General features: G+C 31.4%; 1 protein-coding gene and 1 pseudogene across 2 annotated transcripts; one reads left to right on the plus strand and one right to left on the minus strand.

The window, feature by feature from the left end:
• Window positions 1–53,716: 53,716 nt before the first annotated feature.
• LOC120599116 (uncharacterized) lies at window positions 53,717–53,835 on the minus strand (annotated as a pseudogene).
• A 14,084-nt stretch (window positions 53,836–67,919) lies between these two features.
• On the plus strand, window positions 67,920–117,320 carry BCHE (butyrylcholinesterase). Of its 2 annotated transcripts, XM_039857538.1 has the most exons (4): window positions 67,921–68,068; window positions 73,884–75,408; window positions 110,586–110,752; window positions 116,438–117,320. In XM_039857538.1, the coding sequence occupies exons 1-4, from the start codon at window positions 67,954–67,956 to the stop codon at window positions 116,560–116,562; spliced, it is 1,932 nt and encodes a 643-aa protein (XP_039713472.1). In that variant the 5' UTR covers window positions 67,921–67,953; the 3' UTR covers window positions 116,563–117,320. The 2 variants fall into 2 exon arrangements, with proteins under 2 accessions (XP_039713473.1, XP_039713472.1); XM_039857539.1 differs by lacking the exon at window positions 110,586–110,752 and having other exon boundaries at window positions 67,920–68,068; window positions 116,438–116,545.
• The last annotated feature ends 26,859 nt before the right edge of the window (window positions 117,321–144,179 follow it).

Consider the following 144,179-nt stretch of genomic DNA (forward strand, 5'->3'; position numbering starts at 1 on the left):
TCAGATGAAAGAAGTCAAGGATAATATCATTTCATTCATATGTGGGATTTGGAACTGAAATCGATAAACAAGACAAACAAACAAACAAACACTCACAGACACAGATAACAGTATGGAGGTTACCACAGAAAAGGGGATAGGGAGAGGTAGAAAAGGGCGAAGAGGGTCAAATATATGGTGACAGAAGGAGATTTGACTGTGTGGTGAATACACAATGCAATATACAGGTAACACATTATAGAATTGTACACTTGAAATCAATATAATTGTATTAACTAATGTCACATGGTAGAGAAGGAACAGCGTTCTGTGTTTTGATAAGATAATTCTGATCTAAATTAAAGCATGTGAACTACTTGCTTAATATTTGATCCCCTAGAGAAATTACTTTTCATATCATTTGAGTTAATTATGGTGCCTTAAATTCTTATTTCTTTTCACTATTTGTTTTTTAACATTACTGTTATAGTTAAACTTTAAAACCATATTATGTGTTATACATTTCCTCTTTTCTTTTATTTGTCTATACATTCAACGAATGTTTATCGAATGCCATATACACAGTCAGGGTTCTTGTCTCCCAAAATTTTACAATAGAAAGAGGAAGATACACAAATGAGTAAGCCATAAAAGTGGAGGATGCTTAGGGCTATCCGGAATAAGAAAAATACAGTATGAGTTGCTTATAGCATGCTACCTATTTCTTAAAACTTTTACGCCCCTACTACCTATACATTAAACTGTGAAATACTCCTTCAGATAAACAAAGCATGTCTCTTTTTATTTTCTTACATAAGCTCCAGCTTCAACTACTATCCTCATATGTATTCTGTAAATCTTTTTCTTTTCCCTCATCTTTCTCCCAAAAAAGATATCTGACATATTCCCTGATGATTAAATTCCTACAATCAAAATAGATCCACGGTAAGTTCAAAAACTGTTTTTCTCTGATCTCCATGTTTCATGCTCTACATCACTTTGTTGTCTTATCTCTTTATGCTTTCTATTCTGTAGCCTCATTTTTTTTTTAATTTTAAAAATTATTCATGCTATTTTCTTAGCCAAGAATGACCTTTGTCATAACACAACTTGTCAGTAGTATACCCTGTTTTCAAGGCATAATGTTAATCGCCTTTTCCATGAAGCCTCCTTATCTCGAAGGATCTCCCAGAAGTTCCCCCAGTACTAATGGCTTCTAATACACATACGAAATCAATCATATACTAGTTAAAGTTTGTGGTAGATTTATGTACAGAACTCATCTTCTTTACTAAATGGTAAACTCCTGAAAGGCTAATCTGAGTTTTATATATCATTAAATATTTTATATCACTTAGTATCATTCCTTGTATATAGATAAGTTAGAAAAATTTTTAACAATTATTTGTCACTTTTTGAAAACATATCTTTCCTTTGCCTCTTTCAAAAAGAGTACTGTTACTTCCAATTACAATATAAATATAATTGTAGAAATGTGAATACAGAAAAGAATGAAAATATAATTGATGCAATTCCAACTGCAAAAGATAAAAATTGTTAATATTTTGATGTATTTTCTTCCAGTTTTTTTTCTTATGCCTCTGCATGTTTAGGTATATGAATTATTCTAGTCTTTTTTACATAAACTTTGGTGTTAAGCTTTTTAAGATATTAGCAAATATCCACTGGGAGCAAAATTGTTATGTACTTTCTTTGAAGCACTCTTTCTTCTTGTAGAAACTTTTTTCCCATTTTGATGGAGTATTGAGCAAAATGAGTTATCTTTTATATTTTTCTATATCTCATTATGGTAAGAAGAGAATTACATTAAAACTTGATAGAAATGATTTATTGACAAAGGCTTATAGAGGCTTTGAAAGAAATGAATCGAAGTTAAGTTTATTAATGGGGGAGAGGTTACCATATTCTAGGATCCTTACTGAAGTAAAGTTCACACACCATAAAATTCATCCATTTAAAATAATTTTTGTAGTATATTCACAATGTTGTGTACCTATCGCTATAATCTGTTTATAACATTTTCATCATCACCAAAAGGAAAAAAAGTCACTTTCCATTTTTCTTCCACTAATCTGCTTTCTGTCTGTATAGATGTACCTATTCTGGACATTTCACAAAATGGAATGTTACCATATGTATTCTTTTGTGATGGTTTTCTTATAATTAACATAATGTTTTCAATGTTAATTCAAGTTGTACTATGTATCAGTACTTCATTCTTTTTATGACTAAATAACATTCCATTGTATGGATAAACCACATTATGTTTATCGGTTTATCAGTTGATGGACATTTTAGGTGTTTCCACTTTTGTACTACTACGAGCAGTGATGCTGTAAACATTTAAGTACATATTTTTGTACAGGTATATTTCTCAAGTTTATACCTAAAGGTGGAATTACTGATAATTCTATCGAACATTTTCAAGAATTGCCAAACTGTTTTCCAAAGCAGCTGTAGCATTTTGTATCTCCACCAGTAATGCATAAGCATTCCAATTTTCCACAAACTCACCAGCACTATCATTGGTGTTGTTGGTTATAGAAACCTTAGTGTGTGTGAAATATTTGCAGGATACTTAATTCTGTCCAAAATATCCATGGTGATATTTGCTCCATGACAACAAGTCTTGAAATTTGGTCCTGTTCAAACACTCATGGAGACATTTGGTCTATTCCAGAAAGTCTTTGAAATTTGGTCTCATCAGAAATGTCCATGAGCATATTTGACCCTTGCCAAATTGTCCTTGGTATTTGGTTCTGTCCAAAATGTTCATGTCTAAGAAAACATTCTTGGGTTCAGATAGCCCATAATGTTTATTTATATCTTTGGTTTACAAAGTTAGTACATAAAAAATACTATCATGTTTTACTGGTCCTCTAATAGTGTTGTGGCTGTGCTGTCAACAGTAACCCTTCTTGCCTTAGAGGCCTAGCTTGCCACAGCACATGGGATTAGGGAGATGGGTTGGCTAGATTGCTTCAGTGAAGTCTAGTTCCCCTGAAGTCTGAAGCCTCTGATGTCACCTCTCAGAAGCGACCAGTATGGGCATGGATAAAGTCACCCTGAATCTCTACTGCCAGAATGAAACTGATTTTAGATAAGTTCTATTTTAGTGCCTTTTTCTCTGATTTTCCTGGTGAACTTCCAGCAAATATTACTCAACTGGTATCATACCTAGAATCCACTAATTGCTACCTGATTACAGTATTGTTTTTGATAACATCCTAGGGCAAAAAGTGCTACCTAATTTGATCCACCTGAACTAGAGCCTCTTGGCAAGAGTAGTCATTGAGACCAGTCCATGAGGTTTTAATCCAATACCAGTAGAGCTTTTCTTTGCTATCTTTTTTCTTAGTACTTTCTACTGAAATTTTAGCTGATGTATCATTATGCTTATTGCCATGATATAACTGCTGGTCTCCTCTTGTTTACCACCATAATCTACGTTGTTTTTCAACAGACTAAGTTTTGAACTTCCCCACACTCTATTCCAAATAAACTCAGGCCCTGTGGAGAAGGCTGTAAACTCTTTTGTTACAGTCTGCCTCTCTCTTGAGTAGAATGTCTGAGCCTCTGCTCTGAAGTAGTGAGTGTGGACAGTGGATTGCTTTTCTCAAAGTGACGCCCTGCTTTATAAGCTGGGTTCTGATTGGGAGCAGCACCCTCTGGTCTACTCAGCTTGCCTCTCTACATAAAAATTTCCACCCTACCAGTGAGCTGCAGTGAGTGTGATTGGGTATCCTCTCATTATTAACCTGTTTACTTGAATAAAACTTTTTTCCTGAAGGCGGTATCTGAGTGAATGAAAAGAACCCCAGATATCTCAGCCTTTCTCATCTATAGTAAAACTTCTGCAACATGGAACTAAGGGAGCTACTGTACCCTCAACTAAGAGCTGGGAGAAGAGGGAGCTTTGTGTTTTTGGTTGTACATGCCAGTGTTAGAGCGTCTATCATGTTGAGTTCAGGAAGTGAAACTCAGGAGTTTGCCAAAAATTCTCACTGTTTTAATGATAATTTAGTACATTTTCCTTGAATAAGTGTTGCTTCATTTTCCTTATACCCTTAAGACAATTTCCAGAGAGTTTAAGTGATTGCTGTATTTCACCAGTTATAGTTGTTTCTGTGGAAGAGGGTTGGCAGAGGTCCTCATGCCACAGTGGCTTTTTTCTTTCTTTTTTTTAGTATTTATTCTTTCTAGACATTAAGTTCTTTACATAAATAAGTATGTTAAATGCTTCTGACATAACTCCTAATACACTTAATTTACAGATAGAAAAACTAAGATATGCCCAAGGATACACAACTAGTAAGTATTACTGTTAAAATTTAGATCCTGGTTTGTCTCAATCCAAAGCTTATGCTCTTAAACAAGAAGTTAATATACAGAGAATAAAGTGAAGTCTAGAAGATTAGGACTTGGTCAGCCTCTGAAACATTAATCTCAGGAGAGAAGCTTCAGAAAAGGAAATATTGGGCAAGTTGAGAATGATATAACTAGGTAGAGAAAAACGTGATTCTTGGTAAGTAACCGAGAAACCTCAACTTATTTTTTGTGATTTTGTCAGGGTTGCCTGCTTCTAGCAATTGCTTTGGGCTTACTGAAGTGGAATAAAAATACGCAAAAGCATGTAACTGATTACATAAAAATTTTTATATTCAGCAAAGCACTTCAAATTGCCAACCACCCTGAAAATTACTATGAGTATATTATAATCTGTACAGAAGAAGCTCTTAATGCAGCCAAAACTTTTCACTAGTAATGCAGCACCTTAACTCATCAACCAATCACTGTGATTTTTTCACGTTATATCAAATGCTAGACAAAGATTTAGGGGAAAAAAAAACAAAAAACCCATAAACACATAAGGAGGATTAATTTACAGATTAGGGTATATATTCTTTGGTATTAGTTCCAGAGTAAATTAGCCCATAAACATTTGGAACCTGTTCTCACTTACTTATTACACCAACCCCAATGACAGAATTGATATCCAAAACTAGATTCTGAAATAAAGAGTATTTTTCATTGATAAAACAGATTCAGCAATGACTCGTTATATTTTATGCCATGCTATTACTTTTGGATTCTTTTTTAAACCAAATTTTATTATAGGGCTGTATTCAAATCATTCCCTTAATATACTCACCAACTTCTATCTAAGCCCCATTAAAAATATGAACAATGATTTTGCCTAAAACAGAATAAATAAAGCATGTACTAGTTTATTTGCTTTTGCATGATTGCTACATTTATAGTATTAAAATTATATCAAATCAAGTATAATGCAAATTTTTAAACCATGTCCCTAGAGAAACTTCTACTTTAGAATGCAATCCTAAAATGAAACTCAGGTAGTAAGGAAGGATAAGAGCAATCTATATTGTCTTTATCATATGCAAGCTGTGGTATTATGGACATTAATTTCATGAGGTTGATACACGATATTCTCCTTTCGCAGGTATAAAACTGAGGTGCCAGCACTTGTGCAGTAGAGCAGTAGAGCAAAGCATCAAAGCTCCGTCTCCAAAACCCACTTTTATTATCTCTATGTCCCTAGTTCATCGTAGCAGATGACATACTGGGTGACCTTCAGATAACTTAGAGTTCTTATTTCTATTCCTCTTAACAAACCCATATTGTTATGTCAGATTATGCACTCTTTAACACTAGGTGGTTAAAAGAGGAAAAAAAAGGACACACAAAAAATAGTACCAATTACTCTATCTCAACCCCTTCATGCACAGGAAGTATGTATCATGTTAAAGATAATATTAAGGGGTCTTTGCAGGCTGCTTAGGTCCTTATACTAACATTCTGCTGAAAGCTAGAGGACAAGCAGTGATTCTAAGGATGTCTGCCTAACAAAATGGAAGTAATGCTTCAGAGCTAGTCTGTGACGAGGGCTCAGGTTGCGTATGGGGCTCCCCTCAATTGCGTGTTGTCATAAAAGCAAACTGGATCTCATTTTCCTGATGCAATTATATCATAAATTACAGAGGCTTATTGTCAACTTTACTAGGTTATCTGATTTAAGGAGATACATTTAATAAATCAGAACAAATATTTTTCTGTTTAGGTCTTGTTTAGCAGTCCAGCATTAACTTGGCTTAGAACTGATTTTTGGTAATAACATATTCAGTAATTCAGAATTGGCACATCGATGGCAATTATGTACTGAATTATGTTTCCTAATATTCATATGTTGAAGCTCTACCCCCCCAAAGTGAGTGTATTTGGATATAGGGCATGTAAAAAATTAATTAAAAATGATGAGGTTATAAGGGTGGGGCCCTGATCCAATAGGACTGGTGTTCTTATAAAAAGAGACACAGAGATCTCTCTCTCTCCACGTGTGAGAACAATGAGAAAGTGGTTGTCTGCATACCAAGGAGCGAAACCTCAGCAGGAAACTATCCTTGCCAGCACCTTGATCTTGGACTTATATCTCCAAGAGATAATAAATTTCTGTGTTTTAAGCCTCTGATTCTGTGGTATTTTATTATAATTGCTCTAGCTAACTAATACAATGGCTAAGGGCAGATTTAAGCTGACCAAAATTTGTTGTTTTAGCTAATATCAATTTAAAGGATGATATAATAATTTACAGTTAAACACCTTTGGAGCCTAGGCTCAATAAAAAGCTCTGTGTTTTAAAACACCTCAGCTTCTTACCTGCCACCGTAAGAATTATTTGAATATACAACCTCTAAATGCAAAATGCTGCAACTACTTTCGAAGGGAGAAAAAAAATGCTTATGGACCCTTTATTTAATTTGTTTTAGTATCTGTTTGGTGCCAGTTTAAAAAAAAAATGAAAACTTTAATTATTTTATAGAAATTACTTGAAAATGAGAATGAGAGAGAGAGAGAAAGAGAGATAGACAGAGATGCAGTTTACTTTTCTAAAAAAGTAATGGTAATTCTTCAGTTGTGAAAGTATGAGGATGGAGAAATAGGATTATTTACAGTAATCCATAAGGCATAATTTTTACCTAAGTGAATTTTCTTTACCCATTAGAAATTACAATATAAGCAAAAATAAAATGAATATCTTTTTGGAATAAAATATATATATTTTACATTCAGGCAGAAGTCTTTTAAAAATTATACTTTTGAACTTCTTTTGGATTGTAATCACCTGAAAATTTAACTTAGACCATGAAATGAACATTCTTTAATAGAGGCAATCTAAAATCATCAAAAAACAGGCACAGAGCTGTATGATTAAAATAACCATCTAGGCATTATAAATTTTAAGTTATTGCTCTAAACTTCTACTTAAATTTAGGCTGCCTTCTCTCAAGCCATACACAGATACCACTGCAAACAGATCTGTCTCTCTTTATTTGGTAGAGCTGTTATTAACAAGTACTGAGTGGATATGTTGTATAATGCTTGAGATTTCTAGAGTGTATCTAGAAAGAGTCTTGACACATTCAAGGAATTACATTTAGAAGTCAATTATGAGTGTTCCATGATAAAAAGAGTTGCATGCTCTGAAAAGAGCATGCATCCTTCATGTTGAACTGTCATCAGAACAAATACATCTACTTTGGAATGTGAAGCTAGCCAAGATAAGTGTGGAAGTATGTGTGCTACCACTATAATAAATTCAAACTTACAGTAGTTATCCCACCACTGATGGCTGATGTCCTATGAGAGAACACATCTCTCCATCAACTCTCAAAGATCTGCATGTCTCAAATTCTCAGGAGAGAAAGAAAATATAAGAAAAACTTATTGAAGGTGAAAGTATATTTCAGATGAAAGCCAATAAAGTCTTTCCTCAGAAATTTACTGACTACTGGTAGAGCAAACATTCTTCTCAGAGTTGAAAGACCAGTTGTCCTAAATTAGATGACGATACCAACAGTATTCTCAGTATGTTTGCCATTCATGAGGTGGCTAATAGCTTAGAGAAAAATTAAAATCAGAGGTGATATTGACAATTTGGACTAGGTAAAGCAATATACACAATGTTAAAATTAGTATGGTTAATCTTACAATTATTAGCCAATTACAATTAGAAGTTGAGAAATTAATTCACATAGAATTCAAATGGCTTTGTGTAAGTATAACTACACAGAAACACACATCTGAACACAGGTAGGAAAGCGTAATACTAATCATTATGCTGAAAATAGAGTCAAGTACTTTTGATTATTTTTTTTCTTTTAATCTGAATTAATCAATCTAATAAACCATCATTTTTACTTATTACAATTTCAGAATAAATTTGAAAACATGGAGAAAAGGATAAAGAAACACAATTTCCTCTCCTCTTAGCTCCCAAATTATAAATATTAAACTAAGCATCTACAGAAATTTTAAAAATCCATTTTCTTTAATATAAAATATTTTAAAAAGTAAATTTTTAATTAGTACCTTCCTATCTGGAGAGGAATACAATGGATGTTTGTCCCATTTTATTAAATATTTATCTAAAAAGTAGGTTGTAACCAAAGCAATAGGAATTTCTATATGTAGTAGAAAGAACATGTATGAGAAATAACCTTTTTTTGCTGCCTTCATACATATACCACATAACAGATCTTTTAAGGTTCTATGAATCTTACTTAAGGAAGTTAAATGTAAAGGCATTATTTCAATGTTTAAAGTGTCTGCCTGTATTCCCACATCCTCAATATAACTGGTTGCTTAATTCTTATTTTCTTTTTCTTATTCCAGTTTTCTTCTTCCCTTCTTCCATTCCTTCCTTCCTTCCTTCCTTCCTTCCTTCCTTCTTTCCTTCCTTTCCTTCCTTCCTTCCTTCCTTCCTTCCTTCCCTTCTTCCTTCCTTCCTTCCTTCCTTCCTTCCTTCCTTCTTTCCTTCCTTCTTTCCTTCCTTCTTTCCTTTTCCTTCTTTCCTTTTTTCCCCAGAAACACTGAGTGACTCTGTTCCATTCTTAAAAAGTAATATGTTGAAGAAACAGCAACGCATACCTTCAAAACCATGTTATTAGAAACTGCAAATGTTTAATAACATATTTTGTCTTTAAAATATTCAATAAAATCTAAATAAGCTTACCCCAGGTAAAGTACACCAAAAAAGTATTTGTAATTTGCTGAGCACAATATGTTTAGACATATCTAATAGTCTCTATTTGACAATTTATGTTACAAAAGCTACGAGATAGAAACTGCTTTTGTATCCAATTTAAAAACATGAATGTTCTTCTGTTCACCCTAGAGCTTAAAGACAATTTACAGAAGTAGGCCAGTATGAAGTATTGCCACAATAAACTGTTGTTTTACTTTCCTTTTGTAGCAAAAATTAAGAAAACACTGCAATGCTGTTGAGTCATAAAATATGTTAGCAATAAAGCAAATACAAGCTATCGAGTTTATTTAATTTCTACTGTTACCATCATTATTCAGAGACCTCTTTAAAGTCTTTCATATATTTGAAAGTAATTTATTTTGAAAAAACTATATCAAAGTTGGAATAACAGATTTTTTCCCAAAATTCTCAGTTATTAACAAAATCATCTTACATAAAAGAAAATATAAAGAAGTTTTTTTTATTTGTTTCACTGCAGAAGATATTATTTGAAAATAATTTTGCTTCAAAAACATCAATCTCAACGGACATGTTGTGGCAATATACTTGGTATTATTTTTAAAGCAATAAGCTATTTTTATTTGCCCTTATCAGATTACGACCAATTGTATGAAGTAAATCTGTGTTAAGTAATAAAATATACAAGAAAAAAAACCATTATTACATTTTCCTCTATTCAAAATACACAGTTGTTACAATACCAAAAACTAAACCTAATTATTGTCATTTTGGTTTAATAGAGAATACTTTTCCTATTTTAAATTGCAATAATATATATTATAAACTTAGCTTTTTTGTAACTAATCCAAGTTACAACAGTTGTAATTAGTGGAAATGACACAAAAAATAAAACTGTGAGAAAAATAATTTTATAGATTCAAACAACTACTTAAATAAATAATATGACACCTTCAAAAAGTTGTTAAAATGTCATACTCAAATGGTTTCACAAAAAACATTAATATTCTATGCATTTGTTTCTAATTAGCAAATAAATCAATTTTTATGTTTATCAACTATAATGGAGAGTATATATGAATATTTTATATTATATATATCAGTGTTTTTTAAAAGATGAACTATTCCAAAATAAATGGCACTCTGTATTGATATTATTTTGTAAATTTATTGCATCAGGAATTATTTCTGAATTTTTCTGGAGAATTAATTTGGTAGTTCTCAAGTCCATCAACTGGGCTCAAGGCGGAAAATGCATATTCTAAAGACTCTCACAACTCTTTCAACAGGTGTGAAGAATGATCCAGTGCAATGGAATAAAACTTCATTATACGAAGAAAAGGAAAGTTAGCAGACTTAAAATAACCTCTAGCTTCCTCAGAAATTATCAAGTCCATCAATAACAGTAAAATCAGAGCACATACACTCTCTGATTTCAGTTACCATGGAATGTTAACTGTGAATAATTGCATTAAGTACAAATTTTGCTACTAGATCTTCATTCCATAATCACAATGTAAGTAACACTTTGTATCAGTGACCAATCGTGCCAGTTCTTTCAAAGTCTGCTGGTCATTATTCAGTCACTATGTATGTTTTATTCAGCCATACACAGTCAGTGTAAAATTGTATGGCCTCCTGGCCTACCAGTAATAAACATGACGTTTCCAAAAACAGATAATCAAAAGAAGAAATTGGCTAATAAAGATGAAAGTCTAAAAAAAAAAAAATAAACAGTGAAAATGCTGAATATGAAATTGGATGTGATTAAAAGGTAAATGCCTATGGTACTGTTGACAAGTCCACTGTTTGAGACATGATATGCAGCCAGAGGAACTTAGCGAAAGTAAAGTTATTAACGTAAATGAAGAAAATGATGTGTTTAAAAGGATGTAGATGTCCTAGAGAAAATGACACCAGCAAAACTATTTCACATTAAAGTAACTCTTGAAAATATTTCATAACATCGAAAATACAAAGGACAAATGTTGGAAACTAACCCAAACTTAGAAAGAAGTATGAAATTTCTTAAGGCAGCAAAAGTGTTCACTCTATATTGTAAGTCGTAGGATGAAAAGAAGGCAAGTACTGTTCAGCTACTTGAAAGAAATAAAATACTTTAATTCTTAATGCTTCTAATGTTTAAATTAAACTATACTAAATAAGTATTAGTTTAATATTCTTTTCTTTCCCTATGTATTTATGATCAATGCTAACATAGTTTTTAATGTTTTGACAAACATTTTTAAAGGTTAAGAAACATTAATTATGCCTTGTACACTTTCAGCTTACGCAATTATTTTTATGATACTAAGCTACCGTGCAAAGTAAGGTAGTTAAAAGTTTAACAAAGAAATAAACATTGAAAGTGCAGAATATGAAATTGATTTGATTAGAAGATAAATGCTTGTGGGAATTATTGGCAAGTTTGCTGTATGAGATATGGTACTTGTTTGCATATATATCAATATATATTAATATATATAAAATATCCTTGCCACTTCAGACTTTATTTTTTATATTTTTTTGTATAACAAAAATCCTTGGAAGATAGCTTTTTTCTCCAGAGCAAAAGATAGGCATGTTTAGTGCCAATCATAAAATATTAGGATTCTAGAATTTCATGTTTTTTTTCCTATAACACAACCCATTACATATCTATGTATTATACGCTTTCTTTTTTCCATCCTGTGGGAATTTTATCTCTGGGAACCAGTGCAAAATTCCAAAAATGCTGCTTATCTAACTATTACTGTTGCTATGAGAAATAATCTTTCCCTCATCTCTAATCCAGGAGTTTTGTGTCTTCTCTCAGCATTTATAAAACTATGACAGGCTAACTTATTAGCTCAAGTAGGATAAAATCTTTGACCTAGTACATTTCTTGACAGTTTACTAGTGGGGAGGGGATGTGACATTTATGACTTTCTGGAAAAGAATAGATGAAGTCTTCATAAACCAGCTGACAGGATTTGAAAGAAGTCTGTCCAATCAGCAGTGAAAATGATGATCAAACTCTATGGTTGTCTGAGCAATGCATTTTTTTTTCTTCCATTTATTGCCTATTAATGAGGAGGTAGCTGTAGGTCAAGTCCCAAGATAGGTTCAAAAGTAACTGACTTGGTTGTTGTTCACCTCCCTTGTGTAGTGAGACTGCCAATCTGGCAGTCAACCATGGTCTGCTCCATTGTAATGACTAGTACTGAGATATGTCCTCAGTTGGCAGAAGGTTCTGACCCTTTTCAAACTACAGAGATGTGCACCTACACTGTGGTAAAAGAAGAGAAATTCACAACTTCTATAGGCAAAAACTAGAAGAATCATTAGAACATTGACTCAATCACTTGAGATGAGGTGCCAAGACATTTAAGAATTCTTAAGAAGGAATGGCAATAGCTGAACTGTCTTAAAGTTCAGCCCTTTCTATGTTCTATCATGCCAACATTAAATCCATTTGGACATGACAGTAAACGGTCCCCTTATTTTATTTTATTTTTTTTGTAGTGGTTTCTGGCTGTCAGAAGGCTCTCTATGGGAAATTTCTCTGAGAAAGATAAACTCCTGTGGTCCACCAAAGCATTGATTAGAATTTGGGCTCTTATTTTCCAGTGTTGATGCAGGTAACCTACTACAGAAACTGGAAATTTTTCTTAGCTCTTAAGTTGAAACCAGGCCAAAAGGAGCAGAGCTTCTGATTAAAGTGGACTTCTAAAAGTATTTTGCCAAGCCTGAGTCAGACAGAAAGTTCAAACTCTGCGGTCATCTACAGAAAGCAGACTGTGTTTACTGAGCCAATGCATTCTCAAAGCTGAAATAGATGACATTACACATAAGATAGAGTACTGGATAGGGTGAAAATACTGGAAGTTCATTTGGTTGAGTCACGAGACACAGTGTTATCAGAAGAAAGAAAGGAAGCATATTTTGTTTGGTAGCATTTTTTGTAGGAATAGAGCTACATTTAACATTGAACTAGTCTGCTTTTACTTGTTTTTCTGCTACTTTCAATAGATCTTACCATATTAAAAGTCTGTCTACATAATGTATTTGAACTTCTCCTGAAATTTTTTTCTGAACCTCAAACTGCAAATGCTTAAAATAGAAAAATTATATTCTATCAGTCCTCTACTGACCAACATTTTGGTCTAGTAAATAAAGATATTAATAAAATAATAATAATAATAATAATAATTAGAACATTTCAGTAGAATTGATTTTAGCCATTTCAATAACTCTTAAAGGGTATAGTGTCTAAAGTGAACCAACCCATATCTGCACTCTTATTTCCCACAATATAATATTCTCTATTACTTGCTATATATTTTTTATAAAATAACTTATAGCTCTAGTATAAAGTGGTTTACATGTTAGCATTAAAACATAAAGGCATATTTAAAGTTAACCAGCAAGAAAGCATTTAGTATAATAGTTTATAGGCTAATTTATTCAATTCCTGAATCAGTGAGTTTAAATTTTAATGAGCTTCTGTTATTTTTCAGTTGTTGTTATCGTTGTTAATATTTTCTTTGGGGAAAAAAGTAAAATGATAATACAAACTCTGAAAGCAAAGTTTAGGTTAAGAGGTTCTGAAAATCTTTTGCCCACTGACTTGATTTAAATCAAAGGCACAGATTTAATTTCATATCATAAATATTTATATATTTCATATATGAATATAAAAACTCTCTAAAACTATGTAAAATTATAGGTCTCCTCAGTGAAATATTTTGAGTAATTGCAAAGAAAAATTGCACTGGGCAAAGTTAAACAGGCAAGGAAGACTTTAACCAAGTTTTTTGCATTGGAGGAGAAAGTCTATTCAACTCCAATGAATCAAAGGGTTGGAGAGTTTTAAAAACTGAATAGGGGTAAATCTTAGGTCGCCTGTGTTTGCTGATTGGCTTTAACCAAAGGAAAAATAAATTTTCTCATATCCTCATCACAGGAAGTAATTGATAACTTGGAGGGAAATACCCAGCAAAATTATTCTTCTACCCTCCCACAGAGACTCAGAAACTGAAACACTATCTTCCTTAATGATTGCATTTCAAAGAAATAGCTCCCAGGTCCTTGAGAAAGAAATTCCCTGGATCTTAAGACTGTCAAGAGACTTTTAAGGAGATTTATGTACATTTCAAAGGAGGCAGAGAAAAAAAAATTGCAGTTACAGTTTTCTAAAGTAAATGCTTTAAGAAAGGGAGATTAGGGAACTACAGTCTAGAATAAACCTGTCTAAAGTTTAATCAACATGAGGGATCAGTAAGGCCATTGTGACCAGTAATACATTGATTTATAATCTTTCTAATAGAAAAGCGTCCTAATAATAAAGTGTCCATTGTTCTATTTTAACTAATAAAGAAAATATCTGTGTATGCGTTGTGCCCTGAATGTGTGAAATGAGGAAAAGATAAGAAGGCTATTTCAATGACCTAAAGGGTTTGCATCTGTAACCAGGCTGGCTTGATTTTAATTAAGGACCATCTGTATTTGAAACACAAGCCCATTTGAAAACTTAACTACTGTAACGATGGTACAGATACTCTGAAAGTTTTGACTCTTTTAAGAGCAATTAAACTTTATATTTATTGGTCAGTGAGCTGGTGAATCAGAAAACAAAAATTTTAGAGTTTTTATCTGGTTGAAATTACATTTAATGCCATTTCATAATAACTATGATTTTCCTATTGGATTTTTTTTTTTTTTTTGCTATAAAAAAATGAAAGTCTTAATGCTATGAGCTCTGCAGAGCTTCTCCTGCTCCATTCTGTACATTTATAATTCTGAATAAAGCATTTCTTCTTGATGGCTAATTATGTCTATTATCTATTAAACCATGGGAGAACAAGGGATAAGCCAATAGTTTAATCCCTACTATACCTTTTGATAGATCTGCAAACAATATTTCTTAAATTAATTGAGTTCTCTGTCCTATAATCTTACTGATAAAACTGCTAAGAGACAGAGACCTAGATAAAAAAAAAAGACAAGAACAAATGTAGCAGAATAAATGCAAAAATTAAAAGCATTTAAAATATTTTTATTTAAAAATCTGAACTATGTAAAAAAAGTCATTAATAAACAAGGCTCTAAGCTTCTTTCAATGTATGGGCCTTTGATTGCTCAGAATAATTGTTAAAATGTACATTTATAAATTTTCATTTCCATCCTCCTATATACACTTTCTAATATACTCTCTATTTAAAATATTTTGATTCAATTTGATATTATATATAATTTGATAGTTTTTAAAGAAAACTTTGAAATAATTTTTTCATTTGTTTATCTTTTCTCTCTTGAGCAAATTTATATATTCACCCTATGTAATATTCCAACTGCACAATGGTCTTTGTAATATGAATATATCAGATGCATAGAGGTATTCTTGCATCATTGTTAAGAACAAAAATTTGAAGAGGAAAAATTCAGTGTAATTGCTACCTCAACATTTACTTTTTGTGTCACCTTTGTAAATTCACTGATATCCCTGAAAAACTCATTTTCTGCATCTGTAAAAGGGTAAAAAATATCAGCACCTGTTTATAGAGCCACTGTGAACAATACAATTAATAATGCATGTGAAACATTTGTTACAGAATCTGAAACAGTAAACGCTCAAAAAAGATTATTATAACTGAAAGGACTCATAGTATTTAAAACAAAGCAAGTGGATTTCAACTTATTTTATGTCATTTTATTAAACTTTATGTGTATTTTGTCAAACTGCCTTCTGCATTTGTTGGCTTTCCTAAAATGTATTTCCCTTATAGAAATTGGAAGACTTTGTTAGAGTAAATATATATTGCAAGACATCCCAAATAAATTATTTCTCTAAAAATGATAAACTGTGTTTCTGTGTTGCTTATTGTACATAATTTGATATTTAACTGTCATAATTGTGGTGTGAAAGTAATATGATAGTATAAAATCAGTAAAAGTAAAACAAAAGGTACCCTCATGAAAATCATCCTACATATGTATAATTCATATTAAATGTAATCATAATATACAATTTTATACTCTTTTTATCATATTTTCTTATTAAAATACTTTACCATATTATTTCTTATAAAAATGTCTGTCTAGAAAATAAAACTTTGGTAAAAAAAAAAGGACAGATTAATTATGGTTCCAGTGATTTAATACGATGTACACATAAAATATAGAATACCAAAAATTTGGTTTCAAGATTTTTTCACACATTTTCTAATAACAATTAAATGCCAATTCAATATAGTAGTCATTTATTTTTCTCTTTTTGTTTTCTATTTAATCACAAGTGTTTTGTGTTCTTCTATGCTTTTTTTCCTGTTGAACAAAGTAATACATGAAAATTTCCTATGAATTAAAATGGTACAGAATGGTTTAAGATGAAAAGGAAAAATTTCCCACCTCATCTTTCCTCTCTTCTAATACCACACTCCAAAGAGGTTATCTTTTTATTGTTTCTGATTTTAGGTTTGTTTTCTTTTTTAATGATGACAGTGCAGTAAACTGAATTATTGATCCCAAAATTTGCACCCTCACCTTTAAGATATGCCTTACCATTTCTTACCATTTTAGTTTGTCTATTAGACTTGCTCTGGCCAATAACATGTGAATTAGTCAGAGTTTTTATGCTTTTTTCAAACTTAGACTTTAAAAGCTTTTGTGTGTCTTCCTCATGCCCTCTGTTTCTGTCTTTACCATGAAAAGAATTTGGCCCAAGCAGCATGTCGGTCAAAGGAGGCTGAGAGATATGAGGAGCAGGCGTTAGCTAAACCCGCAGCAGAGCTAAACCCAAGCAGATGTGTAGCTTGAAGCAGAGTTGTCCAGAGCAGCTCGGAGTAGATCCAATGACCCCTTGATGACCTGCACATATGTGAGAAAGAACTACACTATTGTTTCAAGTCATTGAATTTTATTACACACAATATCTGACTGATGTGTTTCCTTACATGAAATATCTCATTTTATTTCCATCTTCATAGTTTTATAAACAAATTATTATATTAATATTATTTTTAAATTTGCTACTGTTTTATCTGTAACTTTTAAAAAATGTTATAACTTTAGGTCTATTCCATCACTTCAATAATATTGACTTTCTACTCTGCAAGATGAAGATAATAGTACTGATTTTCTGTCCTTCTGTCTGTATCTGAGGAACTATTTTCTTTCAGATGTTAATCACATATTCTTTTTCCTATGCAGTTTTTTATAAAGCTAAAAAATATAAAAATGAGAAAATATAATAATAGTAATAAAATTAAAATAAAAAAACAGAAAACATCAATAGCAATAAGAAATGACAAGTAATATGTTGAGGTTACATTTCATTTTTAATCTATACAATGTTAGTATCTTTGGGTCACTCTAAGTAGAATTTTATTATGAGTAGTCTATTATTAGTGTATACATTATTAGTGTATAGAAAACATTAGTGTCCATATTCACTAATTAATGACCTGTTCATCTTAAAAGACTTCCACTAAAAAGAGCAGTGATAGAAATTTGCTTCCCTTCTTTTTTACACCCTGTCACTTAAATATACTGCTAAATTTGGCAATTTCTGTGTATATCTTGATAAAAGGACAAGATCAGATTCAGACTACAGAGGTCATACTAGATATTTGTTCTCCCAGAACCCTGGAAGCTAATGAACTGGCAAGGAGTCTCACTGTAGCCAATCAGGAAATTCTATTCAAGTACACGAATATGAGTTTGGGGGAAAAAAATGTAATACTAAGAATAAGAGGCAATTGAGATCTTCTTCTGGCTGTTTCCTGAATTCAATATTTACTGGAGTTAGCATCAGAAAAACATTCAAACCAGACTTCTCCTGGGAAGATAAGCTGAGTTTTTGGTTACTATTTTTTAATAAATCCCATTTCTATTGCATTAAAGAGAATTGTTTTATCCTGGCAATTAAATTTCTCAACAGGTGTGCCATTCTTAAAGTATTTTATTTTGAAAATCATGGTTCTTTAATCTATGATTGAAAGGTAAATTTTATTTTGCATGCATTACATTTTAATCCCTACCTTAAGCACAATTTCAGCTATATAACTTGAATAATTCTGATAATTATAATTTTCAGTAAAGGAGAAATAATGGATCATTTTAGCTTTTTTAAAGCATTTTGATAAATACATTTTGATATGATAAAAAAACTGAATTAGAGACTCACAATTACAATTGCCATCAAATCATCTCTCAGTTTTCACTTTTTTTGCATTCTGTGTAATTTAGGGAAATGTATGTATTATAATCCTCCACTAATACACTCAAATTATATTGAAGCATATAAATGATGACCTTAGGGGTCTTAAATGAATTAACAGAGTAGTTAAAATACTAACAGATATTGCTAATAGGAAGAGGTTGATATTTACACAGACCTGCTAAGATGATATGTCTCATTTATGAAGCAATACAGTTAGTTATTCCAATAGTATTACTATTTTTCCAAAAAAAATCTTTGCAATTTCTTTCTTGAGATATAGTTCAATATCAGTTTTGTGAGCTGACCATTAAGTTTAGTCTTATTATTTTATTTTATTTTTTTTCATTTAAGCAACATTTTATAATTTATTAATTACTCTCTTATTCAGAAAACATCTCAAAATTGGTTTTGCAGTTTCCAAAAATGGGATCCACCTTTAAATGATAAACATTTTCCATGACAGAGACTATTCAAAAGAATGTGCTATAGCCCATGAGAACAATTCCCCAAAAGAAGATCCAAAAATATTTTGAACAATGTCATCATATTTTAGAAAAACATGTGGTCTTGCATTGTCATTATTCACTATTCTCTCTAAAAATGTGTGTAGATATATTTTAAAGATAAATATTGTACATCCTTTAAAATCAGTACCTAGAAAAGACAAATTTTCTCAGCATTAATTTACATATAATTTAAAGGAATTATTTTACCTTTGTAAATTCTATGAAATTTAACAAAAATGTACTTTATAATTTTCTTGGCAATTTACACACATGTAAACAAGAATGTGGTATTTAAAAATAATAGTAAATTTTATTTATTTTGAGTCTGAGATGATAGTTTGCTATTTGTTTAGTTTTTTATTTGTTAGTCTTCCTATGGATTACCAGTAAATAACCCCTCACTTGACTCAATTTTTTATTTTATGTTTTCACTTCATAAATATGTATTCTATTATTCCTAGTGTTAATTATGCAAGGTGAATATAACAGACATGATCTTTTTCTTTATTGGAACTTGTATTTTAGTGTAGAAGAAAAATAAATAATTCTGCATCATGATGAGTACTCTGAAGGAATTAAATATGGTTGAGAATGAGATTACCATACTAGAAATTCTAGTGATCAAGGAGGGAGTTTACCTGAATCTTGAAAAATAAGAAGCCAATCACACATTCCAGGCAACAGGAGAAAAACAAGACTCTAGAATTTCAGAAAATGCCAACATGGATTGATCACAGAGAGCTGATGGGTGGGAAATGAAATGGGGTGATTCTGAAGTAATAAACCAAATATAGATTATGCAAGATCCTATAGGGAAAAAAAAAAAGAATCAAGGTGACTCAGAGTGCGCTCTCTTATACAATTTTAAATATTTTGGTAGATTTTAATGAGGTTGCTAATAAAGATAAAGAAAGATATTCTATGGAGAGGCAAAAACCATTCATTTTATTTCGATCCTGTTATTTTAGAGATTATCTTTACATACATGTGTAAAGATATATATATATGTAATATATATATATATTTTGTGTGAGATATATGTGTAGACAGAAAGATAGATACAAACACATGGATATATATATACATGCAAATTACTCAATAACAGAATCTAAAAATATTCATTTGCAAAAGAATTCAACAATAGATTACAACATTTAAATACATATCAGTATTTAAACGATAAAAACTATAGAATTAATTGCAACTGGTCATGCAGATAATTAAATAATTTTTGTCTAACGTATACTTTCCACATGGAAATCTTATGAATTCTCCATGCTTCAATTCTTAATTTTTTGTTAGGCTCCAATTAATATCTTGCATGGCATCTCTTTGAAAAAATACAAGAAAAAATTAGTAGCTCATTTCTCTAACTCAAATACCCATAAATAAATACATAAACAAAATTTGATACATCTGTACAATGAAATATTATTCAATATAAAGAGATATCAAGTACTGAAACAAACTATGACACACATAAAACTTGAAAATATACTTGTAAACATAAAAATGTAAACAAACAAAAAAAATGAATTAAAAAAGCCACAAACTATATTATTCTATTTACATGAAATATTCAGAAGAGGTAAATCTGTAAGAAATAATAAATAGACGAGAGGCTGAATATGCCTGGGGGTGAGAAGAGGGATGAAAAGTTACTACTAATTTGTACGAAATTTTCCAAAATTAGTTTGTCGTGGTCATTGTACAACTCTGTGAATATACTAAAAACCATTGAATTATGCACTTTAAATGAGAGAATTATGTGATTTCTACCTCAGTTAAGCTGTTAAAGGATTAAAATTCAAATACAGAAAAAAAAATTAAAAAGAACTCAAATAGATATAATTTCATACAATATTATAAAATAAATCGGTATATTTAGATGAAATGCTAGTTTCCTAGGAAAGTATGAACTTTCAAAATTAACTTTAGAAGTTTTAGGAAAACTATAGAATCTAATAACCTCTGAAGAAAATGAGCATATCATCAAAATTTTACCCCACATAAACACACCGTGCAAAATTATTTCATAGGCAAGTCCATCCAAATTGAAAGAATAAAAAATATATATCTATGCTATTCAGAATATTCTATTACTTAGGGAAAGATAAGATGGATAAAGCAAAACTAAACAACAAGATGATGAATATAGAATAAACATACAGACTCATTCATGACTAGTGACACAAATTATCAAGTATTATTAAATTCAATTTATCTGTACATTAAGAATAATAATACACCATGACCAAGTAAATTTTACACTGAGAATGCAAGAATATCTCCATAGTATATTTAGCAAATTAATAAATCCAATGTAATCATGGGAAAGCAAGTTTATGATCTATATAATAAAAGACGAAATGTCAAATAAACATGAACACCCAATTTTTATCAACTTTCTCTAAATATCTAAAGAAACAAGCAATATTTGCTACTATGATTTTATTTGTATGCATATATATAGCTATGTATTAATATCAATTCAAGTTAACAGCCAATACATGCTCAATAAGGAAACACTGAAAACATTCACAATAAAAAAGAACAGGAATATAAAGCTCTGGCTCTATGTTATTTAACATGGCTTTTGACATTTCAACAACAAATTTTGACAAAAGTATGAAATATGTTATACGTGTTAGAAACAAAAGAAGAAAAATTGAAATAGTCATTAAAAATACTCGCTCTGGAATCATATTTTCTGAATTAGCATCCTAATTTCTGCTTTATCTCATCAAATACTGTTTAAAAAACATGTGACATTTTTGTTTTGAAAGTCTTATAAATATTTACACATGCAGAGGGAAGGAGATGAAGAAGATAACAGAAAAATGTCAGGCTGGTGTTTCAGTTTGTCTGGCGAATCCTGCTGCCATTTTTATCAATCTGTCTCGGTCTCAGAAATGTTTACCCTGTGAGTTATCTGTTCTTGCTGCTTTAAGATCTATGTCCCCGAGGTAACCAGAGGTAGGACAATTGCTATATGTGTTTCCAAACATTTTTGACATGTATTCCTATCAGTGAAAAATTTGAATGTGCATCCTAATAAATGTGTATGCATTTATTTAAGAATTCTATCTATACACTACTTTATTAAACAACACAAAATAAAAATTGTACAAGAAAGAAAACAGATGAAATAAATATTTAAGAGGTTTTCTTTAATAGCACACACACAAAAAAACTATCTTGTTTAGAGAAACTATTATTTTTTTTAGTGAAATCAATGTGACCAGATATGCTTGGTTTAACATTTTGATGCAGTGATTTGCGTTTTTATCCTAATTTTTTTAGTTTTATATCTATTATCATACCTGAAAAATCTAGCTAGCAAAAAATCTAGCTAGCGCAGATATCCATTAATAAAGATCACTATTGATTGTTCTTAATAAATATTTTTTTCTCTCTCAATTTTGCCTACCAACTTTGCCAAAATTTTGATGAAATTTGACTGTTTGCTTTTCATCTATCCATTGGTTGTTTTTATAAACTAATCAAAATATATATTTTTACAGTTTCAACAGATTCAAATTACCTTGAAACTCTATTCAGAAGATTTTTAAGCAAGTAAGAAAAGTTACACTTTTACGTTAGTGTGCAAATATGAGTGTTTCTATAGATGAATACTATACCATTTTAAAGAGTGGGATAACAATAACAAGAACATTTTTAGACATCTATTGTCAAAAAGTTTCAACCATAGCATACGTCACTTTGAAAAGTAGTTGCTTTTTCATGTATTGTTAAAATTAATTTTTTGTCTTAAACAGTATTTGTTTATTTCTTAATATTGTGCTGGTAAACTACAATGGACAACATTTTAGCTATGTGTTACCAAGGGAATTCTTAGAAAATTTGGAATATTTGGGTTTTTGTTGCCAAAAATATGTAGTGCATTATATTTGAAATCTTTTGAGTATTTTATTATGAGATAACATGTAAATTTCTGAGTAAATAAAAAATAATTTCTATCATTCCCATTTTCTTCCACATTATTATAAATATTCTACTATTAAAAGACTCAGTCATATAAAATTAACTGTCTATGACTTTGGGTAGATAGTAAACTAAACTAGGTTAAAATAGAATAAAAGGGAGTGAGCGAATGTGAATACTCTTCAGTGTTACTTGAAGATACTTCACATATGCACTGACACATGACTTTAAAAAAATGATTCAATATTTTAAATAAAAAATTAGAAATTAAAATAGCACATGCCAATTTGGGAGAACCACAGACTTTGGAATCTTTCTAATGAGCTGAATTTCTACTTGAATCTCTTGAATTTGTCTACTGCAGACAGATTTTCATTGAGCAGAATCCTGTTTTTCATATCCAGGTTACACTCAGGAATAAAATTAACTGAACTCATGAAAAAGAGGATAATAATTGACTAAAAAAGTCTTTAATTTATCTGTTCCCTTCCTTGTAATGAAAGTTTAATAATTTTGCTTCTGTGAAGGATTACTGCCAAATACTCATTCAGATATACATTACTATAACTTCCTTTGCACAATCTCAAATATGCATTCACTAATTGTTCTAACAAACATTTATTGAGTGCCTCCTTTTTAAGCATCATTATTTTAGAGACTGTAAATTTATATTAGGTAATCCCCAGACAAAGTCCAAGCACTGATGAAATTTATAGCCTCTGGCATTTTCTATGATTTCTAATTTTATTCTTCAATACGAAATCAACAAAATTAAGCTATCTTGATACTTGGACCTTTGTAAATAATGTTCATTTATTTATTGTTTCATTCATTTATTTAGAGATAGATGAATAATGATAATAAGTAGTTACAATTCTTTATTATTACTCAAAATATTTTTTTACCATCTAGTTTTTTCAATGGTATATTTCCTGTGCAAGCTTGGTGAAATGCTAAATCCAGAAACAAAATAGTGGATGAGATAGAATGAACTTTTCTTGGCACCATCTTCGCTACCCTATTTATCTCTGTTTGTCTGCATAAGGCATCAGACTTCAGTTCCAGGACTCAGTGGAGTTTCTCTAGAAACAACATAATGCTCTGATGACAGCGATCTTATGTTGCCCAATTTTTTTTTTAATATCAAAATTGGTGGGGAGAAGGTAGAAGCTGTAGTCTCTAATGTATCAAATTAGAACTCCTGAGATTCTCTACGTATTGATTCTTTTTCTGTTCCTTCTTTTGTACTAAAACCTCCCTCTCAGGTACATTTTGCAATACAAAATTGTAAATGGCATGAAACCTTTGACATGTTTTGCTAACAGTAAAATTATGTAATGAGTTATATGTTAAAATAATCAAAGGGAACAATTTAGCTGATCTAAGCAAATTTTATTTTACACTTCATGCAGCAGGCAGTCTCTACTTTCAAGAGTCCAGAGAACTACAAAGCAAAGAAGAAGGTTGAAGCTTTTACAGAGGCAGACAATCAGGGAGCAAGGAAAGAGTATCTGGCTTAAGTTGATTAGCTAGGGTTACATAGCAGACCTTATTTAGAACAGGGAAATCCTTGCAGATTTTTGGCAGCTGGGGATTGTTTGCTGAAGTGGTACCTCAGGAAAGAGTTACTCCTTTTGGGGCCTAGAAATGTATTTCAATTGCTGAATTTCCCTAACACTGTTCATTTGATGTTCGTATCAAAGGCAACTGATGTTTCCAATAAAGAGTTCGAAGGAGACACCAGTGGATAACAAAGATCATACAGTCTGTTAAATATAGCTGAGCGGAAAAATTAATTTTACCCCATAACAAGGGACACAAAATGCAGCATATAGTATCAGTCCACAAGGTGCTTATGATCTAGAAGGGTATATTACTCTTAGTCATATATAACTACTGAAAAAAGTAAAAAAAAATTCCATGTGAGAAGATTTTGTGAGGTCCAATACAGTGTTTCAGAATTAATTGTGATACTGTTGTGTTAATTTAGAGAGAATAGCTGTCAAATGTTTAACACTGGCATCTATATGAGAAAAATATTACCTGCTAATATTAATGCTACAAAATAAGATACATCTCTAGCTAAAACACATATACAATAATAGGTGGGACCACCAAAACAAAACCATATGTGCGATTTATTTCTCTAAATCCCAGATAGATTCACGTTCAATAAATGCGAAGCAAATTACAAATGCAATTGCTTTTCTATTATCATATCAGATTAGTATCACTCTCATTTTGGACTGGCTTAAATCACCTCCCTACAGCTAATCTTTATTCCTAGGGGATAGAGATACACCGATTTATTAAGATTATAAGATAGACTCTATCGGTTAATCAGTTCATCCATATGGATTGAGAGTGTGAGAAGATGAATTGCCAAATAAGGCAATTGCAGGAAGAATTAATTATAGATGCTCAGAAGAAAGCAACAAATACAAAGTAGTAGTAAAAGAATAAGTGCAGGAAGTTCCTTTACTGCCTTTTATCATTTAAACAGTCCTTTTAGTAAATATTTGGTCTCTCTAGAATAAAATGCTAAGTCTCTCAAATTGCCTTGCTCTTCTTTCCTGCTTTCCTCTCAGAACAATGTCTGAGAAAAGTTTTATGCAAACGTGTTAGCAGGAAAGAATTGGGCATTCTTGATGTGTTGTCTACCGAATGTTCTGGTCCTTATCAGCTTACATGCCTGACTCCATCTCCTGTTTTCCAACCCAGAATCCTTTTGATTATCCCTTAATATCACCTACACTTCACCCACAGTTAAGTAGACTACATAGTCGCAAGAACTGGGGCAGAAGAGATATCTTCACTACTATAGTACAGGAGAAAATCTGTTGTAACTCCTCTGGAAATACTAGTGATAATAATAATAACTAATGCTTATAAAGCATTATGTGTCAAATATATTTTTAAGGACATTACATTTATTAACTCATGTAATTAAGTTAATCACCATATTAAATCATGACCTCATACTTCTACTAATTCTGTAAAGAATACTAGACCGTTTTCTGGCAGATGTGTTCTTTAGGACAACAAGGATGAAGATCCCGCAATCAAAAATGTCAAAGTGAAAATCACATTAATAATTCCTCTAGAGTTTCTCCTTTATTTCTTCTCATCTTTTGTAGACATATAACCACATAATTGTTTTACTTACAAAGTATTTGCATAGGCATTAATAACATGTATTACAGAATATAGTAACATCAACTCTGCTTTGCTTAACCTTCTCGAGAGCTAGGAACATGGTCTAAATGTAGGGGGAAAAGAGAGAGCAAGAGAGTGAGAGCGAGAGGGAGAAGGAGAAGGGGAGAGAGAGAGAGAGAGAGAGAGAAATGGAGGTAGGACTGAAAAGGCAGGCAGAGGAAACTTCAAAAGTAGAAAGAGGCAGGAATAATACAACAATAATGATACATCTAAATCCATTGTATTGAAACAGAATTGTGGATTTATTTATCTTCTTCTTCCTCAGCATGATTGCTCAAATTTGTAACATAAATCCTACTGTTCTCTTTTCCCAGAGCAAAAGAAGAAGCAGGGAGTTTGACGGGAAAGGAGCAGAAATGGAGAAGAGATGGATTGCTGGCCTAGGATAAATGAGAAGGAAACCTAGCTCGGATGGCTTTTCCTGGGCCACCATGGGATATACAAGAGACATAAGGGACAACGAATATCAGTTTAATTGGTTTGAAGCTGCCTGTAATGGGAAGCGGCACAGCATTTTGAAAAGATCAAGAAAAAAACTGAATGGCTTGGCTTGTGGTTCCAACTGCTACCAGCTCTTTGATCTCGGGCATGTCACTTTTATTTGGCTTTATTTTCTTCTTAATGGTTCTGAAACCTAAATATTAATCATAATCACACATTGTCTTTTAAAATATAATATTTCTGTGTCTCACCTCAAATCTATGAAGCAAGAATGTATAGAAAGTCTATATTATACAGAAATCTCTTCGAATGATTTAAATAATCAGCCAGTTTGGAAACCACTGGGCCAGAACATATCTTAATTTTATTCCAGTTTAAATATTCTGATTTTAATTCCTTTAAAAAAAAAAAACACACACACACAATCTACATAGCATAAAAAAGAGCCTTTGTTGGTTATAGTATATTCACAAGTTTATACACTCATTATCACTATCGAATTCTGGAATGTTTTCATCTCCCCAAAGAGATACTCTCCACCTTTTCCAATAGAGATGGAAAATTCTCAAAATGCGAGAAATCCATTTCATTTCTGGAATAAATAAATTAAAATAAAAAAAAAATTAAAGAGGCATAAGAGACTTTCCAGCAAAATACAATATATAAAAACCTTTGGAGTCTGATCCAAACAACCATGTAAAACTAAGTTGATATTTTTATGCCCTTGTAGATATCGATATTTCGGTACTACAGAAAAAAATTATTTTATGCTTAGGATTTAGTTTAAAACAATCTATTGTGGAGACAAAGGTGTAAGATATAAATGAAATAAGATTGGACATATACTGATAATTATTAAATCTGCTTAATGTATATGTGGTAATTTATTATATTATTTATTCACACTCAAATATATTTATCAATTTCTACATATAAAATTAAAACAATAAAGCAATGAAGATTTCTTTTTCATGATGCCATCTACTAAATAATTACTGATACTTCTTTAATTATTTTTGCATATGCCTATGTTTTATTGAGAGATATGTCATTTACTCTTTTTAGGAAACTGGATAAAATTGATGTTTTTCTTTGTCCCCAGTTTTCAATTTGGGGCTACACTCTTACTGACATAATCAAGAAAAAATTCTTATTTTTAACTCTAAGTTTTTTTTGAAAACTTTAAAGATTGTCAACAGCTTCCACACGGTGAAAAATGTATTTGTTAAACAAAATATTGAGCAGAATAAATATAGTTTGTTCTAAACATTGTTGAAGCAGTTGGGTGGCTTAGCTTGATTTTAGAAGAAGATAGCCACATTGTGTGGTATTCTGTTCTGTATGGCATCCATTAGCATTAAAACTTATTTTAACATACTATGGGTGACATCAATAATAACTATGGGTTATTTTAACATACTATGGGTGACATCAAAATAACTGGAAAATGTTTTCCCAGTTATTATTTCCTAATCCTGTGGGTGCAAGCATACTGCATGTATTGCTATTCTGGAAGCTTCAAAGTTGTTATATAACCTTATACTCTGGCCCCATTTATCAGAATAGATTTTATTGAACCAAGCTGGATTTATGAGTCTTTGGAAGCTGAGATTCTAGATAACTCCTTTGCATGTGGACATTATAATGTTTAAAACTGGGAATTATCAGTCATGTTTCCCAGAATATGGAAAAATAAAAGTGAGAGAAAGAAGAAATAATCAATACACTGAAAAAATGAAATAAGAATTGGAGAGAGTCCTTGTGGGTCCTATTTTCAGTAGTAACTGAGGTCCATCTGCATATCTTTTCTTGTAATTTGATTAGTTCAATCATCTTTGGATTCCATAAGGAATTTCTTTTTATGTTTAACTGAATTTTATTTTACTTTGGTTATTTGGAAACAAACAAATATGCTGTCCAATGCCGTAAATGTTACTAACTTCAATGGAACAAAGGCATTAGATTAGCACTTTGATCAAAAAAATAAGAGACTATAAAGTCTTATGCTCACGGTTTTTAGAGTCACCTGGCCTGACAACCTTCTTGTCTCTTGTGTCCCTATACAAATGTTATTATTTTATTTGCATACCATGCCATGAAGAAGATTGGAAAGCACTGCCTTCGAGCATCCAAAATAATACAACTTTTTGAAACAACAAAGGCTCTTTTTTATATATTGTCATTAGCTATAAGTACTTAATTATATCTGCCCTTTAAATTCTGTGCTCAAAACCAGCTGCTTCCTCATAAACACCTCAGGGCATTCTGAACTCAGCATATATTGTGACAATTTATTAATAAAGAGCCTATTCAGACTACCGTAGTCTACCCACAGCCTTATAACTCTTGACTTTTTAAATGCACTTCCATGATGAGAAGGCGCAGGTACGTGGAACTAAGGGAATATGCAGTATATCAACATGTTTCCTATGTTCTCACAAATCATTGATTACAAAAAGCACATTTCCCTAACGTGTCAAACACCTTGCAGACTTATAGTATGTCACTTGTTCTGAGCATGATCCAAGATATTACAAAACCTTCTGCAAACTTTTCTATTAAGAGTAATCTGGAAATAAGGTTTCTCTGAATTAGGGACTTTGGGGATGTTCATTTGGTAGAAATCTAAAAAAGCAGAGATTGTGTCATTTTTCTGTATTATACTTTAACTTTCTGGTATCTTCTATCCATAGACTGTGGGTGGGAAAGGAATTCTAGTGATTCAATATCCACAGGCTGCCCTAAAGCAATCCCTAAACATGTTTAGCATTCTCTGTATGAGTCCTTTGTTGGTACATAATAACCTCTTCTCAAGAACCTTATGTAGCTGAGGTGAGAATAGTTTTCAATGGTCGATATTCAATATTTATAGAAATGATACAACAAATAACTGCCATGGAAAAAGCTTTTCATAAAATAATTTGAACATATGTCCCCCTGCAGCCCATTCTTCACTAGATTCCCCAGTGCTTTTCTGTGTATTCCTTTCTACTATTTTGGCCTCCCCAATGCCAGAGGATCAGAGTCTCTGGAGTAAATTTGGCAGATGCTTACTCAGGTGGAATCCAAGAACGAAGCATGTCTGGGACCTCTCTGATGTTTCTGACTTGCCCTTGAGACACTCCCCAATACCTAAATATCTTTCATATCATAAATATCTGCATTTGTGCCATATGACAATTGCTATCACTGCCTTTAAAGGATACAAGCATTGTTTAAATTAGAGCCAAATGTCAAAGCAAGACACTCTCAAGAAATTATAGAGCAGTGCCGATACTGCCCTCCCTTTTGTTTAGACTGAGCTTTCAACTGTAATTATAATTTTTTTATACATTGACTCTCAATATCCTGGGAGGAGCAATTTTTGTGGGTACTTAGTCCCTAAAGTGACCGACTACTCTTTCCTCTTTTTCTTTTTTATAAACGTCAGGATGAAGTACAGTTATAAAATATTTACATTTAATAAATACTATAAATAAGCCCCTAGCTAAAAGGAAATCTTCTCAATGTGTCTCCCAGAAAAAAAAAAGAAAAAAGAAAAAAGAAAAAAAGAGAGCCATAAACGTGACCTCTAGAAATGCATTCCTCTCCATACACTTCTTAATACTTTTTCTTAGGTGATATTTGGAAGCTGAAACTTCTTCTTTCACTCCTCTTTTATTCCAGAAGCAACTTGTCAAATCCTCACCTTTCTGTCTTATGCCTCACTGTTTTATTTGTCCAAGGAAACCATTTTCAGCATTTAGTTATGAAAGCTTATTAGGATATGAAAAAACAATAAAGCATTATTAATTCAGGTGAAGTGTACAATTATGCTCAGAAAGTTTATTTAAAGCACAGCCATAATCTGAAAACAAAAGTGAATATAGATAACAAAATATTGGTAACTATTATAATATATGATGTGGTCAAAGATATTACATAATATGTTGTATGTGTCCTCCCTTATTATCAATACATAATATGATGCACTATGCAAAATTACAGTAAACTCTGTGCATTAATACTATATTCTCTTCAGTTACTGGGTTGCCTCAGATGATTTGTGTCTCTGATTTTCACTAAATATATATGTGCCTTTAGTATACCACTGAAGGGATTTGATATGTAACAAACATACCACTATATCTATGTGTTTAGCTTTTATGACCAGTTATGTAATTAATTCTATAAATCATGAATTGATAAAAACTTATCCCAAGCACTGAAGTGTAGTTGAGAATAAGACAGAAAGTGGCTGTCCTCATGAAGTAGATTATCTAGACAGAATAACTGCATGTGAGATGGACAGAATGCAACATTGTTTATAAGAGCATATAGCAGGGGACTTTAGCCTAGTCTACAGAGTTAGGTAAGACACTGATAAAATGACATTAAATGGTAAAACAGACATTACTGAAGTGAAACTTCAGGATTGGATGGCTCAGTTCAGTCTAAACAGAGGATATAGCATATATAAAGCACTAAGTCAGAATGATAATATGGCATATTTTAGGCACTGTAAAGAAATCCAGAATATCTGGGTGCAAAGTTTGGTGAAATTATTCTGGGAAGGAAGTTATGGGTTCATATAGAAACCTTTATAAGCTATATTGAATGCTTTTGGATTTTATATCAAAGGCAATGGAAATTTATTGAAAAATTTTAGCAGACCTGCCACAGCTGGATTTTTACTTGAAAATAATGTGTTAGAGCCAGGCAAGTGGATGCAGGGAAACCAACAGAATACTGCAATAATGAGGACAAAGATGTGGTGACTCATGCTAGTGGCCATGTGCTGAGACGTCAGTATACTATTTAAGGGACATTGGATAGGTAGAATCGATCACTGGATTTTGGTGATTGTTAAATTTAGTGGGGCATGGAATAAAAAAATCAAAGTTATTTCCAGGATTGAGTAACTGCGGGTTATTTAATGAGATAGAGAAACCTAGAAAAAGGGCAAATTTGTGACAGAAAAAAAAAATAAATCTGATTTTGTACATTCTGAGTTTGAGGTATATAAGCTGTCTGTTAAGCATACAGAGGTTAGAATTAGGGAATTACCTGTTTATAGATGGTAATGGGGCCTTTGGTTTAGATGCATGCATGTGGGTGTCGGTTCAAATTGTTTTATCCCTTAGACTAGAGGCAGTTAAAGCATGTTTAAAATGTGGTTAGGATAGAAGTAAAGAAGAAAGGGTTTTAGTACTTTAAAGGAATAATTTTGGATTTAAACAATTTTGGGGATATTTGTAATTATCCATTCCTTCTAAGGAGGTGGTTTCTAGTTAGTGGAGGGTCTTAAAACTATTGAGTGCAAGTCGTCATTTTAATAAAGTGGTTTTCTACATAGCAGAGAAGAATTTTAAGAGATGAAGCAAATATGCATCTAAGAGAAATATGACTTAGTTCACTTTATCTGCGAGAGAGAGAGGGAGAAAGGGGCTTGTGACACAATAGGGGAATACCTGGGAGTAGAAAATGTAGAAACAGAACTACTGGGCTCTATATAGGAAAGAAAGAAGAGACATAATGCTGGCAACAGTCTAAAGAGACTGAGAAATAGACAATAGATACATTAAATTGGGTTTTTGCGTGAAATTCTACTCAGTGTTTGACATAAAGCAATTCTTCAATTCCTATAAAAATTCTTAGTAAAATTATAACTTTTTACCAATACCCTAATGTAAGTTGACTCTTTATATTAAATATAAAGAACCACATGTTCTCTGTTAAAGAGGGTCTTGGACCAGTCAACATTTAAGATGGAAGTCATAAGACAGGTATGTGTGGCTCTTAGGGTGAACCACACCTTTCTGCTATGATAGATAGAAAAACATGAAAACAACTTTTAAAAATGAATGTGGATAAGTATAGAAAATTAAATCTCATAGCAAGGTAAATTGCTGAAAAGGATGGGAGAGGTGAAGTTACTACCAGTTTAAGAAGATGGGGAAGGTCGAAATAATTATAAAGGATAGACAAATAATTATAAAGGATAGGAGTTTACAGTGAGATACCAATGTAAAATTGCCAGCAAGAAGTGAGGACCACAGTGAGTGCCAGTCTGCCCACCTATGAGATAGCTTCAATAGCCAGTGAGTGTCGGATCAGGAGGTTGGTTAGATTACACCTAAAGATTTATATTCTTCCATGACGGTGTTATAAAATATCAAGGGGACAAGGGAACTCACTTAGTAGAGTGACAATTTTTTATTTCTAAGAGTTTCTCCTATAGAAGATGGCATTTTTGAGATGTTTCATCTCCATTCTGCTTTAAAAAATAGTGTTTTCATTATGCAGAAGGGCACTTCCTTTTTTTAAAAAATGCTAGCTTTCTAATTTCTTTTTATGTGGAAAGATCAAAACCAAACAAGTACAAATGGATGCCTGTTAACATCAGATCTGACTCACAGGATGTACTCTTACTTACCCAGCATTACCAGTAAAAACATTGGCTTTCCAGCTTCAATTAAAAATATTATCCTGCTTTATTTTCGGAGGCAGTAAGTGATGGCTTTGAATTTGGAACAACATTCTGTATAATCCTCCATCATCCTTCTAATTGTGTTAACCACGAGAGTTAGTAAATTCCCAAATACGAACTCCACAGATTTGGAAATGCTGTTCTGTCACGGGAACTCCACGCATGCTGTAGTGTCTTAAGTATTTCTCTATTGTTGTGTTTACAAAAATTTGTTAGCAATGGTAACATTAATATTTAAATTATAAACAAAAACCCAAATGAACACTCTTTAGTAGGAACCAGTTCAAGAACAGTTAGATCCTTTTGGGCTTTTCCTTTGTCTATTTGACACAAGTTTAATGGGATGATTGACAAGATTCTAAGAAGCCTGGAAGGAGTGTATAAAAATATAAAGTCATCTTAGAAAACGGAACCCAGACATGACCTTCCATAACTGTAAATCATGATAACAAAGGCAAAAGTTCCTTATATTGTTCCTTCCCTCAGGCTGTTCACCTTTTAATAAATGACCAACCATATACAACATTTTCAGTGTTGTACGTTTGGATATTTGCAACCTGGAAGTATTTTTATCTGCTACCAGTATTGAAAAACAAAGCAAAACTTAAAAATAGGTATTCGTGTAATGAAAAGACACATTATTTAAATGGAATTAGTGCTAAAAATAGCAACTGCATAAAAAAAGCCTTCATAAAAAATAATCCATGCCTATCTTTTTTATCGTATGGTCCCAGAGCTTTCTTTTGCATGCAATAAGAACCTCTTATGTTCTAGAGCGTCTAGCATGTCTATTGTCAATTGAAGAATTCATTCTTAACCTAATAATTTATTGTAACAGCAATAAATATTGTAGAACCACCAATCGAGAGAAACATTATTTCCTCACATTTTTAATGAAGTTCATATATAGCATCCATAATAGCTATAAATACAAAGTGATATTTAAAAATAAAGATCATTCGTCTTCATGACAGAACAATTAAATTAGAGTGTCATGGGATAGTAGTCTTTCTTTTTCCATGGAGGATATGTTTCAAGCTCCCCAGTGGATGCCTGAAACTGCAGAGAAGACTGAACTATGTATACATATACTGTTTTTTCTTATCCACGCATACCTATGTTAAAGTTTAATTTATAAATTAGTCATAGTAAGAGATTAACAACAAAAATATTTCCTCACATTTACTGACAATAAATGTTGACCTAAAAAATAATAAAAAATAAAATGTGTTTTAATGTCTACTATCTAGGCTCACCAAGTAAATATTTTATACAGCTATATTAATTCTATAAAATATTTCTTAAGATTCAAAGCAAAATTTATTATTTTTATATTTACTCTAATTTCCATTCTATTTGTCACCTCTACAGTTCAGGTGGAATTTAGAAGTTTATGACTTCACAGTGCAATAGCTACCTGGAATTCTTTCTCCAGCACTTTCTTTACCACAACCTTTCATTGTTATCAAATTGGAAAGTCAATAATTATGGGTTAAAATAAAAACTTTTTTGTTAGACTTTCAAAACATTTCATATTTTCTCCAAATCTAACTTGTCAAGCTGCCCTCTATTTATTCTTTTAAGTGAGTATTCTGCTTCCACTAGCCAACCGAAATATGTCTCTTTTGAAATTATTTCCTCATTCGCATTTTTGCTCATGTGTTTTCTTCTCTACATGAACCCTGGAATGGAATCCATTCTCTTAGAAAATAAAAATCTCATCTAACTTTCAAAATTCCACCCATTTCACATCTCTTCAGTAACAACTTTCCTGACAGGCCAAACCCTAAATTGTTTCTCCTACTAATAAACTGTCATGACATAGCTTTCTGCAAAACTGTCATCTATTTCCTGGAGCTTTCATTACATGAGGTGTAGTAGGCAAAATAAAGTTCCTCTAAAAATGTTCACCTCCTTAATCCATAAATCCTATGATTATGGTACTTTCCATGGCAAAAGGACTTTGCAGATGTGCTAAGTTTACTGAGATGGGAAGATTATACTGGTTGATTCAGGTGGGTCTAAGATAATCACAAATGTACCTGTAAAAGAGAAGCAGGAGAGTCTGAGTCAGAGAGATTGGAAAAGGGAAAAAAATGAATTCCCCGCAAAGCTTTCTTTTAAGAAGAAATGCAGCCCTGCCAACACCTTGACTGACAACACCCTGTCAGACCCATTTCAGAACTTCTGTCCTCTATGAACATAAGATAAATTTATGTTGTTTAAAGTTACTAAATTTGAGGTAATTTGTTATAGCAGCAGTAGAATCTTAATACATGAGATAACCACATATAACAGTGAGATGATGCTTTATTATAAAGATGCACATGGAAATAAAGGGCAGGAGTTCCAGTCACAAATCTTCATCTCATATTCTGATATCCAGGAGCAGGAACATAACCGGCCCCATAACTTGAATTAAACTACCTTGTGGATTCTTTAATCTATTTCGAGCATCTCCACAATAGTGAGAAAATGTTATACTTCATCATTAAATTTAGTCAATTTCTTTTTTTTCTCTACCTATACCCTTTCTGTGGCTACTATTAACTCTTCACCTTTTCTTCCGCATATCTATTCTGTATTTCATGACTTTTGGTTAATCTTAGCTTCAGTTTATGTGTGGCTGGTTTTAGTCTCTCGCAATTTTTAGTGGTGCACATGTTTACGCACCGTCACTTGTGTTTATCTTTCAGTTCTGCCTCCAAATGCCTGCCTGCCCTTATCTCCACATTTCTAGGTCATTTCTGGAGGAAGAGAATTCAAGTGGTCTAGATAGCACCTAAGGCCTCCACCTGAGTTCAGCCTCCATATCAGGCCCCTTTATCAGTCATAGCTGGCAACAGTTTTATTGTCTTGGCCTGCTCTGGCACAAATTTGACTTTCAGTTCCTTGTAGGTATGTTAATGTTTTGCTTCTACAACCCAATAATGAGAACTTGATGTCTAGGACTACATGTTATACTGTATTTAATCCACCATCACATAGCATGGGGTCCAGATTATCGAGGTTTGAATTAATTATTTTGTCAATTGAGTAATGAAGATAGAAAACATTGCCATTAATACTGCTAAATCTGCTACCTCTTCAATGTAAGGTAGATAATGAGTACCACAAATTTAATTCTTAAATTTATTCTTAAATTCATAAGATATACATATATATATCATAATATATACATGTATACATATATCATAAATGCATATATAAACACACATATTTATATGTGCATTTATGATATATGTATACATGTATATATTATGATATATGTATATATGTATATCTTATGATATGAATGTATTTTATATGCACATAAACATGCATATATAAATATACATATACATATTTATATATAAATATGCATATTTATATATATAAATATGCATATTTATATATAAATATAAATATACATATTTATATATATGTAAATGAAAACATGTTCTATAGTTTAGTGTTTCAAGTGGAACAAATATACATATTCTCTCTAATTTCTCAGTTAAAATATCTAATCAGTTAATACTTCATTAAAATTTTTAATTTAAAAACATCTCTGTTATTAAAAGGTATACACTTTTCCTATAGAATACAAGAATCTGTTTCTAACCAAGATGACACATTGTCCTATGGTCATGTTTCTTTTAAATTGACGACATGTTGAAACATTGTAGGAAGCTGTGTAACATACTGACTTTGACATAAAAACTGACATCAGTTATTTTTATTCTATATAATTTACTCATGTTCTATAAGGTCTTTTTATATAATGTTTACAATTTCTCTAACAAATAAATGATCCTAGTTTCCTGTACAATGAATATAGCATTCAACTCTAATTTATATGTTGAAATGTAAGTTTTATTAAGAAAAGATAAATAGATTTCAAGATAAATTGAGATTTGTACTTTTGCCATGGTAAACACTGGAGAAAAACAATCTGCCTTATAATAGACATATTTTACATTCATGTATAACAAAACTTACATTTATCTACCAAATTACATTTTTGCCTGAAAAGGAGCATTAATTCACATTATTTCTTATTATGGAGAGTTTTAAAAGAAAAAGTATTCCTAATATTATTTACCAAGAATGTACATTTTCTCTTGCAGAGCTCAAATACCCATGCAGAAAAGCATATTTTATAATATACATAACAGTTCATTTCTTTCTTAGCAGGAGATTCTTCATGAAAGGAATTTAGGTGCCTTGTTATAAATATTTCCTTTTTTAGTCATTATGTTATAATTTCATAAATAATTTATTAATTAGAATATAGAGAATATAAAATGTCTCTCTTTTCTTCTTTTTTTTTTAATTCAGAGACTGGAGATACTTTACGAGTTTTGAAATGAACTAGATGAGGCAATAATCCCCATAATGTTTCTTTCAAGTGAGTAATAAATAGTGTAAAAGTGAAATCAATGGTGTTCTCACTACTGCATACAGGAGATGATTTTTAAAATATGATTAGTTCCTTCTCATGAACTATTTTCTATTTATTGTTTAAGTAAAAAGAATAAAAATACCATAAAAAGAAAACTAGAGCAAAAAAGCAGTCTGAAAATAAGATGTGAAAAGTCACTCTGGAGTAGGTTGTTTTTTCTCTAGGTTCTTTTTTTATTTCTTTTCAGATATAAAATATAAGGATAAAGGAACTCAAAGTGAAAAATTACAAATAAATAATAAAGAAAGAACGCATATTTCTTGCAACATTCTCTGGATAACTCCTTTTAGCTTCAGTGTTTGCAGAGGTTAAGAGCTTTGTGTTACCATTATTCATTCCATAAACATATAGGAGTCACACAGCATGTCAAGTCCCTGTGCCTTTAGCTTATAATGTAGCTTTCCTTAAAGAGTGTTGTTTTGGCACCTTTTTAGTCACCTAAAACCTAAATCTTGAGTCTCAATAATGTTGTTTGTCTACTTGGTCCAAGTTTACTATAAAATTAGTAACAACTATTTAAACTAGGCACCTTGCAGAAGAAAATGCATTCTTTAAATTCTAATGGCATTGTATTAACTTATAACTAAAACTAGAATAGTAAAAGTCTCTATGAGTGGCATATTTTTTCTCTATTGACTAGTCAGTTTTATAATAAGTAACAATAAGATTAATAGCCACTCATATTTAATTAGAACTTATTAGAAATTATGATAACAAATATTTACATGTATGCTTTTATATAATTTCTTTAAATAATTTCATGAAATATATCTGATAAATTAAAGCTTGGAAAAATTTGTCTACATTTGTGTCTTTTTAGTGTGTTTGTAACTGTGTGAGCAGAGAAAGAATAGAAGATGAGGTAGAGATGAGGTCAGGGAAGTGGCCGTTGCATTAAAAATAGACTGAAGCAGAACAAGCTTGAAGTAGACAGATTACTGAGAAGGTTCTTGCAATAAACTAGGTGAAAGATGATGAAAGCTAGAAACACTCATGATAAAAGTGGGCAGAAATGGAAATATTTTGAATGTCCCCTACAAGAATTACTTATAGTTTGTATTTGGAGTGTTTGGCAAGAGTCAAAGGTGACACTATTTCCCCCCTAAATAACTGGAAGAATGGAATTGCCTTGAATTAGATGGGAAAGATTTCAAAAAGAGATTTTTGAAGACAAGGATATCTCTGAGATTCTGAGCCCTAAAGACTGGAGCTGCTAATGCTTGCTGCAATGTGGAGAAAGCTGCCTGAAAATAAAACCAACAGGGAAGACAGCAGAAGTGTGAGATGGACTGAGAAAAGAAAAATCAGCTTTCATAAAAATCACAAAATTATCTTTCACTAATCTCTTTCTTGTTAAGTTCCAGTCCAACTGGCCTGCTTTCCTTTTTTCCAACAACCTAATCTTTATCTCACTTCAGGATTTTTTTTACTTGAAATGCTCTCCCACTTCCTTTGGCTTGCTTTTGCTCATTCTTCTGATATTAGGATGAATATTAATTCCCAAGAACTATGTTCTCTGACAGCTTAATCTAAAGTAGAAAACTATGTTATCTGTTACTCTCACTCATTTTACCTTATAGTATATACATACATAAGAAATATGTTTGAATATATTAATATATTATATACATTGATTAAATTAATATGTATTAATTATGCTATTAATATGTTTGCTTATTATATGTTTATCTGTTTATTCATTTAATTTTCTGATAATGGTAGGATTTACTACTGTATTCTCAGAAATTAATACAGCTCCTGGAACTAGATATATTAATTAATTAATTTAATTAATTAATTGGCTTTGGTGATAATCTGTTCTTTCTTTAGTAACCACCTTCCACTTCATTCTTTATTAAAGGAGCTAAGTCTTGTCAACCAGACTTCGATGCTACCATCTGTTTTAAGATGACTCAGCACAATTCTGTTTTGATTTCATGTATTTAGAGCCATCCATTTTACTATAGAAAATAAGTTTGTTTTCAATGCCCAGATTTATGGAAACATACTTATCAGTAATTTGGAAGGCAGGCACCTAATACAAGCTAATTCTATCATCTAAATTTTAAATTGGCCTTTTTCAATGTGACTAAAAGCTTGAACACATTTTCTTCACTCTAGCATATTGGTTGTATATTGGTGAGACATTGGGGTGAATAAGTATATATGTAATGAAAAAACTTTAAAATAGTCCAAAGCATGACTAAATCTTTATTGGTAAAATTGCCTAATGTACCACTGGAGTCACAGTGACTTTTCTCTAATGTAACCCTGCTGATTAAGCCAAGATTAAAAGAATTAGGAGGTTCTGTTTAGCTGGTCTTAAGGTTCTGTCTCTGAATAAGGAAAAAATTATGTTTAATTTCTTTTTGTCGGTAACTAGTTTATTTTTAACTGTTTGAAAGTTGATAATCATTTCAGATAATGACAATATTCAAGGCATGAGAGTGTTATTTTCCTTACCTCTCACACATCCCCACACTAGCCAGCTATTGAGAATTCATTCAATTAGCATTAACAAGTATGTCCTTGTGAGCCCAAAATAAGTTGTGTAGAAAATATAAAGTGGAATAAGATAGACTCTCAAGTCTAACTTTTAGATTGTTTATTGATTATTGTACTTGGATATTAATATTGACAAGAAAGGAGGGAGGAATATGAAGACAATTTATTGCAGTAAAAGGTAGTTGAATGAGTTAAATGAGTTATGGGAGCAAAAAGAGATAAATTATAATTAAGGTTATGTGCAAAATATAACAGTGATCATTTTATTTAGAAATTCCACAGTATGTGTCTCTTTTCTTATATTCAGAGAAAATGTATACAATAACTAACAGAAAACTACTGGTACAAAGAAGGTGAGCTCTGCCTAAGGACCAGCACTAGAAAATTCTCTCCCTTTAGTTTTTCATAATAAAAGAAAAGAATCCCACTTCTAACTTCTCTGGGAACATTTATGTTTAAACAGATATTTTCTTTTTTTGTTTCAGCACTCACTGAACATATTTCTAAATTATATCAAATCACATTTCCATCTTTGCAGGTAAAAGTTAATAGAATTTATTTGTATAGTATAATTATGTTATATAAGTGTCCTATGTTCACATTTTTGAAAAGTTGTTAAGGATCTCACTCTGTATTACTTAGAAGATTGGCTGAATACAAAAATATTCTGTAATTTTGAATTAAAAATCAGATTTATTACATTTTCTTTGACAGCTCTCTTTTAGTAAAAATAAGAAAATTTTACTTAACTGAAAGATCTAGATGTTGGGGTTTAATAATTCCAAATATAAATTCTAACTGACATAATTTGATTTACAATTCTCAATTAACATAAGAAGATATTATTTATATTATCAATTTTTCCTATAAAGTGTAAGTATAATCTAGGTCACTAATATATAAAATATTAGTCTAATTTGGGTTTATAAATGAAGTAATAAAGTTAAATTAATAATATTTGATGATATTCACTTAATTTAGTTTATTTATTGAGTCCATCTTTGTATTTCCATGTCCCTTGTCTTTGTCCCTTGGTTTAGAGATTTGGATCTTTCCCAGATTTCCTGACTTAAGCCTGGTGACCTGATTCCAGACACATGGAGCATGGTTAGGTGAAATATCAGAAAGTTTACGACTTCGAACCCCTAACCCTGCCCATCTTACATAACTCCCAACATCAACACTGATACTTTTATCATAAAAACTTAACTACAAAATTCTTAACAAAAAAATAAAAGCCCATTTTGTCTCTGAAATGTTTAAGAGTTGACTTTGTATTAAATTATATAACCCACCATTTTATGTTGGAAATATCCTGTTCAAACAGTGCACTTAGAACTCCACACTGTTGCAAAATTCTAGAGCTGCTCTGGTAGGGCAGCCAACACAATGTCTAGTACTACTGACTCCACCTCTTATTTACTCCATCATAAATTTCACTGCTCCCTTCCTCACTTGGTAACCTAAGGCTGAATCCTGATTGCTTTAATTCTGAGATGCTCAGTGAGGTCTGTGAGTGCTGCAGGTGACATGCTCATATTTTCCTCTCCTGTTTCTCCAGCACCTTGCATATAGTAGGTGATAAATAAGTATATTAAAAAATTTTAACAATGTGTTTGATAGAAAAAACTTGAAAAATCTTAATGCAATCATATCCATATAGAAAATGCTTTGAAATTTTGTCATTGTTGAGATGAATGTTTATAACAACTATAAATAGCTTTTTTTCCCATGATAATGGCTTGCAGAAACCACAGGTTCTGGCTCTCCCATGGTTTATATCATGGAAATGGAATACCTGTTTTTATAACCTTTCTGCTCAGGTCATTTATGAGAAGAGCAGACCCAGGAATGTACAATTTTTTTACTCAGAATCTACTGCTGTCAAGTCTCTATGCTACAAATATGAAAACAAAGATGAACATTATGACTCCACCTTCAAAGAGCTTGTAGTTCAGTAGAGTTGATAAAAGACACTCACACAGAGCTGCAACACAGACAAGATTTCGAGAGGCAATAGGCTGTATAAAAGTTACAGAGAAAATGATGATTTTTCATACTCTATTGTGACAATCTTGCACCCCTGTGGAGATGTAGAACTATAGTTCTGGAGATGTGCAGAGTGTATTCTTTTGCAATAAGTTTTTATTTTTAATTTAATTCAAACAAAATGTTTGAAATTTGGTGACTAAGAGGTAGTATTCTTTTTCTTTTATATGATTATTTTCTATAGATCCAAAAAGAGGAAGACTTAATATGTCAATGATCTATTCATGCACATATAAAACTCAAGTTTCTCAGTAATGACTCAGCCTTCACAATTATGACTTTTTAACATATGGATCATTACTGATTTCATCTTAATTGATATGACAATTTTCTTCACACTCTGTAGCAACATTTGGCATTGTGATTTTATTCAAATTGAATAACTCAAATATCTGACATCTTAATTTGGAGACGTCTGTCAGTCTAAACTGGAAATGATCATTGATTTTTCAGCATCGAAATATTTACAACTTATAGAGAGAGAATGTAAAATAATCTCTGAAATAATTGAATCATTTTCTATAAATTATATATTCATATCAAAAAGTTTGCTATATCAGCATGGACAACATATTGTAAAACTTTTTTCCTTATAAATAATGACTACATGGTAAAATGTATTAAACATAATTTTGTGTTGAAAGAATATACTTTCCCTCTCATTAAATAGCAAGTAATTTTTGATTCTCTTTTAATAAAACAAGACAAAATGAAATCTCCTCTTAGCTAGTTTCTGAAAGATTTTTGGTTCAGTTACTATATATATGAAATATAATTTATAAATAAATCTTTTTATGGATATCACCAGTACTATATTCTGTGATTTTTTCAATAAAATTCGAAATAGCACATTATTGGAATTGGCAGTAATAGTTGTTGATAAATATGACATCAAAGATTCTCAACTAAACTGGAGGTGTAACCAGAATGATCTAAGATCATTTAAATTGACTACTTCCCCCACTAATGTCTTCTTTTTACACCTCTTCCTCATTCCTTTTCGATCGCCCCTTTAGTCAACCATTCTTACTAACAGGACTGAATTTTATTACTTAGGTATTTGGAGGGACAGGCAAATAGTTGAGAACAACTGGATTACAATACTTTTAAAGAAACTTCACATTTAGTAAAAAAGAAATCATTCTTTTCTGATGCCATCATATTTAGGAAATTTTCATAGACAATGAAAGTAGAAACAAATTATTTCTATCCCATTCCAAAATGTATTTTATATAGGAAATTGTTCTTTGTATTTATTCTCTATCTTTGCAGATATAGTGACTGTTAAAACAGCATATGCACTGGAATCGTGTGTTAAGATTTACAGTGAGTTTGGTCAATTGTAATTATTATCTTTGGACATAAACATAGAAGGCCTTGTGTGAGGCCGAAGACCCTGTATTTTCCACCGACACTGATGTAAGTAGTTTATGGATTGTACATGGAGAAACACTGCCATGGGATTTAAGTTTAAAGTCTTTGCAGTCATACTGTTTGGCTTTGAACCCTGGGTATGTCACTTTTCAGTTGGGCCACCTCAGGCATTGCTTATTTAATGTAGTTAAATCTCAGTTTACTTAACTGCAGGAATAATAACAGTGCCTATATCTTAGAGTTGTGGTGGGGATGTGTTGAGATGATACATGCAAAGCATTTAGTACAGTGGCTGGCATTATGAGGGAGCCACTCAGTTCTGCTATCATCTTTGTCATCATAATCATCATCATCATCATCATAATCATCATCAATATCATCATCTAACAAGCATGGTATAACACTCCATATTAAAGATATTTAGAAGAATCTTCTCTTAAAACTTACTATTTCTTCTGATAATATATTATTCAAAATTTTATTTAATTTGCTTTTATGTGTTATTTGTTTGAGTTTTGTTTTCTTTTTTGGTTGATAGTTTTGTTGTCTTAAGACAGAATTTTTAGAACTACTTTATGAAAGTAATTTGTATTCTCTTAAATGTTGTAGATTGCTAAAACATTTTAGGGGAGCAAAAAATAAAACATTAAATTATCTAGCTGTAAAAATTCAGCTGAATGTCTAGAAAGAGTAATTTGTTCATCTCCAAGTGTGAATTTATATTTCTTTCCTTATAATAAAAGCAACATCCCAACATTATGCTAAGTGAAATAAGTCAGACAGAGAAAGACAAATACTGTATGATATCACTTATATATGGATTCTAAAAAGCCAAATTCACCAAAACAGAGAGTAGAGTGGTGGCTGCCAGGGGCTTGAGGTAGGGAAAATGTGGAGATGTTCATCAAAAGGTACAAACTTCCTATTCAAAGATGAATAAGTTCCAGAAATCTAAGTTACAGCATCATGACTATAGTTAACAATACTGTATTATATATTTAAAAGTTGTTGAGAGAATAGATATTAAATGTTCTCACCACACACACACACACACACACACATACACAAATGGAAATTATGTGAGATGATGGGATGTGTTAACGAATTCTGTGGTAATTATTTCATAATACATACTGTGTCAGATCATTATGTTATATACCTTAAACTTACTCAGTGTTATATGTCAATTGTATTTCAATAAAGCCTGGGGAGGGAGTAGGGGAAGCAAATATCCCAAGAGTGGTAGAAGTACTTCTACAGAGAGGACCCACGTCAATAGCTCTCTACTCACTCATTATGCCACACATGAGAAGTAACTGATAATATGGAGAGACACCCCGATCACTAATATAAACTGCATCTACCCAGCAGTTTGGTCTACTAATAAAGTAAAGATCTCAAAGGAATACTTTTGCATTCAAATCAACAAACGGGTGAAGCTTAATTTTAAAATAATGTTTCAACAAGAGAATATTGGTTGAGAAACACATAAATAAGTGCCACGTTGTTTCTTGGAGCTTATTTTCTTACATTTTAGGCTTTCACCCATATTTCCAGTCTTAGAGCATTCACTTGCACAATACATTCTCATAAGTAACACTCTAAAGGCTGAGGTAGATAAATATTACTACCTCCCACTCACCATACGATTTGTGTGGAGGGATGCTTTTTAAACTATACTTAACCCCGGATATCCTAATATTTTCTAGATTGGGTCTTTCTTCACTTCAGTCCTACCCTATCCCTTTGAAAATCATGTTCTGTAAAAATTACCCAAAACTTCCTGAGGTGATGGAAATGTTCTCTATCTCTACAGAGGTGTTGGCTTTATGAGTGTACACATTGGTCAAAACTCATTTAATTATACAATTAAAACATATGCACAAATTCCCTATACATAAATTTTTCTCGATTAAAAATAGCATAATCTACATTGATGTCTTTCATTTGCATTTTAAGATAAAGTTTTACACTGGTCTTTTATTTAACACAGAGATATAAATCATATGCTTACTTCTCGTAACTCAACCAAAAGGGATTAAGCCTTGAAGTCTAGAATATTATGTGGCACACAGTCACCTAAGTGACAGCATACTACCATAGCAAAAATGAGATTTATAAGAAAAGTTGCAACACGGAGCTGAAAATAATGGAAAATCATGGCTTCTCAATGATAGACCCTTCTTTTAGTTACCATACTTCCTAATTTCTTGCATCTTGAAACCAATGTAAAATTTTAATCTATGAAGTGTATCTAGGATTTGAAAAGGACTAATAAACATTTCTCACCACTCTTAATATTCTTAACAAATTGAGAAAAAGAGAAAAGCCAAAATATTAATTTTCCAAGGCTACTTCGGTGTATACAGTTTAAATGAGAGTCAAAGGGACTGACCCTAGGTTCAGGCCAAGAGACCCTAAATGAGAAAAAGTTTAAGTAGGTAGAGGAAACACTCTCATTCTACTTTCTTACTTATACTGGTCTAAAATAGAGATGGAAGAAGAGACAAAATCTCTAGTACTCATATCTTTTGGTAGATTAGCTCAATCAAGTAGAAAAATGTATAATAATAGCTTTTATCCAGCAACAAGACAATAGGCCGTACCTGTGAAAGTAAAAGTAAAGGGTGAAGGAAGCTGAAAGAATCATTTAGGGAACACTGAAATCAGAAGTGTGAAGGAAGGATATTTTCTATTTAACAGAGTTAAAAGACATATATGGAAAATATGTGAAATCAGGATATGAATTGTAGGTATCATTGACCTCAGTTCTGGACCTGATGTAATACAGGTCACTATCATTGCATTCTGGTGATTTACATATTCATCAAAAGAGGTCTTTGCAGACTTAGACAGATTTTAAAAATATTATTACAATACCAAAACATCAGCATGAAAAATAAATAAAATTGATAAGTACATCCATCAGGTACAGCTTGCTTAAAAGAGTATTTGTCAGTTCCTCTATATTATTTCCCAAACCATGTTAAAGGACACAAGTGGTTATCTACTGCTGGAATTAAGGACAAGAACAAGGTCAGGAGACTTCTGTAAATCTGATAGGATTATTGTTACTTGGAAGTAGGAAAGAGTAGAGACAGAAATCAGTCCCAGGGGAGGACACCGAAGCCTGCTTGTAAATGTAACTTATCATTAATGAAATCTCCAGGCTTACTGTTGTCTCTCTAAACGCTCCAATTCACTCAAGGTCAAGGTCAAAGCCCAAACTCTGTTGATGATCTACAAGGTCCTACATGATAAGGGCTCCCATAACCTTTCTGCTCTCATCTACAACTACCTACCCCTTTGTTCAGTCCACTCCAGGAGCACTTGCCTTTTTGCTTTCCCTCAGACACAGCAGGCAGGACCCTCCTCAAAGTGTATCTGTTTAGCTCACACCTTTCCTTCTTTCAAGAGCCATGTTACTTGTTTTCTGTGGAACTTGTCCCCCACTACTATATGTGTACTTATTATGCTAGACTTTGATTCCCCTGGCTGGAATAAAAATTCCAGGAAAGGTATTTTTGTTTTTTATTTGCTGTTATATCTGATGAATGAATATATAGTTTCGTGTAGAATGACTAAAGCAAAGGGCATTCGGAATTTCCTGATGCTGCAGGATACACATCTCCTGTCTGCCACGATCAGTAATACTCCTGACACAGACAGTTAATCGAACAGCAAAGAATCATCCACAAGTACAAGCTAGTTTTTTGGTATTTCCCCAGATAACACTTGGAAAGCCTTACTGCTTAGCTGTCTCTCTGGTACTGCCTTTCTGGTCCTGTGTCTTTGGTCCCTGGCTTCAGTATACCTTAGACAACTGTGCCTCAGCTTCTGGTCCCTTCATATTGATGATGGGTTTGGGCTCCAGTGGACTTCTTGCCCTTCCATCCTAATCTCTATGTTACATTCTTGCTCACCATTCATCCAGGATCACCACTGTCGTCCTGCCCAAAGGGGGACAAATAGATAGCAACCTGCTTCACTTTTACATTTTTAAAATATGCAACCCTCAGGGTGGTAATTTGCCACCTACAATTTTGTACCTATAGCTATGTCTGCAATTTTAAAATCCCAGATATCACATGCAGAATATAAGGAGGAGAGGCACTTTTTTCCCCATTTTTTAAATATTTTAATCATATTATTTTGTCTGTTCTTCAATAGATTTTCCTCTGCTCTGTAATGAGGTATTTGCTGCTTGCCTTGGGACCTGTCTTCCCAGACAGTATCCTGGGGCCTGTTTCCCATGCCTTGCCTCTGTATGTTAAATTTCAGAAGCAGGTGTGTAGTGCAGGCATCTGAAACACATCATCTGCCAACAAGATGCAGGGTGAGCACTGGGTGGAGGCCAAGGATGAAGCTGGTGTGGGGACTGGAGCCAAGATCGAACTGGCTCGTGATGCTGCGATGTGAAATTGAAGTCATGGAGCCAAGAAAAAGAGCCAGATATCAACTTTTTATCATATTGAGGTTTTCATTCTGAGAAAAAAGAAAAATTTATTTTTAAGTCTTAGTGTCGTCATTTGCTAGTCATATAAGAATTGACAGAAATTTTTACTCTTGCTGTTTTTATCTGGGCTTATAAAACCTGTTTCTACTGAATATGGCTGACAGACGCTAAGGTCCCTCTACTTCTATGCCATTATTCTGGCCAACTGAGCTTCATGCTTTTGTATAATACTCTCCTCCTGAGTATGGATAGGACTTACATCTAATCAATAGAATTTGGCAAAGGTACACGATGGGTGTCACTCCTGTGGTTATGTTACATTAAATAAAACTCTATCTTGCAAGCAAATTTGCTCTAGAGACTCTCTTTCTTCGCTTGACGAAGTAAAATGATATTCCAGGGAAGTCAACATGACTGAGAACTGCAGCAACCTCTAGGAACTGAGGGCAGCCTCTAGCAGCTTAGAATGGCCTCCACCCTCTAGCCAGCCAGAATCTTGGGCACTCAGTCCTACAGTTGTGAAAAAATGAATTATTCCAAAAACTTGAGTGAATATGAAAACTGGTCTAGCTTATCTGGAGGCTGGACTAAGAAAGAATCATTTCTTAGTCCAGCCTCCAGATAAGCTAGACCTTTATTGTAGCCTTATGAAACTCTAAGTAAATAAGCCAGCTAAACTGGGTCCACCCAGATCTTGACCCACTAAAACTTTTGAGATAATAAATTGGTGTTGTTTTAAGCCTTTGAGTTTCTGGTAATTTGTTAACACAGCAATGGATAATTAATACACTGAATTTGCAAACTCTAGTGGCTTCCCTATGCAAAAACACTTAAAGGATACTGTCATACCAACAGCGCCCCCCTCCATATTTTTACTAAATGAGACTATTTTCCGTACTTTTCTAGCTGCATTTTACTATACCAGGATTGGACAACTGCCAGTTTCTCAACTAAGAGATGTTGTGACCTTGGTGCTCCTGCTTGAAAATCAAACTGAGCCAATTAGATTACCTTAATGCCATTAAAACTAAGGAGTGCCCTAAATGTCTCACAGACTTTCGGGAAGAGGGTCAGGTTTGAGAACGTAAGTGTGTGTTTACTATAACATGAATTCTATCTGCATATAAAGTATTTATATTCCACTTATTATAATTTGCAAAGTAAAAAGCACCTAAATGTCAAGTGTAGCAGTTAACAATCAATATGAATTTATATTTATTTCTATCCATTTGTTTTGTTATTTCTGTTATGTAAAACTAAAAAAAAATTATTAGTAATGAATTTATTTGTTATTAAATATTCTCTAATGAGAGATATTTATATCAGAATTCTTTCCAATGAAAGGAAACTAAGAAAACATGGGTCCTTCAATTTAGTGAAGTATAAAAATGTGTTAGTAGCAAAATAGGTGTTTAAAAATGATGTTCAGGGCATAGAAAAATAATTTTTTAATTTTATTATGGTTAACCTTGGTAGAAATCCAAAATCAGGTTTTCTTAATAACAGTCACATAGTCCCTATGATTTATTTAGTTTTTTTAAGATAGTAAGTATTAAGTAGTACCTATGATGACACATGACATATGCCACCAATAAAGAGGTGAATAAGACACAACATATTTTATTATATAACTCACAACTAAAGGGTAAATATTACACATCCATATATATTTGATTCAACCCTGATTAAAATTAATGTTGAGGGTTAAAAAAGTACAAATTAGTAATTGATAGATGGTCATGAGGATGGGGAGCACAGCATAGGGAATGCAGTCGGCATTAATGTAATGGCTAGGTGGAGAGCCAGAGGAGAGAAAGAGCAATCAGGGGATAGTTTCATAAACTATATAAATGTCTAACCAATGTACTGTATACTTAAAACTAATAATAAATAAAATTTAAAAAATAGATAAAATTAATGTTGAAAAAAAACCCACATACTTCCACTGTTAGTAAATGAGAAAACTGTGAACAAAACTTTGATATTAGATCTTAAAATATAACATCGAGTAGTTTTTTAATAAAGAAAGAAAAAACATTAACAAATATAGATGTCATAGTGAGTTATATACTTATTCTTATCAAAAACTAGAATTCTACCTATTTTAATTAATAAAATTGCCAAGTTTTAGTCATAAAAAATTGAAGGGTTTACCTTTATAATTCCAGAAATTTTTGACTTAGTATTCTAATAATAAGAATGTTCGTTACAAGGAACCAAGTAAGGTAGAATATTTGTTGTAGAAAATAATACCAATTCACTTAAACTCATAAACTATCTCACAGGAGGTGGTGATATTGAAATACACATTATTGTCCTGGGAGCATGGAAGAAGGAAGTCACCAGAAAATATTTAGAAGCTCAAGAGATGTTAAATTTTGTTTCAGAGAATAAGCAAGCATTGAAAAGAAGAGAAGGAGTGGCAGGAATAAAGATACAGAAATAAAAAAGAATGGTATATTAAGAGCTAACATGTACCTTTAATTAAAATGTTTTATCAAGTCTATTTGAGAAGTTTTCTTTCAATATTTGTGATTGATGGTGCAAATATTTTAGTAACTACTCTTTCTCTAATAAACTAATGGCCCTTTTCTTTCAAAAATAAATGTAGAGTTGGAATCATATTTAAATTTTATAAAAAGTGGGAAAAATGCTATATAAACTTGTTATTTAATATTTATATAACATCATAAAATTGATTATTTAACTTAAATAGACATCTCAGTTGACTTGATAGGGAATCATGTACTTATTATATTTTTTAGAAATATGCTTTGCATTGGCAATTTTATACTGAATTCCTTAAAGAGAGAGAGGTGTGTAATAAACGCTTGCAGAAGGAAGTGTCTAAATACACAAACAGTTCTCCCATCATCGTTAACACAATACGGAAGGTACAGTGTATACATTAGCAAAATGATTAATTTATAATATGTCAACTTGGTTGGACCCTGGTGCTCAGAAATTTAGTGAAACATGTTTCTGTGAAGGTGATTTTGGATGAGATTAATATTAGAAATTATTGGACTTTGAGCCAAATAAGATAGTCTCATAATGTGGATAAGCTTCATCCAATTAGCTGAAGGTCTAAATGGAACAAAGACTAACCTTTCCTGAGCAAGAAGAAATTCCGTCAGCAGAAAGCCTTTGAACTTGAAAATCGTTCTTCCTTGAGTCTCCAGCCTGTTGGCCTCTCCTGCAGATTTTGGACTTTCACCTCCACAGTCATGTAAGCCAATTTCTCAAAATAAATCTCTCTCCATGTACCTATATATCTTAATGTTTCTGTTTCTCTGGAGAACCCTGATTGATACAAGTATCTCTGTCACATTAAATATTTAACTACTTTGAATAACAATTCCCAAACCATAAAATAGAGGAACTAGTCTAGGTGACTTCAAAATCCCTGATAGCCAAAATTTCTATGAGCTACAATATAAGGTTATATTTTTTAAAGAATTGTGAGATAAAAGAGTCTGAATAAGCATATTCTATTTCCATTGTTGATCACTTAACAATGTAATCCTTAGCAAATGCTAAGGGACAAAGGTTGTACTTACATACAAATTAACTAACCATGTGTTTATACTATGTTTCAAAGGAAATAGGTTTATATCCAAATGATACCATGCAAATAACAAGAAAGAAAAAAAAAATCTAGATCCTCCACCCCCAAATTACTCCTTTGTTATTTTTTCATACTGTTTTCTCATGAAATGACCAGAACAACTTATATTTGGTGATCGTTTTTGTTAAGAGTTATTGCTTTGATTAAAATTTATTTATTTTCGATGGTTATGCCATCTTTACAATGTTATTTTGCCTTTAAAAACTAATGATCTCAGCAGAATTCGCATGTATATATCATCAAAAGCATTTTCATAAAGACACAAAATAATTTATTTTCTTGATAATCCATCCATGTTGGCAACTAAATTTTTTAAACAGATGGCACTATGATAAATTATCCAATATGTAGGAATCATGGCATGAATCTGGAAACTTTGCACAGATGCTTATAATGAGATGTTCATGATCACATACCATTTGCACATTCAGAGAATGACGGAGCCTTCTGTTGTGAAAGACACTTATATGGTGAGGTTTCTTTTAGTAATTTTTAATGATGTTGCTTTGATTTAAGGGTGATGTATTCCCTGGAAAATACATTTATTATATTTGGTGGTTTTAATCTTTAAGGTAAAATATGTCTCAGAGAAATTTTTGACGGAAAAGATTAATTTAGAATTTATACATTTTAACAAAAGAGTTGAAAATACTCTGGCTTAAAGGTGTTTATAAAACTATCTTTTCAAATCTCAATGAAATTTTAATTTTCAACCACAGAGCTCTCCAGGCTGTCATAATGTTAACTGAAGAAAAACTTCATTTTATAATATGGAGAAAATATTGTTTCAAGTAAAAAATAAAATGTTGATATTAAAATATCTGAATCGTGATGCTATGTTAATTCTACTTAAAATACAGGTTACAGAAAAGCAAGTAAAGTGGACCATTCAAGGAAAAAAATATATTTTATTCCAAAGGCACAAAGCTATTCAACTTTAGTTGCAAAAGACTTTAAGATGATATTTACAGGGAGCTAGTGACTTAGAATGTTGAGTGATGATTCCCGAGGAAAGCAGATAAATCACTTGACATAATACAATCATTGGCAGAAACATGGATTTAACAATCTACTTCTTGGTTCTTTAATACTGAAATATTTAAATCTCTAATATTCCAATATCTGAGTCTCAACTCTGAGCATATATTCAGTCTCTCTAACTTACATGTGAAGAAAAACACGTAGATCTTAACATATTCCAGGCCCTAATTTATTTATATTTACTCTCTGTCTCTGTGTTTCTGTCTCTGTTTTTGTGTATGTGTCTCTCATACACAGACCACTATTCACACACAAATACATTATCTAAAAATTCAATGGAGCAGACATAGGACTGCAAGGAGCATATACATTGTTAATTTCATTTTGGACTTGATATTTCTAAATTATATATAAGGAATTCTCATCTATCTATGTATTTATTATATTGGCAGTCATTATTAAGCTTTAAGTCCATAAACCAATAATTATGAGCCAAATTATATGCCACATGTCTTTTAGTTTTATAGTTCTAAAATGAATTATGAACACTTTTTACTTAGGCACTAACAAAGTATAAATTTGGAAACATAAAATTTATTTATTTTAAAAATTCTAAATATCAGGAACTTTCATTGAGGCAAACTGTGACAATAAATACTAAAACTAGAACTTAAAATTTGATAATATTTTTATTTTTCTTATGTGGTCCATAGTCATTTTCTTATTAAAATGAATATAATGATCCCTTACTGAGTCAATAGAAAAATGTGAGAGCTATATTTTTTTCTTCCTTCCATTTATACTTCAAGTTAAATATACTTTGATTAAGAAAATTTTTTTTTAAATATACAGAAAAATTTATGAGAAGATAAATTAAGTAGACATGAGAGAAGAACAGTTTTTCCCTATATTTTCCTTAATTTTTCTCTCTACTTTACTTTTATTTATTTTTATGTTGAGGTATTATGTTTTAGTGATTATAACAAAACAAGAAAACTATCAAAAAATAATTAGGCCAAAAGTTTTCAAAATATAGTCTAGAGTTCCTTGGGCTTCTATAAGACCCTTTTAGAGGTTTCATAAAAGGAAAACTCTTTTCATAACACTGAGACCTCATTTGTCTTTTTCACACTCATTATCTCATGAATGTGCCATGGAGTTTTCCAGAGGCCACATGATATGAGATATTACAAAAAATTAAATCCAAAGCAGACATGAGAACCCAACTGTCCTATATTAAGACAAACATTTAAAAATTTTTCAAAAATGTAATTATACTTTTCTAATTTGTTTTATGATGAAAAATCAAATTATTTTACTTAAAATGTATTTAAATTAACACATAGTTTATTATCATTTAAATTAATAAATATTTTTAAAATCCTCTGTTTTAAGTTTTAACATTCATTGTAAATATTAATAGATATAACTCACATAAAAATGCTATTTGGAATCCTGATTAATCTTTTTTTTTATGCCTACAGCATCTGGTCTTCCTAGGAGGTCTCCCATCCAAGTACTAACCAGGCCCGACTCTACTTAGCTTCTGAGATCAGACAAAATCGGGCACGTTCAGGGTGGCATGACTATAGATTTGAATAATCTTTAAGTGTATAAAAGAACCCAGAGTTTTAAAACTTTAAGAACCTCTGACATAAATTAATTCCCAATATCTAGGATTTTTGCCATTTTCCATACAAACATAAAAACTTAAAGTGACCAAGATGCTCTAGTATAGACATCTTTCTCTTTTGTTAACTTACGCAAGTAAAATACATTAAGATTTTTAATATTCAAATCACTGGGCTAAGCACTGGTCCTAGAAGGATCAATAAGACCCTGCATCTATCACAGAAGGAAGCAGCATCCTGGATTACCATAGTCTTACAAAAGGATACTGTGGTATGCTTTTGTGAAATTGCAGCATGTATCTGATATGGAGTATCATTTACTGAAACACTGTTTTTTGCATTTTTACATTAATTATTATGCCTTAGCTATTGCTTATCTGGCATTGTAGCAATGAATCAAGGTGACCGCCTTCCTACACATAAGGTCCTGGTGCCTCAGTCACGGAAGGTCCAGATTCCACCTGGGCTATGGACACTGCCTCAAAAAAGTTTGTTTATTGTGGAGGAATTGAAAAAAGAAAGAAAAGTATCCTTACAATATAAGCTTTGGGAGTCTATTTTTAAGTAAAAGTTTTCAATTTATAAAAGTTGGGCTTTGTTAAGAGAATAAAATATTCTTAAAAAGCAAAAGTGAAAGCACTCAGAATAGGAAAACATAAGCTATGTTACAATAAGAATTGGAGAGATCATAGAGGAAGACATGTAACTTAGCCCCAGGAAGATGTAGCTCATTTGTTCTGGAATGGAGCTGGACACTGTAATAAGAGATTAGATTTCTGAAGGCTGTATATTGAGAAGCAAATATAGCTTCATAAGCCTGGTCTGCATGGATCACACCGTCATCACAGAGCTACATGGGATGCAGATTAATGCTTGAGGCACATCAATTCCCATATGAGCATGCATGTTCCTCACAAGTGCTGGGCTAAGAGGTCACATGGGTTATATTTCTCATCATTGCCTGATAAAGGGCCTTAATCAATGATTTCCTGCAGATTGCCCATGAATCATCAAACGGAAGTGATTCTCACCTATGCTGCAAGATTTTTCAGCTATCCATTCAAAATGGCAAATGTGGGAGCTCCCATATTTACTTCTAGACCTCTAGCAAGCTTTTGGAATAACTCCAGAAAATTCCTAAAGTTAGAATGATATATAAAGGAAACACCTTATCTACTAGACTACAGATGTACAGGTGTAAGCATCTTGGACCTCTTACTCATGAGGATTTATATCAGTTCTACAGAGTCATTACCAATCCATAGAATAAAAAGTAAAAACCTAGTTATTTCTAGCCAAGGTCATGACTCTTTGGAGAGGGAGAAGATTAGATAGATGACAGATAGATGATAGATGATGATAAAGATAGATAGATATAGATAGATTTAGATAAATAGATATCACCCCAGAGAAGAAAAAGGTTATTGAGGAAAACAAAGAGAAGAGAAGAAAAAAGAGAAAGAAAGAAAGAAAGAAAGAAAGAAAGAAAGAAAGAAAGAGAGAGAGAGAGAGAGAGAAAGAAAGAAAGAAAAAGAAAGAAAGAAAGAAAGAAAGAAAGAGAAGAAAGAAAGAAAGAAAGAAAGAAAGAAAGAAAGAAAGAATTAAAAGGAAAGAAAAAAGAAAAGGAAAGAAAAAAGAAAAGGAAAGAAACATAAAAATAAACTTCTTTCTTGGACTTTGAATTTCCATCAAAATATGAAACATCTTTTCAGGTACAGAATATAAATTTCCACAGCTCAAGTCCTAAGTATTGTGTCCTAGAAAATATATGAAGGGATTGAAATCTGTAGGAAAAGACTGGTGTCTATATGCAGGTCTGAAAGAAAATGTTCAGCTAGTAATCTGAACACTAGGTCACTTTGGAGATGTCTTAGTGAGACAGGATGTCACTTGTAAAATTCTTAATCTTTTAGCAGGAAATGAAATAGGGCATTTCTTGCAGAGTTAATCCTTTTAGTAAACCTAATTAAGTTTTCTTCCCTCCTTTCTGTGGAAAAAAGGCCTTCTCCCTCAAATCCTGATAATTGCCCTGGCAATTCAGATCCTCTGGCTATTGATAAGGGTCATCAGCCTATTGTTAAGCAGAAATGGTGTTAAACCACGCAGGGTCCTTAGAGTCTGAGGGGGAGGACATTCTTTAAGCCAAAGGTCTTTCTTTTTACTCTTTAAAAAACGTATTAACCAAGCCTGTTCCCCTTTACTCATTTAATAGGCAAATCAATAATAGAAATTAATAGATATATGATTTAAATAATGTGTTTCTATCTTCTTTTCCTTGTCTAGGAACTGAGATGGCACTTTAGAAGGAAACTCAAGACCCCACCCTGACTAAGGCAGAAAGGGAAAGGGCTCCATGAAACCCCTGTAGACAGGAACTACAGCCATTCTCAGTAGGAAGCAGATACAAAAGAGACCTCTCATCTGTCAACATCCATACTTATAAGGGGGTTCATGGCTCTTAGAAAAGAGGTAGGCAGGAAAGTTAGGGGGTTTTGGGTCTGCCTGCCAAGACACTGAGGTCATCCTATCTTAGAAGGGATCTGCCCTAATCTGTCCACAATTAAGCAAGCCAGAAGGCATTTTTTCTTTTTAATTCACACGAAGAAACCAGTAGACAGAGATTTAGGTACCAATTTAAGCCAGTCACTCATACCTGCCCAATGAAGATCTTAACGACCTTCAACTCACCTGAGTCTCATTATACCATCATTATAATATGATGCATATGCCTGGAAGTTCATTAATATCATTATAACAGACTGAATTCTGGGAACAAACATGCACAGGAAGCAAAATGGTGAATCGCTGAGTCCTGTCAATCTTAGTTGTCAATCAAGGGAGCCCACTCTAAGTAACTACCCACAGTAAAAAGGGATAAAAACCTTGAAGTCTTTGTTACCAGGCCTTTTGAGCCACACTTGTCTTGCTCAGGCCCGCTTCCACTTCTAGAAGTGTACTTTCTTTTCTAATAAAATTTTTCTTTTCTACTGAATTTCGGTGTCTTGCTCAATTCTTTGTTCAAGACATCAAGAACCTGGACAACGCACCAGGAGAGGACCTCACTCTCCGGTAACATTGGGAAGCCAGAGAATAGTCTTGCCTTTTTTTTTTTTTTTTTTTTTTGTAGAATGGGAGGACACTGGCATCCCTCTTGAATCAGATGCAGTTATGACTCACAGCTAGATGATAATGCACAACTGCTCAAAGAAAGCTTTGCCTATGCTGGCGGCAAAGCTACTAGAGAAGGAAATGAACCTTCTTGGGCTGCAGATCTACTGAATCAGAAACTTGGAGCAGTGCCCAGAAATCTGCTTTAACAAGCCCTTCAGGTGATGATGATGCACAATTACTTTGAGAACCAGTTTTAGAGTAAGACAAAGCATCCTCTAGTGTTCTGACTTTGGCAAGATGGCAAGTGATAGAAATATCATTTGACATTTAACTTTCAACTTCTAGGATGTAATGTTGCCCTTACATAAGATAAGCATCTTTATCAGGGAAACAACGTTTTACTGGCGTAGGATGAAATTGAGGTAATGTTTTTGCAGATGAAAACTGTCGAGTTCTATTCTCAGTAATCTCAGTTATACTCTGGCTTCAATATCCATTGAAATAATGGTATACATTGTAACAGAGGAAGTTCAAATACAGTCTAAATAAGCTATTTATTGATCAATTGGGGGTTTCAAATTAGATATTAATTTTTTAGTCATCCAGGAGATAATAGACTTTGTTGTTAATATTTTTCTACATTTTAGCAGCTTTGAAAATCAGGATAAAATTTAGAGGTCTGAATATAACTTTTTGCCAAAGCTAAAGTGTAGAAAAGAAATAGTACATAAATAATATGAAGACAGCTTTAGTGTGAGTTAGAAAGAAAATAAATGTATAAGTAGCGATAGGAAAGTGAATATGCAGAATAGAAAGTTTGTTAAGATATTGAGCTGACCTATGATAAGACCCAAAGCTCCCACTTAGAAGTGGGAAAAAAGATAAAATAAATGTAACACAGAGCAAAGAGCAAGGTAAAAGGGAAGACCTGGAAGCACATTCTAGCCACATAAAAGTAGAAGTAGCAGCTTGACATTCATAGGCAGAGGAAATGGTGACACAGGAATCCATCTCAGAGCTTGCTTGAAACATACAAGAGCTATAGATGCTCTTTTATCACTCTTCCAACACATGGCAATACTGAGGACTTGTGACCTGCAAGGTGCCCTAAGTTGGAATAAGGGAGCAGCGGAATCTGGCAACCTTGAGGCAGTAGGGAGTTATCAAATTATCATTAGGGAGGACCAACTTGATGGTCTAAAACCAGGTTGAACCAGGTGCACCTGAGCGGACTGTGAGCAGTGTTCAATGAGGACAATACGTCCATAGACAACGCCTTTCATAAAGATTAGAAAGCTTCACTTTGAACGAAGGTATCAAACTGGAAAGTCACAGTGAAAAAGTCTTTGAAGTATAAAATAGCCTTGATAGTATGCTTAAACTTTATACTGACTGAATATTTAAGTAAAAGCAACTATTTTAAACCAGAAGAAATCAAATTACATTTAGTAAGCAAATGTCAGGTCCACTCCTGTGTCACCATGATCAGCAGGAATGTATGTCCCAAAAGATAATGAGGTCAGTTCCGGATAATGAAGGTATGTTTTCATGGTTAAAATCTGTAGCTAAACACAGCAGTCAGGATCCATGGGCTTCTCGTTTCTAATAATCCTTCTTAGATCTTTCCAGTAAAGCCCTCTCTTGCATCAAGTGAGGCACTTTAGTAACATCTAAGTAGATCAATTTTGAGTCCAAAGTGATGTTATATATGCACTTAAGTAAATGCACACTCCCTATCTGAAACAACAGTTACTGGTAATCAATTCATTAAAAAATAGCAATAAACTATATTTGTTGAGGGAGAATTTTTACTATCATATTAGCATCTCTTCAGATAAATTTGAGAAGAAGCTACAACAATCGAGAAGTTTCCTAGAAATATGACTTCTTTACCAAAGCTAAGCTGAGTAATCTGGCATGTGTGTTTTCAAATATTGGCATCCTTATATGGATAGCCTATATCCATATAAGGCCATCAGATATAGTTTATAGCCAAGATTCGAGTGCAAACAATTCGAGATATGCTACATAAAATGATGCCGAATGTGATAATAAACGTCTTCTATAAAAATAAGACTTACTCATAAAAGATATTTTTTTGTGTCTGGATAGATAACTCATGCTGACAGCTTATGAATTCCAGAATTCTTCGGACAAGTCTATTCACCATTCTCTCTGGTCCAAATTTATAATGTTCACTGATTATCACAAAAACGTGGCTACGGATGCATTTTAAAATGAAAGTTTGGATAATTTTGGATTTGCAATGACAACAAAGAGCTTTGATATGTTATATTATACTTCTAGATATGTAGACAAGTAAACGGGATTAACCACTAAAGAAAAGATTCCAAGAAAACATGCATAGTTATATAATTAAAGTTGTATCTACTACAAGCAAAAGTTTCCAAACAGCACACATTTTAAAAATGCAGCCACAAACCTATTTAAAGGGCTTCATCATTCAGGCCTGCAAACGTAGCATTGTCTTTGTCAATTTGTCTGTAGTTCGTTCTGGTAGGTGACATTGTTCTTGAGTACTAATCAATTGATGTCTCCGTGCCATCTGGCATTCTGTTGTTCAGCACAGCTGCAACCCTGTAAGGTGAAGTGTCAATGGCAAGAAGCAGAGTTTGTGTTCATCACGATGTCACAGTCCAGACTACACAGTCAATAAATCCTTCATATGCCTGGCTTATCCTACTAAGTGAAGAAATGCTTTGGCAATGCAGTGGAAAGTAATCACTCCAATGAGATTTTGAAGATCTCGCTTTGTTTATAGAGTGATCTCATAAGAAAAAATTCTGTTCTTCACTCGAATTGAATATATACAAGTCATTAACTGCTATGTCATTACACAAAAAGATGATATTGAAAACTCTGAGTTTATAGATGTTCTTTATCACTTAAATATATGTATAATATTTCTCACTGGCTACTTTTTATCTATATAATTTGTCTTTAAATTTCTGTAGGTAAAAACCACAGCACTATTAAAATTATGCAGAGATAAAAGGCATATACCAGGAGTGTCCCAGACAAATATAGTACAAGTCTGCAATTTGAGAAAGCTTGGTCCGATTAAATATTGTAAAATTCAAGTAAAAATTTAAGCTCTTATCAAAATGTTCTCCAAAAAACTACAAATGATTTGCTTTTAAAATATCATAAATAAGCTTGGGTGTGGTAAATTTTACAAAAATGTTCTACTAGGCAAGAATAACAAGGTGTTGATTTTAATTATAATTACTAATGCATCAGCAGTATAACCATAGTGTACTTATACATTCTGTAAAGTTTCTCTTTGCCATTGTATTTTATGACTGCCACAATCAGCGTAACCCACCTTGGGAATGTGTGTGACTAGTTCAAGAACATCTTTCTGAATTTTATATTCCAGATCTTCTATTGTATTCCTTAGACAAAAGAGACGTGTCTAACCTTCAAATAAATTGCTTCATCGAGTGTATCCAGCTGGAATAGAACTAGTTCAGAAAATACCTTGAGGAAAGGTACTGACAAATCCCTGTAGTAGATAACCACCTATAACAGATGAATAGTTTCAAAAGATATCACAGTGATGAGAAACATTTCTTGTTTTAAAAAAAGTGTACTTTCTCTTTCTAACAATGAAACTTTTAGAGAAATAAGCGTAATGTACATTTAAAATGGTTTTGAGAAAAATTATCTATGTTCAAGCAACTATGAACTTTGATATAGTACCTACTATGTGCCAAGGAATTTGCAAGGTGCTGTGAATAAAAAGATAAACAAAATGACATCCATTTTATAAACTCAAATAGAAGAGGGTGACACAAGAAAATGAACACTTACGGAACTGTGATAAGGTACTTATAAATGCTCCCTTCTTTTTTCTCTGACCACTTATCCTGGCCTATTCAGATATTTTAAACAAAGTGATTATTTTTCTATGTCCATTGATATAAATTTGCATAAGCTTATACATCCATATTTTTAAGTTACTGTGTAAAAATAAGGTAGATATGTATATCTATTAGTAGAAGAATACTTTGTACGGTCTAAAATTAGGTCACCCTTTCAAGTCATGTTTCTTGAAATTTGTAGCACTAATCTATGTCTTATGTCATGTTGATCATTGAAACAGAGCCAGAAATCTCTCATCAGAAGAATGATTATACAGAGAAGAACTAAAGCGCCATCTCTTGGTTTTAAGGAGGACATCAAAGGTAGAACCATTACTTGGAGACAGCAAATTATCTTAACAGAAGTTTTCTCAAGACTAGCAAAATAAGTTTCTCTTTATTTACGAATATACTATGAACATTGTATGATAAAACCCTTCTTTGTATGAACGGACTGAAAAACAATAAATATTAAGATACAGATCATACTAAAACATAGCAAGGTTAATTATTAATTGACTGATTATATTTAGTAACTTCAGTAATGCATGGGCAATCCAATGCTTAGTTAAATGTCAGACTATTTAGCATTACAATTATAACCTAGTTGCAAAACAAGTAAATCTAAGAAGTTCACAACTTCCACTTTGTGGCTTCTGACTCAATTTCTCCCTACTCTCCCCAAATATAAGATTTAAATTTTGCCTTTTGCAAAGTCATCTTGTGATAATAAAAGTAAAGCTTAAAGAAAAAGCAGTAAAAATGGTATCTGGAAATATTGCCAAGAAGATAAAGTGAAAGAAAACATAGAAGAAAAAATTGTCGGGGAAAAAAATATTGAAGAGATATTACTCTGGGCATGAAAGCAAAATCCTGGTTGGGGAGGTGCTACTGGTTGCTCTCTTTCAATGTTTGTCTCAGAAGCCATTCTAAGACTCCAAAATCTGCTCTTATAAATTATTTTATAAGAAGCTTATTTTAATTTAAACATGTTAGTGCAAACTAGGAAAATTTTCCTATTACAGAAATGGAGAGGGAATGTTACAATTTTCTACCTACGAATACAGTAGCATAACTATTTTATTTTATACTATGTATATTTCTGTCATTTTCCCCCCATCTTAGACCTAGCTCTGCATATTTTTACAGCCATTGTCTCCATAGCATGCATACACAGACATACACACCACACACACGCACGCACGCATGCCCTTTAGAATCATGGAAAAACAATGTTAGTCGCTACTAACAAATTTAAAGATTCTCAGGAAGAATTTGCACTGCACTACAAATATTGTGTCTTCCTAAGAGTCGTTACTGTACATGTAACTCCCCAATATTTTACTCTTTAGGGCGGCTCCCCACACCACTCCCTTCTCTTTAAACTGTATCTGTTCTCACCTTATTTACCTGGCCCCACCCTAAAATCTCTTTACTCCAGCTTCTGCGAACTATAGCTTTTCTCTTTTTCTTTTTGTTGTCCTTAACTTGTTTTGCCATAAAGTTTATAGCATTTCAATAATATTAAATGGGCACTTTGCCAAGTCCCCATTCTCTAAAACAATTAACACAAGATAAAATTTCTTGCTAGATCATCTGAGCATAAGGTGCAGGCTGGAATTTTTGACTTATCTATTTAAATTTTATCTTCTATTTGAGTAAATATAAATAACGATTACAGGAACAGTACATTTGTACTACAGAAAATTGGAAAATAGTGGGAAGTAAATATTTAATATACTCACTATCATTAATATCTTAATACACATCTTTCCAAATCCTTCTCTCTATGTGTTTATGTGTTTGTGTGTGCATACCACAATGAGATCATATTTTTATAATGTTTTCAACTCATTTTTTTCTATTCAAGAATTTTCGCCAGTTATTCTCATCTAATCTAATACCCCCAAATTATTCAGATTTCCAAAAATGGCTTCCAAAATATTCTTTCTAATATTCAAATCCATTTTTAGTCTGTAGACTAGGTGTTGTGTGCCCAATATTCTATTGATCCCACCATATATGATACTAAATTTGCCCCTCTACTTGTTATGAAATTCTGAATGTAATCTGTGTGGTTTCTCAAGAATAACAATAATCCAGTTCTCCATTACTCTTACACCTAATGATTTTAATACCAATGGTTAATTCTTGCCTGATTCAATATTTTCATCAGGGTTTGTGAAATTTTTGTTTCTAACATAATCTTCCTTCTACATATGTTGGTTATTTTTCTTTAAATTAGAGTTGTCCCTTAGTAACAGGGCTAGTTTTATATTCTATTTATCAGATTGTTGATCGAATTCACTCTACAGCCAGAGAGCAGGTAGATTTTCACAGATCTTGTAAGAATCTTTAAGGATAAAGGAGCGTGATGGCTGCAAATAATACTGAAATAGTTCAGGAAAAAAAAAAAATGAACACATACGTACATACTTATATTCTTATATACATAAATATGAAGAAAGAATGATATTGAAAATGGATCAAAACAGTAACATGTGGTAAATCTGGGTAAAGGTATATGAAAGTTTTTTATACTGTTTTGATAATTTTCTATAAGTGTGAAATTATATCTAAATAAAAAGTTATATTTTCAGAAACTAATAAACATGAAAATATGGTTGATCACAGTAATAAGCAAGTGAATTAAATATAAAGTTATATTTTATTAAGTGACAAAAAATGTGAAATATATACTAATCAATTGTCTTTTGAGCATGAAGGAGATACATATTTTCTTGCATTGTTGGCGAGAGTATAAATTGACCATATTTCATGGAGGTAGTTGGTCATATGTGTCTTAGCCATTAAAGTGTGTATATCTTTTGAAAAATTCTGATTTAAGTACTTATTCCATGAAAAATGAGAAATGTGCATAATATTTACAATTGTTATGTCTATTTTTATATTACTATTTCTATGATAAATTTAAAACAATCTACCTTTACAACAAAAATGAGTTAGATAAATTATAGAACATCCATAAAACCGATAAATATACAGGCAATAAAATTAAGCTAAAGAAAACTATGAAGCTGTGGGTTTTTCCTCAGAAGCTGTGGGTTTTTCTTGATAGTATTTGATAGTATCAATTACATAAAAAGTAGATGATAAAATATATTTGACACATTTCCAAATTAGGTTAAATAAAATGTATAATTGCATATGAGTTAATAGGAAAAAAACATAAACCATACACATGATCGAATAACAATTTTCTGAGAAGCCAGGACCCAGGACTCTGCCTCTTAGAGTGTGATCTGTGAATTTCCCAAAACAGTCTCACATTGGAGGCTAGTTTAAAAGATCCCACCCTAGATCTCTGGAGGCCCAAGCTCAAGGATGTAACTCAAGAATCTGGATTTTTAAAGAGCACTCAGAATGATTTGGTAGCATGCTAATGTACAATTTTTTTGAGAGTAGAACTCTGAGATTAATCAAGAGTTCAGCAAGAATAAATTGAAGCCGATTCATTAAATTAGATTATAAACAAAGAAACGTGTTGCTTCTTTTTCTCTGCTTTTTTCATGTTAAGAAATATTTTCTTTTCTTTCTTTGCTCAAGCCCTATGTAGTTTTAGAGTTCATCTCCTTACTTTGATTTTCTTGCACTTGTAACTTTGACGAAAATTGACTTGGTACCACATTTCCTCAGAAGCTGTGGGTTTTTCTTGATTTTATTATCTTCTTAAAGTCTAGTATTCTAAACTCTAAATGAAGTATTGTTATCTACAAACTTCTTTCCAGATTTCCTTTACATGATCTACCTGTATCTCTGCATAAATAGCACATGACTAGTTCGTTCAAACTCCCCATCATCCACTCTCCATTAACTCCAAATGACCTTTGTTTTTTCTCTTAATGATGCCACTGCCTGCACACACTTCCATATTAGCTGCCACCATATTATTAAAGAATTTTATTGCCGGCATGGCTTGGCCCACTTCTAAAATCTGTCAGGAAATTCACTTTTAAACACCTGCCACATCCAAATATAAATGTCTAGTCTCTTAGTTCCAGAGACTTGTTCAGATTTATTCTAATTAAGAACATTTTCCTCTTTTCGCAGTAATTGTTGAAAACCTATTCTTATTTAACAGTTAATAGAGGATCTCAGAAGACTGCAAAAAAAAAAAAAAACCACAAAAGAAATTACTTTAAACTAGTCACTTTGTTATTCTACTTCCAGGAAAACAAATTAAGAAAATAAGCTAATAGTTGCACCTAAAATTATTATTGTCATTAATAACAAATTGTGCAATTACGGTATACTCATCCATACTATATCATTCACTCGTTCAAATATTTTATTAAAAATTAAAATCATGAAAAATTTTAAAAAAGAAAACAAAATTATGATAACCTATTTAACTATTGCTACATATAATTCTGTAACTATAACTATATACATAGATTTTTTTTAAAAGAACTAGAATGGAATACATCAAATAAACTTTCCATCTCTGTGAATGTAAAATGTAGGAATAAATTTCTTTTGTAATCCATATTTTCTTTAGAAAAGGCATTGTTCTTATAAAAAAATTAATAAAAGATTAGAGCATTTTTGTGGCATCAGTATGCCTAAGGAAGATAATGTATAATACAGGATTAATATTTCCCACACTGTAGCAAATCTCCTTGAAAACTACTATCTAGAAAATAGCCAGCCCAGTGGTAAGTTACAATTAAACCTTAAAAGTAATACAGTAAGAATCATTATAGTCAAGATAATCATGGGTGTCTTGTCCCAGCTTCAACATATATAGTTACAGAATCTGAGCAGTGTTAAACCTGTGTCAAGAGTGGTATGATATTTCAGCAGTGTCATTTACAAGGCACACTCAACATTTAACAGCATGATCATTAACCATCAGACTGTCGGGTAACAGAATAGCACTTGCTTACTAACCCTGAAACACGACTCACTGCGTGTGACCGACATCCTCTGCTGGATATGTGTGAAAAAATGACACTTCAGAAGTAAAGCAGAGGCTGTATGTTCAGCCACAAAGGAAGAAACCCTCAAATAAGACAACAAGAGGAAATACACTGAAATAATGCATCAAATAATGTGGCACAGCTGAGAAATCATGAGAGAAAATGAACTAAAAGGGCAGTAGCTAAAGGTGGTTTACTGAAGCAAAACTATTGAGCAGAGGAAAAATTGTCAGGTTTTGTAGTCAGTTGATGCTGTTAGTCAGCCAGTTGAAACATATGTTAAAAATAAAAAACTGCTTGCAATGGATTATTTTCTTTTTTATCTTCCAGTTTAAAGATGAAAATGACATTATATAGATGATAGATATAGATATAGATATAGATAGATATAGATATAGATATAGATATAGATATAGATATAAATATAGATAGATATAGATATAGATATAGATATAGATATAGATATAGATATAGATATAGATATAGATAGATATATACACACACATGATATATTTTACATAGTGGCGAATGGATATTAGTAGCATACATAATGCTCTGTTGAAATCTCTAACATCAAAAACATCCCTCAAAAATTGCAGAATCTGAGAATAAGACCAACCAAATGCTAGCACAGAAAACAATGCAGTGGAGTTGTGTTGGAAAGAATTTTGACATTTGGATTAAAAAAATCACACATATTCTACCAATGAACTCTCCTTCATGTGGGTCACCAGAATAACTACATTTTAAGCAAAAATGCCATCTCTTTACAAGACATTGTATACCTTAAGTCTCCTCCTTTTAAATAGACCATGTATTTTGTAACTTTTATGTAACTTTGAGTAACTATATTTTAAATATCTTACAAATCATTGTGATTGTGAAGTTTATTATTTAATAAATACTTTCTAAGTAACATTTTTTTCCAGAAAAAGAAAATTTTAAAAGATCAAAATGGCTATTGGAAAAAGTTAACATGAAATGACATCAGACAAATCTAAGTTAAAATTCTGATTCCAGTAGGTTCTAGTGATAGGATATATAATAAGTTTCTGATCTTTATAAGCCTTAGCTTCATCATCTGAAATTGTGGTTAATAATATTTAACTCATATATTAGTTGGAATAAAATAAAATAATTTATGTGAATGGTCAATTACGATGACTGGCACAAGATAGTATCAATAAAAATGACAGTTCTTTTATTGCATATTTGAATTTTTAAACAATATTAAAAAGCAAAACTGGATTGCCCTACAATTACTTGCCTACTGATTAGTTGATGGTGAGCCCTAAAGTGAGAGATTTAAAAGTGAAAGCAATCATTTGCAAAAGATAAAGAACGTAAGTGCATTGAGATGTCAGGCATTAAATAGTTCATTGTTTTTATTTTCATTTTGCTAAATATCTATTTGAAGGAAGATAAGTCCAAGACACATAAATGCACCCTCCAGAACTTGCACACTTCCAGGTGACCAATGTATCTTTCTGTGGAATCTGGTGAAAATTGTTCTTTGTATTTTCCTTATCTTGACCAGAAAATTGTGGCTTTTCTTTATACTTAGCTGCCTGCAGGGCACATGAATAGGAAATTACTAACGCTGAGATTCCTATGACTTAAATAAGTGTTGGAGTGTGGGTGTTGAGAAAGCATACATATAAGAGACATTCATTCAGTTAATATAACTAATCTTTTGATCTTCATATTTTATCTAGAGAGTATTTTCCTAATTTATCTTTTAAATTCCTTTATAATTACATGATGGGCACAGATTGAAGGTACAAAGATTTCAATAACAGCATTTTTTTAGAACAAGATATATATCTTTGAATCTTAAAATGAGTAAAAGAAAAATAAATATTCAATAAAAGAGGGAAAAATCTTAAAAGTTCTGGTAGTGTTAAAAAAAAAATGTGCGTTTTCTATTCGGTTTCAGCTTCTGTTAAAGAAGCTTCTTTTTTTCTCCCTCTCTCTGAGATGAGCTCCTGCAATCTTGAAGCATGAATCCCCTAATACTTTTGTAAATGAATCACTATTGCATTCATACCATTAGCCTCTGAACAGATGTCAGAAAGTAGATTGGCTGCTTCTAGATCAAGTTGCTGCTGCCAACTCTCGCGAGCTTTGTCAGTAACAGTTGATTGTAATGTCAGTGCAGTCCAATTTACAGGCTGGAGCAGCAGCTGCATACTGCATTTCCCTGAAGTATTACATGATTTGCACTCCTTGCAAACTTTATCATCTTTGTTGCAGTGAGTCGGGTAAGTTGCTCTGAATTTACATCTTCGTGTAGAGATGCAAGTTACTGTGAAGCTCATTCTGTAGGCTTGTGATCCCTTCATGTGTTTGCTGTGCCCCTTTGGTGCTCTGTGGGGGACAGTCACTGCAAATTGGACAGATGAAACAAGTAAGCAGGCACATGCATCAAATCTAACTGTTATTCTGGGAACACAGGCTGAATCCATTTAACTGCTGAGGAAATAATGAACTTATTCAACTTTGTTTAAAGGATCGTAGCACTTGTGGAATCACTGTTAGGTATTTTCTTGATACACTTAATCTAAGGGGATACATTTCATGCTGTTTTACCCTTAAATGCACTGTTTAGTTCATTTCTTCTTAAAAGACTAACAAAATTTGTCTTTGACCAGTTTTAAACTATTTTTTTTTCTTTTTTTTTTAAGTTACATGAAATAAATAGTTTTCTTACTGTCTGGCTTGAGAGGGTACTTTTCCTAACATTTTGCCATCTGAAACTTTAACAATATCAATTGGCAGAGCAAAGATCTAAGTTTTTGTTTTTATCTAAAAGGTAAATCTATTTTCTAATTAGATTTACACCTACCATCCCCTTTGTCATGTTTGTCCTCTTTCTTTTAATATTGCATGTTAATTATAGCAAAATATTTTACATTTACTATTGTTTTTAGTATTATAGAAATTAAAAGCAAATATAGACTTCTGCTTAGCTTATAATCTTGTAAAGCTACCTTTATTTTGATTATATCAGTTCTTGTTTAACCAAAAGATTAAGCATTAAGTATAAAATGTATAAATGATTAAAAATAAACTAAATATAAACAAAAATATTTCATTGTTTATAAATTCTATTTGTAATTTTCTTTTAATTTTTAGATTATGCTTTCCAAGTTTCTATGAATATATTGCATGATGATAAGCTCAATCAGGAGTTACTATCATTAATCTGTGTAATGCCTTCCATAATATAAACTATCTCATGGTTATGATAAATACAATTATATTTCACCTAAATAAATACTTTATTTAAGGATGGCATGAGATTTATAGAATGACTTTATAACTTAAATGAAAATGTTTAGAATTTTCTGTGAATTTGAAATAACATGACCTTATGTCCTTTTGGATACCAAATAAAATTTCTAACTGAATTAGCAAAGTTCTGTTTATTCTCATAGATTTGTTGTTATTGCTGTTTGTTTTTAATGTCTTGCTTCTTTAATTTAAGAAAATATTTGGGATCTACTCCACATTTTAGTTTTTAAAATATTAGCTAATAATATCTTATTTACAAACTTAGTATGTGCTTTCATTAATTTTTTTGTAAGAATTAATAATGCATATTTAAATTGTATGTTGTCTTCATTTTAATTCTTTTATGCCAAAATGTTCTCATTCTTATAAATACTGAACTGTCTCAGATGTTAGAGAATTATAATTGAATAGATGTCAACCTAAGAACAGATTCAACTTTCAAAGAAGACCCAAGATATCTCTCTAATATTAAAAGTTCAAATTACTCACACAATGAAAAGTTTGTGAATGTTCTTCCTGATTGAGAACAGATACAGATCTTATGTTTCTCATACCTAATATAGTGTCTTTCATCTGCACACATCCTTTTCGTGACTAATGGGTTTCCGAAGGATTCCTGAAAGACAGTGGTATAGTCTATTTATAAACAAGACTTCCACAGTTCCCCACTTCACATAGCCCGCAACAAAACAAGCTTTTTAGGGTCAGTATAAAGGCTTAGTTGTTTTAATTTGACCAAATATATCTTAGTGGTGCTTGTGCTAGATCATATTATTTAGATGGCTCTTTTCTCACCATTTTAAGAGCCATTATCTTTATATAGAAACATATATTCTATTGTAACTTTTTCAAATATAGGACAATTACCCTATACTCATGAAAACTATTATCAATATATGCCTGAGCATCTTTTAAGAAGTCCTTATTTGACCAGTTATTTTGAAGTTTGGTTGATATCCAATTATGGCAAATGTATGGTAAATAAATAGTTCTTTATGGCAATTATTTTATCATGCTTATATCTTATAGCATAACATTATAATTGTCTTTTAAAACGTGTCAAGGAATTTTGATACTACATTCAAAATTGAATTAAAACTGCAAAATGAAGGAAATAATTGTGTGCCTTTTTTATTGTGAAAGTCATATTTTTAAAAGTTTAGAATATTTTCCCAAAATTGCCAGTAGATTTTTATATCCAGGAGCATTTGATAAACTTAAAACACTATAGTATTCATTATCTTTCGGGTTTTCCCCGCTTCCTACTCCTCTCATTCATTGCTTTTGCAATTCCAAACAAAAAATGCAAACTTTTATTTTAAATATTAAACAGTATGATATTAAGTTTGTGGATATAAATTCAGAAAGTTATATTTGGCTTAAAAATATTTTTTATAATAAACATGTTATGTTTGCTCAGCGTTTAAATTATTTGATGTGACAGTACTCAATTTACATGAGAATTATGATGAAAAACAATAGTTTTATTGAATATTTTAATTATTAATAAAGTTTTAGAGAGATAGACTAACATTTTCTAGTCACTTAATTATTTCTCTTTAGATCGTTTAATCATGTGATGACATATATTAAAAATGTAAACATCTCTTAATGGTAAAACTACAGAGCTACATGTTAGGCTTGAGAATACCAGACTATAAAAAATACAAAATAATTTAAATAATACTTATTTAAATAAAGTACTACAGCTAAATATAAAAATATAAGCCTACTTCAATAGTGAGTATTGAATACATGTATATTTTAGTATTAAAGTCTAGATTTAATAATATGGTATATAACATTTTCCACCAGAGAGTATGAAGGTCAGTTGGAATTATATACACTCTCTTATAATGAACACGTTTCCAATATTTTTTTGAATGTTACTAATTACATTATTTATAAGGTGATGATTCATAGATATCAATGTTGAAAAAGCAATATTATTCATATAAATCATACTACATAACATTAAGGCCTACTCAACACAAAATATAAATAAAAACATACATGAAGTTGTTAAGTAAATTCAATGAAGTGACATGGGAATGACATTACAATCTTTTAGATGTTATAGTAGCTGTTTTTTAACATATGCAATAACAATTATTACATTTATCAATTACTTAGAAAAACAAAATATTTTAGTTATAATTATACTTGCTGTGCAATAAAATTAATAAACTATAGAACAAGAGTTTGAAAATTATCAGAAACCAAAAATTATTAAGATTTGATGTTTGGTTTATAAACACAAAATTATATATATATATATATATATATATATAAAATCAAGAAAAAAAACAGATGATCTTTACATTAGACTCAGTAGAACATTCATTGAGTTAAGCTGAAGAGAGGAATGAATCTGACCAGAGATGCTGTGATTAATCTGTTGAAATGCAATTCAGAGGAAACCGGTTTTGTATCTTAATTCTTTTTGCTTTCCAAAGCAAGTTTTTAAAAAATAAAAAAAAAAAATGCACCGTAATATTTTGCTCTTCTCCAAATACCCACCCCCATTAATTTAAAAGAAAGGGCTTAAAAATTATAGAAGAAAAAAAGCAAAAACTATGGTAGCAGTGCCTTTAATACTCTTAAACTGTTAGAAATATAAAATTTAATTAGTAAGTGTCAAGTCATAGGAGACTTTCTATTATTATATCATATTTATTTATTATTATTTATAATATAACAAATTATGTTTATTATAATTATAATAATACCTAAATATTATAAAAGTATAAAAATAGCATTAAATATTATATTATATACTTAAATAATATAAAATATTGGTTTTGGCACAAATTCAATTGTATCGAAATGGAGAACATAAAAAATAATAATCCCATTTGATTTTTAAAAACCTTATAACTATAATTATATATATGTATAAATACATGCATATATGTGAATATCAATAGAATTAGATATAGATATACAGATATAGACACAGTCACAGGCATAGACAAAGATAGAAACAGAGACAGAGATGGAAATAGAGATAGAGATATATCTGTAAGTCCTGGGCACTGGACAAAATACCATCCTCAATGAATTAGTTTATTCAGATATTTTGGGAGGACCAAAAATACTTGTTAATTACTAGCTCCTATGAGCAGGTGGTGAATGAGGCTGATTTTAAATGGAGTATCTCCAATCTGAGACAATTATCAGAATAGGGCCTTACAATCTACCTTTTAAAACAATATAAATTGAAATAATAATAACAATAATAATAATAATAATTCTTAATACTTAGAGAATTAGCTTCTTGGACACATAGGTTGGATTTATAATTACAGTGTCAAAAAGTAGTAAAGAGAAGACTTTGTATGTTTGTGGACCTTTGTTATTATTATGTGGATGAGTTTAGTGTTTGTATTTGACAAATTGAATCAGTTTTTCTTTCCATTATACAAAAGTGTTAGTGTTTTTAAATGGTATTTTGCATTACATTTTCTGTATCTCCTTGTCACATGGATTTCAGAATCTGATTTTTCAAATTATTTTGTTTTTAAAAACTCAAGAGTGCATTACAAATTTTTAATAAAACTTTGATCTCCCGAAATGGTCTTTTCATATCACCAAATGAATATTATTTAATAAAATTATAAATAATCATGATTTTGTAGGTCTCAAAGATTACTTTTGCTTCCTCCACTTTTCCAAGTAATTTATCAGATTTAGTCCTTTTATTTCACTCATTTTGTCCACTATCAAAATACAAGTAAGTCTGACCATGCTAACACATTTAATTTTGCTAGTTGCACATACTTTAATCTATTAACAAATTAACAGTGTGCATTGCATAATCTCAGTGTAAAATTACTTCTAAGTCATTATCTCCTCCCACACATATTATCAACCACTGGTTCTCTCCATTGACATTGTAATTCAGGTAGAGAAGCCCTTCATGGTTATTCAGCTTCAGACAAATTGTTACGTATCCACAGCCCTCCCTTTCTGTTTTTTTGTCCCCCCCCCCAACCCCACAGGCCTTTATAATGGTAGCAGATCTTTTAGTTTTCATAATTTGTAGGATAAAAGGTAACTACTGGGTTTTTTTTGTTACTTAACATTCAATGAATAGATTGTCCAAAATCTATTCTGAGCATAGACTAAGATTATATAAAGGAATAAACCACTAGGCAAAAAGGATCACAGAAAAGACCATGGAAACAAAAAAAGATAATAACAGAAGTCTAAGGATCCTTAAATGATCTTAACATACTTCACAGTTCTGTCAGAAGCCAGCCAGCCATGATTAGAATTGTACATATTTCAAAGAATACCAGATCTTATATTTCTTCCTCTAACTAAGGTAAAAATTATATTTGCCATAAGTAGGCTACCACTTAATGCCACTTATTGTAGGGCTGTGTGTATATATGTATATATATATATATATATATATATATATATATTCTTCTCTACTATGTGTGTGTGTGTGTGTGTGTGTGTGTGTATGTGTATATATATATGCGCCTGAGACAAACTTTCTATTCAAAATGCTAAATCTTCCTTACAGAGGTTTGATAATAAATTTTTCCAAAGTGAAATAATTTCAATTTTTTTATTCCACTTATTTCTTTTTGAAATCAAAAATGGAAATATCTTCAACTGTTTTGTCATTTTTTTACACAGGCCTTTCTAGTAGTAGCAGATTTATTATTTTTCATCATTTGTAGGATTAATAAGAGCTACTATATTTTAATTAGCATCAATAAAATATAGGTGCATGAGACTGTTAAAACTTCCTATCTACCTCTCTTTCAGAAACCAATATGCAGAGCAAGGGTACAATTGTATGCATCCAATTTCTTTTGCGGTTTCTTCTGCTCTGGGTGCCTATCGAAAAGTCACACACTGAAGAAGACATCATTATTACAACCAAGAATGGTAAAGTCAGAGGGATGAACTTGTCAGTTCTTGGTGGCACAGTAACAGCCTTTCTTGGAATTCCCTATGCACAGCCACCTCTTGGTAGTCTTCGATTCAAAAAGCCACGATCCTTGGCCAAGTGGTCCAATATTTGGAATGCCACAAAATATGCAAATTCCTGCTATCAAAACACAGATCAAAGTTTTCCAGGCTTCCTTGGATCAGAGATGTGGAATCCGAATACTGACCTCAGTGAAGACTGTTTATATCTGAATGTGTGGATTCCAGCACCTAAACCGAAAAATGCTTCTGTAATGATATGGATCTATGGTGGTGGTTTTCAAACTGGAACATCATCTTTACATGTTTATGATGGCAAGTTTCTGGCACGGGTTGAAAGAGTTATCATAGTTTCAATGAACTATAGGGTGGGTGCTCTAGGATTCTTAGCTTTACCAGGAAATCCTGAGGCACCAGGGAATGTGGGCTTATTTGACCAACAGTTGGCACTTCAGTGGGTCCAAAAAAACATAGCAGCTTTTGGTGGAAATCCTAAAAGTGTAACTCTCTTTGGAGAAAGTGCAGGAGCAGCTTCAGTTAGCCTTCATTTACTTTCTCCTAGAAGCCAACCATTGTTTACTAGAGCCATTCTGCAAAGTGGATCTTCTAACGCCCCTTGGGCGGTAATGTCTCTTTACGAAGCTAGGAACAGAACATTCACCTTAGCTAAATTTATTGGTTGTGCTAGAGAAAATGAGACTGAGATAATCAAATGCCTTCAAAATAAAGATCCCCAGGAAATTCTTCTGAATGAAATGTTTGTTGTCCCCTATGATACTCTCTTATCAGTAAATTTTGGTCCAACTGTAGATGGTGATTTTCTCACTGACATGCCAGACACACTGCTCCAACTTGGACAGTTCAAAAAAACCCAGATCTTGGTGGGTGTTAATAAAGATGAAGGGACAGCATTTTTGGTATACGGTGCTCCTGGTTTCAGCAAAGATAACAATAGTATTATAACTAGAAGAGAATTTCAAGAAGGTTTAAAAATATTTTTTCCAGGAGTGAGTGAATTTGGAAGGGAATCGATCCTCTTCCATTACATGGACTGGTTAGATGATCAGAGAGCTGAAAATTACCGTGAGGCCTTGGATGATGTTGTTGGGGATTACAATATCATATGCCCTGCCTTAGAGTTCACCAAAAAGTTTTCACAATGGGAAAATAGTACCTTTTTTTACTATTTTGAACATCGATCGTCCAAACTTCCTTGGCCAGAATGGATGGGAGTGATGCATGGTTATGAAATTGAATTTGTCTTTGGTTTACCTCTGGATAGAAGAGTTAATTACACAAAAGCTGAGGAAATTTTGAGTAGATCCATAATGAAACGCTGGGCAAATTTTGCAAAATATGGGTAAGTGTCAATTTTTGTAATTGTTCTTATTTTGTTTTGCTTGTTTTGTTTGCTTAGCTTTGCTTGGTGTCCATTGTAGACTTCATTAAAGGCACAGAAACGTTTTAAATATGTCCTCTCTTTGTACCTTAAGCTGGTTGTTTATTATGATGATGATGATGATGATGATGATGATGATGTAGTGAATTTCAATTCCTTGCATCAGTGTGCTTAAAAGGAATCATCAAAGAACTTGCATGAAAAATATTTTCTAATTTAATTTCCAAAATATTGCAAAGCACTTTAGCAATGTTAAAGTTTATATGGAAACTAGAATTAAAAGTTGGGAACTAGAATTATTGTGACCATGCTTTTTAACCTGAAAGTTTGTAATGTTCACAGATTTAGGAAAGGATAGAAATATTCCTTCTCTTTATTCTCTTAAGCAGGGGTACAGTGGTACTTGCTATGTGAAGAAACACATGCCTGATCTGGGAAATCAAAGGGCAAGACGGTAATAGGTTTGGCCCTCAGATTGCTTAAAATACAGAGTTTTCCATTTTATCAAAATTTTTACCTTAATAGATTTGTCAGCACTTTTAGATGATGTGCGTTGGACAGGAGCTACAAGGCTTCTCATATGTAGCTAAGCTGTTTTCTACTTGAGCACTCCTATGACTGATGCATAATCAGAGACTACAAAAGAACACACTTAATCTTATATGTTTTAAATAGTGTAATATTATGTCTTTAAGAGTCTAAAGAAAATAATCTGTTGGAATATATTTTCTAATTTGCATATTTTCTAAAGATATAAATGTATGTGTATAGGTAATAAGGTTTTCTTCTTCACTGCATTTGTAAACCAAAAACAAATTTTATACATTACAATAATTTGTATCAATGTGAATACATTAAAAAAATAGAAATTTGGGCATCTATCTTTAAAAGGAGTGCTTAGAGAAGCTCACAAATTGATCTATTGGATTAATCCAATCTGTCATACTGTCTTTTATAATTTAAAAGAATGTTGATAGTGATATGATTGCTTTCTGGTTTCTTTTCCATCCTCCATTTGAAATTCATTGTACTCCATGTTGTTATTGTGTGTCTCTTTCTACAAAGTGCTTATAAAATTCTTAAAAATGTTTTATACTTATCTGTGTATAAAGTACTTTATACTGTGTATAAAGCTAAAATTCTTCCATCTAAAGCATTAAGAAGCCTCTGTAATCTTGCTGCAACCCATATTCCCCAACAACATCTGACTGCGTGGTAGGCCACGTAGCTCATTAATGCCAAAGATTTAAAGCTTAACTGTACCTTAGAGCCTTTCCTTGCTATGTGCCTTGTTTAGGATATTCAGTAGCCCTCTCCTTTTTGATGGCACAAGTCCTACTAGTTTTGGGTTTTTTTTTAAGGTCCTCAGCACTGGTATGTTTCATCAAGCATGTCTTTAATTCCTAGAGTTGTAATTGCTTCAGACCGCTTTTACTCTCACAGAAGTTATTGACTATACCTTGTCCATATGCTATCTTTCATTGTGTCTTGAGCATCCTAAACTAGACTAAACTAGCTTCTTGAAAGAGAAACCCTGGTTTTTTTGGATACTCATTAGAATTACTTATATCTCATTCTGTTCTCTCCCTAAAGGCTATATCCGTATTAAATCATTTGAATGTTTTTAATTCTTTCTCACAATTCTAGAGATTATAAATAATTTAAGGAGAAATAGTTCATAAAATTATTGATGCTTGTAATTTTTAAAGGACTTTCTATGTTTCAACTTTGGATGTTGAAAGCATCAAGAAATTTATATCTTCTCATGCCACAATCGAGAACACTGAGAATCAGATGTGGTAAATGTCTTGTTTATGGCACTCAGACAGAAACAGATCAAAGAAGAGAATCTTTGACACTTAATAGAATAAATTGTTTAATCCTAGTCTACTTCTATGATTAACATAGTTTAATGGAAAAAGATGAAGATTGACACATTAATTATAATAATAAATTCATATAAATGAGATTATAAACCAAAAGATTAAAGTAGTTTACCCATAATGAGATGTCGCTTTAGTTGATGAGTTTCTTTATAGTTACACAATTGAACAGATACAACATATGCATTGAGAGTTCACATGATGGCAAACATATTAATATCCTAGTATGCATTATCTTTTTCCAAAGCATACTGCTAAACAAATATAGAACTTAGAATGGTTAAGTAAACTCCAGTGGAAACAAAATTGGTAAGTGCTAGGTTTGGAATCTAACCACATCTGTCTGCCCACAAACATGATGCTCTAACTTTGTGGTTGTCATCCCAGGGAATAACGTCTGGAGCGGTCTTTTAGTGTCATGACTAGGAGTGTAGGTGCTACTGGCAAGTAAAGGCCAAAGAAGATGCTAAACATCCAGGGAGCCCCCAAAACAAAAAATTATTCATTCCAAAGGTCAATAATGCCAATATCTAGAACTCGTAGATTTATACTTCCACATGACCTCAAAATGACATATTCAGAAAGTAAAAGAATAGAACTAAGAATTATAATTATCATTCAGGAAAATAAGTTTTAATAGATTATTTCCTTCTTAAATAATGAGTCAAATATATACTGTATTTTTCATTACGATTAAGTTCAAAGTAATTGTGAATTTTTCTTTATGATTATTTTGCCACTGAGTTGTTTAGTAATGTTATTTAACTTCCAAATATCTGGATAATTTCTAATTATCTGGTTGTGTATTTCTAATTTAAGCCAGTTCTAGTAAGAACTGTAAATTCTGTAGATTTCCCCTTTGAAATATATTGAAAATTATTTTATAACCCAAGATATAATCTTTATGGGTTATTATTTTATAACCCAAGATATAATATTATTTTATGTATTCTTGAAATAAATCTGTGCTCTTCAGTTATTTGATATGATGTGTTCTGTAAATAATTAGTTTATGGTTGCTCAGGTCTTCTAATACTCTTCCTAATATTGTCTACTTTTTTCAATACTGAGAGAAGGGTATTAACATCTTTGAATATAATTGTGGTTTTATTTATTTCTCCATTTAGCTCTGATAATTTTCCTTTTAGTAATTTAAATCAATGCTATTAATTCCATGTACATTTATGATTATGCATTTCTGATTAATTTATTTTTTTATCATAAAATGTCTCTCTTTGTCCTGGAGTTGGCTTTTTCTAATATTGTGATAGACACATCAAGTTTCCCATGGTTATGTTTACATAATATATTTTGTTCCACATTTTTATACAACCCACCTATTTTTTTTTTTTTTAAACCTTCTTCACACAGTTGGTGTAATGAATCCATTTAGCATTTAATGTAATTATCAATATGATTTTGTTTAATTCTACCATCTTGCTATTTTTTAATTTGTCCTTCCAATTGCTCTTTTGAAGCTTTTTTCGCATTAATTGAAATTTTTTTTTATTATTCCATTCTATTTTTATATAGATGTTTTAGTTTGCCTTTAATTTTTTATCCACTGGGGGATAAAAAATTAAAGGGGGAAACATGTTTTATTTTACCAGGCAGTTCAATTAAAGGGTGTGTTTAGACTTGAATTTGACTTAAATGTATAACAGGCTTGGCTTTATATTTGTTTAGGGTGGATCCATAGAAGGTCCAAGATATTTTATAGACCCTCCAACTTGGCAGGGTCTATATTGAGGATATTGCAGGTACTTGGTTTAAAAATCTGTTAGGGTGAGCATAGACTAGGTCTCATTGTATTCTCTTACTTCTAAGGTATTGGACTTCCACTCAACTGAACACTGAGTATCAATGAGGTATTAATGAGATATAAACAAAGTGTTGTCAATATTATTATAGTTATTCATTCTCCAACTTGTCCAATCATTTTTCTGCTCTCAGGTCTGCAGCATTGTCTCTCTGAAGAGCCTCTTATACTCTCACCAAAGATCTGCAGGGAGAATTCTAGCTCATACCTTTTGCCAAGCTTCCTCCTTTCTGGAGTCCTGCTCCCCAGATTCTAGCTTCTTCCATGTCTCAGAATTCTTATTTCTATCTCTTAACCTCACTAGAACTACTATACTCTGCTTAGGCTCAAGCATGCTGTATCTTTGATAAGAAATTATCATGTGAATAACCACAGTAAATATGGACTCGCCTTGGAGTTCCCCATCTCAAACGTCAGATTTGTGCTGCCTATTATCCAGTTTAGGAAACTTATTGCCTTGTTTTTTCATTGTCCAGTATTATAATTGTTTATGGTGAGAGGACTAATCTAGTTTCAATCACTCCATCATGGGTGAAGATAAAAGCGCAACCTCTCCTCTCATTTATATTTCAAGGGAATCTTAACCTTTATATTTTTCATTCAGTTCTTTGAACTCATTTTTTGTTACTTTAATAGATTTTACTAATTTCCAAGATATATAAAAACTTTTATAATTTGATTTCTTGACAAAAAAAAAAAATCACTCTGTGGCAAGAGTAAATGGTATTCACATTTAGTATCTTTAGCAGTGTTTGAGATTCCTTGCAAAACAGAAGCCATGATATAATTTAGGGCTTTGCTAATTGTAATTACCACCTATATGTACTTTGATTGCCTCTGCTTTACCCTCAATCTCATCTCTAAAAGTGAACTTAAAAAGCTTACCCTAATAGCACACAAGTATATATATATGCATTACATCCAAAATCTTATGCTAATATATGTTGAAATATCAATACAATAAGTATATATATATACCATCAATTGTTCATCCAAGTAATGATTTGATGACCAACAAATTAAATTAAGCAGCACTTAATAACATCCTTCCAGCACTATCCCAGCGATAAAGGAAATTAGTGAAAGCAAACTTGATTTATCAGAGACCGGAACAGTTAAAGAAGAAAAATAAGCCAAAATATAATTAGTAGGATAATGTAAGATAAAGGAAGATCATTATTCCAGGACCCGTCCACTTGCCTCCTACTGTTGCAGAACATCTTTTGTTTACTAAACCCTCTCTAGGTCATCTATTCAGAGCTCTTTTGTACAACTTCAAGGGGTTGTCATTCACAGAACAGTTACACAGTCTTCCCCATCGTATGTGACTGCCCTGATGTGTTTAGTGTTAACCTTTCTGCAGATTCTATGTATATATAACCTTAGGCAAGTTACTTAAAATTCTTAACTGTTTTTTTTCTTATCTGTAAAATGGGGATATAAATACACCTCTCTAACTAACACATTAAAATATACCTTTTCAATGACAGAAAATGTCATTCCTCCTTTCTGTTAAATAATTCAATTTTTCCACTACCAACACAAACTACTTCGATCTATTCTTATCTAAGATTAAACTTGGCTTCCACTTAAAAATGTGTAATTGTTTAACTTCCTGGCTTAACATTAATTGATCTGAAGTTTTCAAACAAACAAAAGTAAATTGCAAAGTTGAGGCAATTAACTTGCTTCTGTTTTTTTTTTTTTGTGAATTTATTTATTCAGAGCCCCTCTAAAATGGTTAATGTTTCCTAACACATTTTTGTCAAAAATAAATGTTATTGACACAAATCACTTTATTTTATCCTATTTTGATATCATGAAAACAAAAAATTATTTAACAAAGTATTTGTAAGTAACTTTACAGCAGCATACCTGCTGCTATTCTCATGTATTTTATTTCTTTATTATTTATTCCTTTACACTGTAAAGAACTTTATCACAAAATAATTGAATTTTTAAATGGAAACAAAAATATATTACTAAAATTTTAGTCCTATGGTTTACTGATTTGTAAAAAATAGATAAGAACGGTTCTTGATTTTTTTAATGGAAAGTAGATGTGATTAAATTAAATGCTAAGCCATAATTTCTTAGTGCATAAGATTTCTTGAAATAATTGAGACAATTTAAAAATAGACACTCTTCTGTGTACTAAATTATAATTGTAATCATTAAATATTACAGATTTGCCAAATTTCTAAAGCAGCGAACTTCCTAATTTGGATTATTTGAGAGATACATATAACTCATATATGTATATATGTATATATAACTTATATATATATATCTGTATACACACACACACTAAGAGATGTATGCTTCATATATATTGCCATAACTTGATTATAGTATAAGAAATGTACTCAATAATAACATATTTTCTAATATTTATAATGTGAAGTTGATTTAATTATATGTAGTGTTTAATAGGTATATTTTTTCTTAGTTACTTCTATATGACATGAGAAATAAAGTAATTGAAAAAGCAAAATTTCAATCCTACTTATTTTTCAAATAAGCATATTTTCTTTGTGTATTTCCTGATTTTTCTTATCTGGAATTATTTTATGTTTCCAAGAGGTAATAGGAAAGCTGAAGAAATGTCAAAAAAAGTATAAGTGAAGACCCAGTACTCCTTCATTCTAAATCTCTGTATAGGAATTTAGCATATGTCTGTATTCATTATACAGAGTTTATGCAATTCCTTCACCAAGGAATTAATTTTCAAATTACACTCGAATTTGTTTTTTTAAAATATATTTTTCAACTTAACAAAATAATTTTCTAGGACTTAATTACAACACACTTAAGAGATATCTTAAATATATCAAAAAGATAGTTTTAACATGAATGGAACCATTACACTGATGAGGTATGAAATATATGGATTCTATTAGAATGAAAAATGTTGAAACGATGACACTATCTAACATTTTTTCAGATGAGAAAAGTGTGGTCCATAGAACAAAAGGGAATTGGAGCTAATAGGTGACAGAACAAAGATTAACTATGACTCAAGACTATTAGCTTTCATTTCCTTGTATTATCTATTCACCAGGTTGCCTTCACCATGAATTATTAAAAGCAGTCATTAAATACGCTTAGGAAATGTATTTGGTTGCAAACTCATAATTTTAACATGTTAGCATGCTGATACCTGCCTGGTTAATGTTACAAAAGTAAGGACAGAGAACAGACTAAAATTAGACATTGTGACATATAACGAGAAATTTAAATCTGTGAAACACTGTCATCTGGCTATCTAGTCCAATTATTATCAGGCTTATAATTAGATTTTCTGACAGATAATAGTTCATGTGGTTTCCAAAATGAAGAAAAAAATCTTTACCCTCTGATTCTATAATTATTTGTGGTATGTTATTGTAATTAACCTAACTGGAACATTTTGATGACTTTGCAAAAGGACCAGGGTTCAAATCTCTTTGGATTTATTTTACTGCTATGTTGACAGCATTAATGTTTTATTACTTTAAGTCCTTTTCCTCCCTTAAGAATTAGGTGAGGAATTATTCAGCAAGAAATAAAACAATTAATGTTAGCTCCAGTGTTCCTGTTAAAGTACTTTAAGTTTGCCAGATAGAACATAAATGTAGGTGAAAAATGATATATATACATTAGTGTAATTTATTTGAAAAGAAAGAATTATGTGATGTTACAGGACAATTTAAAGTGTACATAAGATCACTTGTAAAACCATTTCAGAGTGCAACAGTATTTTACCATCAGTGACAGTGGAATGAGAAGAAAAACCAAATCCCCAAAGGGCTACATCTGTGAAGACAGCTATAAAACTAAAATATATTTGACTAAGTGTTTCAAAATACTCTATCACAGTAAAGAAAGAAAAACAAATGCTTTTGTAGTATAATGGGGCTCATTAAAACATAAAAGTCAAATTTATAAGATCCACTACTTAGAAGTAACTTAATGTGCTTTGTTCTCTGTTTCTCAGTGTTTTCTGTATTTGGAAAAAAACTATAACATTTGTAAACCTTAACTTTAGTCTGAAATTAGAATTAATCAATTATTTTTTTATATATTGAAGTTATAATTATTTCAAGAATATACATATAAATGCAATATTTTTAAAAAAACTATCAGATATGAAATAATAACTTCAAATTTCACAAAGAATAAAATGCAGAGACTTTATTTATTTTATAAAATGCTACATGTTTTTGACTGTTCCTTAATGAGATAAAACTACAATGTGTTTGGTCAGATTAATGAAGTCCAAAAAATTATTCTTAATCCAATTTGCCTTCCCAGTCAATAACATTCAAATTCGAATGCTGAAAAAGATAACTGCATTCCTTTTTTTATATATATGTTAATATTTTGCCTGGATTCCTTCATATTATCATGATAGGAATTATTAACTTCTTGGGATTATCTGTAGATTTATTATAAATGAAATGTTAATAATAACTTGTCCACAGACCTTTGTTATGTAAAAGCAAGTGAGTCTTTACCCTACACAAATGAAGTTGAATTATTTTTGGTGTATCAGTTTGTAAAGATTGAGATCAAAATAATATTTGTTTTATTACTAGAGTTAAAATATTAATTAAAAATATATTTTATCTGATAAACCATTACAAACCAAAATTATATCCAGTGTTGTCACATGTATTAGATTTTATGTTTTGCTGAGAATCTATAATTTCAATCATACTTGTTTGATAATGTTTATGAAAGTATAAAAAATTATTCATTTTATCAAACTCCTTAAAAAATAATCTATATTTATATAGAGCACTTGCTAATCACAAGTAAAATTTTTTTGTGTATAGATGGATCGTGTATTATAGTGATTTGTTTTTTCATTCTCTCATTTAAGTCATTCAGCAAATATATTTGAAAGCCTATGAGCACCAATTATTACCTAGAGGATACAGCAGTAATGAAAATATGTGCAGAGAAAAATACAAAAAGCAAAGAAAAACACTGGGAAGTAACACAAAGCAAAAATCTCTAGCTTCAAGGGCCTTACAATCTAATAGAAGGAAAAAGACAATAAACAAATAGATATATAATATATTTTATAGTGACCAGAGCTCTGAAAAAAATATTAAGCATAATTGGGTGTATAGAGTAGATTGTAATGTTATTTGTAGAGATGTCATGAAAAGCCTCTGACAAAGCTATATTAGCGCAGAGTGACAGAGTTACTCATGTGGACATCTGGGAGGAAATAACCATGTCTATATCTTAGAGAAGTTTTCTCAGAAGAGAAAGGAGCAAGGACATGCTCTAAGACTAGAGTATTTAAGATGTTGCAGGAACAGCAAGAAACCTAGTATATATGAGTGCTGAGTGGTAGAAAGTAAAATCAGAGAAGTATAGAGGGCCAAGTTATATAGGATTTGAAGCCTAGATAAATCCTTGGGATCTGAGTGAAAGAGTAAGCCATGAAAGATTGGGGGCAGCTGAGTGGCATAGTTAGACTCTAACTTCATAGGCATCTCTCTGATTGATCTATAAATAAGGGTAAAATAGAAGAGCTAAGAGGCCAGTATAGTAATTCAGGTGAGAAGTGATAGTGTCTTGGATTTGGTTTAAGTAGAAATAAAGGATTAAATTCAGGATATACTTTGAAAGAAGATCTGATAGGGTTTGCTGATAATTTGGGTGTGGGATACGAGAGAATAAGTGGAGACAAGGATTCTCTAAGGTTTTTGACCTGAGCTAACAGGATAGAGGTGCCATTTTCTGAAATAGAAATTATGATGGGAGGATATTATTGGGATTTTGTAATCAAAAGCTCTATTTTAAACATTTTAAGTTTAAGGTACCTATTTTGCAGACACTTGGAGCAATAAAATAGTTATTCTGACACTAAAGTCTGGAATTCAAGAACGAGGTAAGGGCTAGAGATATAAATTTGGTATCTAATAGCATAGCGATGTTATTTAAAGCCATTAGACAAGATTATATCATTTATGGAGGCTGTAGCCAGAGCAGATGTCTGAGCTCTCCAAAATTAGAGGTCAGGAGAAGGCAGAGCAATCAACAGAGAGAATGAGTAGCCAATGAGTCAGAATATCTCCCCAAAACCAAATGAAGAAAGCACTTCAAGAAGGGAGTGAATATTTGTAGCAAATAAAGAATGAGTATAATGAAAACTATATAAAACTGTATATAAAGGTCTGTAGGTTAGGAAATGTGGAGGTTATTTGTGTCAAACGCATGTGATGTTTTGAAGGAAGAGTAGGAAATAAAACCTTAATAGAGATTCTAAAGAGAGTGGGAGGAGAGGAATTAGAAATTGAAATGTGAATCAACTTTTTCAAAGATCTTTACTCTGAAATACAGTAATGAAATCAAATCAAGGGATGTAGGGAAAAGCAAGGGTGGAATTTTTTTATTGTTTTTGCATTTATATGAGGAATATTACAACATATTTGTGTGCTGATAGGAATTGTATAGTGATTAATGTGACTACTTTTGGTTTTGTGTCAGCATCATAATCATCTACCTAATTTTATTTATTTATTGGTTTGTTTGTTTATTTTTTTTAAGAAAACAATGCATTTAAATACAATACAAGCCATTTGGTTAGAAGTCAAACAGTAACTTGAATTTTGTGGAGGACAAGCTAAGGGAATCAAGAGATGAGAAACAAAGGGAAAATAAAATCACCACCTAAATATTTTGAACATCAATAAAAGCTATCATAAAATATTTTTTTATTATTTTTATTCCATAGAAAAGGTTGCATTTCATCATTTAGAACCATTGACTTGTACTGCGCCCTAAATTCTAAAGAATTCTTATTTTACTTTTTAAGATGAGAGACAAATCAGAAGCTGTAGTTTTCTGAGAACTAAGGTAGAAAACAAGCAACTTTACAATAGTCCAAGAAGTCACAAGCTAACAAGACGAGTAGCTAGAGAAATAACCTCTGATATGTAAGCTAGTAAAAGTAGTGACAAGATATTGACCTTGAGACTACATAACATGCTATGTAGTGTGTTCCATGTGTCCTCTAGCATTGAGGGAAATATACAATGTTTGTTAAAATTTAATTTGTTAATGTAAAATGAATATGTCATAATAAAAATAAGTCCTTGAAGAATGCTATTTGCATATAATAATAATTATTATTATTTAGCCTTATTGTGTGGTCAGAATATTCTTTAAAAAGTACTGACCGAGTAGGCTTTGGATTAATAATTTTAAGCCTACTGTGTTGTTTGTGTTAATAATAACATTAATTAAAATTTATTAGCTGCTTATGTGCTAGCTCTGTGCTCAAGATTTCATTTTCATTATGACAGCCCTCTAAGGAAGTATGATCATCATCAACAGGTGGTGATGTTAAGGATACTGAGGCTTAAAGAGTTTAAGATGCTCAAAATTCCACGGTTATTAGAAAAAATCAGAGCTCCAATTTGAACCCTGTGGTCTGATAGAAACCAGGTATATCTTCCCATACTTTGCTCCTTCTCTGTTGGAATTTTTGTGTACCAGTAGCAAAGAAAAAGAGTATTACATTGCAGAAGTAATAGAAACCTAACAATGATAAAAATGATTAAAATTCAAAAATGCACAAGTTCTGATCTTGTCTTATTCATCAATTTTAGGTCCAGATAGTCTGTTGGTTACTCAGGTTTATAAAAGACTATGTATAAATAAAGATAAATTTTTTGATCTCTATCTAACTTATATAGAGCCACATTGGTTGTTTTATACCTTTTTTTATTTAATTACATTCTCTTTCTACCATTAGAACTATAGAGATCATTTATATGTAATAAGTAATATTAAATTGAGAAAAATTATTTACTTATAAATATGAAATTAAACTTTACCTTTAAAATTGCCCATTTTTATGTTAAAATTTTTAAAGAAAATTTATTTAAAACTTATGTTTACATTTTTTGTCATCAAATGACGAAAATAGAACAATTTAATAACAGAGTTTAATTTCTTCAAGGGGAAACAATCTATGGATTTGGGAAATATAGTGTCTCACAAGCAGTGGAGCACTCTTCATAAAGGATGTTTGAACAAGAGCAAGTGTCATAGAGCATTAGAAGCAGCAACACAGCAACAGAATGTGACTAGTTGGGGTTGCATATCTGACCTTATTTAGAGAGATCAAGGAACAAGGAAAATAGAATAGAGCCCAGAGTGGGTTTGATGCTTGGGGATTGGCTGACTGGCTATACTGTATTTCTGGCCAAGTGGAGCATTTACAGGAACATAAAAATTGTCTATTTCGATTTGCAAATGTAGGCACCCATCAAGCAGAAGCAGCTCCATCTTGGGCCTAGAAATTTATTTCAGCATTATGTTTTAATGTTCTTCTTGATTTTTTGAACTGGGAAAAGATTTTGGTATAAGTAAGTAAATCTAATTGGCAGATTAATTATGATTTAAACAGAATTTACCTTCAACCAGCTCTTCATACTTAGGGTTAATAATCTTTATTTTGTAAAGTAGTATAGACTTTACTAAATATTAGTACATCATATATAAATTCTATCATGAACCTGCTCTAAATATAAACACAATTAGATATTTACAAATGGAAAATAGCAATTTAATAAAAAATAAAAATACAAATGAGAATGAAAGATGATTATAGTGAAATGATCAGCAAAAATATTTGATAATTTAATACCTAAAAAAAGAATATAAAAATTAGTTCAACCTCAAAAAGATTCCATCTACGCGTTAAGGTATCTTTTAAATTTTATTGTTAAATAGACAAAGTGAACCTTGAAATAATTGAAGTAAAGTTTTAAATCAAAGTTTTGACCCCCCCCCCCGCCCGCCCCGAAATGTATGCAGAGGACCCTCATGAAATGGTTGAGAATGAAAGTAAAAATGATTGAGCAATTAGAGAATTGTGGAAATCTTACGGCATTATGAAAGGTGTCTTGAATGTTTTTAGTAGCTTGGAATGAGACAACAGAGAAAAGAGTCTAGAAAACCATCTGGAAGAACTAATGCCAATGTACAATGCTTTGGAGCATAGCTCCTTAATGACTATACTATACATCCATGTTTAAGAAGAAACCTCCTCCCACAACCGCATACTGTTAGTGTGTATGCCTATTTGCAGAATTATATTTCTTTCTATAGAATATAGGTCAAACATTTTTCATCATGAAAAATAACCATATTAAAGACATCCTGAATAAATATCAATTATACTACTGGTAACTAGCAAAAAAAATATGAAAAAAATTATGTAAAATATTTAAATTTATTTTTATTTCTCTAGAGCTCTAAAATAGCTGTTATAAATACAATGTAAGAGGTTAATTTAAAGAGAAATAAAGATATTGTAATTCACAAAATTAGAAATGCCAGCGTAAACAGTTTAAAAATTGAAAATGCCATTTATTTCAAACTATAATAGTTTTACTGTTTTCTTATGTTTAGCATGTGAAATAGATTATTATGCCAACAAGAGCGAATTAATGCCTTCAACTTAAACATAGCGTATAAATGGTGATAAATACTTTTGTTTTTTAAGTTTTGTAGTAGAACCACAAAAAAAATTTAAAGACTAAAAGATCCAATTTTTATACAGTTATGAATTCATATTTAAGAATCTTTGAATGAAGATATTATAGTATATTTTTATCTTTTCAAACTATTTAACTATTGATGAAGTTGTATATCTCAGATGTGGTACAAAAGTGTTGAGAATAGATAGATAAAAACCAAATAGATTCATTTATATAAACTTCTGTTTATTTCTGATAGAAATGAGGTGGTCTCTTTTCTGTGCTTGAAAGTCAGTGTTTGCAGAGTCTTTAGGATCCAGCCTGCAGACATTCTGAACTCTTGAACTAATCTACAGTATAAAGAATCTCTAGAGCATAAAGGATGAGAAGGAGATAAAGGGAGAAAAGGAAAAAAAAAAGGAAATTTTAATTTATCAAGTTTCTAGCTTTGGACTAAGTGCTTTCACATATATTAACCAACTTAATTTTTATAATGAATTTTCTAAGCAGTTATTATCTTTACCAGTTAAATGGAGAACTAGGGTGAGTTAAATTGGACAAATCAACTGGCTAGACATAGTTTGAAATGAGCAATAACCCAAGTCATTCTGATAACAAAGCCCATTTCTTTCCGCTAGATCACCTAGACACCTTGTCACTTTAGATTTTACTTACTCACAATTCCATGTTTAGGTTGGAACTCCATGCAGTAGGAAGGTAAAACAATGGTTATCCATATGTCCTATCATCTCGATGAGGAAATAAATCTAAATTCTAAAATTAAATTGTGTTTATTTCAAATTTATAAATTAAAAATGTAATGCTAAAAACAGAAATAAAAAATATAATTTTTGAAGAACAAATTAAATTAATTTCTTTTATCAGTTGAGTTTTGTGTTTTTGGTAGATGCAGAAGATTCAGTTATTTCTGGTACATTTCCATTGTCTTTTCATGGAAGACCTCTCTCATGTTTAAAATTATTTTTCCATTTATTCTACATTTGTGCAGACTCCACATTCACTTCTCCCTCTCTAAGGCATGTTTGCACACAGGCGAAACATCTGCTCATTAATATATAAGTAGGTATGTCTTCACTTTATTTCAGACTGGTGTCCTTTGATAATACATGGAAATTTAATTAGAATATGGATTAGACCTCCACCCACATGTGCAGAATCACTTCTAATTTCATTTATTTTGTGGAGATTGTTAACTGACTATTAAATGGAGAAATCTAAATCTCTCAACTTCAGATTAATTTGCAATTTCAGTCTTTAACTTTTGAGCAAGATTGTTTTATTTCTTCGGTTTTATACTCTACTAATTAAAATTTAGTATCGCTACTGTTTTCATGGTTGATTTTTGAAAATTAAAGATTAATTGCATCTATTTTATCGGTTGTATACTGCAGCAGCTTCATTTTTATCATTGCTGTGAAATAAATTTCAGTCAATTTCTTTATAACAAGTAAAATGTGAAAAAAAGGATACTACTAACTGTTTGTTTTCATGTGTTAACCTTGAGTCAAATGTTTCAGTTCTTCCAGAAGTTTTTCCTCAGATTTATCTTCTGATCTTGCCACAGTTTGTCCTATAAGATAAAAGTTCTTTATTTAATGGTTTACTAAAGAACAACAAATTTTAAAGGATTAAAAGAATAACAGCTTGTCTCAAATACTGCTAAGGAAACCAATGTCTAACAACTTACTATGAATTTCAGATGGAAGAACATTCTCCAGATGACTACTGAAGCAAGGCTGATAACAATGTATCTTTCTCCCAGTAGCAATTTAACTAGCGGTGTTTGTCCCAATATCACAATCTACCCTCAAACTGAAAAACTGGCAAAAACACACCCAAATACAAATGGAAACAAACATTATAAAGTGATAAAAGTGTGCAAAGTGTGCAATGAATCCCTTAAAATACATTAGCACACAAATGAAGGAAGTATATGTACTGGGAAGGTGCTCTTTTCCAGGACTCTATATGTAGTGTATGTCAGGATAGTATGAGTTTGAAAAATCTTCCTAGTAGGGACAATGTCAAAAACTATCATAAAATCTGCTGCTAGAAAATCACAACTTGAACAGAAAATTATTATCCATAGCTCATGTTGAGTATAACTATAGATAATAAAACTAATTCTTTTCAGGTATCTATTTTAAAAAATTCAGTAAGCAAGAATATAGCCTTCCTGAAACTTATTATTTTTTGCCTCTAAAGTAAATATTACTTCTGTAATTGGTGTGAAAATAGAGAATGTATTTACATTACTTAATGCAATGTCTATCATATAGCGAGCATGATTAAGAATGGTAATTTTAATGATGTTACTAGCAATCATAAATATAAAAAATCCTAACATGTAAAATTCTACTGACCTCTATAAGATACCAAGGAAATAGTGGTATTTTCCCATAAGTTATGATAATAAAAATGTTTAGCTTGATAACACTTGAAAAAAAAAGTTTGACAGTTAAAGAAATTTAAAGGCTGTGTTCTTTGAGACATAATTAAAGTCAATTCTTGCTATTATAAATTTAATAATCATAACAACCCTGCCTCTTCTTTTAGAGATCTTGTATATAGTATACTATGTACTTTACCTTGAAAGTTACTGTAATATGAAAGTATGTTACTTGTGGATTATAAAAAATACATATTAACATGGGTGAGATAGTTAGAGGGGAATATACCTAACAAACATTTGCCTTATGTACCACTGATAAAATTTTGCTAAGTATGAGCAATGGATCTAAATAGTTATTCATGTGAGTAGGTATAAACACATACATAATGAAAAGAAACATATTTTAAAACAACTTAGATGTCAAACAAAATTTAAATCTACTTATTCTTCTTAAACTCTTATTTTATAACAATTTTATAATAAAAAAAGATTAAGTTATATTTAGAATGCCACACAAGAGAACCATGAAAATTCAAATTTAGTAGTAGTGTAGTCTTGACATGAGTTGAAAATTTTTATAAATTTAAAAATTGAAACCACATGGAAATTAGGTTTAGCTATTTTTTTGTAACTGGATATCAATATTTTCACTTATATTGGTTTAATGTTACCATCTAGACCCTCAAATAGCTTATATAAAATAAAAGGTGAAACATTTTACAACATAGAAAAATGAAAGTTAATCACAATTTTGTCTTCTACAAGCTACATACCAAATAATATTATGAACATCTATTTTTCAGAAAAGTAAATAATTTTATAATAATGAGAAATATATATGGATTGTTTTCTTTTTAAATATATTAGGTAAAATAGTTCATGGCTTCCTTAGTGTTGAAACTTAATGTGTAGAGTCAAAAGGAGTAAATAGCTATAAATATATCACTCCACAATTGATGATAGTTTTCTTTTTTTCTACATTTCACTTTCTGAACATACCCACAGATAAGATTATAGTTAGTATTTTTCTTTAGTATATGTCTCTTTGATTTGAATGGCATTTGGAAGTATATTCATAGCAGTCTAAATGCTATCCAAAATCAGCCTTCTTATGTTATAACAAAAATAAAGTAACCACAGTATAGTTATAGCCTTTAAAATTAAATATTTATTTATGAGGTTTATAAAAGACCAAATTCGTATTTAATTAAAATAGAAGATATTTCTCAAGCACTATCTTATCACAGTGGATTATGTAACATTTCTTCATAAAATATCACTGCAATATTATGAATTAAATATACAAAAAGTTACTAAAAGGAATATGCTAAATTTTTATCGTTTCCTTATAATGTATATAACTGGTATACAAAGATTAAGTATGTACTTGACAAGTCCAAAACAATTCCTTAAAATCTATTTTTTATCAGTGTACATGATTCATAAAAAGCATCTGACAAATCTATTACTCCTTTTTCAATAGCTAGTTTCAGAACACTTAACAGATTTAAAATAGGCAAGACTATATCAAGTAGTCAGTTTTTCTTAATGAAATTTTGATCTAACAAAATCTTTATCACAGAAATTTCATTGTGAGTAAAATACTTTTTACTTTAAACATTCTAATAATAAAATTGCTTTGTTTTGATCTCAATCATTTTTAAATGAATATCTCAGTGTACTGGGCAGCGATAACTGTTTTTTTCTTTTTAAAAAAAAACAACTATAAATATTTTAAGCATATTAAATATTATTGTGTTTCAGATAGGAAGAACCTCAACTATATTTCCTAAAGCAACTTATTGGACAGACAAGCTACTAGAAAATATTACTTTTAAATTGGCCTTTATCATGAGAGATTGCAGAAAAAAAAGAAATAAAAAAATATTATATGATGTCAGAAAGGTAAATAAACTTTATAATTCAACTTTAATTTATCTCGATCTGAAGGATTCTTATTCCGAAGTTAAACAAATTATCAAATGCTGATAAAGTTAATAAATTAAAGTGAGGAAACTAATCAAACTTTGTTGTTCAGTAATATCTCAAAAATAGGAAGGAAATAAAAAATATGTACTATTTGAGTTTCCATCTCTATTTCACCAAACGAAAGAAAAAAAAAATATCGTGACTTATAAAGGAAAATATGATAGATCATTGTTGTTTTAAAGTTTGATAATATCTATTTAATCTATCCTCCCAAAGACACAGCATCATTATTTATAGTTGTTTCTAAGATTATAGTGTTCTAATCAAGATATTTTTTTTTTCTTTCTAATTTAACGACTGAGTTTTGCATAATCAATCAATATATGGAAAGAACCCAGTTTGGTCATTAAAACACTCAGAACAATATTTCATCATTTCAACTATTATCCAGGCAGATTAAAATAAAGCACATAATTATTTTTATAAAGATGAGATTATACTACTATTTGAGCATCTGGTTCTAGCCTCTTTTTGGTTTATCCAATATTATGAACATAAACGATGATTATGAAAAATCAAATATTTTATATTAAATTTTACTTCACATCTTTATAATATAATTTCATTCATTGAACAAATATTTATCAAGTCCCAACTATGAGCTGAGTACTGTGCTAAATGCTGAGTCAGTAGAAGTACAATGCAGACTAAAACACAAACCTACCATCAAGGCAGTTACCACTTTCTTCTGGAAGAGAGAAACAAATAAGCAATTTACCATGCAAGGTTATAAGGACAATGACATGGTTAGCTACAGACATCTGTGGAATAAAACATAGAAGAACTACGATCCAGTCCTCGATTCTTATGGAAACCTTTCTCAAGGAATCAGAGTCCTTTGGGAAGATAAAATAGTATTTGCAAAGACCCAAAAGTGATAGAGAGAGCAACAGAAAAGGCAGGTATGGGGAGACATGAATCTGGATAGGTATGCAGAAATCGGCTCATAAATTTGTAAATATTTTTATCTTTAAATTATATCCCAAGGATACTATGTGGAAACATTTTCATTGTTGTTGTTCTTTGTTTAAATCAGGAGAGAGTGAAATCAAATTTGAATTTTAGCAAGAACATCTTCCATGTTGGGGAGATGGTGGCTTAAAAGTGATTAATAAAAGTGACAAGAACAATTTGGAGGCATGTTGTAATGGTTTAGGGCAGAAATAATAATGACTTAAATTTGCAGGGTTACACTGGGAATGAAAAGACCAGGCTGACAATGGACTTGAGAGGGTCAGTGGCTGTAAGGTTTTGTTAATTACTTAAATATAGAGAGTTTATGAGAAGGGAAATCAATGAATGTTATCCCGTTTTCTGACTTGACTAGCCAGATTATTTCACTGAGTTAGGTACATGGGAAGGACAGAGTTAAATGAGGAGTCCAGTCCTTCGTACATTGAGATAGTGCCTATGAGACATCCATAGAGATAGATTGAGTAGGTACGTACACATAAATGGTAATTTAATCAGTCAAATTGGATGCGATCATTAGATATTTTATGTACAATGAGAAGCCTAACAAGCCTGGGATAAGTCAATAGCCAATGTCAGTGAGGAAGTAAAGGAAAAGGTGTCAACTTCAGAGTAGGATGTGGCTAGAAAATTAGAAGAAAAAAAAGAAATTTGTGGTGTTTCTGAAGGCAATGAAAGTAAGTTTGTAAAAAAGAAAGGTAAAAAACTAGCAAAGTAAGCACTAAAAACATGACCTTTATTTTTAATGATTGAGGTCATTGTTATTCATCTGTGCTGTATCTTAGATCTCCAGAATCATATGAAGAGAGACAAATTTCTCTCCATCTGCCTATATACATATGAGTGTGCAAACATCAAGATAAATATTCAAAATATGTAACACAATATCTTGTGCCCCTAAGAAATATAACTTTGTGTTTAAATATCTTTTTGTAAATATATTTGTGTTCCTTTAATTAAATATATTGAAATAGACACTAACCAAATTTCCATCTTTTCAAACTTCCAAATCCCTTCAACTGTTTCTTCTGAAATTCCCATTTTGATAACAAAATTCACTGCAGTTTCAACTTCTGAACATTTTCTTTACTCTTTGGCTTTAACTGATGTCTGGCTGACCCTAAAGGTTCTATTTAACCTTCAGCGCATTCAAGTGATGACTATTTTTATTCCACCATTCACATAACACAGAGGTGTATACGAATATATATTTTTCTGAGTGCTCATTACCATTTTTAAAAGTTATTCTTCCCATTCCCTTAGAATAATTCAATTCTCTGAAGCAAATTCTATCAAATGATATCAGACTATGCCATCCCACTGCCGCTTCTTGCTATAGCCATCTGCTTAAATCGAAGTAAATCTTACTCATTTACCAGAGATTTTTAGCATCTTACTTACTTTCCTTCTTTCTACCATAAATTGTGTAATCTTTTAGAATTATTTCAGTATTCATACCAATAATCCATCCAGTGATTTAACTCCTTTCTCTCAACCTTCTCATATGCAGGAATCACAATCTTATTAATGTCTAAATATATAATTGCAACCAGAGCTTAGTGTGACTGTAAACACACACACACACACACACACACACACACACACACAGTACTAATAAATTGAAGACTTTCAATTCAAGAAGATCTTTATTTTTACCTAGTATTAAACATCCCTAACCAATTCATTTCCCCAAATTTTCTACAAAAAATATTTTTATTTTTTCTCCTCAAAGCTTAAAAAGTCCTCTTTTATTTACACTTTCAGTTATAAACTTTCATTTACAATGAAAATAAACAAACAAACAAACAGACTCAATGAGCTCACCAAATCTACCAACCTATTAAAATCACATCTGAATACTCTACCTTCCTCCTTCTGCGATGTGTATTCCGTCTCTCATCTCTGCTGTGAGTAGGATTCCATAGAGACCATTTACTCTTGACTGTGCAAGAACTTAGCTTATAAAATTATTTTTCTTTTCTCCTTCAATTTCATTTTCTCATCTGTACTATATATCATTATTTTACTAACATACAATAAATCTAATCTTTGTAAAAAAGACCTCAATTGTTCAATAGCTACTTTCTCATTTTCCACAAAACTTTCTAAGTGAGCTATCTCTACCAATTATCTAAGTTTCTCTTCTCATTCTGTATTTAAGCTATTCCACTATCATCTAATGCTGACTACTCTCATAATTCTCAGCAATTGCCTCCATATTACCAAGGCATACAACCATTTCTCAATCATCTTTCTTAATCTATCATCACCATTGTGCATTCCCTCCTCCTTGAAGTAACCACCAGCTTTTGTCTAACCTTTCTGAACTTGCAGAACTTAGTTTCCTTTGGTGTCTCTCCTCTCCTTTTCATCTCACTGTTGTAGAGTTCCAAAACTCAGCCTTGGACATGTTCTTTTCTAAGTGATCCCATCCAGTTTCATGCCTTTAGCTACCATCCATATAATGATGACTTCCAAAGTTACATCTGTAATTCAGACCTCTCCCTGAACTCCTGGACTTTAGATACATATCCATTTAGATATATCTAATAACTGTCACAAACTTTAAACATCCATAATTTACTTTTAATATTCTCAAATGCTTCCTTGTCTCACTTAAAAACCACTCCATTCTTCTATTTGCTTATGACAAAATCCTCAAGGATTAACATCACGGCCTCTCTTTTTATCATTCCCCACATCCAGTCAGTAAATTATGTCAATTTGACCTTTAAAAAATAACCAAGCCAGAATCACTTCAAGAGTACAAATTGCTCATAATTACTAATATCCATTATGCATCTTTTGATCTAAAATAATTAGAAATATCAACTGGGCATTAGGTGATATTTTAAAAAAAATATTGTTAAATTTATTAGGTATGACAGTGTTGTTTGGCTAAGTAGGAATACGTCCTTTTCAGGGGGAGGGAGATGCATACTAAATTGCTTAGGTGAAAAACGTGATATCTGTACTACAGAATAAAACAAACAAATAAATACAATGATTTAGAAAAATATCCAGAATTTAGCTACTCTTGACCACTTCCAGTGCTACTGTTTAGATTCAAACCATCATCATCTCCCACTTGTATTTTTTTGCTAGCTTTCTCTCTGGTGTCTGTATGGTCTGTATTTGCTCAGCTTCCATCTGTTCTCAACACAGCATCTCCATCCCACAACAGCCACATAGATTCCCAAGTTACTGGCATATATCCAGAAATACTGAGAACTTTTTCACTGACTATCCCTCACTAGTCTCTTTTTCTCCTTCTCCAGATATTTTCATGAATATATCCTTCATTTTCTTCAGGTCATTCAAAAGTCGTCTTTACATCAGAGTCTTTCCTGGCTACCTTAACACACTTTCAACTCTCTATACACTTAAAATTTTCCTTCTCTGCTTATTTTTGACCTCTCTGCAAGTATTATTTAGTTGATTGATCTTGTTCATCATCTCTCTCTCCCACTAAAATATAAGATCCAGAAAAACAGATTTTTTTTATTTATTTTATTTAGATCTGTATATCTGGGACATTTTTGGGAACATAACAGGTAGTCAATGAATAACTGTTTGATAAGTGAATAAGTGAAGAATTGAATAATTTTCATCATCTTCTCGATCTCTAAAGCTCTCCAAGAGCTTAGTTCTTAGATCACCAATTTTTTCTTTTTCTATACTTTTCCTTAAGTAATCTCATCTATTTCTATAATGTTAAATACCATATATATGTTCATAAATTCTGTTTATATCTCTATAAATGTCTCTTACATTTGCAAGTTGCCCAAAACCCAAACTTTTCTGTATTTAATTCCTTACTTTCTTCATTTCACAGAAGTAAATTCTATCAGCTTAACCTTCAAGATAGATCCAAAAATAACTTAGATCCTACTATTTTCAGATTCAAGTCTATTTTTTTCCACCAATGTATCTTTTTCTGGTTTACTATAATAACCAGTCTCCCTGATCCCATCGCTGTCCCTCTATAGTTTGTTCTCCTCACTGTGGTAGAAGTTATTTTTTCAAAATGTTGCCTAGATAATAGCTCTCCAGTGACTTCTAATTTTATCTAGAATTAAATTCAAATTTCTCATCATTATCTAAAGGGCTTATATGACATAATCTTTGGCTACTCTGTTAAGATTCTCTCCCTGCTCACTATACTTTAGCCAACCTGGCCTCCTGGAGACCACTTATTAAAAATATATGGATAAACATATCACACAACCAATAACATTTTAAATAAATATTTTTTCTACCTCGTTTCTTGACATTAAAATTGTTTTTAAATTATGGTACTTGAAGTAATACTTTAGAACTTCTAGTGTCAGAAAAAAACTTTAAGTTATAAAATGAATATATTCCAGGAATACTTTACTTCTTTATAAAACTATCATTCTCTATGTAGAAAATAAACTTTTATCCCATCTCTCAGATTAAGGACATTTTCAGATTTCTAATTTCAAAAGTGTATATATTATTTATTAACTTTATATATTGTTTCATCTTTATCATTTAAACTTCATAACTATGTATTTATATAAAATGTTGACAATATATCTAATCATAACAAAATGAATATTTCTGTAGTTCTAATCATAAAACAATATACAAATTAATAGAAAAGATACCTTTCATTCTTTAGCATTACCTTAGATATTTTTGCATGAAACTCATGAAAGTTTCCTAAGAACACTGCCTTTAAATTTATGAGTTATTAAATCATACATCCCAGTAGGGAATGATTATCTTTGTAGTTTTTATTATGGTGCATCTGCCTTGGACAAGGAAGTAAAACTTTGTCACTGACATAGCTGTAATTAATAAGTGATTCGGAACTCACATTCATCATTGTCACGAAAAAAGCATCTGGAAGAAATCGCCTGAGCTGTATTTAGAATCTTTGAGAACTGCAAAGTCCACTCTGTTCATCCTTCTCACATTTCTCTTTCCAAGTAAAAGCTAGAAAGCTGTAGCCAAGTAGCAGTACAGGAAGTAAGGTTTGCTTTCATTACCCTTCTCCAGTTCCTCACACAATTTTCTATGGCTCAATAGCCAGTTTTGAATTACCACATGCTCTTTACAAATACTTGGATATACTTCCTGTCTTTCTTCATAGACAATATTATTACCTGAATTTTCAATGTCTATAACTTTGTTTATTTATCTATTTCTGAAGATTAAATGGATGAATCTCTGAGATCAGGGACCTTATCAGTTCTGTTCACTGCTGTATCCCTTGCCCATAGAGGAGTTCTTGGTACACACTAAGCAATAAAATTCAATGGATGAATAACAAACAACTTCCTGGAATAAAAAAGTATTTGATATTTTATTGTGGATTTAAAAAAATTCAACAGAATACTGGCTACGATGTGATATATCTCTAGATAAAAATAACCTTGCTGTCTCACAAATGAAGAGGTTATCTTTAGTTTGGAGGACCAAAAAAAAAAAAAAAGAATTTTGTGTAAGGGAGTGAATGTATCTGCTTTCAAATAAACAAAAAATGTACCATAAAAGACAGTTTAGATACAGTCTATGTGGGAGAACCTTTGGGTAACTTTTATAGAGAGATTTTTTTTTAGCTTAGTATGAAAACAAAAAATTCTCTTTGAGAAAGAATGAAAAATAGCCCCAGTGCCCGGAATTCTAGTAAGGCCTGAATACGGGTCTGTTTATCAACTAGAGTTAGTGATGAATAAAATTGTCAAGGTTTGATAAGACCTTGTCCAGAACATGCCACACATCCCATTATGGAAAGTGAGCAAACAGAAGCTAGAATAGCTTTATGCAGATATTCTAGAGAGAATAAAACACTGAATAAGAGATTTGACAAAATTACTTCGAGAAAATTTCTATTGTATTTAAAGGACATAATATTTATCTTTTAGTAAAAAAATAAAAATGAGATAAGTAATAGAAAAGTGAGAAAAAATATTCAGAAAAGTGTTAACAGAAACAATTTTTTAAGAATAGAAATCTTTGATTATAAAATATTTTCAACTACATGCTAATAAAATATGATGCTTCAATGAGAAATAATTGAAGGCTGAAATGAGATATCATAAAAGTTTTAAATAATAAAAAATATAAATAACTTTTGAAAGATAATTTTTAATTTACTGATATTGGTCCAATAATATGATAGAAAATTATTGAAAAATAACATAGTATTTTATATGTCAGGTAGCAAAATTATTTGTACTGTTATCTCTCCAAAGTTAGTATAGATTTAATATCTCTCAGGTCAAGGTTTTCACCAATTAGTGAAATTATATAAAGTTAATCATCGAAATGAAATAAGATTATTTTGTATAATAATCATTTCAATGATTACGAATTCAATAATCTTGGGTTCTCACTTTGGCCAATTCAGTAAGCATAATTTGAAGCTTTAATCCGTATTGCAATAAAACTTACTTAAAATATTTGTTGTACTGACAGTTTCCTCCCAAAATAGTGTGATTGCTAGCTATGCATCTTACAGTGGTGATTTGATTCTTTAACCTTACTTTCCCTAGAAGCCATGTTCTGTAAATCACAAACAAGATCAAACATACATAGATATTTTAAAACTTTTAGTTTGCTATATATTCAGCATAATACTGAACTATTTTCTTGGCACATTGGAAATACATTTTGTGTGTGTGTGTGTGTGTGTGTGTGTGTGTGTGTGTATGTATACACATACACACACATATACATATATATATACACATACATATATATATACATATATATATATATGTATATATATATGTATACATAAAATTACACCGAATTCCAATACAATCAGTCTAATGTTTTACTTATTGAAGCAAGCCCTCTGGAAGGTAAAACCTTTATCAAGCAGTTTTTGTTGAACACCGACTGTGCTAGGCTACAAGAATGAACAAAACAGGTATGTTCTCTGTGCTCATGAAGCTTTCTAGTCTAATGAAGGTGATGAGTCAATTATAGGGACTTCCAGTGAATAGTGATATAAAGAAAATAACTTTGAATTTTAGAAGAATTATATGATAAATTTAAATTACCCATTGAAGAAAAAAAATCACAATAATTTAAGGTTTTATATAATTTTCTTAGAACATTTGATTTCCTAAGTCCCCTGTAATGTTCAAGTGTCCCCTTAAAATCCAGCTATTTTAAGACTCTTATATGCTACTATAAGAATGTTTCCAGGACTTTTTCTGGGCATTTCTTAGACTTATTTCTGAAAATGTAGGTTTGCTGCCATCGACTTCATGGCACAGACTAGAGCAAACTGACATGACGAAGAGCAAAACTGATAGAATTTGGAATACCAAAAAAAAAAAAAGCCAATTTATTTCAAGTATGTGACTCTTTCCCTATCCATAATTAATATGGTGTGCCCCCTTGTTAACATAAGTGTTCTAGTGTCATTATGTAGAAGAGCATTTGAACTTTCTATAGACCTTTGTGCTATCATCGCTCTGGGATTCATGTGATTGTATCTAAATGACAGCAGTTGCTCTACTATCACTAGAAAACGAAAATTGGCACAAATATAATGCATTTTCACATTTAGAAATTAGACCAGATATCTTAATGCACTTGCTAAACTAATGAAAAAGAAAAGACAAGGAAAGAAAGAAAGGAAGGGATGGAGGGAGAGAAGAAAGATTTTTATGCTTTTATCTAAATCAATCTAGTATTCAGCCAGTTTATTTTTTGGAGAATTGTAGGAAGCTAAACATTGCCTAGTATTTCTCTTTAACTTTCCAGCTGATTAAGCAAATCTTTCAGACCAATAATTCAGAGAAACGAAGAAAGACTAATCTTCCAGACCATGAGGGCTTGGTTCATCCATCATACTAACAGTATAGTAAAGATCTTTGAAATTTTTTGTCTGGCTACTTTTTGCCCTTTTAACTGAGGAACAACCAGAGATATACAATCCAACTTAATTGCTAAATGAGAATTATGTACTGGGAATCAATTTGTTTGCATGACCCTATCCAACTACTTTAGTGAAGTATTTAGAAGAGTGGGTTAAGTACAAAAACCTCTTTTGAATACTAATTAAGACTTAAATATTCTTATGAAAAAGAAAATGTGCTTTCAAATGGGCATCTGATTCCTAGTCATAAATTTAGACAAAAAATACCACATCTCAGCAAAGGCGAAAATGTGTTGGAAGATATAAATGTGGATTAAAAGGAGAAAACTGTGTCTAAGACTTTTTTTACTCCTCTCCCCATCCCTACCCCCCTTAAATATAATTGAGTTTAACAGCATTAATTGACAACCTGTGCCAGGTTCTTTGTTAGATGCTTGTAATAAAAATTAAAACAAACAAACAAACAAACAAAAAACATGAAACAAGTTCCTAACCGCAGGGAGCACTTAAGAAGTCTCACCTTATATGTTGCATTCAACTTTACTTTTTCAAATCATCCTTTAGACTGGATGTTTCTTTCTTACCTACCAGGTATCCACTTTCATACGTCTAGCTATTTTATAACATAGCTGGCCTTTGCTTATTACTAGTACTGAAACCTCATCCTGTATTCTGCAAACATCTAGTTACTACAGTTGCTAATTATTCTTAATGTTAGAAGATGCTGTGCAGCTAAATATATCTCATCTTTCTACTGACATTTATTTAACTAAAATGTCATTTGTTCCTTTGTATTAATGTTGAATAAAAATAAACCTTTCTTTCCCACCTCCCCTCCCTAGAAGGTTTAGCCCACTGATGTGTTTTGCCTTTTGAGCAAATTTGGCAATGAGATCATACAGTTTATATCTTTCCTTTGGAATTCCTCTTTTTTCTCCCCTCCCCTATTCACCCTCCACCTTTCCTACTCTCCCCTCTTCTCCTCTTTTATCTCTTGTAAAGATCTGTATTTCTATATCTCTGTGAAGTTGAGAATGTATCCCAATCCACTAGTTAGGAATAATGAAATAGTAAAAATGTAATAACCAATTTTACCATGGACTCTACTTACATAATGAATTTAGATCCTAGAAGTCATTGTTGGAGAATTTCTAAATTATTGCAAACTTTCCCGGTATAATAATATAATTCTGCCCCTCGAGTACCCAGATTCTTTCCTGTTGAAAACAAACTTGTTGAAATAAGGAGGAAACTTAACAAATAATGAATCTAGGAAATTGTTCTTCAATAATTATTTCTATAGTTTGCAATAGAAATGTCAGGAGATGGGAGAAAGTAAGTAACGAAAGTGAACTATATTTAGATATTTGCATTAAATATAATCTAAATGGTAAATAATCCACTTATAAAAATTCTCTATGCACAACTACATTATTATACACTCCACATTGTTTAAGTAACTAATATATTTGCCCTTATTACATCCAGAGGGAAAACAGTATAGTCAAAAAACCTTCTTAACAAAATATAGTGAGTCTAGATAGACATAAATGAGCCTTGGAAAGAGTTGAGTTTCAATTTGTGAACAGACTTAAGAGAAACACCCATATCGTTACTCCTTATTAGCTGATGTAGGACTTCGAAGTCAAATACGGTATTATTTCTTTAGGCACTTGAAGAGGCAATGTGAGTTTTCAAGTTTTCAATCTTAAAAGAGTAATACTTACATTTTTTTTATCTTAACTCATTGTAATAAAGTGAATTTCTCTCTTTTAATACTGTGAAAATTAATATTTGACAAATGATACTGAATTAATACAAAACATATCCAAAGTTCTAAAGCCTATTCATTTAGTCCTCATTTCAACAAGCATTTACTGAGCATATACTTTCTGCTCAGGCTTATGATAGTTGCAAAAATAAATAAGATGTGATTGGCTATGAAGTTCAAAATATAGTCAGTATTTATATAACTTAGCAACCTTACAGTGAGTTGCAATAGTATGTTATGATATAAATTAAATTTTTATGCAAATGATATTTGTTAAATTATTTCTAGTATCTTTAATTTTCAAGTTACAGAATATATATATGTATACACACATATATATACACATATGTGTATATATGCAATATATGAGTCAGATACACAAAAATGGGCTATTTGTGTGAGTTTGTGTGTATATTTGCAAATAAAATTATTTAAATTATTCTATTCATTTTTAAAGATTCATCTTGAAAGTATGTAGGAAATCATAAAGTTTAGTATAAATTTTATAAACTAATCAATCAACCCAGAATTAGCTTTGTAGGTTAAAATATAGCCAGTGTGATTGAAATACTGGAAATGCATTCATGAATTAATACTAAGTCGCTTTAATAGAATTAAGTAAGTATTAAACTCATTTTGGTTGGTTATACAATTAAGAATAAATATTATAATTAATGAATTAATTAAATTTAAGAAAGTTTTCTTTAGGTCAGTTTTAAAAATTACAGATTTTAGGACAATTAATGAAACATATCAGTAATGGAACTTGGTCAAATTTATAAATATATTGCAGTCAAAGAAAATTCTTCTAGAAGGAATCAAAAACTACTCTTTAATGCCTATATATATCCTAAGGAGTCTTCTGTATGCAAAATGAAGCAAAGACTATGATCTTAGAAAAAACATGATTTTATTTATTCTTTGCTATTTATTAGTGTCACCATTTCACCTGTCTCCATGTATTTTTATAAACAAGATTATGTCATTTATTCATGTTCATCATTTTACACTTAAATTTGAAGAGTATATTTGTTTACTATTTGAAAATCACTTTGTCTAGCCTTCATATAAATATGTCAAAATAATTGAAGCAACTTGTGAAATTTTTCATTTATTGCTACCACTACTAATAGTGATACTAACTCAGTGTATCCTTTTTATTTTTTATTTTTTTGCTCGATTTTGCTCAGTCAGTCCCTAATTTTTTTTAAGAGTCCTAAATTTCACTTTTTAAATGTGGATCCTTTAGGCGCAGGTTATATGGTATGTTATCAGTTTTATTTAAATGTTAAACTATCGTGATAAAAAAGAGTTTACAGGTAAGGCACATGTTAAAACTGTCACAAAATATCTTACAGCACAGTAAAGAACTTATTTGTAGCATAATCTCACATTATTTAGCTCTGAATACTGATTTTTTTTTTTTTTAATTAGGGAAATGATTGCCATGGAAATATGATTTTCTATGTGGTGGAAATTTTTAGATTCCTTCAGTAAAATAAAGATTAACCACTAAATTCCACTTTCTCATTTACCATCTCTATTTGAAGCTCAAATTTAACATGTGAAGAACTGAATTCTTGATCTTTTCCTCCAAACATGCTCTTGAAGAATTTCCGTTCTCTGTAATGGCAACTCAACTCTTCCTTCCAATTTCTCAAGCCGGAATTCTTGGCATTACCCTAGACTGCTTTCTCTCTCCATATCTAATCTATTGGCCAATTAACTGCAAGGGCTTTATCTTCAAAATATATTTAAGATCTGACTACTTCTCTCAGTTTCTACTACTATGTCCCTGGTTCAAGCAACCATTATCTCTACCTCAATTATCCTAGTAGTCTTCTAACTGTTCTCTCTGCTTCTGGTCTTGAATTCTCTGCACTCTATTCCTAGAACTGTGGCTAGATGATCTTTTAAGAAATATAAGTGAAAAAAAGAAAGAAAGAGAGAGAGAAAGAGGGAGAGAGAGGAACAAAGGAAAGAATACATGAGATTTTGTCCTTTCTTTGTGCAAACCTTCCAATTACTTCTCTCACTGAAAGTAGATATAAAAAGCTTAAAAAGATCTGCAGGTCACGAAATAAATGTGGCCCTCCTGTCACCTCTTTAAGCTCACCTCAGACTACTTCCTCCTTGGCTGACTATACTCTAGCCATACTCTCCTACTTGCTTTTCCTGGAAAACTCCAGGCACCCATCTGTCTCATGGCCTTTGCTTTCTATTCCTCTTGTTGTAAGGCTCTTCCTCCAAAAACCTGAGTGACTCCGCTCCTCTTTCAAGTCTTCACTTAAAACTCCCTTTTCTCTCAACTATTGCAGTTTTCCTACCCAGAGTTAGCCAAAGCCAAGATTAAGGTTGCAGTCCTTCAGATTTCCAAGTCAGCCCAAGATTTCTGACACGTTGTAAGTTCAGGGACCCCAAGGCCACCCTCACTTCAGACTAGAGCTAAATATTTGGAGGTCCCGTGGACTCCTCAGATTTGATAATTCACCTTAATAACTAGCAGAACTCAGGAAAGTACTATAGTTACAACTAAAGTTTTAATATAACAAAAAATATACATTACATACAGTCAAAGAAGAGATACATAGAATAGGATCTGGTACTGGCAGGGTTCCAAAGACAAAGCTTCTGTATCCTCAGAGATGCAGTACCTCAATGTCATTATTTGTGGTAATGTGCACATAGAATATTGTCAACCCAGGAAACTCACCAGACCTTGAGGTCCAGAGTTTTACTTGTTATATAGGCATGAGTAATTGAATTATTAGCCATGTGGTTGAACTCAATCTTCAGCCATCTCCCCTTCCTGGAAGTCAGGTTGACATCATGTGGCTCAAAGTCTCAACCCTCTAATCACATGGTCAGTTCCTTCCCTAAGATTAGCAGCATGAGAAGCCTCACTCTGAATCGTGTCATTAACAAAAGCCATCAGGTGCCCGTCATAAGTCACCTTGTTAGCTTAAACAATCAGTTATGATGGGAAATTTCCAAGATTTAGATGTTACCTCACAGAACTGTGGACAAAAGCCAATTAAATGCATTATTACACACTCTTCACCACTGCTCCTCTCCACATATACTTACTGGTCATTTTCTATCCCTACTCTCCATTTTATTATCTCTAGCAGTTATTACTCTAAGATATCTTTTTCTTATTTGTCTCTTTTACTGTCTATCTTCCTCAAATAATGAAAATTGTAAGAGGCAGGAATTTCTGCCTATTTTGTCTTTCTTGAATCTTCTGTGATTTAAGTCTGACATAGTATGCATTCATTAATATTTGTTGAATGAATGAAAAAATGAATGATTTTTTTCTCTAAATTCAGTTTTTCTTATAGTCTCTCTATTCTTTAAGCTGAAATGCAATTCAAATGTGAAATGACATGAAATATGAATCCATGAATATTTGTATTTTAAAAAAATTATCCAATATAAGCTGTTACCCTTTTAACCCTTTATGACAATGGAATATTTCAGGTGGCTTTTCAGTTTACGACTAGCAATAGTGGCTTCATTTTACCAAGTTGTAAAGCAAACAATATATTTACTTTAAAATCATCGTATAGTTTACTTAGTCATCACTATCTTTGAATTTTTAGTCAAAAAGAATCATGATTTCAGTGTTAAGCTTGGTAGGCAATATTGGGTTTTATACCCCAAGGAAGCTTGATGCATGAAGCTGAATGCATACTACTTCTTCATATCAGGCAACTTGAGTCAATTAATGTTATTTAAAACATCTGTTTATAAAATCTGGGCTCAAACATCAATGGCGAGCAGTTTTCTGAAACACAAATGTTAGAAAAGTAATTTACCTTTTTTGGTTAAAGAAGCTATGTCTTAAAACTCTCAAACCTATAGAAGAACAAGAATAGTAGAAGATCTTGAGATCACTTTCGTATACCACAAAGTAGACAAAGAATCTGATAATAAAAATAAAACAGAACTTACTATATTTCATGGATTTTAGGTATTATCACTTCGAAGTCTTTATTTTATGACAGGAAAAGAAATATTTTTGAAAAATAGCAAAGTCAAGATTTCTAAATGTATCTTATAATTTTGAGATTAAATTATACAGTGTTCCAAAATTGTGTATCTGGAAAAATGTTATATTTCACAAAGTTTTAATTGACACAGATTAGAAGAGGATTATATCTCTCGATAATTTAAAGTCTTTGGAGACTTCTTCAAATTGTAGAGTAAAATGCTTTATCACTTCAGTAACTCTTGCAATCACTTTTTGAAAACTGTATCTGCATCCATAGGCAAAGGAATTTTATTATCTCTGAATTGTAACTTGGAATGTCATGAGTTATTTCATCGGACAAAGTTTGTTAAATGAACACTGGCAGTGCCATTAGTGCTTCACTCTTGAACTCAAGTACAAGTCAGCTCTGTTTAAGTCACCATTTGCAGAAGACTGAAATGAATGAGCAGTTAAAATGGTGCCATAAGTTAATTAGAGTGGAATTAGAAGGAAAGTGGGCAATTTAGGAACATAAGAATTGCTGTACCGAATCAGACCAATGGTTTTCTTGGTTTAATATCCAGCCTCCAGCAGCTGTACTTGTTAGTTTCTAAAGCTTTAAAGAAAAGGAAAAAGACTCCATAATTCACCTAGACAAGTGTGCCTTCTGTGATTTGGAGAAATTTTCTTCATGACTTCTCTCAAATAATACCCTAAAGCAGGACGTTTCAATCCTATTATGATATGGGTTTAGCTTGAATAGCTCTGGTTATTAATAATTCTTATTAAATCATCCAATTCCTACATAAAATCAACTAGTCCATCGAGTAGCTCTTTATCACTAAAGCTCCTGAATTCATGGTTGAATATGTCTGCTTCTGTGATAAAATATGAATTTATAGTGTTTGTTTGATACAAGTTCTTGATGGCAAAATATATCTCTAGATAATCATGCTGTATGAATGCTTGCTTCTCTTTCCAAAATCTATTGGGTTCAAAGGCTTTTGGAATATATATTATATATATATATATATATATATATATATATATATATATATGTAAAATATATATATGTGTGTGTGTGTGTGTATGTATGTGTATATGTATGTATGTGTGTGTGTGTGTGTGTGTGTGTATATATATATATATATATATATATATATATATATATATATATATAAAAAATCTGTTAACATTACTCCCAACTTTCTGTCTATTAAAAATCTACAGAAGATATTGAATGATGGAGAATTCTGTGTGCTGAGCTTTTAGGAAAGTTCAACTAGAATTTTTCTTATATGATTTTGCTTGAGGCAGAATGGATCTTAGAGAAAGGCATGATTTACTAATCTTTATCACTTTAGTCTTCTGTTTATGATAAAAATACCTGTTATGATTTTATAGGTTTCTTGATTATTCTAGATACCACCCCCAGGTCAATAATTCTAAAATATTATATTCATAGTAAGCCAATTTAGTCAAAAATTCCTCAAGAATAGTAAATGCCTACAAGTTAAAATCTAAATCATTTTTTTCTGGCTGTCAGATCTTAATGTGATAACATTAATATCCTAAAGCTATAACACTTATAGGATCTCCTCTATCCTAGAATCCAAGAAAACTCATTTTTCATTGTTTTAGTCTAAGATGAACACTTATTATTGGTGTCTATGTTAATTGTGTTTCTTCTCTTTAGCTTTCCCAACTTTTCTTTCTGGTTCATTTCCTTGTTTCCTCTTCTTAATTCAGCTAGAATCTCATTTCTTCAGGTAATTTCCTTTCAGACATGTAATGATTGCTCCCTCTTCTGATGGTTTGTGTTGCTTTGTTTATGCTTGTTTTAGGCTGCCATATATTGTTGTTTTTTTGTTTTCATGGATATTCTTATTTGTAAATTTCCTGAGGAAGCTATGTTTCCATATTTATTTGTATTTCTAGAGTCTAGAGCAATATCTGACTCATAATTATAGCTTAAAAATATATTAAAGTAAAATCTATAGAATCTTTAGTGACTACTTACAGCCACTTTCAAAATGTTCACTCTTCAAGTTTCTGTTTTTATGACCTAGGTAATAATATATTATTGAGTGCTATGATGGTGTAAATGAACCCAAGACTATACATTTCTAAAAATATAGTCATATGTTATTGATTGAAAAATTACAATGAAAGATATAAGAAAAATCAGCATAAAGAGAGAGTATGAAGGCTCTTAATTGACTTAGGCACATGATGTTAAGGAATAAAGAAATTTCAAGCAGAGATAATTGCTGGGGCAAAGTCAAAGAAATGAAGTAAAGGAGGAAATGAGTAAGAAACTATCTCTAATTTCTGTTGGCTCATGAAGAGACTATCTGAAAATAAGCTTGGAAGTATGGGTGGCATCATGTTTATTAACCTTTATCTGAACCTACTGGGAAATTATTGAAAGGATTTTAAGCAATGAACTGACCTATAAGAATGTAAGATTAACTTAAAAGTGAGACTGAGGGCAGCTTCCTAAAGTAACAAGGTTATTACATAATAAGGAAGTGTATAAGAATAAGGCACTAAGAATAAGAACAAATGGAATAAAATAGATGCAAGAGACATTGAGTAGATGGTATTAATGTTCATTGTGAAAAGACTGGGGCTGGCATAAGGGAAACAGAAGTTAACACTGCTCTTTTGAGCATGTTTAAAAAGAAAACATTAGCACTATAAAAATAGAAAAATTTTTTCTCCCTGTATATTAAGCAGAGATGCATGTTAAAAAGTTCTTTGAATTTTACTTTCTATAATTTTAACTCACATATTGCTTCAAGGTACTAAAAACTTTCAACTCATTTACATTTGACATCATCAAAACAAATTTACAATTTTTTTCTGACTTTTTAAAAAGCTCTTTTTGGTTGTTGAGAATAATATTATTTTTTTTTTATCTAACAATGATTTCAGTAGAATTATGTCTTTCTTTAATTTTTTAGAAATCCAAATGGGACCCAGAATAGTAGTACAAGATGGCCTGTCTTTAAAAGCACTGAACAAAAATATTTAACCTTGAATACAGAGTCACCAAAAATATACACTAAGCTACGGGCTCAACAATGCCGATTCTGGACACTATTTTTTCCTAAAGTCTTGGAAATGACAGGTGTGTTCTTTTAGTATTTGGTTAAATAATTGGTTGCGGATTATGTAAAAGGGGGAAAGGTAGACCATACAAGGCAAGGTTGCGATATTAATCTGTGACTTTACAATTACTTGATTCCATTGGGTACATTATATTAAGAACTTTCTTACATCAAGTTTGGATATGTTTTGAGGGCTTACTATATAAGCAGCACTTTAGTAGTTAAATAAAGAAAATCAAAATAGAAATTTTCCCTTAGAAGAGTATAAAACTTATTAGTGTAACTAAAATAGGATACTACTTGCTATTCAGACAATATCTATGGAATTACCTAATGAATAATGACTAAATAAATATATAAAATCAATAATTTATACAACAAAAATAGAACAAATAAAATATTATCATAAATATAATTTATACTCAAAAAGAGATAAAAAGAATTTATTGATAAATATAATCCTTGATTTCTAAAGGGGAAAAAAACTAAAATTTACATGTTTAAAAACACAATCCAAATATTTCTAAATATTCCGAACTTGAAGGTATTAATCTAAGAATATGTACATGTATTACATAACACAATAAACAAATAGTAATTTAGTTAACTAAATCTTCAGGAAGTGATTACCTAGACATATAAAGAAATACTAAGAAAATTGATTCAAGTTATATTATTTCAAAATTCATTAGTAAGAAATTATTAAAATCAACTTGAACAATCAACTTGAGTGATCATATCTTTTGTGAGAAAAATTACATACATATCCAATTCGATGTCTGGTTTAAAAATGTCCAGCTGTTTATAACCCATGTGGCTCTTCTGGTCTATTCTCTCCCTTAATTTTTCAAATAAATGTAATTGACTTTCAACTATCAGACATATAGTCCAGTTCCTTTACACTCTACCATTTTTTTCACTGTAACACCGTAATTTTCAGACTATATATTAGGATCAAAATATAGTAGATGTTTTCAGTTTCTTATTTTGAGAGAGAGGAGATTAGTTTCAGGCAAATATGAACATCCAGAGCTGTCTTTGATTGTTTAATATGCCTTTTTATCAGACATTACTCACCAAAATTATAATTATGTACTCCATCTGTTTGGGAAATTTTTCTAATATACCAGTGCTTTGTGTATTACCAAATGTTCTGTGACATAATATATATCCAGAGATGGGCTTCTGCATTCCTTGGCAGAGCTACAGTACTGCCCTTGTGTCCTCTGGGTGTGAATAATGATGAGGTAACTCGTTTAAACTGCCAAGAGACCAGAAGAGATTCCATTTAACATTCCGCAGATTATACATTCTTAATTGTTATTTAAAACATTTTAAAATGAGAGGGTCATAATTTGAGGAAAAATAAAAAATAAGAGTTGAGGGGATTGTAAATGACTAATTCACTAGAAGCCACACGAAGTTGTTCTGGTTCAGGTACATATGGTCTATTCTAATTTATTTGTTGGTAAAATAAAATTTGAATATCAATAATTTTTGAAGATACACTTCAAAATCTCTATTTATAGATACTCAACTGCCATAAAGCAGGTATAATAAACAAACTCCAAAATTTTAGGCTGGCTACTGTTCCATCTTCCCCAGTGCTGAACAACTTTCTAGTTTGAGCAACCCTGGATAGAAATATCATATCTGCCGTGGATTAGTACCATGCTCTGGGATAGTTTCATGTGCCTTGAAAACATAATTTAATATTTTAGCACTATTCTTTTCAGATAAATCCTCTAAAAAGTTACAGTAAAGATATTTTATAAATTTTAGAGTAAATTATATGATTTTACAACGATATATTTATTAATAATAAAAACTTACATTTAACAAAGCCAATTTAAAATCACATATTTTTAGGTTCTATAAATAATAAATAATAGCGGAGTTTAAAAAGGTTAAGAGCACATTTTCTTGCCATGCCTTATATTTTTGAAATTGCAAAACTTCAAACATTCTGATTTTTAATGTTTTGAAAATTGAGGTTATTCAGATGACCTGGGCAGAAGTTTTTATGAAAATATTATTTTTTAAAAATGCAGCTCTACAAGTTAAAGAAAATTTCAAAGAATAACTAAAGGGTGTATTTCTTCAAAGGAGACATATAATACTGATTTCACTCAAGATAGAAGCCCAATAAGCTTTATAAGTACCACTTGAGTAGTAGTTTACATTTGAGCAATAAATATTCTCATATAAAATGGTTGTTAAGACTAGTTTAAACACATAAATTCTAGCACTTAACTTTCAACTCTACTTTAGTACGTGCCTATGCTGTGATTGTACGCACCTGCAAGAAATAAAATGTACAATATTTGTTTCGAATGTTATCAAATTTAGAGTTTTCACTAAAAATGTACGGTACGCTATCTCAGAATAATTTGTAAAAGAAAAAAATTAAACAGAGAAATGACTCTTTCAATGTCAATAAGATATCAATATTTTTCACTAAAAGTGGAAGAGTAAATTTATTTAAAGGAAAAAACATCTCTGACCTTCACATCTTCTCAATAAAAACAAATATTAGATATAGTACTTTCTCCTTTGGCCTTTGAATGAATCATGAAACATTGTTACTTGCCAAAACTAAAAAGGATCAAATATAAATTTAAGAGCTGGGATACCACTTGGATTGGTCACTTTGAAAAATTATTCACTGCTATTTGCTAATCAGTTAGCAAGCCGGGAAACCAAAAATGAGAGCAGAAAGCCTGTTTGGAAAAAAAAAAAATCAAACTGTTTTGCTATTTTCATATTTTTGAATTTTCTATCTCTCATTAAAGCGAAACAAAACAAAACAAAAGGCTTTGGGTAACTTAATAATTAAATTAAATTATCTTTTTGTTTCACTTTAAAAGTACATGAAATCTTCACAAAGCCTATCCTGAGTTTATAGCAGTTCCATCTACTAACAAATCCACACTCAAAATTGTAACACTACAACTAGTAAATATGATCTATCGCATAAAAATTATGCATTCCTTGGTAATTTTAGTTGGTCGACAAACATAGAAATAAACAAATAATAGCAGGGACACAAGAGATTTTCAGTGAACTCTTAAAATACATGAAATATGGTGGGGGTTTTATTATAATATTCAGCAGAATTCAAAATCAATTTAATCTCTTCTTTCAACTTGACTTCCATTAACAATTTTGAGTTAACTCATCTTCCTGTGTTCTCTCCTATCTTCTCAGACTTGAAATGGACTCAGCTCCAGTGAAATATAGCTCACTCTTTTTTAATTGACAAAGTAAAATATAACTTTATTATTATAACTCTTTCTGTAGAGAATAAAGACTGACCTTTTTTTCTTTTTTCAAATGAGACTGCAATGTGGATAAAACAAAGATTACAGAAGTCCTGAAAAATAATGTCGATATGAACTACTGGTTTTGATCTAGCCTTACATAGATTCAATACAGAGCAAAGTTAGGAATAAATTTGTTGTGAAAAGGGCAGTAAATTCATTAGTGGAGCTCCCAATAGGTACACAGAACTTGATTTCATAATATACATACCATTTCATCTATCCTTTACAAGAACACTGCAAAATAGGGACTATCAACCCCACTTATAGTTGGAAAACTAATTTGAAAAGTTAATTCGAAAAATTATGAATATTTTTCTGTCACTAGTATAGGTAGTGGTCAAATTGGAATTTCAATCCATGTCACTTCAAAACCTATACCTGATGTTCTTTTCTTTATCTCACACTGCAGTACTTTGTTAACTGAAAAACAAATACTTCTACATCTTGCAGATGGTAAATCTATAGACACTTAAATAACATTCCAGTTTTGGAGAAAAAGGAGAAGGATGGGGAAGAGAAAACTTTTAATTTTGGATTTTATTTATGTCATTGGAATCAAACTTTTTATTATTGTTTTATTATGATGTATTCAGTTCCTCTGGATTCTGTTAGAAAATAATTAAATGTTTTATATTTTATTGTCTCAATCAGTACTTCTAAATGAAAAATGTAGGCAGATTTATAGCATATTTGCACACTAAATCATATAGATGTTTGATTATGACACATAAGAAAACAATTGCATATGTATAAATTAATGGATTTGTAATTATTCCATCAACAAGAAAAGAAAATTAGATCTAGGACATATTCTCTAAGTATTAAAATTCATGGTGTAAATGCTAAATTACCAAGCATTTATTGGTTATATCAAAATTTTGTTCTTTCTGAACTTTAGAGTTCTTATTTCATGTAACATTTTAAACAGTTTTAATTATCATTAAAAAACAAAATAAGAGTGATCATTCGGTATGATATTTAATATCTTTCTTCCACAGCTAATAATGTTTTTTGACTCTTTAGAAAAGTTCTATCACTCACAAGGAAACTATAGTCATTAACCATTTAAAAGCCATTTTTACATAAAAACAGGACATTTTGTATAAATTCTCAAATGTTTATCTAATGTCCAGGCATTACAAATATTTCAAACCTAAACTTATTTTAAATTACAGAGAATATTTTAATAGCTATACAAATATTTTCAATATTTTGATTTTTATATAAACTAAAAATAAATCACTGAATGTGCTCCATTGAATGAAAGGAAGAAGCTTTTTCTTCTATTTATATCATATGTGATCGTATGAACTGTCTTTTCTAAATCACTATCTTACAAAGTTATCATTAATTTCAAAATTCCTAAAAGTATATATTTAAAAAATTATAAGTCCTTATTTTTAGGACAATAGAAATAAATTAAAATTTTGTTTTTAATTCAATGATGATAGCTCATAATCTTAAAAGTTTAAAGAGTAAAAGAACTACCAAGGTACAAATTACTTATAAATTTAACTAATTTAAATCTTCTTCCAAACTTATCATATCTATTTATATTAGAAACATAAATATATTATCTTGCAATTTTGTAATTTGAGTTTCTATTCACAAACTTTATTCGTTAATGTAATACATTTTCAAATGAGTCAAAATTTCAAGGTTCTTGTAGTAGATAAACCATTTTTGGTTTATTGCCTCATTATTTCTGGTATAAACACCTTTCTCCCTTGACACACATATACACTTTACAAACTACTAAAAAGCAGAGATTGTAGTAGTTGTCTTTGTAATTTGCAAAGCAATTAATAAACTGCTTTCCTATAGTAGTTTCAATAAACTGTTTTCGATGACTATGCATTGTTTGGAATTAAGATAAATTTTAATAGGATGAGTATAAAATCTATATAGAATGCCAATTGTCAAGTTATCGCTAAACAAAATATTGAGATATGAACATTTTCATTAGAAATAATACTCTGCTATATAATGATATATGTAAATAAGATTCATTAAATGAGAAGTTTGTAATGAGTAAGGAGTCAAGAAAATAGAATAGTATCTATATATCTTCTTAGAAACAAAAACAAATATATGTAATGTAATATAATTTCACAAAAAAATATATACACTTATCTTTGAATTTTGTTTTATACATTTTATATTTTATATACATTTTATACATATGTATTAGTTGCATTTTCACATACTGTATACAAATTTTATTAAAAGCTTTTCAGATAAAGAGAAAAGCTCACAAATAATGAAGAATAGAGAGTTCCTGTGCAGCATACTTGGATAAAATGGCATCTGTAATAAAAATTATTTTTAAACATAAACAGAGATTAAAATTTAGATTAATTCAATTTATTCCATGTTTTACAGGAAATATTGATGAAGCAGAACAAGAATGGAAAACAGGATTCCATCGCTGGAACAATTACATGATGGACTGGAAAAATCAATTTAATGATTACACTAGCAAAAAAGAAAGTTGTGCAGGTCTCTAATTAATAGGTTTACCCTTTATAGAATGTTCATTTTCCTATAGATCAAGGCAAAAATATCAGTAGCTCTCTTTCTTACACACCTCGTAAGAAAGCTATTATATAGCTGAATAAAAATGCCAGAAGGATAATATAGATTTTTCACATCTTTCACTTAGCATTGCACCTAGCATTTCAAAACCCAAATGGCTAGAACATGTTTAATTATATTTTACAATATACAGTTTGGCAATTATGTGCATATTACAATGATTTGCAGCTTCAAACTTTCTCTTTCCCAAATAACTTTAATATTTTTTCCCAAAAAGTATCTGTATTCTGCTTTTAGTTGCATATTTATTTTCATTACCATTTATAAAAAGATATCTTTTAAAAATGAATTAGGACTTGAAACACTGGATACTATCTATAATATGCAATACTTTTTCCTCTAATTTATAAATTTAATGTCAATATGAGTATAAAAACAAACAGAAAATAATTGGCCCTTTTATTTTTTATATAAAATGAGAGAGACTCAAAATAAGAAGCTTATTACTTGGATAGAAATAAAATGTTGCTACCAAGAGACAAAACATAAAATAAAATAATTACTTTGGTTTTATATTTTTAAAAATATGTATGCTTAAGAGTCCTCAGATTGTATATTCTTTCAACTTTTGCCCTTTCTCAACTCCCCACTCCCTGACTCTCCTCAAGCATATATATGTGAATACTTTTCCTATAACTCAAAAATAAAAAAGGTGGATGAAAAGTCCAAAGTCAGAAGTCATGTAACATATGGGATAGAAGAACCCTGGCTGGACCCAGAAATATCAGGATTTTCATAAGAAATCATTCAATTCCAAGAGAGAAATGTTTATACTTTCAATTGACAACTGACATTATTTTTATAATTTAAAAAAAATTATGAAGCTATATTTACTAACTTGCATGACAAAGGAATACATCTAGTGAGTAAATTCACTGAATAGTTCACTAAAAGGGAGAAGTTTCAGAAAAGGGCAGTATTCATTGATTATGCTAATTAAGCATTGAAAACTAGCCCTTAGGATAGGATAAAGTGAGTCTATAGGGTTGTACACTGTTGGTTAGTGCATATCCCATTGTTCATTTGTCTTAAATGAGATCCAGTATGGGTCTGCCATCCTCACTCAAAGTTCATGATACTTTATTAGCTTCAGCTAGTTAGAGAGAGTTATACAAGCCAAGTCAGTTTTGATAACACTTTAGTGCTGCTATAAATGAACATTTTTGCTTTATAGTTCCTCCTTCATCCCAAGATGAAGAAGAACACATATAATAGGTTAATTATCAGGCTTTTCATTCTACACAACCATCTTGATTTCAGGTGCCATTTTTCCAAATTCCATTTTGTGTTTCACACTCATTTAATCCTCCTTTTGATGCAGAATCCTCTAATATATGAAATATTAGGATGATACCTGTTCAACAGCATTAAAGACCCTTTAAAAATACCCTTGATAATGGCAATAATTAGAAAAATGAAGCTAATGTTTGTAGAATACTTTTAAGCTGACTCATATGGCAAGTTCCAGGCATATGAAAAAATCCCATGGACCACTTTGTCTCACCTTGGACAAGCAATTGGTTTGTTCTTGAATTTTATCTAGACACTCCTTGACTTACTCTGAAGCTTTTATCCAAGTGCCACAAGAAGTGTTAGCCTGCACATAAATCCCTCTATATTTCCTGGGTCCAGCACCTTTGCAAGAAGTTAGGTTAAGGCTTTTTAAAACCGTGCTTGTATAACAGAGTCTATATAGTTTTTCCCTACTATGACTGCCATTTAAAGGACAGTTTAAATGCAGGATTCTAATTCAGAGATCCCAAGCCAAAAGAGAAAATTGTTCGTAAAGTGATAGAAATCAGTGCCTCTGACCTCTTGGAGATTTGCATGTCCGCAGGCTCACAGATAAAAGAATTTGATGATTTGACATATTAACAGTATATAAGTATTAAAAAGATAAAAAATGGTTTAAAACCCTTTTTACAGGACAGAGCGTGATGAGATATATTAGCATAAATACACAAAGCCGCAGAAGCTATCACCTACTTCTGGTAAATTTTTGAGGTGTGCTTCTCAAAAACATGAGGGACAGTTATGTCTAAGATTACAACGGAACAAGTGTAATTAGTCCAATCAGTGTTAGGACATTAGCTTTATGGTTTGCTGTTCATGTAATATTTATAAGGATTGAGGTAACAAATCACATACCTTAAAAATATTGCAACTAGTTTTGGTTTTCAAAAAAAAAAAAAATGACTACTGAATCTTATCAGCATGAAGGGTATAATTTTTAAAGGTAAGGTAGTTAATCAGAAATTAAACTCCAGGGATAAATCTTAACATAATTGCAGCCGTGACATTTTTAGCAGATACTCTAATAAATGGAACCTTCCCAACATTACTGAAGAAGGAAGACAAATTCAACAGTTAGTAAAATTTCCAGTTGCAGCTGTAGCCTTACTGAATTCAGCAAAAATATTCTCTTTATAAAGATAAAATATATTTTATAATTATAAATATATATTTATTGTGAATAAGAATATAATAATAAAATAATGTTTACATATGTAATATATATTATATTAGGGCCAGTTGTGATAAATAAAATAGTCATTTTGATATGTCATTGGCAAGTGCTACTATAATTGGAAAACAATTTATTTACAAATTTATTGAAAAGATATAATAGATCTATTGTGTAATTAGTAACAGAGTGAGGAATATTGTCAACCAAAATAGGGAGAAGTCATATCTGGTTACAAGTAGGTAGAAAACATAAAGCCTTTACATAGTAACATCACAAGTCTAATACTATATCCAAATGCAAACAACAACTAAAATTCAATTTTCCTGGAAAAAAAAAAAGAAGAGGGATAAAAGAAAGAACGAGAGAGATGAGTGAGAGAGATGTAAGAAAAAAGGAAAGAAAGAGGGACAGAAGGAAGGAGAGAAAGAAGGGAGGAGGGAAAGAAGGGAATTGCTTGACTTGGCCCCAGCTTTCTTTAGTTTAGCTTACTTTGCTCTGTCTTGTCCCTGGTCTAAAATCTCACCTTTAGAGTTAGAGAATACGCAGAAGAAGTGGCATAGCAATTTTAAAGATAAATGATAACACAAATAGCCATATACACAAAACACAAAACCAATTTATCTCACCAAAAGGAGGCTGGTTTTTTCTCCAGGCATTGTCCATTCTTAGGCCAGTTTAACTCTTTATAGTAATCTTAAAAGGTGAAAAAAACCTGAATTTCCTTATAGATTAAAGAGTAATGATTTCTCTGGAGAAGAAATTACAGGTCCTAGATTAGTAGTTACATATTAGAATCACCCGGCGAGTTACTAGAAATCTCAATATCCATGCCACACCCCATGCTAATTAAATCACAAGGTGAGGATGGGAGCCAGGCATCAGTATTCCTCACTAACCGACAACAAAGTTTGGTGTCTATATAAAGCAAAATTTGAGAATGAGCAACCCATTCTAAATAGTTAATTTAAAGAACTAGAGGAATATTCATATTGTTTTAGTACTTACAAGCTTAAAACTTGAAATTTTATGGAAGAAATGTGTTTGTTATTGATATCGAAAACCTAATTGTTTTCTCTGAATAAGAAACTGTAACAGAGATTACTGATTCTGTAGAATAAATTTGGGGTGCCCATTTTTTTTCTAAAATCTCTACTCTGCAAAGTTATCTTTTCAGCATATTTTATGCTTTAGGGACAGTTTGAAAAATAAGAAGTAGTCAATGAAAAATATATAATATTTTATAATGGTTTACAACATAGCAGTTATGACAGTAGATCACTGTTTGCTTTGAGATAACCAAGAATTTGCTCATTTGATGATGGTTGATAATAGTAATTCATATTCAAGATAAGGAATCAGAATTTTAATTCCTATTTTTCAGTGTATTTTTTTATGTAAAAAGCATTGACTATCTTGCGATCTCTCAAAAATACAAGCAATTATTCTTTCCAGGCTCATAAAAAGATGTTATTAGGATTAATTATTTAATGAACTAGATAGATGAGTACTAAGAGTTATTTTTCATCTCAGAAGAATTAATAGATATCCTTGAGAAAATTACTGTATTATCTTGTTTTTCTGAAATAAAACCTTCCATTCCCCTTTAATTGTTTTCTATTTCCTTCAACAATTCAGGAAGAAAAAGGAAAAAAAGTATTATCAAAGAAGAGTCTGGAGAATAAACTATAAAAATGTATTTAATGATGTTAAGAATTTAAAAATCTTTGAAATAAATATGCCAAGAGAATGATCTATCTACGTACCTATCTACCGTCTATCTATCTGTGCAGGTATTATTTATCTAGGATAGCCACCCCCAATTTTAACCAAGGAGGAGAAAAAAAAAACTGTTAGAGAAATATTGCTGATATAGCTAAATTTAAGTTATTGCCTTGACCAAGGTAGCCTTAATGTTCCCCTCAGCTTGTCTAAACTTTGGACAGATTTCTTCCTGACAATAGGCCTCTAAACTCCCATTTCTTAGAGCATTTACTTTAAAACTCTCTAAATTCTTTCTTTGTCTCTTACAATGTATGTAAATCTACCAGTCTTTTGTGGTTTTACTGCACAGGAATGTGCTTATCGAAGACCTGGGAACTGTTGCTTTGAAACTAAATATTGAAAGAGATAGTACCTCATCTCCTAGTCTCTGTGGGAAGGTAGAAGCCTTTGATGAGAGCCAATTACGAAATATAGATGGCTTTAACATATAGAAAAACATTTGCAAATTTAATGTGCTCAACACATTCCAAAGGTCAACACTTCCCCAGTGTTCTTCAGTACTTTTTCACTAGCTCACCTAAGCACTGAAAAACCTTCACAGCTTTTGTTTCAGTGGAGTTCAGTTTCTCTTCTCTTTTGCAGTAGTCTTAAACAAAGTCTTCCTTGCCTTTGACTTTGTCTAGTGAAATTTTTACTTTAACAGCCTAAATCAAAATCTAAAACTTCTTAAAATACCTAGAGCACACTCACATTTCTACCAATATTTTTTATTGCCATGTCAGGAAAACACAAATATTTTTCATGCAGCAGAAACTTTTCAGAAACAGTCATTCTCTTAACCTAATGAAGAAGGTGGCAGAACTTGAATTTAAGAGATGTTAAATACTTATTTTTTGGTATTTTTTTCTATCTTTTAGACCTGAGGCAGATAATAATTTGCATACCTGTGTCAATCTCAAGTTTTTGGCATTTTTCATTTTTAGCATTTCTTAATATTTTGGAGTACTTTTTTCTTCTTTCTTTCTACATCAAAGTTAAGTTTTCATGGTCATACTGTTTTCCTGACAGAATGGCTGTGAACGAATTCATTTTGCATATAGGATTTCTTTTTTTCTTTTTTCTTTTCTCTCCTCTTCTCTTTCTTTTTTCTTTTTTATTAATTCAAAGGAATAACTAGAGAGCCCTGGGCTGTGGTCTAGAAGTCACTGGTGATATGAAAGATTACATATTCATCTCTAATGCAAATTTTCATTATACTGTTAGGCCTTTGGGAACTGAGCCTAGAAAATAACATTTTCCAAAAAAAAGATTTATCTTGAAGTTTATATAATTTGAACTTCAGGAATCTTTATTTCAAGGACTCCTTTGAGGGCACTGTATATAATTTTATATTTACTATATATATATATATATATATATATATATATATACAATAATAATATTACTATAGATGTATATATTCATATACACATATGAACAGAGATAAAAGACAGGCGCCATGCACACACACACACACACACACACACACACAATACTGTCAATACCCAGATACATTTTTTCCCTTAAAGAGGATTCCCAGAAACAAGAGTTTTGGGAGGAGCAAAACTTGGTTTAGCTATGATTTTTCACTGGATCATTGGAAATGAGCCGTTAGTCTATAGTCCCAGGCACAAAACATTTTTAGTTCAAGACTCTTCCCTTCCCACTGTTCTTAAAGATATTTCCCTGGTTTTCTTTAGTTGAAATGTGCTATCTTTGTGTTACAACACTGTAATATGTTAATTTTGAAGTTACTATCTTTGCGCAAGGTAATGCGTGAAAAACTCAAATGCTAACATCTGCCGTGGCATTTCAATTTTAAACCAAATGTGTGTATAATATTCTCTTTGGTAAGAGAATTAACATTTTCACATAACCATGAAAGATAAAATTTTCATAATCTCCCTTGGAGTTGTCTCTTTGAAGTCGTGTGTAAAATATTAAGTGAGAATTCCAGTAGAACATTATTCCTTCTTTCTTTTAAGATATTTGAAGGTTTCAGTGACAGAGAGTACCATGTCCTCTCTCTCAATTCACCTGACATTAAAGCCAGTTAGAGAGGCAGCTATTTATTTATCTTAGAGTGGATCGAAAGCTACCAAGGACTATGTCAAATTTCAGAGCACTTATGCTTCTTCATCACTATTTGGCACTGCTATACGGAATTTTATTTATATACATTTTTCAGTTCCTGGAAAATATTCTAACATTTCACTGATGTCTTTTAATCATCTTTTCAACCTTTAAAAAAAAAAAAAACTGTTACTGTTCTTTAGAAGAAGAAAACTTTAAACTATTATATGCTAATATCTTAATGAAAAGTACTTGAATTATCACATTATCAATATCAGTCCAATACATACGGTGTCAATTTTAGTAAATTGGCCTGAATCCCATCTCAAGAGATTCAGTGGTGGGATGTTTTGGGACATTTTCCCCTGTAAGTTACACCTACGCAACAGATTTTAAAGGAAGCTTCAGAGGAGAATTCTTCATGCCATATAAGAAGATAGGTAACTAAGGCCCTCCATCTTCAAAACAATTCGCTCATTGCATACCCATATTCTAATTAATTATTATTGCTTTTAATAGCACAGGTTTGAATTTTAAAGATATGTATTCACTGAAAAAAATCTTAGAAAATATAAAAAAGAAAAAATATTGTAATTGTATTGACCAAAGATAACTTTTAAATTTTTTTACTTTTGTATATAAATTTTTGTATATTACCAAAAAAGTATATATGTATATACTTACATAACATATATATTTTAAAAAAGTCACAAGATATACTGAGACAAATTTTTACTCATTATTTATTTATTCAATTAATGTTTATTCAAAAGTGTTAATTTGGAGAAGTAAACAAAAATTTTCTGTCTAAAAAACTGTTTGAATAAACTCATTATTTTCTGAGACATGGAAAGCTGTTAGTTTCCGCACATCTAAATTAAAGAAACAAGGGTTTGTTTCAGGGTGTGTTAATTTTCAGATGCCTATTAGATATCCAAGAAAGAAAAAAACACTTTGTTAAATAAGGGTAGAGCTGAAGGAAGATGTCTAGATTAGAGATATAAATTAGGTTGTCTCTAACATCAAGATGGTATATAAAGCCATAGGCTGAAAGAGATTACCTAAAGATTGAGTGTAAATCTGCACTGAGCAGAGACAGCACTCCAGCACTCCAGCACTGAGAATTAATTTGATGTTTAAGTCTCTGTTAAGCTACAGTGCTTATTGCCAGACCTTTATAAAACAACTTCCTTCCTAAGTTTCTAACCTTGATTTTTTTTCCCATCTGTAATTCAACAAAACTCTTCTTCAGGAAAAGTAAACCAAGATTTTTTTATAGTTGAGAAAATCTTCTGGTTGACTTTGCAAATAAATGACTATTTGGTTTAATTTATAATGTTACCATTGAATATATATTTTCCTCAACTCCATAGAATTTTTTACAGAATAAAATTCTAAGAAAACTTTGATTTTTTTCATGCATATAATCTATATAGCCAGATGTGTGTAAGATTTATATATCAGGCATACATACATATAATTTACAGGCTAAATAATGGCCTCTCAAAAGATATATACTTCCTAATCCTTGGAATTTGTAAATATTACCTTATACTGCACAAAATAATTTTGCAGACATGATTAAGTTGAAGCTCTTGAGAGGGAGAGATACTATTGGATTATTCAGGAGGGCACAAAATACAACATGTATTCTTATAAGAGAGAGGCAGAGGGAGATTTGACACACGGAAGAAGAGAAGGCATTGTGACCACAGATGCAGAGATGGGAGTGATTCAGCCACAGGCCAAGCAATGTCAGCAGTCAACGGAATCTATGAGACAAAGAATGAATTCTTTCCTGGAGCCTGTGGAGGGAAGGTGGCCCTGCTGATACCTTGATTTTAACACTAATTTCAAATTTCTAACTAAACTCTAGAATTGTGAGGGAATAAATTTCCATTGTTTAAGCCATCAAGTTTGGGTTAATGTATTATAATAGTCACAGGAAACTAATACATATATATAAAATTTCACCAAGATATATATAATTATTATTTATCCTAACATAATTTTTCCTAGGTTTTCAAGGTATTTTCAGTCTTCCAGTTAAAATATGTCTTCATTTTATGATAGTTTCTAAATATGTCTTTGTTATTTTTGCTCTGTTCACTCTGTTCTCACCTCTCACAGTCCTATCACACGTGAATCTGATTACATGAGTTTGTCTCAGTTTAGCCTCACGTTAATTTTTTTCTTCATTGCTTTCCTTAGAAGCATTCTAATTTAGGAAGTTTCTCATACAGTGTTTGCTCTTTCTCTCACATTTGTCTTCTATATCTAATCCATTACTTAATTACCACCATTATTTTCATTAAATTTTAAAATTTTTGTTTTGTATCTCATGCAGTTTTTCTTAATTCAACTTATTCTCTTTATGATTCATTGTTACAAGTTCATAAATACAGAAAAATCACTTTAACATTTTAAAATAAATTTTTATTATTCATAAATACTTTAAAATTCTTATTATTTCTGTACTAACAGAATTTCAAAAGCAGGTTATCTTTGGAAACAGTCATTCCATTCATATGAATTATTTCCCTTAGTTTTATGCTAACACAGCATTATATGATATAAAAGTTGAAATAAATTTTGGCAGAAATAGGTGGGAATTTCTAGTTTAATCTTTCAGACACAGGCAAGGGAAGAGGACACAGATTATTTTTAATATAACTTTAACTTATCTGTGGGGAGATCTAATATCTGGTAGGGTCTAAAAGAAAGTCTAGTGGAAGAGATATATATCTTGATTCCAGAAAGTTTCTTCTCCAAGATAGGTGTAATAGACATAAAATTGCCTTTGCAATGTCACATTTCAGTGTGTTTTTCATTTTGTTTCTTTATTTTAGTTCACATTATTTTAAAATTACATGGCCCTGGGATGCACTGAGATTTACCTTCAAAGGTCTGTTGTGCTCTTTGCCTGTCTTGGTTTTCAGTACTAGAAAAAAGATTATTTTAAATGGTAGAGTCCAAATCTGTTGACTTGCAGGAGCAAAGTGTTTTAAATCTTAAAAACATAAATGGGTATGGGTTAGAATTATGTGCGATGCCCATGTACTAATTTCTATGCTAAAGAAGAAGAAAAGACTGCATCCTCAAAAACTGTAGGTAAGCGTGTGACAGAAATCTTTACTGATCATAATATTGGAATTACTTTTTCTATTAAAAAAGACAACGAAAAATGTATATTAACACCATCAGAAAAGTTACAAAAGCTGTAAAATTATTTTTACTAAATCATAACACTATAGTTTTCTCTTTGAGTTTAAGTAGCATTTCTACCAATGATTTTATTTCTTTATGATAGGCTCAGAAGAACTTTATATGCTTATATGTTCAGTAGCATTTAAAGGCTCCTTTTATTTTTTATTGAGGTACGTTATTTATTTAAGAGTCAAGAGATACAGTGCTGCTAACCCTTAGACAGAGTAAATCTTGTTGCTCAGACATATTAAATTCACCCAATGTCTCCTTTTTATTGTTTTACGATAGCCTTGGTTAATGAAGGTCAGGATGAACATGTCGGGATCACTAAGCTAAAAGATTTTAAATGTCATAATTAAATATATAAAATTTTATGTTAAATATAATAATTTATTTTAATAAACTAAAGAAATGATGTCCTAATTCAATAATATCTTTAAAAAAAGTCCTGCCTCACACAAATTTTCTACAAATTATTGGTCCCAGAATTCAACTCATTGAAATTGAGAAACTGGCACAAGTTTTATAGGAAAATGCTAGAATAAAAAAAGGAAGAAAACAGGAAAATGATGGATAAATTAAAAAACACTCACTAGGGAAAGTAAATGATTTATTTCATGGAGTAGATAAAAAATTGTGACAAATATATTACCATTAAATTTTTTAAAATCTTAATATAACAAGAAATGGCATAATCAATACTTTAAAGCAGAGACGAGAATTCAGGGAAAATGTGGTAGGTCACAAAGAAAGGCAACACATAAGTTAGCAAAGCACAGGAAAGAAGGAAGAAAGGGAAAAAAAAGAATTTTCATTAGAAGCAACACAAAACACAAAAGAGAACTATCCTGGCTGAAAACAATGAAAATATAACATGATCGAAGGATAAATGAAATAAAATAAAAGTAAAGAAAGAGTAAAAGTAAAAGAAAGATGAATATAAAACATTGAAAAAGAAGGTCTAATACAATCAGCTTGCTAAGTGTGAAACTGAAATAGGAGGAGACAAAAAAGAATTGATGATGTAATTCGAGAAAAAGTATGTTAAATATAAATTTTTGTAAATTGAAAAAGGGTATTATTTCTCAAAAAAAAAAAAGTTAGACTAGTACACATATCCCAGGAATTCTTCAAGACTTTAAAAAAATTCTTCTTTATACAAAAATTAGGAAACAACATAAATGTCCAGTAACAGGACAATATTGAAGCTTATTTGATTTATTCATAAGATAGAATACCACACAGCAGTTAGATGAGGTAAGTCTTTATGTGCTGATATGAAAAATCTCCAGGGTTTTTGAATTGAAAGACATCAATGTGCATAATATTATAGCTGCATTGTGATTTATATTTATAAACAATTACTCTGGAAACTTAAAAAGAATAACAGTGAGTGAGGAAAGAACTAGATGGCTGTGATAGAAATGTGGAACTGAGAATTTATTTTTCATGTTCTTTTTTTCAGTGCCTTTTGTACTTTTATGCTTTGAGTGCTTTTATACATATACTATTCAAAACAAATAATTAAATGTAATTTTAAAAAGGCAGACAACCTGTTGTTAGTTATTCTCAGGGAGGGAAATGCAATAACAACTGAATACCCATACTGTTGCTTTTGGCAGGCATTGTTCAGTAATATAACGGATGATGTTAAATGATTCCATCCAACATGTTAGTACCTTCAACTGCTTGGAGCAGCATTTTGCTGCTAAGTAACCCACGAAAGCCATGCTTTTTAAAATTATTCATTTGGCAAGAGATTTATTAAGTTCTTCAATGTCTATGGATGACTATAGTAACGCCTGCCCTTAACATTTCTGGTCCAAAATGGCTCTTCCAGGCTCTGTGGTGCATAACTCTGGGATTTCAACCAGAGCGTTGATTCTTTTACAGGGGTGGAAAAAAATCTGATAGAACTCCTTAAAAGAAAGTACAATTTATCATCATTAATTTCCATAATGGAATGTTAAAATGGGCACTTATAGTTTACTTTAATCAATATCAGAATATATCTATGCCCTAGCTTGTCAGAATAGATAAAATGGATGTGATAACCCACCTAGCCCAGGTCATTTCTCCTTCTCATAAGATAAAGGAAAAGCAGCACCAACATTTTCGTAATATAATCACACCCTAACATAATTCTTTTGAACATCATACACACTCTCTTCCTCCATTTTTTCTGTTGATAAGATGTAAAAAGAGGGTAACACAGGGCAAAAAGTAAGAATACTATGCCCAGACAGGTTGTCAGATAATTCAGCCTATTTTCTGATCAAGATAAAGCTATTTCTTCCTAGAGTTTCCACCAGATTGACTTCTGTAATTTCTGAATAAAACAAGTATGATTCTTACACTCAAGATATTATTGTTTACATTTTTAGTTACACAGCAAAACTTTCTCAATAAAGAAAGTAGCACATTGTTTTATATTTTGTCACAAGTTCCTTATTTCCTTTCACAGCTAATCAGAGGGTATTACTTGGAAGAGTACTGTGACAGTGCATGCCTGGAGGATAACTGAAGTTGAGTGCTCACAAATGGTCCCCAAAGACACTATTACCTAAATCTGATATGAAAATAACAAGAAAAAGACCTTCATGCTGTAAACTAAAATTAATTTCAGACTGTAATAAAGAATAAAAAGCATTATTTGAGCAAAAGGAGCTGCAGCCTGAAGGACTCAGGTTCAGATAGCAAAGAAAGTTTTATTCAGCCAAGATAAAGGAGAGGCTTCCTTTTACAGAAGTTCCCGCCCAGATTCCCAATTATGTCCATTTTATGTAAATGAGGTATCCAAATTTGTACACTTTCTGAGTGGTCTGAATCACACAGTCCTAATTGGTTGGCATTATGCGTTTGATTGGTTGTCATGGAGCAGTTCTGATTGGACTGTGCGGAGCTTAGTCCATTAGTTGATAGACAAAGCTCGTAACTGCCTTATGAAGTTGACTTACATGGCTCACAGGAGCAGGGCATAGTGCAGGAAGTCTTGAGTTCAGTCTGACATTCTTATTAGAATACAGAGTACGTGAGAAGCCCACATCAGTAAATGGCTGCAAGGCTCTTATTATTTATAAAATGTGGGCCCTCAAGTGACCATGGGGATTGTATCTCAGCATATAAAGTTTTCCGAGGGTTTACATTAAATGAATCTTTCTTCGTGGGGCGCACAATGCAAATAATCTGAAAAAGAATATTCTAGGCTAGTGAAAAGACCCCAAGGGGAAAAATAAGCTTATTGTGTTTGAGGCAAAGAATGAAGTTTAGAAAGCATAGCAGGAACCTCAGGAGATAAAGTTGAATCATATAGAATCTTATAAAAGCATTAAGACTGCATTTTATCTTAAATAAGTATGATTTAGACTTTTTAAAAAGGTCATTCTGACTGCCATGTGACAAATAGATTCCTTTTCCTTGGGAAAAGTGGTCCAAGTAGAAGAAAAGAAACCACTAAAGAGGCTATTAAAATAGTTCAGACAGGAAATGATTGTGGCTTGAAAGTCAATAATAACAGTAAATGTACAAGTAAAAGATAGACTATGCTTTGAAGGTGAAATCATCAAAGCTTTTCAATGGATTGAATATGGGTGTGAAGGAAAAGGAGGACTTGTGAATGACTCTTAAGATTTTTGGTTTAATTAACTCAGTGTATTGTGGTGCAGTGAGATTGGGCAGCTAAGATGGGGAAACTCGGGAAGTGGAACATGTTTATTAGTTAAGGATGTAATTCAAGCATTCTATCTAGAGATGCTTATAATATGCATTTCCTGTATTTAAATAAACCCTATACTCCTTAGAATAAATAATTAACCTTCATTTCTGATATAAGACTATCTCTCCAACCATATCTCTAGTTAATCCTAACAAACATATATAAATCCCATTTTCCAAAACAAACCTGCTCTTCCACTTCTCTTAGTTTGAACTACCTACATCTGCATACTTTCCTAATGGAGTACTATACATCCTAAGCATATGTCAGTTTCTTTCTATTGCTTTCCTTGACCCTCATTAGGCAGAAGTTCCTCTCCCCCAGCAATATCACTTCACTTTATTCATCTACTCTACCATGAATTCCTCAGGGGTGAATGTATCTCTAATTCATATTAGGATTCCTGGAAATCAGCCCAGTGCACAAATTCTCACTAAAGAAAAATTTTCACATGTACTCATGCTGAAAAAATAACACAAACAGTATTTTCAGGCCCAACCACATACATATAAATACCAATCACTTTCTCTAAACATGTGTCTAAGTATGAAGGACAAAGTTATGGTTGAAAAATCAAACATTTAATTTTAAAAAATAGCAAATATATGTATGACTTTATCAAAGAAAACCTCATTTTAAATATATTTTTATTTTGTTGCAGAAACACTTTATTTTGAATTGGGAAGAAAAAATACTGTCTTCAAGTTTCTCAGTTTCCACTCCTTTGTTGGTAGTAAATACTGAATGATGAAACACATTATTTCCATACTAAATTTTCACATTTATAATGAGGCCAAAATTGTTTCCTTGTAAGTTGCAGATAGCAATCAAGAACATGACAGTGATTCAGGGACTAAAGGGCAATGATAGCAGTGAGTTTGGCTCACGTGCAGGGCCCATTGCAGATAAGGATGAGTGCCAACTGAATGGCTATACACTCTCTCTTTGCTTCTTTTTACAGTTGTGGGGGTCTGCCAAAAATCTGTATATTGCTGGCAGGCAAGCAAAGCCAATCTAAGCACCTGTGTTGCAAAACTCAGCAATCGTGTGATTGCCATTAGTGATCCATCTGTGAAGCTGGTACTTGCCACATGATAGTTGATTCACATAAGATGGGTTGGAAGGGAAATTCCATTAGATAAGAAAGACAGCAAAATTAATACATCATTTGTTCTTCGTGACTGTAAAAATATAGCAAACATTGATGGAAAGTGAGAATTTTAGAAAGTATTTGAATAGATAGGAATGGCTCTTATATGACAAATGGCAAAGTTTTAATTCAAAAAGGAAATAAATAATATATAATTTGAGGAACAAAATCTTTACTTTCTTTAATGACTGATTGCATACAAATGGAGTACCAGAGTCACTAGTCTAGCAAAGAGGTTTAAAAAAAGAAAAATAATGACTTACCAAAGAATATAAAACATTAGGTGAGGTCATTATCTTAAATTCTTAGGTAGCAAAATCTCACTTACCGAGACTCAAAGGATTCAGACTTTGTGGTGTCAGAATGTTTCTAAGCTGAAAATAGGACTGCATTACCAATAAAAAAGGCAAAACTTTTATGAAAAAAATGTTGAAACTTTTGAGCACAACATTTTTTGTGCATTTTAATCTGTCAATATGCTAAAAATGTGCAAATCAACAGTAACATAATAATAGCAATTATCACTTACATTTACTGAGCATGTGACATGCATTGGACAAGGTGGCACAAGCATCTTATTTTACTTTTCATGAAGCTGTTAAGTTTCAAGAACTGAGGGTCGGAGGTTACCTATCTTAACCATTCAACAAAATGACCTATTTAATATTTCTTAAAATAAATTTTATTTTCTTTACATTATTTTTGTGGCACTATTCATGATGGTGTCTATCAGGCAGTGCTTGATTAACATCTCAGTTCCTAAGCTACTGAGACAGAACAATCCAATAATTTTGTATTATGAAGTACATGTACAATACTGTAGTAGCTGAGAAAATCAATAAAACATAAAATACCCATGGAATAGGTCAATGAGAAATCTGAAGGATAAAAACAAATATTTGTCATGATAAGGTTGAAGTGGTAAATGATAAATTTGGATTTTAAGAAGCAGTGTTTCTGGCCAGATTTATTAAATGACAAAAATAATATACATTTACATACATTTGCTTCAGTCTCTCTTTTAAAAAGCCACTTAATAAAGCAAATTCTAGAAGAATATATACCAAATATCTCTGAAATATTTCTAAAATGCATAACTATTCATTGTGGAATTAAAAACTTAAACGTTGAAGATGACCCATTATAAACAATGAGAATGGTACACATTGAACTTAAAAACTCCAAAGGTAAATTAGTTTAAAGCAATATAAAATACTATCATGAAATAGTAGAAATAGAGATTTTTCTAAATTCTCAAGTACATAGATATATTAAATGAGAATGCATTTTTTATGTTAGGAAGTAACATAAACATTAGGTGTTTATTTTGTTCCAACATTTCATTAGGATAATTTTCAAACACACAGAAAAGTTTAAAGAATTTTACAGTAAAAATTTATATTTATACTATGTATCTGCTGCAATTATCATTTTACTATATCTGCTTTATCACATATCTATTTATCTAGTATATTTCCACAAACACTTCAACATGCATATTATAAACCAGAGTTTGATATTTTTCCAGTGCTTTTCTGTTGCTTTTGAGGTAAATTTTATATACAATTAAATGTATAGATTTGTATTATCTTTTCAATGAATTCTGACAAATGCATGTAGATGTTAATTTTAAAAGGGCATGGATTCATATAAAGCAAATTGTCTTATTGTTTTTTCCTCGATAGCTTTCCAAGTTGGTGGATTGAGGGTTATAAATGAAAATCAAATATTCAGAAGTGATTTTATGAGTACTTTCACTACTTATTAGTTTTCACTATTTAGTTTTCACTATTGCCTCAACAGAAAAGAAATTTATTGAAAAATATATTTTTTGCATTTAAAAGAATAGAAAAAAAGCACCAGGAACTGGAAGAGCCAGGATCAAAAACATGGAAACATAGGCTAAGATTATAACTAAGATCATTAACAGGGTCAGGGAAGACCCTGTTAACAGACACTGAATACCACCACAGTGCTACTGTCACCTCTAACTGGGATGAAGTCAAGCACAACTACCTGAGCTGCCATGGTCCAACACCCAAATTCTTGTTTGTGGCAACTCTACATCAAGATGCACATTCCCCATGGAATGCTGCTGGGTGGCCCACCTGGGCCATATGTTCATGCCTGAAGTTTTAGGGAGTCTTGGAATGTGAGAATCCAGCATTTTTAGCTTCTATAGTATGTGCAGGGAGCTTAGCTTTCCAACAAGAACCATAAAGAAAGAAATTCTTTAAATATAATAAAGAAATTTCTATGATTAGTACAAAAATATCATAAATATTACTAACATACATCATTTTTCTACTCAACAACCCTATAAAGTTATAGCCAGGGCAAGCAAAACATTCTTGTCTCATGGATAATGGAGTTTTTTAGACAACTGATATCAGTTTGACCTTATTACTATATTTACTTGTTTTACTAGTGAGTGTTAGTCAGATTAGAACAATGAGACCACTTTATCTAGACATAGTTGCAGGGCTGCAGGGCCCATAGTGGTTAGACTAGGGGTGGTAAGTTACCAATACCACCTGGTCCAGGTAGATCCTTAACAAGGAATCTAGACATTTAATCTCGATTGTGGTATCCCTCTACAATAGGAGATTCTAAACTTGAAAACTAAAGGCAGTCATTTTTAGCTACGAGAGGAGTTTGGTCAGCCCCAAGAGTGAACAAGAACACAGACCAAAGTAATAGACAAAGCAAGAGCCCTAATGGCATTTGTTTCAGTTTTTTTTTTTCCTGAGGCCTGGGTACAAGAAGTCCTGTAAACTGTGAACTACCTTTATATTTTATTCTGGTTATAAACTTTCCTTTCTGATTAAGCAATTCCCAAGGGGCTTGTTATTTCCACTAAGAGTTATAATCATTATACTAATTATAGATAGGTGATCCTGATCGGAAACTCTCTTTGACCCACATTGCAAAGATAGATCACAATTTATTAAGTGTGGACCTCAATATTTTCTAACTATAATCTTTCACATAAGTAATACAAAATTTATTCCCTCCTTAATAAATAATGCCATAGAATAATGTTTCTTGTAAAATGAGAAATGCCTGCTTGTACCCTTACAAGTAGCTGAGAGACTAAAAAAAGGATCAAGATGTACAGAAGAACCATCTCATCTTCATTTAAATTATTATCCATTTTATCTTCTCCATCTCATTTCTATAAAACATTAATAAGGCTGTAAGGCTGTAAGCTCTTATGTCACTGTAACTGTGTAGCTTTTGGACTCTACAAGAGATTGACTCCAAATATGGTATTTTCTTGCTACAAGTAATGTGCATATGAGAGGCAATAACTCATCTCTGCGAGCTCTAATTTCATAATAATTTATTCCAAGGGCTTGGCAGCTAATGCTTCACTCACTATTAATAGAAAACTGTGCAAGTAGTGTAGGTGGTACTTTCAGTTTAGTGATGCTGTAGTTAATTTCTTTAATTTATAAAGTATTTATAAATCTCATTTTTGTAAAGCTGCTGAAACTGTGTAGGCAGAAACCAGTTATCTCCTTATCTCACAGTCTTCTAAATTGTATCCACTCCTGTAGCCTACATAATCACTTATACTCCTATTACTAAATCTGTTGCATGACCCCATCTGTTAACTTTGCATCTTATGAAATAGCTGAGTATTCGTGTGGCTTATGTTTAGGACTTATTTTGTTATTCCAATTACTCTACAGCAAGTTTTGTTTCAGAGGGATTGAGAGCTTGTTACAATCAGAATCCTGGGCTCTATTTCAGCTCTGGCAGTAGCACTTTCAACTTTTACCTTTATGAATTTTTATTTATGTCTGGTAATACTCCATGCCCTGAAGCCTAAAATTATATCAGCTTTATCATACTCAGTGTTTGCATGACATATCTTTTTCTCATCCTTTTACTTTCCAGTGTTATAATGAAAGTTTATTTATGAATTCTGAAATTTGAATTTTATATAAATTTTCATTTGTCAGACAATATTTTCTTCTTTTGATTTTTTTCCAACCATTTATAATGTAAACACTATTTCTAGCTTGTGGGCCATACAGAATCAAGCAATGAGTAAATTTAGCTGAAGGGACATTATTTCTCCCAAGCTCTGCCAGGAAACACAAAACACAGTCCAATTTAAAATGTTGAGCTCAATATTTATAGTTAACTTTTACTTGCTCAATTGATATTTATTAATGATCTAAATTAGGCAAAGTACTACACAATTGCAATGGTAAGTAAATAACTCAGGCATGATTTTAATTCCAACAGGGGAATAATACATATAAATATGTAGAAAATCCAGTATTAAATGTGGTAAATGGCAAAGAGTATTACATAGAATACTGGGCAGTTCTTTCAGGTTTTGTTGAGAGAGAATTTACATGGAATAAAATGCACAGATTTAAATGTATTGCCCAAGGAGTTTAACCAATGTGCATTCCTGTGAAACCACCATACCAGTTAAAAAAATAAAAAGTATTTTCATCACCCTGAGAAAATACCATAGTCCCTTTACAGTCAACCCCCCACCAAGAACAACCATCACTGAGATTTTCCATAGATTATATTAGTATTTAATGTTCTAGAAATGTATATAAAGTCATACAGTATGTCCAAAAATAATGACAGATTTGTCTAGTTCTCCCTTTAGTTCTGACAGTTATTAATTCATGTTTCGTTGAACTCTGTTATTAGGTGCATACAAGTTTAATATTTTTAGATCTTCTTATTAAATTAACTCTTTTATCATTATGAATATTCTTTGTACCTGGTAATACCCTATGTCTTAAAGTCTACTTTATCTAATATTAGTATACTTATATAAGCTTTATTATTATTATTTAGCATTTTTTACTTTCTAGGGTAAAAAGAATTTCCAGGCTCATCTTTTACTTTCCCTGTCCCATGTCTGAAATCAGTCATTGTTTTAAAAAATTCTGTTTCATTTTGATGGTTAAAGCAAAGTAATATAGTATTTTAAAGCAAAGATCTGGGTACTGGGTATCCTTCTGTCTATATTATACTATTATCTTTGGACCTTTTCAATGAAAGAGATAAGAAAATTCTTTTTTAATGACTTTATAGATATTTCCATTTCTGTCCATAAAGCACTGCTATGAAAATGAACTTGCTGTTGTAAACAACTAATTTATATATAATTTTATATATATAAAATAACAGATTTCAGACATTAGACAACAGCCAGAACAGTACTGTGATGCTTGAGAAAAAAAGAAGCAAATAAGCCAGCCTTATAATTGATACAGATTACTTTCTGAAAGCAGTTTCCAGGCTGTGGTGCAGGAAAAGAGAAACTAAACAAAGGCAACCAGTCTCAAAGAGCTGAAGAGCCAGAAGTCAGAGATAAAGGATGTAGAGCAGGCTCAAAGGTACTGGGAAGAATACCAAAGAAGAGTCAACAGCACAGGAGAGAGAGCTTCAGGGAACTACAGAGAGGTCTCTTTGAATATTTAACTTTTCACTTGTCATTACATGAATGAGGTGACATTCCATGAGCTGGTTAGGGCAATATCAATATAAAGAAATCCTACAGCTCAAAAATGCCAAAAGATTAAATTCATTTAAATTTATGGAACATCAGATAGTCCACAGATGGTTATCACTTTAAAAGTTAGTTCAAATCAGTTGCAGGCTAAAGACTTCTCCGAACCCACCTTAACAATGTCTAAAAGCTTTTCCAAAAAGATCAAATCAATGGCAAGTAACTAACCTACATGACAGAGAAAAGTTCAAATCTCTTTAAAGAAATAAAATAAATCTATCACCAACAATAAGATTCATAATGTTCAGGATCAAAAACAAAATTACTAGATATACAAAGAAAGAAAAAAAAATGGCCTATAATCAACAGAAAAATGAATCATGAAAGATGCAGAAATTACAGCAATGAGAGAATTAGTAGCTAAGTATCTCAAAATAGCTATAATGTGTATGCCCACAATGCTCAGGAATATAAACAAAACTATGAATATGATGAAGGGAGAACTAGAAGATAACAAAAAGACCAAAACATTTTTAAAAAGAAAACCATAGAACTTTTAGAGATGCAAAGCAATATTTGAAAGAAATAATATACCTGAGGGTATTAGCAGCAGATTAGATACTGCAGAAGGTCAGTGTACTTGAAGACATAGTAATAGAATGAAGCACAAAGAGAATAAGGCTTGATAGGAGAAGAAACAAATATTTGAAGAAATAATGGCCAAGGAATATCTTTACTTGATGAAAACTATGAATCTACAGATAAAAGTTCAAACCCCATCAAAATAAATATAAAGTATATCAATGCACATCATAGTCATATTTTCAAAACCATTGAAAAAGAAAAAAAATAGATTTTAAAATTTAGTATTGATAAAGATTTAATGAAAATCCTTAAAAGTAGATTGATTTGTTAAATCTTTACTAGGTTGATTTGCTTGTCAGAAAAAAAATAAAAAACAGAAGGGGCTAAGGTGTAAAAAGAAAATTACCAGATTTAAGAACAAGAAGTGAAGTACTAAAATAAAGATAATAACATAGACAACTAATAAGGAGTTATTGACCAATAATTGTACTGCCTAAGACAATATCTGTTTTGCTCATCTATTATTTATATTAATCAGCTTTTTAATGCATTCATCTTTTCTTTGTGAGTTTAGACTTGTGAGTACCTAGACCTTAGAAAATACTGTACATTTGTGATTTAATGACATACTATTTTTAGCATCTCCTTGAAATGCTGCAAAATTAATAATGCCACATATATAATATAAAGAGCCTTGTCACTGAATTTGCTGCTTGAGCAACTTTGCTTTAAAAAAATGTAAATTACACAGTGGCATTTAATGAGTGAGATATTTACAATGATGGTAACCCTTTGTTATGTATGCAGAAAGAGTGGCTTTCTAAGTATATTTTAAATCTTCCTTAGAACACAATGATTTTTTAAAATCTAAATACATATACCTTATACTATCTATCCACCTACCCATCTATAAATTTATTTACATTTTTGAGAAAGCTACATCCTATGAAATCTAATTATTGTGGAATTATAGAAATTATTCTTTATTAAGTAAGAAAACATAAACATTAATATTGCACTTAATGGCAGTTTAAGAATAATGTCACAATTATATTATGTTTTATATTTTATAAAGTGCATTTGTACACACTAGAATTTTATAACCTTGTGATTAGAGAAGAGACTTAGTATAACACCCATTTTAAATAGAAAAAAATATAGCATACAGAAAAAACAAGAGATTTGTTTAGTGTCACATGGCTAGTATTGGACTTGAAGTCTGCTATTTAGGTAGTTATTCCAGTGCTTTTTCTATTATAACACAAAACCTATTTAGAAACACACATCAATTTGTATACTTCCCTTACATTGGTTATACTTTCACTAAAAGTAAATATAATGTCATTATTATAATTCCTTAAATTAAACATAAAATTAAAGTTAATAAAGTTCATCATTTTTCTATGTGATAAATCTCAACATTGAAATGTCTCAAAAACTAAAACCATAATAGTAATGAACATTGATCGAGATAGTATATTAGATTTCTATTACTGCATAACAAATTACCACAAATATAACAGCTTACAACTATGCCTATTTATTATCTCACAATTTTGGTCAAAAGTCTAGCACAGCATAAGTGGATTCTCTGCTCAGCATCTTACAAGGCCAAAATCAAAGTGTTGGCAGGACTACAATTTAGTCTAAGGCTCGAGGTTCTTTTCTAAGATCACTACTTGTTGATAGAATTCATTTTCTTCTCACGCCTTTCCTATGGTTCCCTCCATCTTCAAGCCAGCAATAGCAGGTGGAGTACTTCTCATACTTCAAATATCTCTCATTTCCCCTTTATCTATATCTGCCTGAGTTCCTCTTTTGCTTTTAAAGGCTCATGTGATTGCATTGGGCCTACCCAGATAGTCCAAGATAAATTTTCTGTCTTGAAGTCAACTGATTAGTAACCTGAATTACGTCTGCAAAGTCCCAGCCAAGCCCAACCAGACTCACAGCTTGAAGAACAGTTGTCTCACCAAGCATAGCTTATATCAGCAAACTCTGAGAATCCACAGAGGCATTAGAATAAATAATTTTGAGTTTGGAGTGATTAGATATATAGCAATAATTAATCTATGCATCTAGCACTTCTCTATTAGATAACTGGATGACCAGACATTTTTATGAGAAGACTAAGCACAAAGTCATACCAACGTATTTTATTGATCTCAGCAGTGAAATCTATATGTGCTTTTTTATTTTGAACCATGACCACATTTACTGTATTAGAAACTACAAATGCATGGTTTTAGGTGGGAAACTAGTATAAATATAAATGTCAGAGTATATCCCACAGGTGGTGGGAAGTAGTGTCTGAAATGGTAACCAAAATTAGTAATTGAAGCAATACTGAAGCAATTTTATTTTTTATTTCAAACGTAGAATGTCTTTGTAAGCATTTATTCTCTGTACTTGGCTTTCTAATGTAGTTTCCCCATAATTTATATTAAGCTAACCAATTTTCTGCTCCTCTTCTTGTCATCACTAAATGCCTTTCCAATAAGTGTGTTATGACAACTGTTTTCAAGTCTTCAGGAATCTGATCTGTCACAAGTGCACATCTAAAAATATCATTTGCAACTTCCCTAATTTCTGCTGCTCTTACTATGAAGTCTATGGATGTTTATGCCATGTGTTTCCAACACAGAACACTTTATTTCCCTGAAGAACAATTGATGATACCTGGATGTTACTGGAAGATCTTTTGTAAAATGAAATAATTTTCTCTTGTCTAAATTACAGTGAACCTCCTCTACAGACAGCTCAATTCTTCTATAAATAAAGACAAATAGTAACAATTAAATCAAATGTTGAAACCAGATAAACACTCAAATTTAAATACAGTGCCCACTGATATTGGACAACTGCCTTTTGTCTCCAGCCATTTGCTTCTCAGCTTAATGCCAAGTTTACAGGTATCTTATGATAATTAAATGAAATCATCAATGTAGCAGATAACCTGGAAGTGGTAAGTTGTTCAAAAGTGGTATTTCTTCTTTCTATTTTTACTTACAAAGAGCTCTTTTCATATTTGGAGAGGCTTAATGTTAGCTTAGTGACTTAATGTCAACTTAATTGTGCTCTTGCTTTAAAAATAAGTTTTTAGTACTGAAAATGTCAAGTGGCATCTAAGTTGTAATCATTATAATAACAATAAGGAGGAGAAACAAGCTGAGTTATGAGACCATAATACGTACCTATGCAAATTTACTAAATAAATGCTTCTTACAGGTAGATGATCATTTTGTTACTTATAGCCATTGGAATTCTAGTGCAATTGAGAAACTGCTATTAAGTTGTTAACAAGAACAGTATTAGTATTTTCTAATCCCTTGGAGGAAGATTTACGAAGGAAATATGTAGTAAAATTGGTTATATTATTTCATTCTGCTGAGTGCTAAGGGTAAAATTTTTCTGAAGTCAGGATAAATTATAGTATAAATATGGAGAAAAAAGAATCCACATATTGCATATAATAGAAATAACATTTATGCAGAATTCGACATGTTCTAGGTATTTGCTACACATTTTACATATTAATCAATTTAAAACTTACAACATGCCTGTGATACAGCTGTCGTTATCTCCATTTTACAGGTAGGACACATAAGTGCCATGTATTTATGTCACCTGCCTAAAGACACACAGCTGGAAAAAGAGCCAGTAACAAATATTAATTCATTTTCATTTATAGTCAATACTTAAACCTTGCCATTACTCTAATATCTTCCACTGTGGAAATTTAAATCTAATATTACAATTTCAGACCAAAATTTCCTAATTTTTTAGTTGTCTCAATAATTTGTCTTCCTTGTACACTTCCAAATCTGTGCTTAGACCAGAAAATAGAAAAAAGTTTCATATCTCTATGTTTCTTGCTACATAAATCTAAAATTCCTAAGTACCATTGTGTGTGACATGCTCCCCACCATCCTTCAACTCATCCCCAGTAAAATCCCACTCAGTGGTGGAAAAGGGACACTTCACATCCTCTATTCCAAGCTATTACCAATCTCCTGTTACTTCTGACTTGATTACCACTGTGATTTCACCCCAGGAATCAGAAATGCTTCATAATTCAGAGAAAATCGACTTTCATCTCTTCTCATCCAAAAAGTAACTCCTCATTTTCTCCCAGCAAAGCTGAGTCTCCCTAAGTGGTTCTTAACTCTGAACAGTATTAGCATATATTCACTTTCTCAAGATAGAGTCATTGTTTACACTTTATATTTTCTCATCTTTCATATTCGCCAGCAATTTCTTGTGATCTTGCCTCTTAAATCGCTAGACTCCATCCTCTTTTCTCTCTCTCCACATTCTTGTCCCCAGAACAAGCTACTATAATCTCTTTTCTGGGCTATTGCAATGCAGTTCTAGTCACTTGTTCCTCTGCATTCACCCTTGCCCATCTCTACAAAAACAATTAGTTCACAAAGTAAGTCTAATCAGGTCAAGATCCTTATTCAAAATGCTTCAAATTTTTAGCAAAAACATTTTTAAAAACCTAGCATGGTATTACATTATTATTAGTTTCTATCTTCTACCACACTGGTCTTTTAATCACCTAACTGAACCTCTGGGTCTTTTACATGTTTCTTCCTGTTTTAAGACAGGAAGCTTTTAAGAGCTTCCTCTGCTCCACCTGTTTATTTTCTATTATTCCTTCATATCCCAATTTAATTTTCTCAGGGAAACATTCCTTGGCCCTCAGCAATAAGTCTTCCCTCTACTCTTATGATATTTATCTTCATGAATCTTACTCTGTTGTAATTGCGATATTCGTGATCATTTTATTAATGTCTGCCTCATCTGCTAAAGAGCTGTAAATTCCATAAGAACAGAGATAGTATCATATATTGAACCTTGAAAATAAAAAGGTTTTAATAAATATTTGTCTATTAACAATTGATTGATATCAGTGTTAGAGGGGTCCTTTAATTCTACCCATTTCTGGACTTCTGGAGTTTAGGATGATGAGAGTAAAATTGTGTTCTTTTAAGCCACCAAATTTGTGATAATTTGTTAAAGCAGCAATAGTAAACTAATACACTGATATAGTGCTTATAACTGTAGAACTCATTTATAGCACAGCATTGTAATTTTGTCTGTTATGCCTCCCACTAGATCTTACTTCCCAGAAGAGAGGAACTTTTCTTGAATAACCTGAGTAACTCGCACAATGCTAAGCATATAAATCGATTGAGTAAAATAATAAGTTTTATTCCAACAATCTAGTAATAGGGAATAGACTTTTGTACATAATGACAAAATTTTTATTACTTTTAGGTTTTGTGTACTTTTTGTGACTATTACAGAAGTTGTCGGTGTCCCTTTTTGTCAAAAAACAATAAGATGCTTTCTCAGCATTCTTTTTTCTCCTTTGCGATAAAAATGTTTACTTCAAACCTAGCCTTGAATGTTGTTTTACATTCTAATGACAAAACAAATCATTATTAAGAATAGGAAAACATTATTCATCTTTTTCTACAACAATGGCTTTTTCAGGCCACTATTTTTCTACTTTTCCTGATTTTTTAGAAACTCTCTTTTCTGAAAAAAACAAAATGCCTAATAGTCAGTTCATTGAAAAAATCCAGTAGGTAGAGAATAGATAATAAAATACATTTATACTTTAAGCAATATGCTATATGTTAAAACAAAAATATTTTGATATAGAATTGAATGTATTTCTTTACCGTGGGCCCACTGACTAAAATTGCATGATTTGTAATATATAATTATATTTGTGATATTTGAAGTAGAGTAAGAAACTACTAAAAAGCAATCTGAGTTAAAAAAACCTTACAGTAAATATTTTTAAATTTTTTCACCATATCTTTTAGCATTGTCATATACCTAGATTGATAGCAATCTTAATCCTTTTCAAAACATACAAATAAGGTTTTATATAGATGACTTTTATTTTGTTCTGCTTCATCTGTTTATGTAATATGTCCTTAAATATAAAATTATAATAAAATTTTAACTGAAAGCAATTTTAAAAAATAAATGCAGCATGTAATAAACATATAATACAACTGATGGAAGGAAAACCACATGGGTTTCAGTAGAAAGCAATCTCATCTTCCAAGCCTGCTTTGGGGTTGTGTTCTGATAATTGGAGGGGTAGTTAATCTAATTAGTTCAATGGAGGATTCTTAACAGAGCTACTACTGCATATGGTTTTCTTTTCTACCTGGAAATTTCTTATTCCTCTTTTAAAATTAAATTTACATACTACCTCATCCAAGACACCTTCTCTGACATTACCAGAGTTAAGTATTCCTCTATTCTCTCACAGTGCCTGCAGTACTTAAACTTTGTAATACTCAGTGTATTATTTTCCTCCTTTAGTAACATTTCTTTGATCTCCAAAGTACAGGGATTATATTCTATTCATCATTATATCCCACTAACCAGCATAGGCCGGCATATACACTAATAGCTGATTAATGATTTTTTTGTAGTGAGTGAATTACATTCCAGATATAAATATATGCTAGATACTGACTGGGTTCATATCTCAAGGAAAAAAAAAAGTTAAAATGAAGTAAACATAAAAGAAAGACATTATGATGGATATTTGAGTAAGCATTGTACACGAAGAAAAGTTTTAAAGGTAAAAATTGCAGGAAAGGATTGAATGCTAAGCTTTCATTTATAGCTGCCTTGTTGTGTATTAAGTAGAAGCAGCACTAGGAAAGTCATCACAAAACTGCCCAGAGACATGGGAAGTAGGAAATGATCAAACATGAAATAAAAAGTTTAATCAAATATGTAAGGAGAAAAAACAGCTGAAATTTACTTCCTCCAATTAAATATAAACTAAAAGATAATATCAGGTATGATATTTAAAATAATATTTAAGAAGTAGTACAGCATGAACATTGATAAATAGAATAGACACAAGCCAGTTTGCCCAACTAAGCATATTCACTCTTTAATAGACCTGAATACAACAACAACATTCTTCCCAATAGACACCAATTTATTTTCACTTCTTAAAAAAAAAAAAAATGTTTGGAATAATTTCAGAGTCTATTCTTTGAGGAATTACAGTTTTAGCACTCAGTGTCTTTATTT

This window comes from Pteropus medius, unplaced genomic scaffold (genome assembly GCF_902729225.1).
Source record: "Pteropus medius unplaced genomic scaffold, Ma_sr-lr_union100, whole genome shotgun sequence".
Classification (NCBI taxonomy): domain Eukaryota; kingdom Metazoa; phylum Chordata; class Mammalia; order Chiroptera; family Pteropodidae; genus Pteropus; species Pteropus medius.

Bases quoted from the DNA above. Each gene is read 5' to 3' on its own strand.
- BCHE (XM_039857538.1), top strand. From the start codon at position 67,954: ATGTCAGTGCAGTCCAATTTACAGGCTGGAGCAGCAGCTGCATACTGC. The intron at 75,409-110,585 runs GTAAGTGTCAAT...TTAATTTTTTAG, and splicing joins GCAAATTTTGCAAAATATGG to AAATCCAAATGGGACCCAGA. The intron at 110,753-116,437 runs GTGTGTTCTTTT...CATGTTTTACAG, and splicing joins TAAAGTCTTGGAAATGACAG to GAAATATTGATGAAGCAGAA.